Source organism: Pholcus phalangioides, unplaced genomic scaffold (assembly GCF_987345545.1).
Source record: "Pholcus phalangioides strain wild (caught in Gottingen) unplaced genomic scaffold, Ppha-v1.0 ptg000007l_1, whole genome shotgun sequence".
In the NCBI taxonomy this organism is placed as follows: Eukaryota; Metazoa; Arthropoda; class Arachnida; order Araneae; family Pholcidae; genus Pholcus; species Pholcus phalangioides.
The window spans coordinates 20,885,653-21,020,488 of record NW_028301600.1 but is presented as its reverse complement, the minus strand read 5'-3'; the positions used below and the strand labels follow the sequence as shown (position 1 = coordinate 21,020,488).

Genomic DNA, 134,836 nt, shown 5'->3' with positions numbered 1-134,836 from the left:
TATGAACATGAAATTGAGAATTAAAAGACCTTTATTTATATCAATCGTTGCGATGTTAGCTGAGGTTGAAATTTTTTTTTTAATATTTTCGAATGCCGTAACTTTTTTCGACGAGACTTTTTGTTGTTTGTGCTACGTTCTTTATGAAAAAATGACGGTGACTTTTTTTTTTTTAAAGCAAATTACAATTACGGAATTTTTTGATGTAGATTAAGACTTTTTGGATCGCTTGATATTTTCTTCCTTTAGTGAACGTTTTGAGAGACAGACAAACCGTATCCAATGTAACTAATATGGCGACTTCCAGAGGCGCTAATGTAGTAAACAAATCTAAATTTAAAAAATGTAGTAAAGGATGGATTTATTTCTTCCCCGTGATCGGCGACAGAAATCGTGAAAAAACTTCAAATTTCAAGCATGGACCTGTCTGTTTTTGAGTCAAAAAATGCTTCGGAAAAAAGCTGTGGACTTTCTTCGATGTAATTTATAGGTCACTAGCTGATACCCGGTGGCGTTGTCCTCCCCGCAAAAAAAATTACACATATATATAGCTCAATCAGCCGGTATTTTCCAGGCTCATCTGAAAAAAAAGTGATTCAATAATGTTAAAAGTGAAATAAGATTTAAAAATTTGAAAGTTCAAAAATTAATTTGTTTTTATTAATTATTTTGTAAGCAAAAAATTTCTGCATCAAGTAAAAATAGATTAATTTTAATTAAAAATTTCAGGCAATCGCTTGTGGATACAGAATATTTTTTGTTTTTCCATCTGGTGTGTAGATGTACGAATTTTTGTGATTACCAACATGCGAACAGGTGACGTAAAGCTGCCCGTGTAAAAACGGCTCAAGTTGGTTGCCACTGCTAACGACTGGCCTTGAGCTTTGATGATTGTCGTGGCAAAAGCTAAACGAATTGGGAACTGTAATCGCTTGAAAGTTAATGGCATGGCATTTCTTCAGTCATAATTGCGATTCGTGGAATAAAGACGTCTTCTCCTTTGGCACATGCCCATTTAGAATCGTTGCTTCAATGATGCAATTTCTTCGCGCAGAGTCTGTTGCCATCGCAGCAGGAGCGGCTCGAGCTAACCTGCCGCACGGGTGCGGAGCTTAGAGGAGAAATAAAGTATATTTATATACTTATATTTCTTCTCAATGGTGCGAAGCCTCATATGCCGCCCCTAATGGTAACCCTGGCAAAAGGCTTACAAGGCTTCAGTGAGGGGGATCTTGAGATAAACCTGATTTATTTTTTTTTTCAGAAGAAAGCCGCCCATCAATGTTTACCATGCAAAATGTACGTGACCATACGTCCCGCTTTTGAAGTAAAATTTTCTGTTTTTTTTTGTTCTAGAATTATTTTACCATTCTTAATAATGCCAGTTAACTTAATACTTGAAGCAGCACTTGTTTTTGTGAGCCATAATCACTTATCCTGTATAGATGATATATAACGATATTATTTTTGTTAAGAAATTTTTTTTTCAAAGTTATTTCTGGTACTCCAGGGACCGGACAAGTGAGAAGCCGAATTTTTCCTTTGCTTTCATTTGACTATATTGTGGAACAAATTCTCGGTGAGGGCATGTCCCCTCATTCTAGAGTAGGGCCCCTAGGCTGGGATCTTTTGCGGGCCTCCCCACCAGTTTGAGGGGTTCTTCTATAGTTAATGTATAGCGTGAAAAAGCCAAAACATTATGAGAATAATCCCGTGCCCTTGTGAGGGAACCAAAATGCACATTTGTCCCTTGTAATAGCGTACAGGGGTGGCGCTTGCCATGCGACGCATTGCGGCCGCACGAGGTTGCTACTCAAGAGGGTTGCTAAATCCGAGGTGAACAGGTAAAAAAAAAAGTTCCATTGGCCGAAAAAAATGAAAGAAAATGTTTTCTATCTGCTCTGGAGGGGAGCAAAATCCGAGATGAAAGTTTTTTTTTTTTTGTTAGGAATTGTTTGGATAAATTGTGAGGGAGGGGGGCATGACACCCTCAAAGGTAGGGCTGGCAGGGTTTCAGCTTGGGACCCTGGTCTAAATCCTTATAATTTTTCTTTTTTTTTACTCTATAAATTAACTGTAGAAGGGACCCATGGAAAATCGGGCTTGTGTCCGGTGAAAGATTCCAGCCTAGGGCAGTGCCATCTTAACGCATGGGCCCACCCGGGCCGGCCCGGGTGCCTCAAGAGAAAAGGGGCCTCACAAAAATGAGATCTAGTAAAAATTTTCTAGAATTTACCTATTAGGGCCTCAGAAAAAAACCACTTGGCCAGGGGGCCTATGATGCTCTTAAGACGGCCCTGCCTACTGTAGCTTGCCGTAAGGGTTTGGAGACCTTACCAGGGAAGAGGGCTTGGTTGAGAGGGTGCAGAGAAGAGCCACGCGTGCTCTTGTTGGTACACAAGACGAGCTATGAAGAGAGACTCGATTTCATGAATAAGTTTACATTGGACGAACTTAGGTGTCTGGGGGGACATGATGGAAGTGTGTAAAATATTCAACGGGATTGATAGGATGGACCATGAGTTATTAATACGACGTCAATCGACTGCTTCGACAAGGGGACACCAGTATCGATTGGTAAGGGGAAGCTCCAGATTGTGGTGTCGCAGGGGATTTTTTCTTTAATAATGTTATGAATAAATGGACTAGCTTACCCCGGGGTAGTGAATTCTAACACAATTGACACGTTTAAAAAAATGGAGTGAATCGAGAAGCTATCCATATTTAGATAAGACAACCATATAAATATTTTTCTATGTATTATATTTTATCATGTAATTTTAGAGCTTTTAGTTTTTATAATGGCACCTTTTAGGGTTGCTGTATTTTAGAGAAATATATAACATCCATATTTGTTATGGACATCTTTTTTCTCGGCCACCTCGTTGGTCATTTTGCCTGTTTTGGTCGTGTGTTTGTATGTATTTGTATTACTTTAACAATGACGTCGGAAGTATTTCGAACCTGTGACTGCTAATCACCCACGGTTATTTGTGGGTGCATAGCACCTCCGGTTCCGACGCCACTGACTTTTAATAATTTAAAATATAACACATACAAAAGATTCGAATCATTCAATTGATTCGAAAAAAAGCAGAAATGAAAGAGTCCAAGGGCGCGCACATAGTGTGGCGACCAATAGTTAGTAGCACCGAATGCCTTGTCAAAAACCATAGTCTGATTTCAAAACTAGTAAACATATCAAGGAAGTAATAACTGATTTGAAGAGAGGAAGGGCGACAGCGTAAAATTAGATGAAGCCAAAAACCTTACGATCAAGTTTTAGGCAGTAGGAATGCTCATCATGGTATCAATCAAAAAGATAGCATGCTTATCCGTTCAAAAATTTTAATGCCACCATCTCCAGACACCTCATGTTACCAGCAGCAGTCGGCTCTACGAAAACGTATTCTGCGCCGATGGGGGTGATCACAACCGGCAGCTGTGTCTCGAACCATGGCCCCCACATAGAGGGGGGGGGGGCTGACAGGGCTCTAGCCCTGGGGCCCGGGACAGTTCTCATCATTTTTTGCTTCTTCACGCTATAAATTAATTACAGAAGGGGCCCGTTAAAAGTCTGACCGAGGGGCCTGCAAAAGATCCCAGCCTAGGGGCCCCGCTGCAGGATGTGGGGACCATGTCTCCAACACAATCATTTTTTTTATTGTTGAAACAAATTCGTATTAATTCAATCAAATTCACAATGAGCGCAGAGGGCTACGATGACCATATTTCATCGAGAGAAATACAGGAAGTACGGTAAATCGTCAACTTTCACCAAAACGATAGCTACTTCAAGATCAATATTATTTTAGAAACAATTTTATCGTTCCTAAAACTGCCAAAGTATTCTTACCGTCAAAAAAGGAAACTGCTATCAGGTTTATTTGCCTAAATGCCATTCAAATTCAAATTTACCACGTCAAAATCACGCAGCCAAAATGTAGTGAAAGAGTGTATTTCATAGAAAAAAAATTAATATTTTATTTGCAAAATACGGGACAAGTTTATCGAATATTCGGGTCGATAGTCACTTTAATTTTAACATAACCACAGGTCTAATAAAAAAATAACATTCTAACATTTAATCATGACAGTTATTGCGAATGAATCCTAGAAAAACTTTTCACATCTCTCGTAAAGAGCATTTTATACGTCACTATATCAAAAATAAACGAGTTTCAGTCGTTTCCTAATCCTTGGCCAGCACCCTCTCCGTATCTCAAACCACACGACTTCTGGTTGAATGAATGAACGCCAGAACTTTGCCACTGGACTTATCCCGTTGCCGAGATCTCTTCCAGCCCAGCTTCGTGGCAGAGTCTGGAACTTCTAGATGTGAGGAGATCATTTAAAAAATTTGGTTTAACGTTGGAGGCGTTGTTACATTGGCAGAATTTAAGGATTACCGTATTCTCCCTTAAATTCGTTCACAAATCTAGTGCACGCTGATTTATGATTCTATAAGTCGACGCCGTTACGGATTGGTTATAAACCTAAAATTCACGTTTTTCACCAATCCGTAACGGCACCGACTTGTAGAATCGGAAACCAGCGTGCACCATGTTCGTACGCATATCCGGCATGCTGAGAACATCGTGGGAGACCAGCATGCCGAGAATACCTGCATTTTTCGGCCTGCCGGGAAATTCGAGTCACTGATTCTGAAAAATTCTCAAATATTTTTGTTCTTAAAATCCTTGAATTGGCTGAATGCATACTATGATCTTTGTTGAACCTCGCTTTTCTCGGCATGTCGGGGACGAACCAGATCCCGACATTCAAAAAAGCTGGTGTCCCTGGAGTTTTACGGCATTCTGGCTAATATGGGGGAATACGGTGACATTATTATTAGCACTGTCAGCTCCGCAACTAAGAGGGAGCAGGCGCTGGACCGAGAAATTACCATTTCTCGAAATTTTTTGTTCTTCATTTTCTTACCTATATTTTAAAATGGTGAACGGAAAATTACCAATCACTGTGAATAATCTTATTGTTGTTAAGTGCTAGTGTTTTGCTGAAAACGCCTCCTGGCCGAATTTTTTGAAGTTATTCTTATTATTTTTTGATGGATTCCTTTTCAGCACCCTATGAATAGTTTAAATACAACAGAGCAGTGTCTAACGGTTTTTAGAATGTGCTCTGAATAGGCCAAGTAATTTCGTGGCCACCTTGTTTATATTTATATGATAGTATTTCTAGAAAACTCTATAGCACATTTATGAACTAACGGATTTTGAGGAATATCTTCTGATAGAGGCAATGTGAATTTGGGCTAGTCGGTTGTAAAAATTGAATTATCAGTTCGGTATTTTTTTCGGGGTTGAACATTGATCAAGTGGTTATTGCCGATTGATGCGTAGCCTAGAATTGATTGATCGGGGTGTAGTGCAACTACTGTAGTAGTATTATCCAGAAACATACGTAGCACCAACCTTGGGGGAGGGGTAAATTGGAGAGATGGAGGGTACGTAAATCTCTTCCAGAACAGTTTTGAGTTACCAACCTTCAAAAACATTTAAATTAAAATAGATTAAGACAGCCTTTGAAGAGAGAGAGATATATTTTCAAATAATATATTTTTTTTACCCATTGCGGCCCATATCTCGGAGGTACTAGAATAATTTCGTAGAAAGAGGATTTGAAACTGACTAGTGCGCATCGAATTAAAGATTTTGTAAGTACAATATGCAAAAGTGCAAAGTTATTGAAAATATTGGGGAAGGGGAGTTCAACCCCAATATTTCTATAGGTGATATCGAGATGATGGCAAATATTAAGTAGGCTCGAAATCATGGACCGGATACAAGTTGATGCCTACGAAAATTTAGCATTATATAGTTCGTTAGCATTTTATTTCACATTATACAGTAATTTGCCCATTATATAAACCCAATAGCTCTTTTCGACAAGATATTATGTTTGAGAATAAATTTCTCATTTTGTATTTTTTATTTGATATGTGTTTCATTCTGCGTTGTGAATTTATGCATGATGCTATAATATCTAAAAGCTCAATTTAAGTGGTAGGAATTGCATTCAGGGCGTCGAAAGTGTTTTAGACCCATGGGAGCTGGTGATCGGCTTGAGCTTCATGTAAGAGGGGAAAAGGTGGGGATTCTGCTTTTTAAATAAATTCTGTTGTGCTCGGACCCACGCCGCAAAATACGAGGATGCTCGAGCACCCACAGCTACGACGGAACAGTTTTACTTACCAAGTTATATGAACAGTCTCTAATATAGGAAGTTTCAAAATCTCTCGTTTAAAAAAACAAACAAAAAACGGGAGGTTTGTTTTAAAACGAGGAACAAATGGTAACAAATCGGACGAAACTCATTACCTACCCTGATGACGAATATTTACTCATAGACGCCCCCCCCCCCCCAATCTCCGTGTACTACATCGTCTATTGTTATTGAATCACTCAAACCTGTTTGTGCAAGTAAAAAATCCTGTACTTGCAAGCATATAAAAATAATCTAACTAGAATAATCTCTTTTTCCCTCTTTTCCTCCAGAACACCTTATGGTGAATCTTTGCATGGGAGAAGAAATAATGTATTTTCTATTGAAATAAGAGCGAGAGAAAAAAAAAAAAAAAGACATGGAAAAAGGGTTAAGCAAAGAGAGAGCTGGTTAAAGAGTACTCTTTAGCCAGCTTTGGGGTTAAGCTACCGTGTGTGATTCGATACCATTGCTTTAAAAATGATTGCACAGGAAGGGAGGTACGAAGATCATGGTTGGAGCAATGCTTCCCAATTTACTTTTATGTTTACAAAACACGAATGCCATGGATGATGAAAGAATTCGATTTGTTAAAAATTCATAAACTTCAAAAAATCTATATACGTCGTGAGAGTCCAAAATTAATTCAATAAAAAACTCAAAACATTTTCGTTATTAAAAATAGGAAATTGATTCGCATTTGAATAAAACAATGTGTTTCTTAGAAAATGTATACATACCAATGTATTTCATACGAAAAATTCAATATCTCAAATATGAAAATACTGTATACAGAGTTTGGTTGTATACGGATAATTTGATGTTTGAATGGAATGTTTCAAGTAGATGCTGTAACCATGATGATGTGGAAATCTATGATGATTGTAACATTTTAGCAACGTATTTTGTTATGAGAATTGCATGAGACATGCATGAGAATTGAAAAAAATAAAGTTCAATAAACATAAACTTTTAATTTTATATTTTCATGGCTTGACACTCAGACGATTCTGATAACTAGAGCTCGGATTATATGCACTAAAAACAGGCGAAATATGCTCTAAAAATATGCAAATATGCACTTAAAAATGCAAAAATATGCACTTAAAAATGCAAAATATGCATTTAGAAATACAAAATATGCATTTAGAAATGCAAAAATAAGCACTTGAAAATGCAAAAATAAGCACTTAAAATGCCGAAATATGCACTTAAAATCCGAAAATATGCTTTAAACACCCCAGAATAGCACTAGAAATCTTGAAAAAGTCCGAAATATGTACAAAAAATAAGAAAATATGCATTAAAAAAAATCACCATACAAAAAAAAAAAGCAGATGTGTTTCTGAAAGGCATCTTTTCTATTTCTTAGTGCATATGTATTCATTTACAAAAAATTATCTCCTTATATTTATACAGTCAAACCTCGTTAATGTGTCACTCTTGGGAGAGCAAAAATATGACTTAGTAAGCGGAGTGACTCGTTAAACGGAGTAAGCCATAGCTGTGCCAATTCCTACCCGAGGACAATTGGGACTTCCTAAAAGTGACCCGGTAAGCGGAGTGACGTGTTAACCAGGTGACGCACTAATGAGGTTTGACTGTATATACCGCATATGCAAATAACTTCTACATATTTTTTATTCAGGCATTTTTAATTTTTAGTTTGTTGTAGATGCTCAATAACGAAAATACTAGTAAGAAAAGAATTTCGACACTATTTCTAAAACAAATTTAACACTTTGATATATCTCTAGAAATAGCCTTACAATAAAACAATTAGTATTCGTAAAATACTTTATAAATATGCATTAATTCACTAAATTTCACCTGCGGGGAAAAAACCGATGTTATGAAAATATTATGAACAATATTTATTTGAAAAATTATAAAAAAAAATTGAGTGAGCTTAAATAAACCTTCAAAAACTTTCACTTATACAGAAAATTCTTTGACTTTATGCATTTATATGCATTAATGCTAAAAAAGGCCAAAATATGCAAATGCATATGCACATATGCATGTGCATATAATCCGGACTCTACTGATAACTAAATGCTGGAGAAATAGCGATATTTCATTTCGGTACAAACATAGAAGAAAATGTAAAATTTCCCGTGAGTGCAACTTCTTGTGAATATCCTACTACAATCCAAGCTGTGCAGACATCGAAGTTCCTTTCTGGTTATTCTAAGCCCACGGACGAGCCCAAGTGCGAAGTTTTATCCAGAAACTGAGGATTTATTTTTATCTGAAGTATTTCCTTATTTTTAAGGCACTCCCACGACACGAAGAACTTACTGCAAAATTTGTAGCCAGTGGAAGAGTTTGAAATAGCTTCTAAAATAACTATTATCTTCATCTTCGTAAAGATACTAGCGTTACCCGCGGCTTCGCTCGCGTAGATTTGTTGATCTGAAAATTCCCCCTCAAGTCCCCTTTAGAGGCCTTTCACACGGAGCGGATGCGGGTCCGGAAGAAGTTTTAACAATTGGAATATACTGAACCTTTCAGACGAGCCGAAATATATTCGCACCTAGGAAATGTTCATGCGGGTCCGGACGTCGTCCGCATGTGTCAAAACCTAAGTGCGGGCTCCGCATCCATACATAGAAGTTTTGACAATTGGGTTATTAGGAGCTACTCACACGATGCGGATGCAGAGCGAATTCGTCCGCATCTTTGGCTACTTTTTAAAGATGATTTTGCACGGAATTTTTTCAATTATTTGCCATAAATACCCTTAAAAACACCATATGAGGGTCCCTGTTCATTAAATACGATGTACCCACATACGTCTATCCCTTTGTTTCCTTCTGAGATTCAGATATATCAACTTTAACTGCCTTTTGTCCATACTTTACAATTTCATACAATAAAACCTGTCAACAAGGGTGGCACTGACGGGACCAAAATTATAAGCCGTTCTGTTCATTACGAATATTTAATTGACTACATACTTTAATAACTTTTAAATTTAATTTAAAAATTTAATTTTTTTCTTTTTAAATTTTTAAAATTATTTGAAAAATATAAATATTTGAAATAATATTTTAAATATTTATTATTTTTTTAAATTTTCAATCTTTCAATTTTTTTAAACTTTAAAAAAAATTCTTTTATTAAACAATGTTATCCACGTACGGTGTTCACTCAGGGCCGGATTAGGACGTTTGAAGACCCTAGCACTTGAATATTTTTGGTGGTTCCCCCGATACCTACAAGTACATTTTACTCAATATTCAGTCTATAAACTTAAAAAATGAAATTTTATATTTCAGAAATGACTAATCTAAGGATGGGATTTCACTATAAAAGGTTTATGAAAGTTATTTTATAAAACTTGAAAAAAGCAACTAATAAATTTATCAGTTGCATTTGCTCTAATGCAGCCGATAAATTTATTAGTTGCTTTTTTTTAAATAATTGTTATAAAATTTTTATAGTGTAATCCGGACTCAGGCCGGAATTATACTATAAAGTTCTATAAAAGAACTTTTATGAAAGTTGAAAAATTCAACCAATAGGCGCATCGGTTGCATTCAAGAAAATGCAACCGGTGCACACACACACACATTTTGCATTCAAAAAATTCAACCAATAAGATAATATTAGTTGAATTTTTCACGCTTTATCAAAGAGCTTTTACAAAACTTTTATAGTGTAATCCCGGCCTAAGACAGAATTGTGATGTGAATATTTCTAAGCACAGACATTTTGAACGTCTCCACCCCTCCCCTTTTTTTCTACTTACAAATTCTTTCATATCTCCTGAATTTTCTTTTTTAGGAACATCGAATGTTTTGGATGTTTTTGGATTGGATTTTTCGAACATTGGATGTGTTTTTGGAATTTTTCTTTCATATTTTTCCGAAAAGACAGATTTGTTTTCAAAATCTTTTGAAAATATTTTAAGACATTTTCTCCCATCGACTACTTGTGAGGATCGGAATTAAGACCTCTTTATTCCCATATTCTATGTGGCTCTAGACTAAACCACCAAAGAATACCTCTAGGCTGCATATGGGCACTGAATCAGGGGTGAAGGAGAAAAATAATTACAAAAATTACGAAAAAATAGTTTTTATGCACGAATTTCAACCTTCAGTGCTCGTGTGAAAGGGTATGCGGACCCGCTTCCGCTCCGTGTGAAAGGGGCCTTAGGGGTTTAATTTTGAAAAAAATTTTTTTTTTTTTCTCTCTCTCTCTCTCTCGCTGTATCTACATCAGCGGTTCTCAACCGATGCTCCGTGCGAACTTCCAGGGGCTCCGCGGCCACTCGAGGAAAATATAAAAGAAACAGTATATTAAAAAAAATAATTATAAATATTTTTGAATAATAAAAATAAATCAGTAACTTTGATGAATAAATAAAAAAATAGGCCTATGGTTGCCATAGAAATTACATACCAAAAGGGCTCCACGAGTCAAAAAAAGGTTGAGAACCGCTGATCTACATCATAAAATAAAACAACTGATTAAATTTCATATTTCTAGCTTTAAAGTTTCTCCATATAAAGTTTGAACTCCTTATGACACTTTTAGGCATTGAATTTTGAAAACTCCCCCTCCTATAAGTGAGTCTCTACCTTATAAAATTTCAATTTATTTTATTAAATAACAGTTACATTCTCAAAAATAACACTACCCAAGAGGCAAATGGCTGCCAATACTGGGGTTATAATCATGAAAAAACATCAAAAACTGATACAAACTTTTCATGGGAAAAAATATATATGTATATATAAATTCAAGCACACACAAATAATCATAAATATAAAATCGAGTTAATTAGCAGTACAAGTATCCTGAAATGAAATAGTAAATATGTATATTGTGTTCATTATGTTGAAGTAAAAAAAAAGGGGGAAGAAATATATACGCATGTACATATTGTGGCTGGCTTTCGGAGTGCTACTTCAATTAGACATTAAAAGGTAGATTAATAAGTTTTGCAGTTACGGAACTATGTGAAAATAAATTTTTAAATATCATTTATTGAGAGTGAAGATATTCTTCAAGCTTTCTTTTTTGAAATGAGGCAGATTAGTAATTGTTTACATTTCATATGGTATTGAATTGAAAAACCTTGGCGCTATGAAAACGAAGTGTTTTTGCAAAATATTTTTGTGTGCATGTGGTATGGAAAAAATACAATTTAGTCTACGCGGATTTACTGTAGTGCGCATGGGCAAATGATATTGTTTTTTGTACAGAGTAATTGCAACTTTAAGTAAGTACAGCTGGCGAACAGTTAAAACGTTAGCATATTACGAAAAAGAATATTAGACTGGGTGTTATAGTCATTACATATTAGTCGAATTACTTTTTTTGTAGATTAATTATAGGACGAATATTACTATTGTAATCTCCACCATATATACAAAGACCGTAATATATGTGATTCAAACCACGAAAAATACAAATTTCTGATGAACACTTTGTTAACATGACCTTTGAGATGAAAAAACTTGAAAATCATGTACCTATGGTATATCAATTAAATAGGGTCAGGAGGATTATCTCGTAGGGAAAATTTCATGTACTTGCTCTTTTCAATATTAATTTCCAGATTATTAATGAGAAACCAATTCCGAATTTTTAAAAATCTTCATTTATTTTTTGGTTCAATATCTCTAGTGTATCATTACTTGCGTATATGACCACCGTATCATCAGCGAAGCAGATAATTTTACCAAAAATATCAATGTTACAAAAGTCGTTTATGAATATTTGAAACAATAAGGGACCTAAAACAGAGCCCTGACAGACGCCCCTTTTAATTAATAAAGGAGAACTGTAGAAACTTCTGACTCTTTGGATTCTATTTTTCAAGTATGATTTCATCAAATTGTATGTGCCACCCCTGATGCCTATTTACATTTTCGAAAGAAGAAAATCGTGATTTATAGAATCAAAAGCTTTTTTCTTATATCCAAGAATATTGCTATTACTTTCTTGTTGGATTTATCAACGTTTTCATAGACAAATTGAGTAAAAGTTAATAATGCTGTTACAGTATTTTTTGTAGGTAGAAACCCATGCTGATTATCAGAAAAGAATTTTGTTTTGTTGAGGAAGTCAAACACAACATTTTCGAAAATGTTGGAAGAACAGATATTGCTCTATAGTTCTTAAAAACATTGACATCTCCTGATTTGTAAACTGGAGTAACATTTACAATTTTTAAAACATCATTAAAAGTAGAGCATTTAATGCAGTCATTAAAAAGTTGAGTCATAAAAGAAACCACATTATTTGGAAGCATTCTTAGTATCTTTGAATTAATAATGTTAGAACAATTTTTACCTCGGGATATATTAAATCAAGGGCGTAGCGAGGGGGGACTTGAGGGTCTGGTCCCCCTAAATGTGAGAAAATGACCGAAAAAAAGGGAAAAAGATGGCCAAATCTATTGTTCTATCACTTTGGTTCCCCCCCCCCCCCCCCACGGAACGAAATTTCTGGCTACGCCCCTGTATCAAATATAATATTCGAGACATCAATATAACTTATTTCAGAAAAAATCATAGATAGTGGGTTGTTGTTAATTGAATAGGTAGTAACGTAATTTTGATATGAAGAGTTATTTCCATTTGACATCGTAATGAAATGGGTATTAATATTATTTAAAGTTAAAATTATATCCCTTCCCATAGGCAATGGTTGTTTTGACCCATCGGTACCTAATATTTTATTTACAAATTTCCATTGTTGTGTTGTTGTGATGTATGGCATTTATTAAATTCATGTAGAAAAACTTTATTTTTTGCTTCAGTAACTGATTTTAACACGAGAAGTAACCGATTTATAGGCAATGTACACCAAGACATCAAATGAAAAATTTTTACACTTCAAATAGACACTTTGTTTTAGTTTTAAAAAATCCAAAACCTCCTTTGTAACCCAGCTATTTTTTTTCCGTTTTTCGGCTTATGAAAGCATATAATTTCGAGATTTTAGGTATTATTATTCATAGTCAAATGAAATATTGGGATCACTTTCTATATATGCAAATTCATAATTGCTTAAGTAAGCAGTAATATTTTGGTAATCTACAGAGATAAATTTCTTTCTCAATTTGTTGGAATTCTAAGTATTGTTAATAAAATTTAATTTACAGACAACTGCATAATGATCAGTTAAACTAGATTGGAAGATAAATGATTTAACACATGCCATGTTTCTGCTCATTCTGATGAAAACGAGGTCAATACATGATCCACTGCCATTAGAATATGATTTGTTTATGTTATTGATGAAACATTGGAAACCAATACCATAGAGAAAATCAAGATATTCAATGACAACGTTATCATTATCATTCAATAAATCTATATTCATATCACCAATCAGAACAACATTCCGATATTTAAGTGTTTGTAAAATTGTACTTATTGTAATTATTGTACTTTTTGTCGTTCCAGCGTGACGTCGAAACCTGCATGCTCTTTTCGCGATTTTCACCCTCTCAACGTGGTTTACGACACCATGTTCCATTGCAATTTTTGTTCCTCTTGATGTCTACTAACAACCCTCTGAGTTTGTCTTGGTCCATTAACAGAACACCATGTATACAGGTGCGTAGCTAACAAAAATAACAGCACGAACCTCAAATTACTGGCGAACCGTTGATCCTAGAGGCATACTTCCTATTAAAAAGTATCCAAATAACGTGTGGACTTCAGGTAAGTCATTCATATTGCAAGGGTTTGTGTAGTTATTAAAATAAAAAGTTGACTTTTTATACGGACACCCTGTCCTCAAAAACCCAATTAGAAAGATGTTGTTCTGTCTCTCCTGAGGGCAACAAAAAAAAAATCTACGTTTTTAACAGGTCCGTTATTTGAGAGGGTCAGGAGGGGCCGTTGCCCCCCGGCTTTTGAAAATACACTAAAAATGATATATATATATATATATATATACATACATCGAGTACATGTTTTTGCCCCCCCCCCCCCCCCAGAAAAAGTTGAAATGGCGGCCCTGGTTTTTAAGTGCAATATTCGCAGAGATATTTGACCAATAAGCGCAGCGCTTACATTCGAGCGAATTTAACTATTAGGTTTATTGGTTGCTTTTTTCAGTTAGGGTTGTAAGACAACTTTTACAAAACTTTAGTGCACCCTTACCCCTATTTATCTTGTTTCCCCCCCCCCCAACTTTTCCCGTTTTTTGTTCTGTTATCGGATGTTGTACAAAGGCTGACTTGGCCCACTGGCAGTTGATTGGCAGAATGGGGCAAAGGAAAACATGTCATCAAGAAAAGACTGTTGTACAGAGCCAGCTGGGCTCATCAATGCCGAAATAAGAGTGTCTTAAGAACCTGAGTTTTTTTTCAGGTTTGCTAACATAAAGCGGATCAAGTTGGACGAGATATCTCGGGATTGCCGATGTAAGAGTTAATAACTATACAACCCTTTGCAATATGAATGGCTTATCTGAGAGCCACACGTTATTTGCATAATTTTTTAATTGGAAGTATGCCTCTAGTACCAACGCTTCACCAATAATTTGCAGTTTGTGCTGTTAGCTATGTATCCTGTATATAGATTATGACATTTTTTCTGTGCGTGATTTGTCCCAATTAACTTGATCATAGTTAATTGACGTGGCATGTATGTTGATACTTGGAATTATTTTGCGTGTAGTTGTGAAAAGAAATCGATAAAATTCTTTACGAACTTGTCTTCGAACGCCCAAACATTGACAGTAAAACGGTGTTATGCTGTCCGTGTAGCATGAAGGTTGTCCACCGCTCATACATGAAAGGTATGTGCATTGTAACAACCTTCCCTAGTCAAGTATGCATCGTCTGTGAATAGGACGGAAGTCGGAAAAAGACGTGTCTGCCACACTCTTTTGCAGATACCATTGAGCAAACGCAATCCTCTCTGTTGGTAATCATCAGGCTGCAGTAGCTGTATGCGCTTCTCATGGTATGGGTGCAATTGGTTCGAGTTCAAGATCTTCCAAATAGTACTGAGTCTGATGGAGACCGTCTGTCAGTACCGTCTTAACACATGGGCCCACCCGGGCACGGCCCGGGGGCCTCAAGAGGAGAGGAGCCTCACAAAAATGAGAAGTGGTTGAAATTTTCGAGAATTTTCCCGGTAGGGAATCAAAAACATCACTTGGCCCGGGTGCCCACGATGCTCTTAAGACGGCCCTGAGAACAGTTTCCGTTGATCAATTTCATTTATAGAGATGGTTTTACTATATTTATACATTCTTTTCCCACTTGTGTCGGAATAAAGATTTTGTTGTTCGGTAACAATGGCAAGAGCCAACAGACATTGGCCAGCAGCAGAGTGAAACCATAAGCCTGTCTTGAAAAAAAATTACTGTAAAATCTTTTCTCAATCTAATTCAGTCAGATAAGAATTTCTTCTTGTTATAGTTTTCTTTTAATGATAACAATGTCTTTTTATTCAAATCGAATGCCTTCAGAGTGATTACAAATATGGCTGAAAAATAGTCTTCCACAACATGTATTTTTTTATAGCGGCAGGTGGAAGGTTTGAATGTCATGCAGTGAAAGATGACAATGACCGAAATCATTCGTAAACTGACTAAAAACATGAGTAATCGTCAAACGACGCAGAATGGGTGCTCTGGTTGAATTTCTTACAAACGAAAGATATAAATTTGGAAAGCGACTGTGTGTGTGTGTGTCCAATACTTAACCGGTCAATCAGGACTCTCTCCTGTGCTTGCAACCAGCCAACTGACTGCCAACTACCGGCAAGTATACAATTTTAGCGGCCTCTACTAAGTAATTTTGAATGAATAAAGAGTAAAAAGGGTCTTGAGAATGGGTTATATTGAACCGTATGCCTGTAGTCAGGTTGGTAAGATAATATCCGGTGCGGTTTCTTAGGAATGCCACACTGATCTGTTAATTTTGACGGGGTTCTTGATACGAGCTACGATGGCAGAAAATAATTTCTCATCAATTCCATGAAATAATTTGTTGGGTTGTTTGTACAGTGCACAAATCCTTTTTCGAATTTCAAGTGTAAAATATCCAGTCCATGTATCAGAAAGGCATTTAGTCCCTTTACGATCACGCCAGTGGAATAAATTGAATCCAGTTCTCTGTTTTCTTTCCTCTCTTTCCACCATCGCGAAATTTTATTATAATCCTATGAATCGAAGTTTTTTTCCCTTCCCGTTTTTCGATACTCCTGTTACTGATTTTTCCCCTACATATAATGAATCTTTTTACTTTTTACGAAAGTGAATACGCGGGTTGAGGGTAAAAAAAAAAAATTTCTTGTATATATATTCGCTCATCTAGTATATATATACTATACTGTTTTTTACCTTTTCTATTTATTTTTATTCCTTCTATATTTTTTCTTTCCCCCATTCTTCCTTTCCCTAACGTGCAGTTAGGTTAGGGCAAGGTTACCATATTTATCACCGATTCATTAAACAGACATCCAAAAGCTTATACGTGAAGGGGTTAAACTTTATGAAGCACTTTTCCTAATTGTACTTTTTCAAAGATGTTTTGCAGTAACATTTCACAAAAGACTAACCATCAGTGAATTTTAGAAACATATTTTAATATCCTGCAATGCATTGTTCTTATTAACAAAGCTTTGCAGCAGGTTATTTGCAGTACCATGAATTTGGCTTGGAGGATATTGTGTGACAGGCAGAGATTTTGACACATAGATGACATAGTCATGGCATCGTTTTTATTTCTCTCTCTCGTTTGCATTTCATCTTTTTCTGTAATGGCTATTTTTTCAGTATTAGTGTAATGATTTCTATTGGTTCGACATTATGTACAAGAGCTGCTGGAAAAGTTCACACTAAAAAATCTTCTGGGTCCAGTGATTATGTGCGAATAATCACTCTCATTGGGAAGGCACTCTCATACGGAGAGTTAGGCTGTGGTTATAGTGGAGCAAAGAGATAGGTTGTACGGGAACAGGGCCGCAACGAGATACTTCGTTACCCGGAGCAAGTGAATTTTGGCGCTCCCTTGTAATGTTGAAGGAGAGGTTTGGGAATACAATTTGCTCCCCCTCTGGGCCAGCGCCCGGGGCACGAGAACCGCCTGCTCCCCCCTAGTTGCGACCCTGTACGGGAATTGCGACTAGGATGAAAAAATGCATAGGGGTGGAGGAAGAGACGTCCGCACATAGTAAAAGAGAAGGAGGATAGAGGAAATATGGCCGGAGGGGTTCTGAAATGTAAGGGTATGATGATGCCTCCGCAGAAGAGGGAGAGAGAAAAAAGGAGGAGAAAAACGAACCAATCAGCAGATAGTAAAAATGAGCACCTCGAGGTGAAAAAACAAACTGGATTGTTCAAGTCGCGCACCTCGTTGAGTGGCCTCTTTCTTTTCTTTGTCTCGCTGCTCCAGTGTATGAGATGTAGAACAAAACAATACAAATGTTTTTTTTTCGCGCTTGTCTCTATTATGAACTCCCCTACCTCGTGGTCGCTTGATTATGTGTTCGGCCTTAGGGTTGAAAGCTCGAACCACTCGTTGACGAAGTAGTAATCACCATAAAAAAATGATATTTCAAAGGTGGAAATGGGGGATTGTAGACAAGGTAGAGGGGAATGGGGATAGTTGAGTAATTAATTGTGGATTCTATCATAGGATAACTGGGGGACAGGGGTGTGTAAGGATTCCTGGGAAGAAGATAAGCGACGTTCGAAACGCTTTTCTTAGGCGTAGGTTCCAAAGAAGGGTAGATTTGTGGGTGGGAACGAACCAGGTAGGAGCAGATAAATATTGGCGAGTCTTTGTCAGAGTACCGGGACTTACGTTATCTGCTCGGAAAGGGGGTTCAGAGGTGGCAGTGATTCCAGTGCTGCCAAGAGGAGTTGGGGTATAGGGGTGGGATCCACCATTTTAACTCAGGCCTAGAGGATATTTGCTCTTCTCTTGGGGGGTGACCCCCAGTCACCCCCCAAGGTCTGGGAGGTTTATGATAGGCTTAGGTCAGGTTTTTTACTTCCAGACCAGGTAGACGGGAATGGCGGTTAGTTAATGTTGATCAACACAGTATAGAGAGAAGGGGGAATTGCTCAACTTTTTGACAGCGATAACTTCTCGATTGACGCTAAATCACAGGGAAAATTAAAATGTGTTCTAATGCAGGGTGGTAACAATCGACCGCCCAATAATTATACATGTGATTTCTTGTGAAAAACTAATATCGAAAAGTGTTTTTCGTTTTGACCAGTAATTATGGAACTATACGTTTTGAATTTTTGTAACGGTCAGTTACGCGCCAAACATCCAACGAAAGTAAATTTCTCTGCCAGCAGCGGGTGTTGCTACTTCTCGAAACTGAACTGAAATATTCAATCACGTTAGAAGCCAAGTTCAGCCTCCTTCTTTCACGATTGGCGCTTTTTCTCTTCGTGTAGCGTGACGATATAACCTTGTTATCATGTGGTGTCTTCGTTCGTATTAAAGTGTTAGCCAAATGATATCAATTGAAAAATTGTTTAACCAAATCAACTTTTTACCAAAATATGGTAATTTGCTCTCCTTCACATTAAGCGAAATCTTTTGAGGGAAGGTGCATACACTGCACGATCGTTTTTTACGCTGTCCGTTCCAATTGAATCACATGCTGATCAATAAAGCAGGGCAATATTTTTTGTTATTTTAAAATTTCATCGAAACTGTTAAGGGGCTGTTCAAGTATTACGTCATCATCAATGGGGGGGGGGGGTTCGGATAATGCTTACGTCATCAACCACCCTTTATGAAAATTAAATATTCTTAATGGCATCTTACTCGGCGAGCCAAAAAAACGAGAAAACCTTTCGATAGTTTATGGGCACTTGAAGTAACATCCCCCCCCCCCAACACTATTGATAAGTGCCCTACAGAGAGCCACTTTAGTGATCTCTTAAGTGCTCTAGAACTGTCACGCATCGCTTAAATGATCCGTAATTATATGCCGCGGATGACTTAAATAATCTGAGAATGTGCCGCGGGTAACTTGAGTGATGTAGAACCGCACTGGGGGCCACTTAAGTGCTCTAAATCTACGTTACATGTCACCCAAGGGATCTCTAAATATGTCACGGATCGCTTAAGTGTTGTGGAACTGTGTCCTGGGTCATTTAAGTGATCTGAAAAATGTACCACGGGACACAAGCGATCTGTAAATGTGCCGCTTTGTTCATATTTACAAAATTAGGTTTGAGGAGGGCAGGCCGCAGCAGATAACCCCCAGGGCCTTATTTGGTCCGCAAGCCAAGTGACTTTATGCGATTTATCATTACATCGCTTAGAGAGTGGATCGCAATAAATTTATTAAAGATAAATTTTAGCTCATAGCCTTCACATAACATTGAAATTAACAGAAATTGATTATAATAACAAAGATACTTTCTTCCGAAATTTCAATTAAAAAAATAAATTTTTGATCGTGGGGGAGGGGGGCACGAAAAACGTAGAAGAGAAAAAAATGAAAGAGTAAAACAGTGTAATAGATAAGTTGATAAGAGTGTAGGTACAAAGTAGATTTCTTTCTTCACCCTCACCCTACCTGTTCCCTTTCACTCTTATATGTATATTGTAGAAAGATACATCATATTTGGAAAAAAAAAACGAAGAGGGAAAAAATTACAGGGTTACAACAAAGCTTCGTGATGAGGAGACAGGAAAGAAAACAGAACTTATTTGAACTTATTCCACTGGTGTTTCGACGCAATATTACGTCCTTGATCATAAAGTGGTTAAAGTGTTATAACTTTTAATTACAGGAATCCTGCTTATGTTTTTCAAAAAAGCTGTCATAAAAAACATACACAGGAAATCTTAATGAGAATTACTTAGAGCTGGGACTGTGAAAAAAAAGTCATACTAAAACGTTCTAAATGGGAACTTTATAAGTGGGATCAATTGTATATTTGTTTTAGACTTATACATTTGTTAAATTCCCAGTATTAATGGGCTTCTTTGCAAGCTTTTCTTATAGTAGACAGTGAAAGTAAATGAACCTTTGGATAGAACATGTTTTTAAAAATGTATCATTTGATTCATAGAGATACCTCCTCCTCCTACCCAGAACATGGCCTGCCGCTCTGTCTTCAAAGAGATATAAGCAGGGAAGGGATTAGAAAAGTGTTCGTTAAAACAAGATTTTTGCTATAATGGTATTCGACTGTATCTTCGCATTGGCCAGCTGTTTAAAATCTTCGTATGGATAGCAGAAAGCTATATCATCCTCAGACAAGTAAATAGTGTAAATAAAAATATATATAAATATTAAAAAGTTCACATCAAAATAGAGTAATGTACGATGTGATGTAAGTGCAATGTTCATTCTTCATCTTTTCATGGTAAATCTAGTCAACAGTTGCCCTCTATATTTTCATGTTTAAAGTTAGAGAGTCATTTTATAGACACCCTGTGTGCTTAAGAGGGATATTTCATCAAAATTAACAAATTAATCATGTGTAATAATGTTATTTTTTAATATAAAATTTTAGTGTGATTAAATACATTGCACTAAAAAGCAGCAGCAGTCAAAATGACTGTCAGTGGCCTGCCCTTAGTGTTAATGATTTTAAGGATGCCACAATATTGGACAACAGGTGGTCTTTTTAATCTGTTGTCTCATAAGTATATGTAGGTGTGAGCTCAAAATTATGAGACTTGGTAAGTTTGCATACTTTTCTGAACAACTTTGGAAATTTCACACAATTACTTGCATATATAATTTCCAAATAATAAAGCAAAATTATAATACCATGAGCCATAAGTTACTTTCTAGAGGATTGAAAATTTATTAATTTTAATAATATAATTCTGCATTAAAAATATATTGGCATAATTTCATTAACAAATAGTGAAAAGAAACACATAAATCAATAACCATACCAATCAATTATTTTTTCCAACAGAAAGAAAAGCTGCATTATTTACACACATATATATAATATATATATTATTTTCAACAATCGCTCATAAAACTTCCAACAAGAGGACAGACATTCCATGAGAGTACATTAGCAAGTAGTTTTTTTTTCAAGTGAATAACAATCTTCAAAGCATCTCTTACAACAAGCAACAGCTCTTTTGAAATTCCCAATATACAATTGCAGTGGCTCAATGTTCACACAGTTAGCTCTTTCATAAACAAACTGTAACAAATATAATTATACAATCAATGATTTACTGACTAACACAGGACCAAGGTAACTTGCATGCATTGTGTTGTTTTTACATTATGTGACAATGATATACATTCACAGTTGCATTTTATGCACTGAGACAAAGGTTTAAATACCTAATAGGTTGTAGACGAATTTGATAAAACACGGTAATCATAACATCCAAAAAATAGAAATTTTTGCAAAAAAATTATTTCTATTACAACAGGAGAAACAAAAATTACAAAAAAATAAGTTTAATTTTTTTTCCGAATAATATTTCTTGCATGTATTTCACCCTTCTCAGAGGATGCTGTAACAACTCTATTTTATCATAGCCTCAACTTTATACTGTATATTACCTATAGTGGAAAGACGGGGAATCATGAGACACCAAATCAAACCATCTCACATTTTTTCCATCGAAAAACAGTTATTAACTTTCAGACGTGTTAGTTCATTATAAAAATTATGGTGCAACATTACGACTAAAAGTTATGATTGAGGAAAAACTAGCTAGTAAAATTTTTTCCATTAAATTAATTTTGCTGTTGGTTTTGATAAACATACAAATTTGACTTGGAACCAATAAGAGAAGTTTTTTTTATTGCCATAATTTTGAAGTCCGAAAAGCTATGAATATTAATTTAAAAGGGCGAAATCGAACTACTGTATTTTATATATATACACACACACACAATAAATTAAGCTATTTTTAAGAAAGATCCAGGTTTGAATCTTCAAAAAAAAAAATTGAATTCAATACATAAAGTTTTAGAAAAATAATATAAAGGTGTATTGATCTAACTTACAAGAAAAGGGTCCAAAGGTGTCATCCTCAAAAAATTATGAAAAAATTTGAAGTACATTCATCTCGCCAAAAAAAAAATTAGCAGCAGAATACAATTATTAAAAATGACAACAGTTGGCTACTCATCACTAGAGCCCGGAAAGTTAGGCACTAAAAATGCCTAAAATAAACACTAAAAAAGACATTTATAATTTAAGAGAAAAATAAAAAATAAAATAAGGTATTAAAGGTCTAAAAACTAGCTGAAAAATTTGTTGCGTTTAATTGCCTCTACTGCTTCAATTATGGTTTATAATAACTGCATTATATGTAACTTGAACTAATTCCATGCACAAAATAAAATGTCAGTACACCCTCATTATTAGGTCAATTCCAGGACCATAATTACTAGATGCAGGACTCCAAGTTGCGAATAATTCTTGTTTATTTGCTGTATTATTCGGAATGATCATTATCATTTCTATAGTTGAAACACAGCTAACCTTGTTCTAATGTAGTAAAAAAATTAGTTATCTTGCCACGTATGTGGGACTCCTTCAAGCGCGGGGCCCTGTGTGGCCACATCTGTCACACACCCCTGAGGGCGACTGGTCAATTTAATCGAATACTAAATATGTATGTAAAATAAATGGCCTCAGTTGTTTGCAGTGTATTTATGGTGTAAAAAACAAAATCAGCATAACAATATGGGAACCCCAGAGCCGTCTGCTCTTACCCCGCCTTGTGTGTGAGCCATGATGTCAATTGATGACCTCTTGGGACAGTCAGCTATACATATACAATGCAGTCGTATACTTGAGAGACATTTTTACGTGAAGCATGGAGAAACAAAAATTTCTAATTTTCCTACATGGGTTATGTTCATCTGAAACAAAATCATTTACATCTAACACCATCCGGTCAAAGGAAAGTTAATGCATGTGGCATCATCAACCAGGGCCGTCATTTCAACTTTTTCCAGATGGGGAGGGGGGGGAGGACACCCCCTAAATGAAGGGCCTGTCTCTCTATCTCTCAGATTATTTATTTGTATTTAAATGGGACTGGAGCTTAAAGAAGTGGGGTTTTCTGATAATTAATATCGAGTGTTGGGAAATTTTAAAAACTTCAATTCTTTTGTTCTCAATGCTCAAAATATTCAAGTTGTATAGATTACGGCCACCGAAATTCACTGATAAACTTAAAAATGTTAAAATAGGCATTTATGTCAGGATGACTTCAAAAAAGGCATTTTTACCAAAAAAAGGTTTGAAAATAGCCTAAAAAAGACATTTATGGCATTTTGCCTGAACTTCCGAGCTCTACTCATCACCTTTCACGTTTCTTGGCGATATGTATATAAAAAAACTTTTCCCTCTTTCCTCGCAAGCAGATAGTATCTTTAATAACCTATTTTTTTTTTTTTGCATTTTGTTGTGCATGCACACTACAAATTTCCCAACATATCAGCGCGATTGCTATGTCTAATAAGAACAGCAACAGGTTCTGGTGCAGTCGGTAACGCGTCTGCACAAATTCAGGTATGGCAGACAATAATTGAAAGAAAAAAAAATGTCCTTCAGCGTGACCCCATAGATTTGCTATTATTACAATATCACAAACGTGTTAAAGGATAACTTTATGATTAATAGAAAAAAAGATTGACGTCTGTTAACAAAATTCTGGAAAATTCGAGTCTTAACTGTACTAAAGTTTAAATCACTAAGAAGCTACGCGAAAACACATTTCCAAAATCTCCAAAATTTATGTGGATGCAAGCAAATGATAATTAACCTACAAATATTTAAGATGTCCATTACAGACTTGTGTGTGTTTGTGATTCGAACAACTTTTACACTATGGGAAGATGTAACAGCAAAAAACACAAAAAAATTTACCTCATGATTATTTTTATTTAGGAAATTAAATAAAATTATAAATTAATTAAAATCAATTATTGTGAACCAATATGTGATGACATGTGTATAATATTTGATTATGATTTACCAAAAATAAATGTATGATAATAAACAATGTAGATTTTCATACTTGTATAGTAAAATCTTAGATTTTTATATCAATTATGCCACAAGGTTTAACCTTTTTTCATATCAATTATGCCACAAGGTTTAACCTTTTTTCATATCAATTATGCCATAAGGGAAAGAGTTAACCTCTTTACGTACAGTCCTTTTGCAACTAATTTGGAGGTTGTTCAGCTGAAAAAGTACCAGCAATAAATCTCACAAACTGGTATTACTCAACATATAGGGGATAAAAGATAAGCAAAGCACAGGTTTTACTCTTTCACATTTTCTCTACATATGTAATACTATACTTTTTTATTCATCGAACCATAGTGAGGAAGAAAAAAACGCTACAGTGAGGGAAAAAAAATCAATTCCAGTTTACAGGGTTACCAATGAACAATCTTTATAAAGAAAGGAAGAGCTAGAATATATTCCTTCCATCTATTCTAGGCGGAGTTATCTCACCCCAGTACCGAAAGAGGTTGAATGTTAAATATAACAGACAGCAGTGTAAATAACTGGTTGGTCAGACTGCATTATAAGCTCTGAAATCGACAAATACCAGTAAAACTTCTATTGCTTGAACTTTGGCAACATTCTCTGAGAAGGGCAAGTCTAAGACTGCTATAATGGAAGTTTGTTTTGAACTGCTGATGAACGCCACATGAGTAACTTAGATACAGAAAATGTATTTTTACTAAACAGAATGCTTAGCTCTAGCTACCTGAGATGCAGTCAAGTTATCTGCAATATACACATAAATTGGATCCCGCTAAAGATACTGTTGTAAGGGGTCCATACGATAAAACATATCAAGCAGAAATTTTTTTTTAAACAGGAAATATTACTTAATTGGAAAGAAAATCAGGACAGTGGGGGAGGGGGGGGGGAAATCACCTAAAAGTGAAAGATCTTAAATAGGGTCTTCTTAAATTGAATCCACAAAACTAAGAAATTGTTTATATAGGGTCACAAAAAAAATTGCTTTGGTTACACAGGATAGTCATTCCTATAGCATATGCAGTCAAATAAATAAAAATGATATAAACTATATATAAAACTAACTTCTAGATTCACACACATAAATCGGTATAAGCCTAGCAAAAATATGAGGCATGAGGCATTCAATATGTACAATAAATCTCTAGTTCTGATAGTAAAGAAACAATAATGCATCCTTCAATAGAGCATATATGTCCAGTCACATTAAAACAATAGAAAATCTGATTTATGAACAAATTCATAAGCATAAGATTTCAAGATATTGAAATCATTAGCAAATGCATACGTCATTAACATTTTAATAAAAAATTTGCTACTGCTGAAAAAATTCAACACGTTGGGCATATAAAATCTTTATAGAATACTGTTAAAAGATGAAAGGATTTTATCAATAACAGCTTGATGGATTCTTCAAACTATTTAAACTTCAGGGAAACATTCAAAACAGATACAAATTTTTTCAAACAAGGATGTCTAACATACCAAAGTATTATTTTTTACAAGCACACAAATATTTCAGTAGATGGTAAATTTTTGTGCAAAATTTGTACATATGCTACAAAGTGTTAAAAATAAAACGCCAAGGTTGACATATACTATTATAAATTCAAGATAATTTTAATTTTCAACAGAAATATACTCTACATATATATATAATCAACTACCACAAAAGATAGCTTCGTATACAGATTATGCACATAATGCTGAATATATAATTACATATTCATGACTGCCATGATACCCCGAACAGTGGAATTTTGAAATGAAACTATATTTTTTGACAAGGCACACACAAGAATTCCAATCATTGATTGGACCTTGGTCCCTTGACAGTCATTTTGCTACATAGGCAAAATTGGGATAAAATAAAAACAAGAATGTGTTCAAGGTTCACAGATTATACATATATATTTATATTTACTTATATAAATAAATATACAAAACTCAATTAGCATTATATACTGCACTAAATTTAGGTCCCTTAGTGATGACCAACTCTCCATAGGGCTCACATTGCTGTAACTCAACTGCTTGTTGTTTCTTGAGAACTAAAAATGTATAAAATTTCTGGGCCACCTGTAAAAAAAAAAAAAACTATAACAACAGCAGTGGAAAGGCACAAAAATATTAAATGAAATACTACAATGCTTGTTACAGACCAAGTTCCAAATGTTTTCTAAATTCATTCCATGTTATTTTTCATCCAATATAACAAATTCAATATTGCAAAGATAATGCAATCCAACACAACTGCTAAACTTTACAACAAAAAAAAGTGAAAAACAAAGTATTGAACAAAATTGGTCATCGTATTTGACATCTGATAATGGACAGGGATAAGCTTGTAATGGTGAGACACCCAAAGGGATGCCAGATAAATACCCGAGTAGTATAAAAAAGAATGTTTAAAAACAGGGATGAGGAGTGAGGAGTCACCTTCCCTCCTTACCAGTGACCTTTAACCTCTGGCTCCTCAGATTTCCATCCCTAAACCCTCTTATCAGTGACCTTTGACATCTCGCTCCTCATATTTCCATCCCTAGCTCCTCTTGCTCCCGGCATCTATTATCTCAGTTGCCTAGATGTGTTCGAGGGAGGGGGCATGCTTTTTTTAAGATAACCTCCTACCGCAAACTTTAACAAACTTCACCTCCCGTAGAGGTCCCATTTTATCATCTGGTATTTTTAACAACCTCGATCGTATTAAATTTTTTATCAAGCTTCACATTTCTGTATGCGACCTCTTTATTCTCTCCAAGGTAGTTATGGATGTGAAAATGAGTCATCCTTAAATTTATATATCCTCTCTTTCTCACCTCGTCAATTACTTACACGTATAAATTACAATAGGAAGAAAAGGAAGATTAAGTTTTATAAAACCGATAGGGCTATGTACTAAGAATCACTGTACACGTACTGTAGAAATATAACAAGAAAACTTTAGAAAATATCATGTTAATTTTCTAAGGCCAGTGTTTTATAAATTCACGTTTCATCGCATTTCGCTTCTCTCTTGTCACACATTTTTTCTTAAATTGAATTAGATTTTCTACCTCATTTTCTTTTCTTATGAACAAAAAGAAATAGCCATAGAAGCCAACCTCTGATACCAAGATCTATGTGCCAAGGTTTATTCAATGTGACTGATTGAAAACGAACAGACTAATTCTATTTTTCAATGCGTTAAAAAAGAGGGTCCCCCTTAAAAAAAATCTACCAACTGCAGACATGCCAACTTTTGAAATCCAGAAATTCTCTCGAGGGGAAGGACCCCCGCCCCTGGTACTCACAGACTCGATCAAAAACAAAATTCACAAAAAAAATATATTTCGAATTTTTTTTTTTAATCAATTAAGAAAAAGTTACATTTCCCCCCCCCCCCCGCAAAGGCAGGTTCTGCATTGCCCCTGAGCAGAATATAATTCCATGTCAGTCTTTCTGTGCAGAATAGAGAAATCACACCTACATACTGTTCATAAAATATGTTTCCTTTCATGAATGCTATCAGTGATTCTATCTTGGGTATATGAACTCTTAAAAGCTTTATATTTTAGCTTTATTATAGCTTAAAGTTTTATATTTTCTTTCTGAACACATAATCGGAAGAAACAATTAAAAAAAAACTCAAATTACAAAGCTTCCGATGAAAAAACATGTTTACCACACGGTTGTTAATGGAATACAATAACGATTATACAGGAATTTCGGCAACCAAGGTCATGCCCCTGATAAATGATTGCCAATAAACGCTACGAAAATGAAGTCGCGTCTTTGCCAGTTGCTTAAATGCGGTCACAGAGACTTTAAGGCTGCTCAATGGAAATGACCACGGCTGTCCTCTATGGGTGTTTTCCCTAACGACGACGGTAATTATTGACGCCACACAATGCGTGAAAGCTCACGTAAAATCTAATTTTCTGCCAATATCTGGAGAAATTAACAAATCCGGAGAGCGGGAGGAAGGATGAAAACTCCAGAGTCTCCCGCCTAAATCGGGAGAGTTGGCAGGTCTGCAACTGGAAGATTTGTTCACTGAGATCAGCTGCACTAAGATCACTGCAAGCAAACAGATGTTGCTGGACATGAATGAAAAAAAAGAAAAACCACAAACCATCTATATAATGGGCATAATATCTACCTGATCAACACAAATTTTTTGAGAGAAGGGCCTTATATACATCCAAAAAATTTTTTTTCCTCTTCGAATACTATCATATAATTTAAAATTATCACAGACGATATAACATACTTTTTTTTCCTCATTATCACTTAAATATCCTGTTAATAAAATTGATTGTTAACTTTAAATTAGAGAAATACTGTTTTTCTTCTCAAATCATATTCAAATCGCTCAGTAAAACAAAATTTTCTACTGAAGATTAATTTTCATCAAGCATCATGACAGATTTTTTTTCTCACACTATCAGTTGAATGTCGTGTTATGAAATTTCATGTTAACCTTTTTAGTTTAAAATAAATCACAACAAATGTTTTAAAGTTAAAATTTATCATCACATCGAGTATTACCACACTGAATACTCTACAATCATGATCATCCAATGTACTGACCAGACCTGAAACTTTTTTTACTTGCGGTTTTTCAAATCGCGTAACATAATTTTTCAATCCAAAATTATCGTCAAGCTCCAAAACACTTTTTCACCCTTTATAATTACTCTAGCAATGTGTAATGAAACTGAATGTTAATGTCTCTCCCCCAGAATAAGTTTTTTTGCTCTCTCTGATTTATCCAATCGCGCTAATAATTTTCAAAGGATTAAAAATTACCAGCAATTTTTCTACAACCAATATGCTAACATTGAAAATGTTCAGTTTTCATCTAGAACAATATTTTTTTTCTTCTCTTTGATTATTTAACTAAACATATATACATAAGAATGTGCACAAGTTGAGATTAATTGTCATCGAGTAAAACAGTGGTGTTTTGATAAACTTTTGACCATTATGCTATGAAATGAACTGCCCACATTTTCAATGGAAATATATATATATTATCCTCGCTGATTAACCCCATAACGTATATTATACTTTTCAGTTCAAAAGTATCAATGATACTTTTGTTTTCTTTTTACTATCATTTGGCTTGGCCTTTGAGAGATATAGAGTTTTTCGAAAATTACTTCGAGACAGAGGTGAAAATTTATTGATTTAATACAGAAAATTCAATGATTTTTCAAGACAGTTTTTCGAGAAAGAGAGGTTTGACTGTATATGTTAGAGCCAAAGTCGGAAATTCACCAGTTCACGAAGTGGCCAGTGATTTTGTTATCGGCCAAAGTGCTTTCACAAAACTTTTATAGTGTAATCCCGGCCTTAGAGACAAAATATCAAAATATTGTTATATTGATATTTTTCACTATATTTAATTCATATATAACTAAATTCTATAACTCAAAGGTTTGAGCATATTATAAAAATAAAAATTTATACCAAGTAAAAGCTATTGTAAATTAACAGCTGAAAACTCACCTGTTTCCGTTTGCAGTGCCGTGTAATAGAACTGAAATTAACACTTCCAGTATTTTCCAATTGATTGTGTATTATATATAACATATGAGTTGTTCTTTTTGTTAATATTCTTTCTTCAAACTGCTCATATGTTTCATCGGCCATCTGCTCTTCAGGCAAAATCTAGTGAGAAAAAACCAATAAGGTTTGAAAATTAAGTAAAAATGATAATTCTCAATAGAGAAATAATAACTGCTGGTATTATTAGAGCCATGTTACTTAAAATAATTGGATGAATTCATCCAAACTTTTTTACACAGAAAGTGAAAATCTAACAAAAAATAAACAAAAATATTATCTTTACAACCAATATTTTTTAAATTATTTTCGAAAACCGTTTTACCTTCATTTAAAAAAATGCTGTTCTTTTCCAAATTTCCTCCATTTTTCAAATTTGAATATCTCTGAGAATATTGCACTTAAAAACACTGAATTTTTTTTGTTGGTATCAGGAAAAACAGGGGAACAACTTTATAATTAGAAGTTTAGAGCAGGAGGGGCATATAAAAATTAAATTTTTTATTTTATTATACAAATACAACGCCACAACAGGCAAAATGCCCAACGAGGTGGTTAAGAAAAAAATACCCATAAAAATATGGATGTCATATATTTAAAAATACAGCAATCCAATTAAAAATGCAATTAACAAAAATTATAAACAATATATACACATGATAAAATATTATACAATGCCCATAAAGAATACTTACTTGTCTTATTCTAAGTATGAATAGCTTCTTGATTTACCCCAACACGTTTATCGTATTTCTTTTTAAACGTGTCAATTGTGTTACAATTAACTACCTCTGGGGGTAAGCTATTCCATTTATTAACAACCCTACTAGAGAAAAATTCCTTGTGACACCATATCCTTGCATTGTCCCTCACCAATCGATACTGGTGTCCCCTTGTAAATATTGATTTCTAGTTCATTTAAACCAACTAATCATATATTACTCTATGGTCTGATACACTTTTTGTAGTATTAATATATTCCATCTATAATGATAACTCCTTTATATCAATACATTTCTTCTATCCCCTGAGAATTGTTATATAGGCTCACTGTATTATTAGGTGTATAATTTAAAACCTCTGCAGCCCAATCATTTACTCCCCCCATTATCTAGGGGGAAATGAAGTGTGCTGGGCAGAAATGGTACGAAACGAGTAGACATCAAACCATCAATCATTACATTAGCATTGTAGTATTTTGCTAAAGCTTTTCCACCCATTTTCACTTTCGCAAAAGGAATTTTTTATCCAGCTTAAACCCGGCTTTCCAGATATTATGCCGAGGTGAACTTGGGAAAAAAGTTCAGTTCTCTCTAACAGAAATCAAACCCAGGACCTCTTGCAAACTGGGCAGGTGCACTGACCATTATACCAGAGACAAGATATTTTTCCCTTGAAACGCGCATACAGTAGCTTGACCTTCTATGTTATTTTTATAGACAGCATCAGCATTACAAAAACAAGTTCCAGTCCATGTTTCTCCTGTCAAAAAATAGTAATCATCCTTATTTTTGATAAACTTTAAAAATGTCTTCACCCCACTTCGGCATTTAAAATACAAAAAAGGATACATTCCCCTCCCCATTTTTATAATGTGTCATACCCCACACGATATCTACATCTAGTCGCTGTAGCGCTTTTTTTTTTGAAAGTTCAATAACTACAAGGAATTGAAGAAAATCAGCACTCAACAAATTTCCAACTTTTACCCCTCCAGCAGGTGCACATATGAAGGAGATACAAGATCTCTCTCCTTTAATCTGCATATCTCCTACATACACACATCTGCTGGAAGGTTAAACACAGGATCCATAAATTATACATTGAAAATCACTGTACATTTCTTAGAAAGAAAGGAACAAGGTGTAATAGGTTGAAAGCGTGAATTTCCTTTTTGGAGAAAATTTTCTAATAATAAACGTTTCACTTTGGCTGCTTCAATGACAAAGTTAGTAGCAGTATCAGTAATGATAATTCAAGTCAGCCACCTCTTACAGTGAGGAATATCATCGCATCTGGCTCTCTAGCATTTACATGACTAGTTTTTTTCCCATAACCGTTTTATTTGAACAGCACCAAAATATAATCTTTGTCTTTCCCAGTCAAGATGAAAAAAAAAAATTTATCTATATTTTCATTCAAATACATTCAATAGTAGTTTCAAAGTTCAGACAAAACAAAGGCATGTTTAAAAACTTTCAAACTATTGATAATCAGTTGATTTTCAATAAATTAAAAGGATGGGAATAAAATTCAACATGCATAATTTACAAACAAAATGAAAGTATTTATATGGTATACTTACAGGTCCCACACTAGCGGGTGCACCATAATCATCATCTTCATCTGACTGAAGGTCTAACAACCTGTTGCTTGATGCTAAATCACCAGATATACAGTCAGAATTTGGTTCATGATTATTCACATCAAGTCTCATAATTTTGTTTGGAATACAGTTCATTTCTGAAGAGTTCATGTCTCCTTTTAACAATGATGAATAAGGACTGTCTGGTTTTGAAATTGGCTGTTCATCAAGATTGTTGTCAATCCTTGCATTTGTATTTAGAGTATCATTTACAGAATGAGTGATAGGATTGACACCAGGTTGTGCCCCATTAGAAAAACCCACACTTTCACATAAAAATAAGTCAGTGATAACTGGAGGTTCTGGAGGCCCATTTACACACAAAGGCAAAGAATTTTCTTCCACATGATTAACATCAGTAAAACTTTGATGTTCAATATTACGTATACAGGATGACTCCAAGGATGAAGTGGGAACTTTCTCAGAAGGATGTTGAACATTTTCTGGAACTGAAGGCAAATCAGAAAGTAGATTTGATTCAGGACCTATTGTTGAAGAATTCGGTAGTTCGCCAAAATGTTCTGTTGCTGGAGTATCTTGTAAAATATCAGACACATTTTGCAACATAGAGCTTTGAGCAACCTATCAAAAGGTAAAAAGAAAGCAAATTTTATACTTCACACTCTATAAACATACTCAAAAAATAAAATACAGTGCATTACAGTGCAAAAAATAAAATTCCATTTGATAAAAAAAATTGGTTTGATAGGATCAGTCGTGCGTTGCTTATTTATTCAAAATCAAATCAATTGAAGTGTTTTATAAAATATTATGTTTGTAAAATAATCTTTCTAATAATTTATGTTCTATAAATAATGGTATATAAAATGCTTCCTTCTACTTATACAAATACGCCACAACAGGCAAAATGCCCAATGAGGTAGCTGAGAAAAAAATACCCGTAACAAATATGGATGTCATATATTGAAAAAATACAGTAACACAATTAAAAATGCAATTACAAACAATATATACATACACACACACACGATAAAATATTATACAATTCCCATGAAGAATACTTATGATTGTCTTATTCTATAAGTATGGATAGCTTCTTGATTTACCCCAACATATTTATCGTATTTTTTTTTAAACGTGTCAATTGTGTTAAAAGTCACTACCTTTGGAGGTAAGCTATTCCATTTATTAACAACCATATTAAAGAGAAATTCCCTGCTACACCATAACCTAGAATTGTCTCTTACCAATTGATACTGGTGTCTCCTTGTAAAAGCAGTCGATTGACGGTGTACTAATAATTCATGTGGTCCATCTTATCCATCCCATTGAAAATTTTGATCATATCTCCCTGACACCTGCGTTCATCCAATGGAAACATTCAAAAAATGAAGTGTCTCTTCATAACTCAAACTCTGTGTGCCAACAAGGACACGTGTAACTCTTCTCTGCACGTCTTAAACCAAGTCTATAAGTAAAGTCTCTAAAACCTTACAGCATACTCCAGTCCAGGACAAACTAAGCCTTGGAAAAGTGGAAGAATGACTTTAAGAGAACGTTAAGAGACCTTTTTGAAAATGAAACTGAGCATTCTATTCACTTTTTTGACCACCGCTGAACAATATTCAGAAAACCTACGCCGCTTGTCTTGAGAATTCCCAAATCGGTGACCCCAGTTGCATCCAAGATATAGTGACACCAGCAAACTAGTAAGCGAAACGTGGGTTGTTCAAATCAAAATCAGTAACCAGGCACTTGTCATCAAAGCTAAATGTAATGCTCCATTCATTTGCCCATGCTGCAATCCTATTGGTCTGGAGCAACTCCCTATTGCTTTGGTTCCCGACTACCCCATTAGCTTCACTTCATCTGCAAATTTGCTAGTAATCCCATTAATACCCTGATCGAATTTATCGATAAAATGTGAAAAAGTATGGGGCAGAGGACACTTCATTGAGGGACTCCCTTTGTGACACCTGTCCATCCAGAGAATTCCTTGTTTACCATAACTCATTGTGACCTACCTCAACCACGATTCTATCCAATTCAGCAACGTAATCCCAATCTCGTGTGTACACGCTTCAACAGTTCACCATGTTAGACCTGATTGAATGCCTTCTGGAAATCAAGGTAAGCATCTTCTGCATCTTTGCCCTTACCCAAAGCCTTAGTCTCGTGATCATAGAAGCAAAGGAGGTTAGTCACACACGACTTCCTCTTCCTGAAACCATGCTGATTATCTGACAATACATTGTTTTTGTCTATCCACTTCACGAACTGCCTTTTGATAATAATTTACAAATTCTCGAGAGGGAGCTCGTCAAACTCACTGGACGATAATTGGACACAGCTTCTCTACTACCCATTTTAAATATCGGAACATTAGCAAGTTCCCAATCCCTTGGGTTGATACCCTCAGTAACACTACTCCTGTATATCTGTGCGAATGGCCCCAAAAATTCATCAGCACATTCCATGAGGACCCTGGGATAGATATCTAGTCCTGCTGCTTTGCTTGCACATACATTTTGTAGAAGATTCAGGACCTCTACGTCTTCCACTTGAATTTTGTTGAGGATTTTATAACCCCAAGCAACACCCGTACATTGAATATCATTATATTAAAAACTGATGCGAAAAAGTCATTGAAAGCACTACACATGCCTGCATTGCTCTCTACCCTAGACACTCCTATCAAGAGGGGGTGGGGGGGGGGGCAACTGTCCCCTTACATCCATTATTGATGTATCTAAAAATGATTTTGGGTCAGAGCCAATGTTATCTGTCAACCTAGATTCCATGTCCTTTTTACTATCCCTTATAGCTTTCTTCAATGCCCTTTTTTTTTATCAGTAAATAATGATAGGTCGACTCATTCACTTTTATACTCTCTGAATGAGTTTTTCTTTTCTAGATAAAGGTTAAGCACACTATCTGTGAATCATAGGGGGCGCGATGTACAAACATGCTTTTTTCAAACAAAGGGTATGACTTTGTGCAAAACAGAGGACACCATCGTACTAAATTCTTCCCACTGACCTACCACTGGTATTCGAAAACTTTTGCTAACCTTTCTTCCAAAACATCAAAGCTAGTTCTCAGAATACAAGAAACCACTCATTTGTTATCAACCTTGCTTGAAGAAAAGTTACAGAAAAAACTAACGACATGATGATCACTGGAAGAAAACTCGCCCCCCTCCATGTTCAACAAGATCTTCGGAACTAGTGAGAACTAAATCCAATATAGCAGTACCCTTAGTGGCTTCTGATACAAAAAATTATCAAGCACTAACTTAAGAAATTCTCTTTCATAATTGATCTCTAGCTGAAAGGTTCTCCCAAACAATACCCGAGTAATTGAAATCCCTTAATATGACAACCCTCTTATGCTTACACATATAGGAAATTTCTAGCCTTGAAACATGATTTCATGCCTATCAAGATCAACCCACTATTCGATCTATTTCTTAAAAAGTATTGTATCCCGAGATGTGTAAGAAAGATTCATTCCCATCATTTGCCCAAGTAAGTCCCAGTACTCTGACAGACTCACTAATATCGTTCCTACCCAATTTGTTCCCACCCACAGGATTACTCAATGAAAAAAATCTCTAACATTGCTAATCTCCCCCCAGGAAGACAACAGTGCTCAAAACCCTGAAAATCCAAACACGCTCTGTTCCGCAGTTCCTTGACCATAGAATCGCCGATGATTAAACCCCTATCACTACCCCCCCGTACCTCATCCACGACCACCCATTCGCCCTCTAAACTGTCACTGTTCGTGGAGATTGCTTCATCAACAGGTGGCTTCGTTATAACCAGGCCCTCTAAAACACTACTCATATATATATATATATATATATATATATATATATATATATATATATATATATATATGTTACTAGTGAAAATTTATTATTGACCAGCATCTTTTATTTTCCAGAAAACTGCTCAGAATAACTCTTTTCTCTAATTTTCTGGGACTTTATATTGAGAAATTCCATCAACATTTTTTGTTGCCCTTAGACTCCCATTCAAAAATCACACATAAAAACCTTAGATGCCAATACCATTTTTTTAATCACTGTGATATACTACTGTATGCATGAGCTCCAAAACGGTTCAGCATGCTTTAGTCTAACTAGGGAAGTGCATGAGGTGTCAGTTGAGATTTTGGAAAAAAAGCAGTATCATTGGAATGGCCTTGTCGTGGGTAGTAAAAAAATCAATGGAACTACCCATCACAGTTGCACCACTTTCGAGACAGGGACCAGTTTATCTCACCAATAGGGTGCACAGCTAACTCCTCATACCACAAATTACTCTTGCAATATGCAAAATTGAACAAAGATCAGTCTAAAATTGTAGATTGTAGCGAACTTTTGATTCTAGAAGCATACTTTCAATTAGAAAAAGTATCCAAATAATGTGTTGACCTCAGATACGTCATTCATATTGTAAGGGGGTTGTATAGTTACTGAAATAAAAAAGTAAATATCTTATACAGACACACTGTCCTCAAAAACCTAATAAAAATGTTGTTGCCCTGTTTCTCCAAAGGCCAACAACAAAAAAAAAAAATTCTGTTTCTCAAGTGCAATATTTGCATTCAAAAAAACTGATGAAGAGGTAGGAAAGAACAACCCTTCTTTACCTCAACTGAAGAACAAAATTCAGAAAGTATAATGAAGGCCAATAGCAATGACAACAGTGTGATGTTCAACAAATACAAATACAACGCCACAACAGGCAAATTGCCCAACGAGGTGGCTGACTTAAGAACATCATGGATCCCCGAGCCCCTACCTACTACTGCTACACCACACATGCACCCCCCCCGCGGAACCCCCCAACTAATCGGTACATGCGGGAATGTGCGTGTACGTGTAGTGCAACCTGACGTAAAGTTTGTTTCTGTGTAATGCTTGTTATGTGTAGTGCTGCCATCTGCCCCCAGTTTTACTAACTATGAGTGAAGTGTTATGGTTGAATGATTTACCGTTGTAGGACTGTTGCTCTCTGTGGTGAGACTTTTTAACGGGGAGATCGGTTCGCATTTGCGCCTTGAAGTTGGGAACCACAGAAAACCAACTTCAGCCGAACCAACCAACAAGTACAGTAGCGAGAATCATTGCATTTACCAGCATGTTAATGTGCGTAAATATAAATACACCAGACACTGGGAGGATTGAAGTAATGGAAAAGTGGTGTAAAGGGATAAAGATATCTGAAACAGGTTACTGTGGCCCACAAACCTTGATTGCCTGACAGTTTTTTTTTGCCCATTTCGGGCATTTGTCCAACTCAGAAATAATTTTTTAAGTAGCCTATCATTCAAGTCATGCCTTGTTTGGTTATATATGTAAAATTTAGCAAAGATCGGTCTAAAATTGTAGCTTTGTATAGAGAAAACAGACACAGACGGAAAATCAATTATATAATATTTAATCACTATTTGTAAATTCAGCAATATAAACATGACATGTATATCTTGAAAATTGTCATAAAGATAAATTGTGGAATTGTGAACACATTAGACATTAAAGGAGGGGAAAAATCAATGGCGCAAGATAGAAAAAATATATGGGAATAAAAAAAATCAGGTCTTACCGCAGCCGCAGATTCCGACATGAGAGTTGGCAAATGAGAAAGGCTTGCATCAGATGGCAACATTGGTTGAATCAAGTGCGAATGTGGAGTGAGCGATGCCTGAGATTCTTCAGGAAGAGATGTGAACATGTGTTGGGGCAAAATATTTGAAGAAACATCTAATTGTTTTGGCTCAGAAAGGTGAACGTCATGAGTAAAAGATGATTGATTTGCATCTGAATGCAGTCGATTAAAATTTGACACATCATGCAGTAAATTAGACTCCATTTCCCTTCGCTTTTTACGAGAAGAACCTTTATAAATCATAAAATAGGTTAGCATGTAAACATACTGAAAAAAAAAATGTTGCTACTCAGGAAATGTTATTACACATCTAAAGCATATTATTTAATCTGATTGTAATAATTAAAAAATACATTCACTTCATTTCTCAGGAAAAATCGGAGCATTTACTTTGAAAGAAAATAAAATTAAAGGCTTAAAGTGCTTATGACACGTTTTGAAAAAAAAAAAATAATAATGAAAGCTGAATGATTTACAACCATTATCTTCTTTCAAATAGGCTTGTCAAAATGTATTTCAAACATTTAAAATTGCTGGTGATCATTTGGAAAATACTTTCTAACAGATGTTCATTTGTAAAATGAAAAAAAAAAGCAGTTATCAGGCAATTATATGAATTACGTATTATGCATAGGTGTCAATTCATGGACTTGAAAAATCTGTAGTTTATCACTTGATGACACATTCCGCATCAAAGAAAACATGTCAAACAAATAAAAGGGAAAGTTGGACACTTTTTACAATTTCAATGGAAAATTGGAATTACATTTCCGACCACATGATTTTAATAAGGCTGAAAAATTGGAAGGCTTCAAGGTAAATCGGAAGCATTGTCACCTATGCATTATGGGAATGACTAGAAGCAGTAAAATCATGTTCATATCATAGCCTCGATTAACACCTGCATACCTGCTACATTATCATCTCTGGGCTGTTCTACATCCGCTTCTAAGTCTATGTGATCATCATCCACCCCAAACTCTTCATTGTCAACAGTTCGTGTTGTTAAATGTCGTTGATACATCTAAAATAAAAATGTAAGAATGTAAATCAAGGTATACACAAATATTAGTCTATTCAAGAAATATGGCTCTCATACATACTATGAACGGGTCTGTTCTGCTCATAATTATTCGTCAATTATGTGAATATAAAGGTAATTAGTTAAAATTGTTAATTTATTTAAATGGTTAATTGTTTAAGGATTATTTTGTATTTAAAAGATTAATTGAAAGGTGACTAGGCAACAGGTGTGGTATTGAGACTTTGTGTTTGGTAACTTGGCTTTGGGTAGTTGTAAAGAACACGTGCAGGGCAGCCACGAGTGATATAAGATTATGTAAGAAAGGAAGAACGTGCTTTAGGCCAACTGCTGATGAAGCACAATTCATCTGGCAAGGTATGAAGCTATGAAATAGAATGTAGGATGGAGAATACATGAATAGTGGATGCCAATGTAAGATGGAAAATATCTGAATAGTGGATGTCAATAGACTGGGGGCCTTCACTGAAAAGATGATGCAATTTGAACGCAACTTGAAAAGAGAGAGGGTATTGAAGAATGAGGATATTAGAAAGAGATCGAAGCGTCATGTATAGGTTACCCTTAAGCAAACGGTCGGTACGACTTTCACACGGGTGTATAACCGTCACCTGGCATGCTCAAGGCTTGGTGACAGGAGAAAGGTGTTTTTATAAAATACGTGAATAGGAGCTGTTACGGACTGAGATTCGATTCCTGAGGCGTAGGTGTGGAGAAGTTATGGAGAGCGAGAATAATGAAATGGTGAAATTAATGAATAGTAAGGATATTGCTCGCTTTTAGAAATGGATGTAAGAGAGGAAATATAAATACAAAGCGGCATTGACAATTAGAGCACCTGTGCTCTGCTTGTAACATGGGGGGGGGGGTCGCCTTAGGTATTGATATGAAGGTGACCGGTGCACGTAGGCATTCTGATTATTTAGGAAGGGGCGAAATTTATTAGGGATGAATAGCACTGATCTTCTCTGGAATGGTCACGCGAAAGTCCAATCAAATTTCCCTTGCTTGAGGCCTCAAATTAAAATGCAGCACGGAAAGAAAAATTACAAGACGGAGCGAATCCTGGGTTCTAGGGAGGAGCCGAAGAGGGTGTAAAATCAGGATACCCGATGATGAAAGAAGGGAGATCGAGATATAGGAAGAGAGAGATAGAAAGTGAGATGTAAGTTGGAAATGGGTTTCGACAGAGGATGTGGGAGTTGAACATCGGTTTGAGGAGAGAGAGTCAGACTCTAAATATAGTGGAGAGTCGCGGAATATGAAAAGGATATAGTGCCGGGCGGAAGAACAGCAGCAGCTAAGATGGCAAGGCGATCACACACGAGGACTGGGGTGAGTACACCACTCTATCGTTCCCTTAACCCGTAATGTCCAGTTAGGTAATTGTTGAATTCGTGTATAGTGTGTAACGTCTCAGATGCAGTACAGGTTACTTGCATTGGGGCTGATCGCATAATACAGTAATTGTTGAGGAGTTCCATTATAGTTTATATTGTTGTCTGCTGTGTGTGTGTGTGTTAAACTTCTCTATTAAATAATTTTTATACTTTAACTTGCCTCCGTGAGTCTAATAACTGGGTTACGATAATTTGTTTTTATATGTCTATAACACAACGCAACTATACGATCAAATTGTGAGACTTACTAATTAACTAAGTTAACTAAGTAGAAGCCCGACCGGCGGGCTGACAATACTGTTGTAGTGCTTTCCTACAAATACTTGTATTTTCTTTTATTACATAATTGAACATTTCCTTTTTTTTTTTGCTCTTTCCAAGGCTTGCATTTAATTCTTATCTTTGGCAAAAGTCTTTCAAAGTTTATACACCAATGTGCTATATTTTTTCAATAGTCAACTGCCATCAAATTATAACATTTTCTGTCTCATTCTCACGTTTCATGAAATTCCGAAGTAACACATGATCCCTATTGACCAATTAGAAAAATCACATCTCTATCAAAGTGCTTGTATTCTAGGCATATCACTCATTTTTTGGCAGGAACTTCTATGGTATGGAGGTCCGGCTCTCTTCTGCCAGACCGATCAGATTCTTTGAAATTTAGTTTAAAAATTAATATAAAGTAATAATGCCCACAAGTTTTCCTGCAAAGGGATGCTCTCAAGAGCAGAAGATGATGGTGGGCGAGTGTCATGATTTTTTTGCTTTCCAAGTGGTTTTTGGTCATGTTATTTTTGTGTTTAATTTTTATTATATGTTGTTGAGTTTTAATTTTATTATAGTCATGTTGAGTAGCTTACGGAGCAATACTTTTAATGCAACATACATTGTTTAAAATATGTTTATATTTTTTTGTTGGATTAATTGCTTTGAAGCTTAATAAATAATTACAATTAAATTGTGGAACGCAATGTCACCTCAGCTTCTTGACGAGCACTGATCATTCAATTTATGATAAATGCTGTGATCTGGACTCAAAACACTGTCAAATTACCAATTAGATAAGGAAAAGGTGGGTAAGAGTATGCACCTAGTGGATTTTTTATTATAAAAATGAAACTCGAAGAGATGAAATCCCAGAAATATGTACAGAACATAGCTTTTAATCAGGAATAAATGTTCAAGGAATGAAAAGTGGTAACTACGAACAAATAAATTAAAACTTGTCTGGAGAAAAGTGAATGAACTCCCCCGTGCTTTGTCGGGTAACAGTATGCACCCAAAGACTTGACAGTAGCTTCAACAAATGTCCTCATTACCTCCTAACTAGACTTCCAACTCCTTACATATTCCCACACTGAGTCTAATTTTCACCGTAAGATTTTTCAAAGGTTGGGCAAAAAGACTTTCACTGCATTTTCATGGTCAAATTTGTTTGCAGAATCACTATTTCAGTGGGGTTTTTTCCCTGTTATTTTAGGGCTTTCTTGAGATATCACTTTGTTTCCTGCTTTTTACGGGCTTGACTGTGTGACCTTTGCTTTCTTCATTTAAAGATTTCACTTCATTTTAACAGAGAAAATTTGCATCACAGTTAATGCACAGGCAGCTGAGAGTATGCACACTTTTTTGAATTGCTGACAGATAATACGGAAGAGTTGATGACTTTGCTTAACAATACTCAAAAAATCTTCAATGAATAAGACAAATACCAGGAAATATGAAAAATTCTTCGATTTTTTTAAGAAATACTAAAAGAATTTAGTATTTGCCTTATTTGTTGATAATTTTTTGAGTGATAGATAACAGCTTAAATAGAGTTGAATTCTAACATCATTTTACCTAATAATTTGAAGACATCAAGGATTGCTACCAATAATGATAGTTTGTTAACACTATTCCTAATACACGAGTTGACTTCGTCATAGTCACTTTTACTTGCCCTGTTGCTAACCAGGGTTGATAAAAATGTTTATTAATTTTTTTTAAATTTAAATTTTAAAATATTAACTTTTTTTTACAGAATAAAACAATCAAATTTTTATTTTACTAACGATTAGTAATTTGAATATTGTGTCTTAAGAAATATGACTGAACAATATTTAACTTTAAAGATAAGTATAATTTTTGAAGTATAGAAATCAGACAATATTGAACTTGTTAAATAATAAAATAGAAGAATTACACTTATTATTTTATAGTCATACATGGAACAGATTTTTTTTTTTTTAATATGCAAAGAGGGAAAATTGTTATACAATTTCTGCTAACTCCACCCTTTATCAAGTCCACGGTTGAATTAAAAAAAAATTCAATTTTTTGAATTTAAATTCTATATTTATTTCTAAGTTTGAAATGCTAATGTATTTGGGATATTAAATAGATACGATTTTTTTTGCACAACACAGATGAATACAAAAATTGATACCCAGCATTCATGTTATACATACAATACCTACAAAATCATTAATTAGGCAAAGACAAAAAAAGTCAGATTCATGGAGGTGAGCGGCAATTCACAATAAACCAATGTTAATGAAGAAAAGACTTGATCATGATTATTATTATGTGAGTACCGTTGAGCTGGCAGAGGGAAAAAAGGACAATTATATGTCGACTGGTTCCCACTTCCATGTTAAGCAACAATGAACTCCAGGATTAAGAGATCTTAAAATGCTACAAATCAATTTATCTAAAATAGAAAGGCTAGATTTTTCTCAATTTAAAGCATTATTCATGACTTCATTCCAAACAAGGAAAAAAAGCATAAAAATTATTAGAAGATCCAAAATAAATATTGAAAACATGTTTTGCAATATTTATATTAATTTGTAAGAGTTTCCATTGAGTAATCATGTTTTTAAATGATTACTCAATGATGGTCATGATTTCTGAGACTGTTGGGGAGTTTGTTCCACATCACCAGACCAACAAAATTTAGACTGCATCTCATATATTTGGTTTTGATTTGGAGTGGGATTAAATAGTTTTCATAACAGTTGTAGTTCTCAGGGAAACATTTTCTGGATGTTATACCGATGTGAACTTGGATAGAAAAGTCACCTGGTTTCCGCTGGGACTCGAACCCAGGCTCTCTTGCATACCCGGTGAGCATGGTACCATCCACACCACTGGAGACAAGACCCAACCTTCCTTATTTCACACACTTTGGCACGAGTAGTAGTTCGCATTTCAACTTAGACTATATCCGTGCTCAGATGGCAAAATGTAATTTCACTTTTTTTAAATTTTACGAGGGAAAATTTGTAAACAATATTTTGCAAAAATGCGATACTGTGGCTTTGACTTATTTCAATTTGCCTGTGTTGGTTCCTCATAAACCGAAAGAAATGGACAAAATTTTGTCACCTTCCGAAATTTTGACAAACGAGACTTTAGAATGCGAACAACTCAATTTTTTGGGAAAAGTGACTAGTGACATTTTGCCATCTGACCATAGATATTAAGTTCTAGAGAGAAATCTTTCGAAAAAATCCTATCTATACTAAACCGTTAAAATTCTTGTTCATCATACCAATGTCATCTAAGAACAAATCATTGTGTTTAAAACTGTATTGAAACTTGTACTTGATAAAAAAAATCCGAAAGCACATAGCCATATATGCAACTAACATTCATTAATTCAATCAATTTAAACATTCTGAAGAAAAATCCTTATAAAATATAACTGCAATATCATACATTTTTCTTCGAAAAAGAACCTCCTTGAATGAACAAAGGTGCTCATTACGAGCTAAGAAAAATTTCTGTGTTGTAGCATGATAAAAAAAAAAAGCATAGAGGGGAAAAGTTAGAGTTGTACAAAACTTTGTAAGTTATTATTGCTTTTGAAAATAAACATTTTGTTGCCTAACTGTGGAAATTATTCCCACAGATAGTCTTGAATAATTGCCACACTATCTGTGGATAGTCGATAACATTGATAGCAATAATAATTTTGCCTACTTTGACAAAAAAAAAAGCCTGTAGTAAATTCCATTCCAGAGATAAAATTCTGTCCATACAGTTAACACTCTCTCTTTAACAACTTTACTTTCTCCATGGGAAAGAAAGATCTTGGAATAGACTGTACAGACACCCCCCCCCTCCCCACTCTAAAATCTTCTAATCTTCTGAGAAAAACTGAATTCTAAAAACCGGACTCTTAACCCCAAAAATATATCACATTTACTTAAATATTAATTGATGTGTAAATAATTAAAATATGAATATATATTACTATCTCTTATTTACTTATATTACTACATCATACAAGTTAAAAAACATATTATTTAAAATTGTTTGAAATATCAAAAGTATCCGATTTAAATCAGTGATTTTTTTAAAATCATGATTTAATTTGAGATACTCTGTTGCTAGCAGGGAAAAAATTTCATGCATATTCTTACCCACCTTTCCTTCATATTTTCTTCCAATACAGAACCTGGCACTAATAAAATCAAACATTTAACCTGACAATGTCAGTTGATTGTCTAGCTAGAATATCATTGTTATATTCATATACCACCAAATGAATGTATATTCATCATGCTTCAAGCAATTAAGAAATCAGGCCTTCATTACCTTGACTTATGAAATCCTTTTTGTTTCTATAGCCACGAGTGACACCATAGTTATGCTGACTGTAATCCAAACTAAGGTTATTTTGACCTATATTACACATTTTTGGGTTTTCCTTGCAAGAAAAACGAATAAATCGGACATTTTTTCAACAACTTGATTGGTGCTAATTTTTTGGGTTTTGTATTATTTATGATGATTTTGAATAATATTATAATGACTTAGAACTCATTATCTGGTAACCAGTGCAGGGCTCCCACTCAAAAAATTAGAAAAAGTAGGAAAATGCAGGACTAAAAAATTGGACGGGGAGGGTAACCCCCTTAGACAACATAATCATAGCATAATGAAAAACAATCCCAAAATTTTTTTTTGAATTAACTTTTTTCATAGCACTATTTCAGTATCCTATACGATTGACTAAAGTCAAAGCAAAATGACAAATGACTTGATTACAAATTTTTTTTTGGCCAAAACAGTGAACTAGCAACCACAGATAACTCTTTTTTTGTCTCTCTTTATATTATTCTTTTTTTGGAGACTTCCAAAGTGCAGAGTGTGTCAACTCTCTTCAACAATACACAGCAAATTTAAAAGATGTACGTTTTTTTAAGAATGATGCTCCTTCGAGACCACTTTCAAAAGCACAGTGAAAAATGTGTAAATTACGAGATCCGATGTAAATAAGGCAAGGTGAACCAGATAGTTTTACTGCGTTGTCCATCCTTTTTAAAAGGGATTTGTTTACATTTCACTGTTCAATGCCAGTGTAATCGTTTTTGACAAATTAAGCATTTTCATTTCTAGCTCTTTGCTGAGAATTGTAAATATTGTTTATGCCTTTCTCTTTATGCCTTAAAAATATAGAAGACAACTGAATGCTATTGGGTAGCATCAGAATTACCAAACCTAGAATAGGCCTATGTATCCAACTGTGTTGTAATGAAAACTGTCGTTTCACCTATTTGCATCATAATTTTGAATGATGAATGTTACTTTCCAAGACCTTGAAGTAATAAATACAAAATTATTTTTTCCATCTAGACAGAAGTTTTTAATGACTACTATACTTGTTGAACCCTCAAACTAAGCAAATGAAAAATTAATAAACCAAATGGGCCACATATCCCCTCAAATAACCTTAAAAATGATACAATTTATGCTTTTGTCAGAATCATTAATTTCAATCTCCAACATTTGTAATATTTGGCAATATATCAATGATTCCCTGCTCAATTAAAATCAATTAAACAAATTTTATTGATAGGATTTGGTAAAAAAGTAGGACAAAAACCAGCAAGTAGGACATTTTACCAAAAAGTAGGAAAAGTAGGACGAGTGGGAGCCCTGCAAGTGTGATTCAAGACTTTTTGCAATATTAGTGGCTTTAAACTGATTATTTTGTGACACCATCGGTGATTTAACATTTGTTATTTGGCGGCAACATTGGCAATTTAGGTCTCATGCTTAAGCACACTGGCAAATTAATCTTAGCTGATCCATCACCACTGGGAATAAAACTGAGCACGAGAACTTGCTGGGACAACTTAAAAATTAATTTATGAAACAAATCTGTGACGCCTCTCTTATTCCATGATTGACCAAGTGCGGAAGCATCCTGTATAGCAGTCAATTGCTTAGAAATTTAAATTTATAAGCACATTCATTTATCACATCCAATTTATGGAAACTGTATGAAACAAACTTTTCAGAGCCTTAGTGACTTTTCCCTGTTGGCAGACACACCCTATAAACACCAAAAGCAGGATTATAAAAGGCTGGCTGAAAAGAAAATTTTCAAGCAGCTAAATATGTTAACTGATGCAATTGGTGTAGTACAAACATCATGTCTTGATGAACTAGAATGAAATTGTTTTCACGTATGCAATAAACTTACATAAATTTGGAAAACAATGTTTAAACTGAATACTAAACATAATCCAAAGTGCTTGAAAATTTATGCATACCAACCTTTGTTACAATCTCCAGAGAGCAATAAAAAAAGAAAAATACATGTGATTGCAATATGAAAAAATTCTTTAAAGCTACTTCATTAATTACCAATTTAGATAAATAGGCTATAAGCTAGCTCAATTAATGGAAATGACACCCGAAAGAAAAATTTGTATGATAATAAATTAACTAGTACATGCAATCAATGCACAAGCATTGTTATTGATTGAGGAATTATTAAGACAACACTATATTACAATAAAACCTCACTACAATGATACACAATATAACGATAAATCCCACTACAAAGATATTTTTTCAAGTCTTGTTTGGAAATGCCTATTCTCTAATTTTAAACTGCTGTCTCCAGATAGTCACCATGATATTTTTTCTTAGTCTGCAGAATATTATTATATCGAGGTTTCACTATATACAAATTGAACAACTAGTACAGCCAATACAGCATTTCTTAATTATTTGAGAAAATAAAATAAACCATAGAATCTCAACTGTCCAAGCCCTTTAAAACTTTCAAAAAAAAACAAACAAAAAAACACACATATATAAAAGAAAAACACCATAAAAAAAAAGATTGCTCTGTTGCCACAAATAGTAGCAATATAACACCATAATAGGTCTCCTGGACAGCCAGAGAAGACCTATATGAACAGAGTTCCTCTGTATCTGAATACATTGTCTCAGGTGACCTTCAATGATCATGGAATTTAAATAAATTTGATGACAAGTAAGTCTTTTGCATACCAATTCAAGAAAAATTAGGAAAAGAAATGTTATGAAAATATTTACCAAGCAGCAATTTAATCCGTTTGCATACAAAGCTTTTGGCAAAAAATTTGTATGACAAAAATTTTTTGTACCAAAAATGTAATATTATTTACACATGGGAAAAAAAGAAAAAGATTCTTTTCCATTCCTTCTTCCTCACAGACACCCTCCCCCATACCTAATTATATATAAGCGTACCCACTCAATGTTAAAGAAAGGCCACGGAATTGATAGCAGCGCCATCTGAAGTTTGATGTGTCAAACTTGCCGATTGATGCCGTGGCTCCCACGCACTTCTCTTCCCTCTTCCCCTTGATCACGTTATTCTGATTTCAACCTTGACTTATTTTTCAAAGTCTATTGCTACAGAACCTGAAAATCTTAATTCCCACTAAACTGTAAATTTTTTACTTCTTTATAGGAGACGTACTTGTGCATAAAAATATAAATCACTCAGTAACAATAACAATGTTATTGACACTTCAGCTAAATCTATACTTGTGAACACCCGTCTTTGTGTTCTTTTACACCCATCAAATGCATGCAGACTTATTCAATAAATATAATTTTAGTTGGCCCTCAGAAGGTGTGTTTTTATAATTTTAAAGATGAACAATTTGCCAAAATAACCGCGAGCAATAGCTAACCAACCTAACCAAGAGTCTTCACGTGAGTAGGTAAACAAAAATGGCGGCGTGATGGGGAAATGACTTTCCCACCCTATGCTAGCAGCCAATCACAGGCCAGCAGGCACCCATCTAAACAGAGAGGGCGCTGATGTCGTTTGGATACCAGTTTAATGATAGGACTGTTTACGCTTACTCTTAATGCAGCTTTGGTTACTAGTGAAGAGTCCTGAAAGTACCAGCTCAAATGTATTTCTTCTATTCTGTGATCATTAAGGGGCCCCACTAAATTCAAAAATTAAACACATTTAAGATCTTTAAAACTAATTCTCCCCAAAGTTTCTTGTAATTTTTTTTATTTCATTCATACAATGGATGATTAGATAAAGATACCCAGTTTGAAGCTAATTTCATCTAAATTTCCATGCCTTGATGAAATTTGAATCTAGACATGCCAACTAAATACTTCTCAGGGCCATATGAACCCTTTTAATAAAACTCCATTACAACAATGGACATGTTGCAACACATACATTAAAAAAAAATTCAAATTTATTTCACCTATAAATGTTGCACAAGTACAGGAATTGCTAATAGTTGCATGGATATATACATACATGAATGTAGGTGGGATAAGGGAGAAAAGATCATAGTATGATCTGACCAGCTCCCTCACCCCGAGTAAAAAAAAACAATGGGAACAGCGTATTACTTTAACTAAAAATGTGTATTGTGATAACACACATATGTAATACTCACATATATATACACACAAAAACATCACATATATATATACACACAAAAACATCACATATATCTAAAAATAAATTTTAGTAGTCTAAATAAATATACATGAAAGCCACTTACTTTACTAAGTGTTTTTGATAATATAGGATGACCAGGAAGAGAAAACAGTTTTTCCACGCCACCTGTTTCTTTCCAACACATGAGACGTTTTGTGGGGGGAGCTAAATCTAGTGTGGTAACAATATCTGTAGCATCCGATAACTGTGATTTCATTTCTTCTCCAGATATGTTTTTCACTTCATCCACAATCAGCTTTCGCTTCCTTTTAGCTTTGACTGTTCTTTCTGCACCTGTGTCAACAAAAATGCATGATCCAAACTATTACAGCATCCAAATGCAACTTTAAAAATAATATCTTATTTTTCCCCACGCCACAGTACATTATTTCTGTCAGAACTGGCTGAATTTTTTATAGCATTTATGTTGAGTAAAGAAAGTGCTTCAAGCAAAGCCAAGCAATCAAAACATTTATGGAAATATGATGTATAATAATTACCTTGCATAATAGTTGCATCTAGGGGGGCTAATGCAAAACTTTCTTCTTCATTTAAATGCAATATTGGAACAGTATTCATGGTTATCACTGGAGCTGGTGGATTTACATTATTCGGAACTGGTGGGATATTTTCAACAGCAGTATGTGGAACTGTCAAACCAAGATCAGTGACAGCAGCGGCCAGCAATGCATCAGATTTCTCTAATTCTGTACACACATTTGATTCAGGCAGTTTGTCTTCATTTGAAGCAGGTAAGGGCGATTCAGGTGAGGAGGGAGGTGATGGAGCACCAACTGATCCTGGGCCCATGTCTATAAAAACAAAATACATAAAAAGAATGTTTTTTTTTTAAAATAGAAAAACTAGACTTGGTTTTTATAGTAGTTTTATAAATTTCATGAAACTTGGAATGACAAGTTTTTTTTGATACATAAATTGATAAATATACCAGTCCGTTCAACCTAATAATACCCAGCTTCCTATTCAAGGCCACAACAGGCAAAATACCCAATGAGGTGGCTGAAAAAAAGATGGCAATAACAAATACATGCGATATGCATGTCATATACTTCTAAAATACAACAATCCAATTAAAAGTGCTATTATAAAGACCATATATAAATGATAAAATATAATACACTGCCCATAAAAATATTTATTAGTTGTCTTACCTGAGCACAGGGTTGGTAAAAAAAAACTTTTATACAAAAAAAAAACCCAGCCGATTTTTTTGGTTTTAATAGCATTTACACATTAAAACAATAAAATTTCTGGAAAATCAAACTAATAAATTGATAAACATTTTATTTTAGTTTATTATTAACATAACTCCCATATCATTAGTCTATAAATATTTTTCAAATTTTAATAAAAACAAACTTTTCAACTTAATTATTTTATAGCTTAACTGAAGCAATTGTTTTGTGTTTGTGAGAATTCTCAATGCTATTATCAACCCTATAGTAGAGATGTTTTCTCCAATTACTTTCAATACGCTTAAATTAGGCCACTATTTTACAAAAACTAGGCAAATACAATGTGTTCAATGAAGCAAACTTAGAGATGTGATGTGAGAATATTCTGCTGGATTGTAAAAATTAAAAATTGGAGAATAATCAACATTCTTTTTTCTTTTAAATAATAAATTTTTTTTTACTAATTTTGTTTATATTATGAAATATAATTCAGTTTTTTAGAACATTTCTCTAGAAAATTCACATTTAGGACAATTGTTTTTGGCATGAACACTTTTTGCATAAATAATTATTTTTGGCATAATGACAAGTTTTAGTTTGAGAATATTCTCTGCCATGAGAGGTTTCAAGTTTTTGTTATGAAGAATTTGGAAATCTCTAAAGATTAGAAAATAAGAAATATATTTTAAAATTAGATAAATTTTCAGAATTTAGTTCAAAGCAAACAATAAAACGAAAGTTGATTGACAAAGAGAGCCATTCTTATGATCACCTTCATTTTAAAGATAGAGAACTGTAACATTTTTAATAAACTCAATGAGCATACACTCATATTTTTTATCACTTGTATTTCTTTGCAAGTTGCTCGATTCATCCATGTTGTTTTAATTTTCTTGCTTTAAAAGTTTAATATTGTGGGCTGTAAACTTTAATTTTTCTTCTTTCTGCTGACAATTCCTTTATGCTGTATATATGAGGTTCTGGAAGCTCTTGCAGAAATTTTAGAATGCAACTTCTGCCAAACTCATTCCAATGCATGTTCTTTTCCTCCACATAACATAACATCTATGTTTTCTGCAGAGTTACCTATAACATTCGTCTTTTCAGAGAGTCCTATTTTTCTGGGCATTTGGGTAGTTTTAAAAAAGAATTCCCTCTTATTGCATACTTTCTGCAGTTGCCAAATGGTGAATACATTTTGATTGGCGTTCATCTTTGCTTAACCCTTTATCTATTGATGGTACTTTGAAGTACCAGGTTAGCTAATTTGTTATGTACAAACATGTGAAAGATTCAGAGTTTTTCTCATCATGCCTTTATCATTGCTTTTTCTTTACTCAATTTCAAGCTATTGTGAATAATTAGTCTAAATAATTGTTTTGAATAGTTCTGTACCCTCTAAGAATGGGGATATTTTTTGTATAGTTTTACTACTGTTACTTTTGTTTTGCAGGAAAATAACAAAATACAGTTTCCCTCTTTCACAAATGTAAATATAATTTATCATTATTTGCTATTATTTTAATTACTCAAACATACATATATATTATTTTTTAATGTGCTGAATCATAATTTTAAACATTCATTACCACATAAAAATAAGGTGAAGTTATATTCATTGCAACATCAAGAATCTTTCAAAAGATTACCGAGAATTTTACATATATAAAAAACACTAGAGAATATTCTCCAGTTATTTTAAATAGTCACCTTCCAGAGAATACTCTGCAGTATTACCCTCCATAAGAATATTCTGCAGTATTACCCTCCATAAGAATATTCTGCAGTATTACCCTCCATAAGAATATTCTCCAGTATTATCCTTGATGAGAATATTCTCAATTTATTTATATATAATATTTATTATAATATACATTATTATATTCTTGAGCCACCTCGCCCTTATTACTATCAGCCACCTCGTTGGGCATTTTGCCTGTTGTGGCGTTGTATTTGTATTTGAGAATCTTCTTTAGAAGGACTATTAGGCTCTATAAATAACTGAAGAATATTCAAGTTATTCATAATAGTAGTCCTTCCAGAGAATATTCTCGAATATTCTCCTAGATAAGAATATATTCTCCTAAAGATTATTCTTGAGAATTTTACATCTCTAAACATAATTAATGCAGATTAATTAGCGATGATTTACAGGTTGGTTTTAACTAAAGTTTGATTTAAAAATAAAAACTTGGGAAGCCCTTCCCAAGTTCACATCAGTACCATGATGTAGACAATGGTGAGCTTTATCTTCCACTTTTTTATCTGGAAATTCTTCATCTGGCACTGCTTCAATTTCAGGAGCAGTCAACTGCATTAATTTCTCCATGATCAATGCCTCTGAATTGCTATTAATTAGCTGTTCGACTTCTATATTCATATCATTGAACCCTTCACCATCCACCTGTTTCGCTAACATGACAATACCTTTTATCTCTTCAGTTGGCTCTGTAGAACTGGTTGTGTTCAGGAGTGCACAAAAGAGCTTTGAATGGTACGTCTTCACTCTCAAGGTACCTCCCGACTTCCGGAATGAAACACCATTCAAACCAATCCAGGAAAAGTGTTTTTGTTGTCCAAGCCTTTTTATTGTTCATCCAAAATACTGGGAGCTTTGACTTATTCTTTCCCTTCATGCTCACGAATTCACAGATTTGAAAATGATGGTGGGCTTTATCATGTACCGATACGCATTTGCACAAAACAACATAGTAAGTCCATCTTTATTTGCCTTAACCAGAGGCTCACTTTTCTTCTTGGGTAATAATTTTTGTGGCATTTTCTTTCAAAATTGTGAGGTTTTGTCAGCGTTGAACACCTGCTGAAGTGCGCATAACCCTTCTCTTCAATAATTTTCTACAAAGTATTTGGAAATTTTCTAGCTGACTCCTGATAGGCGGAGACTTGGTTGCCAGTGATTTTTACATTGCATAATCAGAATTGTTTCTTAAACCTACGAAACCAACCTTTACTTGAATATTCTGATGAAATAGACGTTTCACCAGCCCTTTATGGAAGAGTAAAATTTTTCCTCCTTTTCCATTATAATATTACAATTAATTGGAATAACTTTTTGTAGCAGTCTTGTACCCACAAAAAAAACCAGTATTTTCTGTATGAGAAACACATGGATCTTTTAGGTGATGCAAAGTTTTCGCTGCCACAGATGCAGCTACAGGTACGGCTGATTGAATATCAGATTTCTTTTTCTTGATATATCTCACCATAGATTCATTGATTCTGTAATGGTGGGCCACGGCAGCAATTGACTTACTTTTTCCATGCATAGTCAATATATCCAATTTTTCTTATAAAAAAAAAAAGAAAACTTTACATCTCTCCGAAGCATTATCAGTGGCACTAGAAAAATGAGCCATCCTAAACATGTAAAACTTAAACTTCGTAAGCACAACATGTGAATGACAATTGCTGACTTCTGCCAAAAAAAATTCCAATAAAGGAAAAACCGCCAATGAAGAAACTGTGAATATGGGAGGCTGACTATACAACTTACACAAGAAATGTTAAATATGTCGTCCACTGTGTTCTGGCGATGAGGTGGGAGAACAAAAATGCTCGTTCAACAACAGCCCAGAGTATGTCATGATAATGATGCGTGATGTGGATTCACCAAAGTTTGCAATCTGACCACTGCACATAACATTTTAGGGTATCCCCAGAGCCAAAAGTTAAAGGTTATATTAGTATTCAACTTTCAGGTGAACATGGCAGCCAGGTGTCATCTTGTTACTGTCAAAATGGTTCTTCAGCAGCTGCTTAGCTGGTGTTGCAATATATATGCATCACGTGATTCATAATCATGATAAAAATTCACATCTTGATAGAAGTTTTGCTATCCACCAGCGCTGGACAAATCAGAAAAAAATTTAGGTGCTAGCCAACTTTGTTAGGAGTAAAGCATGTTTTTCTCCTGAATAATTTTTTTTTCCACTTTTCTAGGACTTTATTAGACCCATTCCCATGTTGGAAGACACATTATTACAAAATCAAAAAAATTGTCATACTTACACTTGATTTCAGAATGATGCATATAAAATTTTAGGCTCCAAAACCGATTTTCTAGTCACCATGGCTATCTGGTGCCTGGGATTCATCCAGCCCAGCCCTGCTATCCACACACTGATGCTGTTGAAGTGCCAAAATGTGGGTGCCCAAAATCAGGGTTGTTTGGTTTAAACCATGGTATTAACCAGTCTGGTTTTTTTTTCTTCAAAAAAAAATCACATAAAAGTGACCTAAATATAATTTTTCTCTTGAAAAATATATTAGTTCATTATTAGCCAATGTGTTTTATTCTTACATTTTATATTCTTGGGGTATATTCTGATGGTATACATTTAAATGGTGTAAAGATGATATAAGTGATTTTTTTTCAAAACAAATTTCATAAAAGTGACCTCAATATAATATTTTCTTATATTAAGTATGTTGGTTGCTTAAAGTTATAAATAGGAGCCAAAATTTCTCATTCATGCCAGATTTTCTAACTACTGGCTACATTCTGATGCTTTATCTTTAGCAAATTCATGAATAAAAATTGCATTACACATCTTGATGGTATGGTATATTATCTCACAGGGTTGTTTGTTTTTTCCTTCACAAAGAAGCAGCAACAGTAGTGACACCATCATGCTAGGGACAGGTGGTCTTATAATCCAATAAAGACACCAGCTGCCCCTAAGGGACACAAAGACCAGTGTACTAGTAGTTACATTACCTCAGACATTTTCATTTTCTTTCCCATAAGTAGTAACACATCTCAAACTGTATATCACCCAGTCTTAATATTCAATAGTTTTCTTTTTTACTTTCACCATTAAGCCCAGTTAATCAAGGTTCTACTGTATAGTAATAACAGCATTATGAAAAATAATCAGCTATGTGCAGAGGGAGATTGTAATTAAAGTTTTGATTCCAAAACTATACAATAAGAGCTAATGGTCAGAATGACTTGAAAATTTACATAGGTACTCCTGAAGCAATGGAAATTTCTTTGGAAAAAAAAAGAAAGTGCAAAATGTGCAAGTAGATGATGCTTTACTTGGCCAGCAGTATAATATATTTTGTGCAACCACATCATTTGGACAGTTCAACAGCACCAGTGTGTGGATAGCACAAATTTTATCAAGATGCACATCGCAATACCAGCAAAGCAGTTGCTGAAGCACCATTTTGACAATAACCGGACGGCACAACATCTGGCTGGCCATCAGTTCACCTGACCTTGCAACTTCTGGGGGGGGGGGGGGGGGAATACTTCAAAATGTTATGCACAGAGGTGGGATTACAAACTTTGGTGAATTGCAAGCATATGCACATCATGACCTTGACCTAGTCCGATCTGTTATTGAACAAGCATTTTTTTGCTTTTACCTCATTGCCATTTTACGGTGGACAATATATTTAACATTTCTTGAGTTAAGTTACTTGGTAGTTATTTGTTTAATCACTTCATTTTTGTGATGTTTCCATGAATTATAAAATCATGCAATGCTAATTAAGTCATTTTACCCTGAATGGACATTGTTCCTATTCTGCAAGGAAATTTGAATTGGATGAGTACGGTGCTGTTAATTTTCCATTTTTAAGTATTTTTTTCACTCTTTGCCATATAAAATTCTATTGCTTCAGGAATATTCATGTAAATTTTCAAGTCATTTGACAATGGCTCTTCTTCTACAGTGTTTTAAATCAGAACTTTAGTTATAATCACCCTGTATATCATTAGTTAATCAGCATTATTTATGCTTCATTAAATACATTATATTCACCTAATTTTTATCACAGTTTTTGTAACATAGCTTTCTAATTAAGTATACAGAAAGTAACTGGAGAAAAATCTTTTAAATTATGTGGTTAATAATATTAAGAATTTTCAAACACAAAGTAATTCATTAGGATAAAAATAATTATAAAAAAATAATTAAATTGCAAAAGTTTGTTTTTGTTGAAATGTAAGAAATATTTATAGATTAACTAATATGGGAATTCTGTTAATTACATTACTAAACATTTCATTTCAATTAATTAGAAGTTTGAATGATTTTTCAGAAATTTTTTCAATATTAATGTTATTTAAACCAAAAAAACCGGGTTTTTCGGTTTTTTTACCAACCCTGCACAAAATAGATTATACCACTGGGCAAATACAGCATCTACTTATACATTTTAAATTATTTTCTTTTGCCAAAGAAAATTTCATTGCTTCAGGAGTATCCATGAAAAATTTTAAAGGTATTTTGACCAGTGGTACTTATTGTATAGTGTTTTAGAATCAGAATTGTAATTATAATCACCCTGTACATGAGTAATTTATGAAAAATAATCAGCTACAGCTACTACTGTACAGCAGAATCTTGATTAACTGGGGGTGATGCTGAAAATATATATAAAAAAATTCAATATTAAGCCTGGTGGCGATATACAGTACGAGATGTGCTGCTTCTTATGGAAAGAAAATGTCCGAGGTAACTACTAGCCCCAAAGAATGTGCCAAAATCTGCGACGTACATCGCAGATTAATTTGGAAAGAATTTTAAGAGAAAAGTATGAAAAAAAAACCACTATTACATATATGGGGACTTTTACCGCAGAACATTTACAGTCAGCTGAGGGATGGTCGCAGAACAGTGCTAATTATTTTGCTTTGGGGACTATTAGTACACTGGTCTTTGTTCTTTAGGGGCAGCAGGTGTCTTTATTGGATTATAAGTCACTGTTGCTACTTCTTTGGGAGGGAGGGGGGGGGGGGAAGCCTGTGAGATAATATACCACCACATGTGATGCAATCCTCATTCATGCATTTGCTTTAATCAGAATGCAGCCCAAAATAAAAAAAAATGAAGTAAGAACTAGAAATTTTGGTACTGTTACATAACTTTAAGCAACTAAGATACTTAATATGAAAGAAATTTATATTCAGGTCACTTTTGAGATTTTTTTTGAAAAAACCACTTATACAATCTTACACCATTTAAAGATATACCATCAGAATGTACCCTAAGAATAGAAAGTGTGGTAATAATGAAACATTTTGGCTAATAATGAACCAATCTGATATCTCTCAAGGAAGAGCAATTATATTTTTGACACATGTAAATGATTTTTCGAAGAAAAAAACCACACTTGGCTAAAAATCAACGTGGTTTAAACCAAACAACCGTCTGAGTATGGATGGCTTTTCGATTTACCCCAAAATGTTTATCGTATTTCTTTTTAAACGTGGTTGTGTTAGAATTCACTACCTGTGGGGATAAGCTATTCCATTTATTCACAACCCTATTAGAGAAAAATTCTCTGAGTCACCACAACCTGAAGTTGTCCCTTACCAATCGATACTGGTGTCCCCTTGTTAAAGCAGTCGGTAATTTAACTGGAACTGTGTTTAACTGAACTGAATCAAAAGAACTGTTACCAAGAGGGAAACAATATTCAAATTTTATAAAATTGAATTCAACTTCTTACCATACATGTCATCATCACTATCTTCAGCGTTTTGCACAGGTATATCGGTAGGCTCTCTTGGTTGGTTCTCTGTTTCAATTGTATTATCAAGGGCAACATGCCCTAATGGAGCATCATCGAAGAGTCCAGCCGGCTCAAATAAACCAGTAGGTTCTCCATCTATCACAATAGAGACAAGGTGAGTAAAAAGAAAAAGGTACATATTCTTTTAAATATAAATTTTTACCAAAATTTCTTTTGTGTGAGCCAAGATAAAACTTCAAGATCTTCAGAGACATTACAAGAGATGACTTTTTAGGTCTCACTAGATCAGAGCTGGACAAATCTGAGGGGGGGGGGGGAAAATCGGGCACTAGTCAAATTTCCTAGTAACAAGCATATTTTTATACTCTGGGAAAATGGCCAAAAGTAATTTTATGCTTTTCTGGGACTTGATGACATTTTGTATACTAGTACCACTTACACAAATTGTAAAAATTTTCTGTCCCTCAGATTCCCATTTCGTAATCACTCATAAAAAATTTTAAGCTTCAATACCAATTTTTTAAATCACCATGGCGGCTTGCTGCTTGGGATTTATCATTTACTTGCACTGCAGATCTATTTGGGGAAAAGACTTTTTATATTTAAATCCACATGGTTCATACAATTAATAGATAAAACATTTTAGGAGTTTTCCAGAGGAAGTTTAATCCTTTATATTTATCTACAGTACTTTAAAAAGCACCAGGTTAGCTAACTTATGTACCAATTGTTTGAAAAACAGTATTTTTTCATTTTGTCTGAGTAGAGAGAAAGAACTAAAATGACCTATGAAAACATTTACATAATTGTTATTATATTTATATGTCGTCATCACACACACATTGCCTTCTTTTTCTTTATAATTTGGTGAATAAAGGGTCAGTAAATTGGTAAAAAAATTGAAGGATGGGAGCTTTCTGCCACGGTCCCAAACTGTATAGTGGCGATTGAGACCCACCCCAGCTAAATAAATTACGCGTATAAAAGTTAACACCTGGATGCTAATCTGCCCCTTTCAACCGTACATTTCAATTTACAGCCTTGCCTTGATTTTGACAAACAAATAAAAGCCATTTAACATTGAGATTCAATAAAATGCTGCGCTCGCTCTGTTCATTATCTGCGGTCAATTCAAGATTGCTAGCAGGTCTTTTTTTCTTTTTTAGTTTATTCAGTACAATTTCATGATACAGAAACTGTCAGAAAACAGCAGCTACTTGAAGCTTTTAGAACCAACAGCAAAACATTGAATATTGAATTGAATGAAAAAATTAAAAGTAGAAAATTTTCAGTAATTTTGAAGACCCATTTTTGTCTTGGGACCCAGGCATGGACCCTACCTATATTAACCCTTTCATAAGCTTCAAAATTTCACTGATCCACATTATAACTGGCACAGTAAAAGGCACTATACTTCCTGGAAAATGCAACATCTTTAAGAAAAACTTTCAAATTTTGTAAAGTGTTAGTTACCCCCCCCCCCCTCAACTCCAAGAACAATAGACTCAGGAATAGAGATACTCCATCTTTATCTATTATTTATACTGTATGCATATTCATTTGCTTCCCCCCAAAAAAAAAGCAAAAAAAGTAGATTTCACACACATCCTTCAAGGTACGAACAAAAACTGAACCTACCCACTAGAAAGTAAAATGACAGATTGGAGAGGGAAATGGAAAGTATTCTCAAGTATGGAGGTTGGCATTAAAAAATATCTGGAAAAACTCACAATTGCAGAAGAAATTTTTTATAACACCCATCAAAATGAAATTTGGCTGCTTCTAGTCACTATTGCAGATGTGATTTCTGTATATATAGTATAGTTTAGTATACTGATGGTAGAGAAGACAAATAAAAATTATTTATTCTTGTACAGGGTGTCTACCATATACCAAAAGCAAAATTTACTGACTTTTTGACGACCTTTTCTTGTTCGACAAATAAAACATGCTGGACTGTTTTCGAATATCAGTGGTTCTCAAACTATGAGTCGCGACTCACTAGGGGGGTTTGTGTCAACAAAATTGGGGGAAGGGTCCTTAATTGAATGAAGGAATGCAAGTGAATTTCAAAAAACTAAAAACATTCGATAAGAAATCGATTTTAATCTTTCGCAGCTTTTGGTGGGGGCATAATATGATGTCTATATATATATATTGATCAACTGTACCATAGTTTCCCAAACTTTTTGTTCCCCTTCTCCAGAAATTTTTTCTCCCATTGTCCCCAACTCAAGTTAACCCATCCTATGTTATAACTGTAGCTTCCAACATCCCTCAGTAGCACAGGAACCTAGAGAGCTCAGGCCACATGACCCCCCACCTCCCACGACAATGTTCCGAGGTTGCAGAGTCCCTTAATAATTCATGAATATTCAATGCAATCCCAACCTGTATATGCTCTTGTGGGTCTGCCCTAGACTCCCATCCCTGTTTTCTTCATATCAGAGTTTATTGAGAAGAGGCAATAGGATTGATGGTGAAAGATAGATTGATAGCTTGCAACTGCCTTTCAAATGATTTTATGTGAGTAGTTAGAAGACAATGCCATTGTCCACCATTACAAAGGTAACGGTCAAACTTTCTCCTGTTTCTGTGCTCCCCCCCCCCCGAAAGTTAAAATGGTCTACGCCCATTCAAGGGAGTCTAATACTTTATTACACCAGTTATACTCATAGGGCTGGGGGCTGCCTAGACCCTTTCAAACTGAAAATTAATGTACGATACGTAGTATTCTTGGAAATTTTTTTAAAAAAAAGTTGGGTTCTTAGAGGAAATAAGAAGTCTCAAAAATTTGAAATTTTTGGTGCTCACATTTTTAAGGACAGAGCAATTTTTTTAATCAACAGGGGGAAAGGCAATCGTCCCTATCGCCCCCCCCCCCTCTTCAGAGGCCCTGCTGTAGAATATGGGGCCATTGGACCAACCAAAGGCCTTTCTGAAACGTGAGGAGATTTCACACATATACCTTTTCCTATACACATTTTTCAAAGTCAAATATTAGAGGGTTGTTATTTGCTCTATTGCCATGCTCCGGTGTCAGCCTAGATAGCAAGCTTGTCACAGTATAGATTCCTTTAAATTGGCCTAAATGTTATGTCACAACGCAATAACGGCAAACGATTCGCCAATTCGATCACTGGCAAAGATCAACACAATTTAAAAAAGAAAAACAAATGGAGCTGGGGGAATTGCTCCAGGGTGTAGGAGGTCATGTCCTTTCTCATCTGGAGATCAATATTGTTCCTACAAGAACTGCAGTGGTTTGTCACCCCCCAAGAAATATTAGTGATTTTGAGAACACTACTTTAGGTGAATACTGCAGATGTTGAAAGGTCCAGACAAGCAAGAAAGAAAAGCCATATTTTGTTCACCTAACCCCCCCCCCCCCAAAAAAAACTTGGTGAAAAGAAACCCTGGAAGAAAAGAAATACTAAATGTCAGTTTCAAAATAAGCTAATATTTTAGGGGGAAATAGTGCTGTATTTTTAAACTTGGAAAAGTCACAAAATTTAAGCTGAAGTCAGTTTTTTTTACATGATAGTAGACACTGTTATACATTTTTAGTCTGAAGCGACACCCCTCTAATTTACCTTTATCAAGGGGTAAACATTGAAGTTTGCAGAGGAACAGAATGATCTTACCCGAGTTCTGATTTTCACTCAAAATGAAAATGTTGAGAAAAACCACACAATATACTCACCAAGTAGGCCATCCTCCACTACAGCAGCAAAAGTATCATCTTTCAAATTAGCATCAATGGTACTATTCTGACCTTGCTTTGATTTACCGACAGATGAGCAACTATTTTGCAATGAATCTTCTATTTTGTCTTTAGAAGAGAGAGATTGCGGTTCATCACACAAAAGAAGACTGGCATGATCAAAACCTTCATCAATATTTGTAGCATCCCTGGCAACTTCTGGATCATCAAATCCCATATCGCCTATAAGAGAAATTCTTGGATGTCATATTGAAATGGGCAAAAATATTATATGTCCATGCATATCATATGACCAACCACACCCATTGATTTACATCTACAAAAGATTCCAAACCTAACAGGTATGTCAAGAGAATTCATCCACTCATACTATAGAGATATAAGATCACTTACAAAAACAGTGCATGGCTGTACAATGGCTTATTCTACAAAATTTTACATGTCCCAAAATTGTATATATTTAAAAAATATTTAATATTAAAATGTAACAGAATATGAGGGGCGCGGTAGCCTGGTCGATAAGGTGCTCGCCTAAAGTACCAAAGGATGTTTAGAGGTGTCGCGAGTTCGATACCCGGTTCATCCTTGTCAGAAAACTTTCCTGGCACAGGGGTACAACAAAAAACGGCGACTTGACCGCAGCAAAAAATTGCTACCGCAGGGAGTCCCCCATTGAGGGGTTAGCGCGCCAACCTCTCGATGAGCATAAAAAACAAGCATGCCGTTCGGAATCGGCAATAAATTGTAGGTCCCGGTCTAATTAGCCCTCGTGTGCAGAAAATGACCGTGGTGCGACAAAAATGATCAAACATAGAATATGAAAGTTAAATGTGATGTGTATAAAAAAATGGAATTATTTGAACCACCAATAGTGAAGTTCATGAAGACTTTAAATTAGTTCAAAATTGCTTATATTAATTTTATTAGTGTTTTTGCTTCATATTCAGTCTTTGTAATGTTAATTCAGCCTTAAGTGGCCTGCAACAGTGAGAGGACAAGATATGGCCTACAAATTGAATAGTTTATACACTAATGACTTAGAACAAGGTGCACAATCTTTGGCCATAGCCAGCAGAATGATTCTGCAAAAGTGTAAACGTATCAATTCACACAGCACAATAAGAATAACATTTTGAGGTTCATAAGCGGCATCCATCTCACATATCTAGTCTATAGACTGAAAAAAATTATGCATCCCTCACTGGGAACCAGGGTTGGGTTTCTAACATGACAAGTGTCAAAAACTGGTTTAAGTGGTCAAAAACCTAAACAAAAATGCTTTTGAATAACATTTTGAACACGCAATGGTATATCACACGACGAGAAACTTTTTTTTTGTACATTACACTTTATTTTTAAACACTAATTTATTACAATAATTAACACAATATTTATTTGCAATATTGAATTTTTCGACATACAAAGTCTAGAACAGACAATATAATTTTATGGTTCATTTTATCTAAACTACTGATTACCTGCGTTAAATTTACTAAGCGAAATAGAGCTGTTTATTCAAAATACATGTGATAGGAGATCAGAGAATTAGGTTTTTGACCTAGAAACTAACTGTATTAAAACAGTGAAAAAAACTTGCTATCAAATAATTTTTTTAACTTGAGATATGTTACATAACAAAAAACTTACTTTTATGCAGATTAATGTTTTATATTTTGGGAATCACTGTTATATATATCGTATATTACCTTCCTACACAGTTGCACTGTAACTTTTTTAATTATATATTTTTTATTTTCTGTTTATTTTTTTCTTCCCTTTGTTTTATTTTTCTTTGTGTTTATCAATTTAATTGTTTTGGCTGCTTTTCTTGGTTATTTGTATTTTATACGGTACAAAAAAAATAAATACAGTGGATTCTTGATAACTCGACATGTATTATTTTCTTGGTTGGTACAATACTAATGCAAGAAAAACTAACTCGACACATGTTTAGCTTAACTCCGCTTAAATCGACTACAATTACTGTCCCTTTACCACAACTGGTTTTTACAGTTGCCTGTGTGTTACCAGTTCTAAGAATTTTTCGACATTGTTTGTAGGTAATTTCAACAATGCTGTTTCATTGTTCTCTATGTGCTGCTCCTTTTATGCGTTGGGGGTAGGGGGCTGTACATATAGAGAATGAATTCAAGAGAAAGCAAACCATTTTGCAAAAAGTCTCGATCAAGGTGGTTTCACTGCGAGCAGTGGATGTTTGACCCGATTCAAAGAACGCCATGGCATTTTTATTAGGAAAGTTTGTGGAGAGAGAGTATCTGCATCTTAAGAAACTGTTGAAAATTAGAAGAATGATATTCTCAAACCAATGATAGAAGGATATGAAGATGCAGATACGTTTAATTAATAGAGGTTAATTTTGTTGTCTTTTGCCTAACTAAACTCTTGCTTTCAAAGGAGAAAAATGTGAAGGAAAAAATTAGTGAATTACTGGGTGTTGGAATGGATGCAAAAATTTGTTTTAGATGCTGTTGAAATGATTGATTTTGCATGAAAGTCAGTCACAAGTGCACGATTTGGAACTGCTTCTGTCATGTTGTTTTTGTTCAGAGTCTTTGGAAAATGATAATTTCCCAGAAGATTCCTCTCAGATTAAGTGTGGGGGGAAAAGCATAAATAGCACTACCGGTGACTCTATCGAGGATGAATTAGTGAACATCGATTTTGTAACTTCAGGACTTTTATATAGATGACAATATTCTAGAATCAATCAAAGAACAAGTGTTTCATGTTTCAAAGAAACAGAATCAGAAAGTTCAGATGAAGACGTATCTGCACCATCTTGCCAGGATGCATTCAAGCTATAGATGTGATATGTCACTTCCTACGCACTCAGGAAAAAGCTGAACAATCGCGGGATAAAAACTGAATAGTGTAGAAGAAGTTTTATTCTCTCTTCTAAAAGAAAAACAGACTTCATTATTTTCCATGAGATAAATTTTTTTATGTTTTGATTCTATTCTGAAACAACCCAGAATTAAAATTAATAATTGTTTGAATGTATACAATTACGTACACAAAAACGACTGGACAAAAATTTAGAATAAAACCCCACTAACTCAACATCCGCTTAAGTTGACATGTTTGTTGATACTTTTGGGCAGGGTTGGTAGTTTTCTGACGCATGGCAGTCTTTGACAGTTTAAACCGGAGTTTAAACTGTCACGTCAAAAACCTCAAATATTGCTTTTCGATATAAAAATTCCCATTTGAAATACACATGCATGTAATGTTTAAAGTGACTATGCTATACAAAGAATAAATATTTAATATGATTGTAAAATAATTTTCTACTCTCGTCAGAATTGTTTTGGACAATATATGTTTTTCTAATAAAATTTGAATGAAGCATAACATGAACACTGAAGGGAAAACTATGGAATGATTTGACATTCTCTGATTCAAGATGATTCTTGACCTTCCGAAATTTCTTCAACTGCTTATATATATGCATTGATATAAACCATCTGCTGTACTCTTTTTACAACAGATAAGTGTTTACATATATGATGTAATAAACTTTTTGAATGTTGATTTCTGTTATTATTAAATTATCTAGATAACCACTGATACTTCAAATGATACTCTTATTGCGCATAACATTGAAATATATCTAGCAATCAAAATACTAAATTGTAGGAATAAAAATGTCATTTAATTTGGCAATGCTAGCTTGTATAGGATGCTTAAGAAACTCCTGTAACTTATCCTACTAAGGATAAGTTAGTTATTTCTACTTTTGCACTATGATATGGTATATTTACTAGAATTTATAATGCAATGCTTTTCCAATTGAAGCTGTATTCAAACGTGCAAAACATGCTTTGGGTATCAAGTCGTGTCAGCTCTGCTTTGGTTGAAAATACTCTTTAAAACTCTGCAAATTTATAAACTCTGATCTAAGAAATTTTTAGGTGAAAATAAATGAGTTTAATTAGTGCATTAACAGATGCTACGTGAGAATTTTTAAATGGAATAAAATTTTTTGTGGATCAGAAAATTTAAAATATCAAAATAGATATTTTTCCTCAGTAATTATATATAATTCTGAATGCAAAGCCTTTTAATCTACATAAAAGTAAGTGTTTTGTTATTTAACATATCTAGTTAACAAAAACTGACATCATTGACAGTAAGAATTTGATAGTTTTAATACCGAGTTACTTTTTGAGGAGAACCCCCATGCCCTCTTAGACATATTTTGAATAAACAGCTCCATCCCGCTTAGCAAATTGAACACAGGTTGAGTAGCTTAGATAAATAAACCATAAAATTATATTTTATATGTTCCAGACTCTTATGTTGAAAAATTCAAAATTACAAATTATAATTAATATTTCGTTTTAATTATTGTAATAAATGTTTCAAAATAAAACATTGTAATATGCAAAAAAGTAAGTTTTTCATCATGTTCAAAGGCATTCATTTAAGTTTGTGATGGTTTAAACCATCGCTTATTTATCCTATCCTACTTTTGCTTGGTTTTTGATGTCAAAAACCCAACCCTGCTTTTGGGGTGTCGAGTTACAGAGTCTATGTATGTATAAAATATCTGTATTTTGATATTTAAAATTTTCTGATCTGCCTAAAATTTTATTCCATGCATTATAAAAATTCTCGTGCAGCATCTCTTAATACATTAATTAAACTCATTTATTCTCACTTAAAAATTTCTTGGCTTAGGTTGCATAAATCCAGCGTTTCAAAAAATATTATAAAGCAGAGAAGCTGGCTTGATAACAAAAATCATTGTTTTGAATGTTTAGATACAGCTTCAATTGGGACAACCATTGCATTATAAATGCATGTAAATAAACTGCATTGTAGTCAAACTTAGTCATTCTTACTTTTGCACTACGAATAAGTTACATGAGTTTCTTAAGCATCATATACAAACCAGAATTGCCAAATTAAAGGGCATTTTAGTACTACAATCTCGTATTTTGATTACTAGATGTATTCTAATGTTATGCACACAGTAAAAGTATTATTCTAAGTCTCAGTGACTATCTGGATAATTTAATAACGATAAAAAAAAAGAAATCAACATGACATATATATAGAAAAAAAAATATTTTTAAACCTTAACTTTTCACCTATCCTTTGAGAAAAGAGTACAGCACATGGTTTATATCACTACACATATGTAAGCAGTTGAAGAAATTTTGGAAAGTCAAGAATCATCTTGAACTGAAGGATATATAGAGTGGTTCCACATAATTTTTCCTTCCAGCTTTTATGTTAAGATCTATTCAAAATGTATATTTTACAAGAAAAAATATGCATAAACTGTCCAAAATAATTCTGAAGAGAGCAGAAAATTATTTTACAATCATATTAAGAATTTATTCTTTGTATAACATAGTGATTTTAAACATTACATGCAATCAATGTGTGTATTTTCAACAGGAATTTTTATGTAGAAAAACAATATTTGAGGTATTTGACATTACAGATTAAACCGCCAAAAACAGCCATGTGTGAAAAAATGCTGGGAACACCAATAAAATAGGGTTATTTGCATTCAGCTTAAGGAAAAATCCAGTTTAAAGAGATTTGGCTAAAAGAGGTTCTGCTTCATAATTTAGGCCTAACCCCTTACCAGGATCACTTTTTCTGGGTTTGACAATATAAAGTATCACATTCCTTTTTTTAATTGATCATTTTTATGACCAGAAAAAATAGCACAATTAACATGCATGACTAATGTGCAGAGCTGCAACCTGTTAAATTTATGCCCGAGTTGCACTCTAAAATGCCAGAATGGTAAATCGTGTGGCAACCTCACCTTAAGATAAGCTCTGTGTGTGTGTGTGGGTAATCTTTTTTATAGCAAGAAACTGATATTTTGTCTTAATGTTTCATACAATTGATAAAACATACAACACTCACCAATTTGATTTTTAAAAAAAGAAAAAAAGGAATAATTTTCTCTGGCTCTGATGTACTCTTATAAAATAAATGTTAAATGTAACGTAAACCTCAACCTAAAATTAAATTTCATGATTTACTGTGTATATGCAAGCTAGTTAATTCAGTTATAAACTTTTTTCTGAAATGAAATACAATGTGGAAGAAATATTTAGAGAGAACATGCTAAACTTTTTTAATTCTTACCAAAACCATCATCAGTCATCAAACTCAGAGTGCCGTAGTCTTCTTTCAGTGTAATATCTTCTGCCCGACTCTGATTCAATGAGACTTGAGCATCCATGTCAATCCTGCAAGATAACCATTGGTTTTGATCAGGATTGGGCATTTTGCTGGCAACCAGGGTTTAATAGATAAAAAAATTCCTTTAGCAAAAAAAGCAAAAATGGGGAAGGGGAAAGCTTTAGCAAAATGCTACAATGCTAATGATTTATGGTTGGATGTCTTCACGTTCCGTACCTCCTGTACGCATTTTTGCGAAAGTGGCTACTACTTCTTGCGCATTCTATGATTTTCTTTTGCATTTTGCAAAAAACGCGACCGTAGCTTAAACCCTGCTGGCAACTTTTTGCTGGGACAGTGGCAAAAACTGGTAAAACCTAGCAAACAGTTTTATGAATAAACACATTTGCCTCAATGTGTATTATATGTAACTGATACTTGAAATCATTATAGCAATCAACTTCATATTGTTGTATCTTGAAATAATCTGGTGGAAAATATAATTTACAAATAGATATACAGTTGATGCTCGTTATAATGACCCTACATTATAACATTCATTACAATGACCTTAGGAAAGTCAGTTATGTTTTCCTACAGATGAAGGATTGTTATAACAATATACAATTTTTTTGCATTAATTTTTTTTTCATTTAAATGATACTAGACAAATAAATGCAAGAAGTATCGATTTGCTTTTATGGTTGGCAAAAACATTGACACACACATAGGACTTTTTTATTCTAGTTTTTTCCAGCCATGGCAAAAACTTAACCATAAAAATTGATTATTAAATCAAAATTTGAATTCAAAACTTATGTCATTTGCATAATAAATAGAAAAAAATTTATAAAAATACCTCGCATGCAAATATAGATAGGGAAAGACTTTTTGCTGGGCCAGTTTTTACCATGGTTATTTCCACCTATGGTAAAAATTTGCCAACTCTGATACAGTAAAATCTTGATATAATTATAATCTGTGGTCAAGAAAAAAATGTTGTTGTAGAGGGATTTATTGCTATATCAAGCATTGTTGTAGCGAGGTTTCACTGTATAGTAATACCTCAGCTTACACTACCCTACGTTATGCAGTTTCAGAATTACATGATTTTTTGTGAAAAATGCACATTTCTATAATTCAAGCATAATTACTGGATTATTGCCAAAATCGTGGAGATCATTAAGTGATCATCAAGTAAAAAAATGTTTTATTCAATCAGAACCTATTTAATGAAATTATATACACCAATTCTTTAGCAGTTACAATATGTAAAGATGAAAACTTTGCTGGGATTTTAGAATGTAATCCTAAGCCTTGTTTGATATCCGTTATTTTCACAGAGAAGGTCATAATTTTATACGTGAAGTCCAAAGCCAAGTTTAAAAAATAATTTGTTTAATGTATTGCTCTTTGATGCCAATGCACCTGGTCTATAACTTTCAATTAACTTCAACTCATGGCTGAAATTTGTTTTTTCTCAAAACACGAGCAGCTCATTCCTTTTGATTGGTAGAGGTGTTACCAAAACATTCAAAGCATTTTCTCATTTATGCAGATTTCAGACCGCAAATACCAATTATGTGTCTGTTTTACTGGACTGGATTACAGTCACAATGCAAGTTAAATTTATGAAGCCCCATAGAAGAGTACCATAGCATGATAGTCATAGTAAGAAAAAAGACAGGTGCTCTTTCTATAATTTGGTCCCAATTAGCTAATTATATATATGTATTTCCATTGAAACTATACTTCTACCTACATGGTTGTCTCATCCTATTGTATAACTTCAGGGCATTACCATGCTCTATTTTAGAAAGAATTGGTTTACTTTGGACAAAATCTGCTACTTTCATTGCAAATACGATTGCGAGAATGGTAGGACTATTACATGTTTTAAACGATTTTGTAAAAAATTTATGCTCATTTTTTTGGCTAATAAAATTAATACCCATATATATCATGTTAATACAATTCTTAAACCAGATTTTTGTGCGTATCAAACAATTTTTTTGTATTGAAATTTTTCCGAAATGATACTAGATATAAATAAGAGTGGAAAGTATCAATTTTTGATGCTTGACAAAAACACATCATTGCTAGAACATTTTTACTACAGTTTTTTCCAGCAATGGCAAAAACTCACCAACTCAAAAATTATTAATTGTCTCTATTAATTCTCATACTAAAGTTTGTGCTCAAAACCATCTTATTTACATGTAAAAGAATAATAAAATGCACAATACTGTCTCACATGCATAAATGAGAGAAAAAATCAATTTTTGCCAGGACAGTTTTTACTGTGATTTTTTCTACCTATGGGAAAAACTTGCCAGCTCTGGTTTTGATAACACATACGATAAACTTGATTATCTGACACCTTGCACTAAATTGGTATACAATGAACACGAGAACTTTGCCACTGCACTTATCCCGTTGCAGAGATCTCTTCCAGCCCAGCTTAAATTAGTATGCAAAATTAAAGGATTATAGACAAACAAAATGTATATAAAATGACACTAAAACAAATTTAGATTGTTCTTAAATTTTTATTACTTTGAATTATAATATTGTTCTAATGCTATTATAGTTATTAATCTGACTTTTAGCATTTATTTATACTTGTACAGAGATGCTGCTGACATGCGATAGCATGTCAAATACTCGGAATTTTGGAAAAAGAGGTATAAAAATTTTGCTCATGCGTCCCACGGAATATCTATTTTCAGAGTTTTGGGAAAAATAGTACAGATTCTCCTCACCATCTATCATGATCGCGCTAAGGCATTGTGACATTGAAAAGTAGTTCCACTACTTTCAAGTACAAAGAAAGTACTATATTGTATTGATATAAAATATATAACCCCACAGTGAAATGAAGCTGGAGAAATATATCAAACTGCATCCCTGAATGAGCGGCTACTATACCAAATTTTCTAATTTGTAAGGGTTTTTTCCCGTGCAGGTTATATGTCAGAAATTACGTTACATCCTGGCTACTCACCCACGCCAGAGAAGCCATATTTACAAAGTAAATTCGCTGTTCCCACAAGATCGCATATCACGTGACATGCACCTTTTTGAAGAATCGTACAGGACTGGATCAGCTATTTCAATTGCAAACATTTTTTTTTGCGACCTTTGAAGACAAAAACCAAATCTGAAAAAGCTATCTTGAATATCCATGGTCGTAAGTTTCACATCACAAAAATTCGGGTTTAGAGACCTGCTGGGCCACTAATGGACACTGGTGGTCAACTAAACACAATTTTCAGAGGTTTTTCAAATTTGAGTTGGCTACCGCTTTGAAGTCAGGTGCCACTCTAGGAAGAGCGCCAAATTCAAGATGAAATGGGGCAAAAAATTATATATATTTTTAGGAATTGTTGGACCAATACAAATCTGATATAGCTCCCATATTAAGGTACGAGATATGTTGCAGTAAAATAGTGGTTGACCACAGTTGTGGACCATCAGGGAGGGAAAAGAAAATCATTCCAACTGTAAATTGCTCAAAAAGGATTTATATTAGTCAGATGATCATCATAATCATTATAAATTTATGCAGAAGATATTATTGAAGCTAAGGTTTCCTGAAAGAAAATTCAATCAGAAGAGAATTTATAAATTGATTTATTAATAAATATATATTGTACCCAACAAAATTATATGTGCTTTAAATTTGTTACACATGTTTATTGCTCAGTGTTAATGGGTTTCTTTGCAACTTTTCTGTATCAATAGAATACTTATAGATGAATGTAACTAAACCTAGTTATACTAGTAAATTAACTTTTTTTTTTGTTAGTCAATCTTTGGATTGAACTTGCTTTTAGAAATTGATTACTTGTTTGATTAGAGAAAGGGGGTGCCACGTGTTTTTTTTCAGAGAGAGACTCCACTTTCACTCAAAAAGAACCTAGATTTTGCCAATAACCTGGGTCCTGAAATTAGTAGAGCGCTTATACTTTATTGTTTGTATATCAATCTTCACATGACTTCGAATCAATTACAAGCAGGCACTAAGCTTCTTTTTGACCACAGCGTTTGATTTGGGTTAAGAAATGACATTCCCAGTCCATGTTGACAGCAGTTATATCTTACCCCCCCCCATGCTAGAAGCACTAATATGCAATGTCCTTGGATAAGAAAGAATGTGGAAAATTATGTTTGTACTCTACCCATATTACTCTATGAAAGTTATTCTTCAAAGCTCAAAATTAATTTTCTGCCAAAATCTAGAGAGTTGGCGGGTTTGCAATAGGGACAAACATTTGCATTTCAGGCAAAACTTGAATAGCAAAATAAAGTATCAAAAAAGCCGATTTAAAAAAAAAAGTGAGAATTTGCACATTAATGCTTCTAGCATGAGGGGGGGGGGGGGACAATATATCCTCTGAAGATAACACCATCTCTCACAGTGTGTTAAAACACATTATGGATCAATTGTTTTTCCTTGCATTTGCCTTTATCATTGGCTTTTCTCTGTGTTAGGAAACAAATACAAAAATTCCGATTCTTTCATATAAGCTATTTTACATTAATCCAAACTTTAGTCCAAGAGACTGAAAAGCCTCATCAAAAACTGTTATCAATGTGTAACTAGTATAAAAAAATAAACCCCAACTATAATTATATTTAAAAAAAATTATAAATATGAAGTTTACCAAATTCAAAAATTATTTATAGATAAAAATTTGATAAATTATGATACAATGAAATTATAACCAATTTTGTTTTACCCATCTCGTTGAGTAGTTTTTTGGGCAAATACAAAGGCCAGAACAGGCAAACAAAATATTGCCTAAAAAAACATTCATATGAGGAAATTATTTAAATGTAAAGTTATGGATTCATTAAGCTGCTGTCAGGAAATTAATAACACATCTTACGTTATATCTGGCATTGCAGTATCAAAATCATGGAAAACTTCTGGCAGTGTTATTGTAGCAACAGCTGCTTCCCGGTTACCTTCTGGTAGATCAACCACACCAGGACGGAAAGCCATTTTAATCTTTATAAAGGCCTCATTGCAATCTGCTAACAAATACTTGGCTTTACGTGAGTAAATACGAACTATGCCCAAAAGAAGATGACCGGATGTTCTCAGTGCCAATTTAACCTAAAACAGAAATAAAAAAATAAAAGTACACTGTTTCAATGTTGTTGCTCTATACAAAAACAATTTTTTTTAAAAAATCAATCTATACTTTTATAACGGTCCAGTCAAAACAGAAGAATTGAAACACGTAACTAAAATTCACTTTAAAAAAATCAGTCATTTGCGAAAAAGATGCAACTTCCTCCAGATAGACATTTTTTATTTTATATCTTTATCTATTTGTATTTTTTTTAAATTTAATTCTTCAAAGATAGTTTACAGGATAAAAATTTAAAACTTCAAATTGTTTCAATTTACAAAAAAATTCAAAGCATAAATTAAATTACTATCATATTTTTACAAGCATCTACGAATAGAATGCTTGGTCTCATTTTCAAAAAGGTCGCTTCGCGTTCTCCTAAAGTCATTCTTCCGCTTTTTCGAGGATTAGTTCGTCCTGGACTGGAGTATGCTGTAAGGATTTGGAGACCATACCTACAGAGGGACATAGAATTGGTTGAAGGGGTGCAGAGAAGAGCTACGAGTGTCCTTGTTGGCATGCAGGGCTTGAGTTATGAAGAGAGATTTCATTTTTCGAATATGTTTACATTGGATGAACGCAGGTGTCGATATGATCGAAGTGTTCAAAATTTTCAATGGGATGGATAGGATATCCAGATAGTTTTCAATAACTACTCAAAACATTGACACAAGACAAGTTTTTGAACACTCTCAAACTAAGCAAAAGAAAAATTTAATAAAGCACATGGCCCACATACCAGCACCTCCTAGAGATAGGTCTCTGCACTGTTTGCCATAAACATCATTCACAGACTACCTAGCAAGTTCGCCACATTTTGAAACACAGCATCCTATATCTTTTCTTATTTTGGAGTAGAATCTTCCCGATTGGCTCACAAATACCGCATAATGATCGCCAATTCTGAGCCCGATCATTTCTTTTCCTCATACTGGCACGAGCAGGGAATTTTTTTTCCTGGATACTCTGAGGGAAAATGGACTACTTACTGACGTCACAAGCAAACTGCAGAGGCCTATCTCTAGGAGGTGCTGCACATACACCCCTTGAATAACCTGAAAAAAATTATGCAACTTCTGCTTTGGCAGAATCATTAATTGCAATCTACTACTTTATTTATTTAGCAATATTTTGATGTGATTCTTTTTTCATTTAAAAAAGTAACACAAATGTTTTTGACAAGATTTTTGATAAAAAAGAAAAATAGGACAAAACATAGAAATCGGGACATTTTACCAAAAAGTAGGAAAAGTGAGAGCCCTGCACTTATTAAATGGGTTTCTCCCAAAGCATTGTTCTGCAACAAGCTATTGGCTGACTAGAAATTTTCTGTGGTAAAAATCCCCATAATGTTTTCTACATTTTTTTTTTTTAATTCTTCCAGATTGTTCTACAGTAGCACTGGTTGTCCTGCAATGTACATTGCAGATTTCTGCATATTCTGCTTTGGGGTGGGTTTCTATCTTCATGCGCTGGTGTCAGCTTGGATCGCGAGTTTGTCACAGCATTCCTTTCAATTTGGTCCAAATGCTCCTCTTCTTGATGAATGATACACTAATTTGATAACTGACTTTTGCCCTGTCCAATACTTTTCTCTCATTCTGCAACATGTGTAGGCCTATACAAATTTACTGATATGCTATAGCTAATCTGTAAAGATCAAAGCAATTAAATAATAAAATCAGTAAAATAACTTTAAAAAACTCAGCGTCCTGTTTAGCGTGAAAAAACAAAAAAAACAGCTTATTTTCTTTTTTATGCACAAAACTCATAGCAAAATACTCAATTATGCTACTTCAGTCTAGTTAATAATTTTCGGTAGCTTATTGCACTGTTCTAACAGCAGCAATTACAAGATATCTAACTTGATGCTTTGTATTTCAGCAGTTACAAGATGTCGTCCCCTTAAAACACTTATTTCTACAATGACGAGCACAAAGCATTTTTTTTCACTTCCAGCTTATTTCCTGTTACCCCTAAACTACCAATCAAGAGCCAGTGGGCGGAGTCAGACATTGTTAATGCTTTAGTAACAGAAGGGCCCCAAAGCAGAATGTGCCGAAATCTGCGACGTACGTCGCAGAACAATTCCAGCTACTGCAGAACAATTTGGAAGAATTTTAAGAAAAAGTGCAAAAAAACATTATTACATGTATGGGTATTTTTACCGCAGAACATTTCCAGTCAACCGAGGGCTCGTCGCAGAACAGTACTAAACATTCGGCTTTGGGACAGAAGGGGGGAAGACAGTATTACTGTAACATTTCCCCACTTCCCTTTGGGAGCGTATAGGAATATGTATATAATATAAATAATAGAAAAAGAGTTTCTCTTCCTTAGGATTTTATTAAAATTCTCGGAGTTGATGGGGGGGGGGGGGGGGAGAGCATCATCACCTGCACAAAAACAGGAAAGTCTTTTCCTTGAAGAAAATGTGCAGAGTTCCTACAGATGGCCACAATAAACTACGGGGCTAAGAGAGACTCAATATTACGGAAATGTTAAAAAAAAAAAAATTCAGGGTTTTGAGTATTTTTTTTCCCTTATTATATTAAAAATGCATTGATCTTTATCATAACACTGAATTCGTATACACACATTTGAAAGAGTTTGAGTGAAGACTACTCGCAGCCTACCTGTTTTGTTTGTGTGTGGAAGGCAATCTAAAGCATGTCTAAACCCGCCACTCTACTTGATGCCCAAACACCTGTTTTCTGTCCCAATCGCCCCACACGGTGGTCTAAAAACATGTTTTTGAGTGGTTCAGCGAGGTGGGTTTGAACCCGGCCTCATTTGCGTAGTGTATGGTTGAGCTTGCAGAACTTGTGTTGAAAAGAATGTTTCGTTGTAGGAGCTCTGATACGCAGAGAACCGGGGAGGGGGTCTAGGGTTACTCTCTAGACATCCATGTATACAGCCCACAAGGGCGTTGAGATTGCATTGAATATTCATGAATTACTAAGGGACTCTAGGTGACCTTGGAAAGTTGCTTCAGCGGGGGGGAACTCATGTGGCCTGAGCCTTCTAGTTTCCAGTGCCAAAGAGGTGGTAAAAAAAAATTAAATTTTAAGTGATTATTTCTTATTGTACTATGATTATGTTGTCCTACGAGGGTACCACCCATGGCAAAGCTGAACACATCACTACTGACCAAGATTTAAGCTTCGGTCAAATTGTTTGCAAAATACGAAAGAAGTAGTAGCCACTTTTGCAAAAATGAGTACAGGAGGTACGAAATGAGTAGACATCCAACCAATCATTAGTATTGTAACATTTTGCTAAAGCTTTTCCTCCATTTTGGCTTTTTTTGCTAAAGGAATTTTTTATCTAGCTTAAACCCTGCTACTGACAAGCTTTAAGCAAATGTTGGCATGTCTGAATATTGCATTTTACAGAGGGTTTAGTAATTAGTATTATGCCAGTTATAATGCAGATCAGTGAAATTCATAAAAATGCTTAGGGCCAGATAGGGTAAAATAGTCATACTGTGAACATAAAATGACATAACTTCAGAATTTCAATTTATATTGCTACCAAATTTGTTTTAACTTTCACTTGCGAGTAGCAAATTTTTCACTTAAAATTTTATGCCAAGCAACATTTTAGTGGCAATAAACCGGTGTTTTTTGTTGTTCAAGCTCGGGTTCCATTCTTTGAGTGCCTGAATAACTTCTATCATTTTAGTTGCTCAAACTTTCTATAGATTGGCTGTGCAGGACACTCCAGAAGTGTTGCAAGAACATTATTTCATTCACTGGTAAGTTGTAATCATGAAACAAAGAAGGCTTCGGTGGCCATCATGGAAAATTAGAATTTAGCTTAAAAGTTTTCGGTTTTTTGGCCGACGTGAAGTACAGTTTTAGTCTTTTGACGGAAGCAGGGAGAAGGCGTGAGTAGTAGCCTTTTGCCCGATGGAACACAAGATTTCTTGAAAATGTTTGCCACTCGTGCAAACAAAATGTCAAAATACGAAAACTATACTTCACCCCCAAAGCAGAATGTTTAGCACTGTTCTGCAACGAGCCCTCAGCTGACTGGAAATGTTCTGCGGTAAAAATACCCATACATGTAATAATGTTTTTTTGTACTTTTTCTTAAAATTCTTTCAAATTGTTCTGCAACGTACGTCGCAGATTTTGGCACATTCTGCTTTGGGGTACTTCACGTCGGCCAAAAAAAAACCCTGAAACTTTCAAGCTAAATTTTAATGTAATCATTATTTTATAGTAATTTAAACAATGTGGGATAAAATGGTCATACTGAACATAAAATGGCATAACTTCAGAATTTCAATTGATATTGCTACCAAATTTCTGTTTTAACTTTCACTTGCAAGCAGCAGAGCTTTTCACTTAAAATTTTATGCCAAGCTACATTTTAGTGGCAATAAACAGTTTTTTTTTATTGTTCAAGCTCGGGTTCCATTCTTTGAGTGCCTGAATAACTTCTCTCTACCATTTTAGTTTCTCAAACTTTTTATAGATTGGCTGTGCAGGGCACTCCAGTAGTGTCTCAAGAACATTATTTCATTCATTGGTAAGTTGTAAACATTATATTTCATATTTTATAGTAATTTAAACAATGTGGGGTAAAGTGGTCATAGCATTAGGCTTAACTAATACTTAGTTGTTAGGAGCTATTTTGCCTAACATATAATTGAACTTTTAAGAATTTTTTTTTACTTGAGTATTTTTACTTAATTTACTTTTTACAGTTCATTTTTTTCTTTTCCAGAGCAAACATGTGCTTGGAAAGTAGGTGTTTGAACCTATATGTGAAAAGAATATACAACAGTACTCTGACATCCTTCCATTAGTATTGCTAGATGTTGGAAAGAGCATCAGAGTATCATGTGAGCTGCAAGAACACAAGTTGAAGATTCCATATCACTCTTAAAGAAGATGGATCATTAACAAGTCAAGAAAAAAAAGGATTGTAGAAGAAAATCATGGTTGACATGCAAAGGAGACTGGTATTGAAGGCTTGAAATCTCTTGCTCAATGTGAACAACCCTCATCCTTTTGTAGACGTTGAACTTTCACAATTCACGACCAAGTAAAATAAAGTCACAGAATCAATTTCATGAATAGCTGACTTGAACATAGAAGGTGAAGAAGTGTCAAGATTAGTTAATATCAGTGTTGTGTCTGATGAAAGACTTGAAACGAGCCATATACTGACAACCTTGCCCTCGTTAATCTCAGCTGTAAACGAAAGGGTAATACAGAACTCAAAAGGCAAAATGAAAACATGTTCAGAATGGCACAGGAGAAACCTTAATTAAGGGAAATAGTTGAACTTTGACTGCCACAAAACAGAAATGTGTGAAAATTTCATTAAACTCCCCTAGCCAAAGAAAAAATTTCCTGAAGATCTGAGGCAAATCTATAACTATTTAAACTTTATGAAAGATGTCAGAAGGCTGTGTGTGTGTGGGGTGCTGGTTTATTATGAAGAGAACAAAAAAACAATAATGCAAATTATCAGACAAGTGATTAATAAAGATTTATGATCATGAAAAAACCTAAATAATGAATTTTTATACCTTTCCAGAAAATGACGACATAAATGAAATAAGGGATCAGTTGTATTCGAAGATCCTAATGAAACCAAGTTTTAACTACAGAGTACATTAAAAGTTGGAAATTTAAAAGTAGAAAATGATTGATAAATGTGTTAAATAAAATTTCAATGCTCACTGATTATTTTCCTAAAATTTCATTATTTGGTATGACCATTTTACCCCATGCACTACTCACTTTACCCCACCCCCATGGGGTAAAGTGGTCATAAAAGTGAGGTCTAAAAAGTTGCTAAAAAAAAACTGTTACACTCAAAAAATATTTTTGAAAAATGTGCTAATATACTCTCTAAGAATGTAATGTAAAATATTAGCCAAAAGATATCTTACTTTTGAAAAATTCATATGGTTATACCTCTTCAAAGATGAAAACACCTCTTTTTATGACCATTTTAACCCACCTGACCCTAATTGAACTCGTAAGAATTTTTTTTACTTAACTTTTCACTTAATATAATTTTTTTTTTCTTTTCCAGAGCAAACATGCACTTGGAAAGTAGGTGATTGAACCTATATGTGAAAAGAATATACAACAGTACTCTGACATTCTTCTATTAGTATTGCTAACTGTTGGAAAAAGCATTAGAGTATCATGTGAGCTGCAAGAACACAAGTTGAAGATTCCATATCACTTAAAGATGGATCATTAACAAGTCAAGACAAAAGAATTCTAGAAGAAAATCATGTTTGACATGCAAAGGAGACTAGTATTGATGGCTTGAAATCTCTTGTGTAATGTGAACACCCCCCCCCCCCTTTTGTAGATGTTGAACTTTCACAATTCACGACCAAGTAAAATAAAGATACAGAATCAACTTCATGAATGGCTGACTTGAACTTAGAAGGTGAAGAAGTGTCAAGATTAGCTAATATTAATGTTGTGTCTGATGAAAGACTTGAAACGAGCCATTTACTGGCTACCTTGCCCTCATTTAATCTCAGCTGTAAATGAAAGGGTAATCTGAAAATATGTTCAGAATGGCACAGGAGAAACCTTAATTAAGGAAATAGTTGAACTTTAACTACCACAAAATAGAAATATGCGAAAATTTCATTAAACTCCAATAGCCAAAGAAAAAATTTCCTGAAGATCTGAGGCAAATCTATAACTATCCAAATTTTATGAAAGATGTCAGAAGGCTATGTGTGTGGGGTGCTAGTTTATTATGAAGAAAACAAAAACCAATGATGCAAATTATCAGACAAGTGATTAATAAGGATTGATTATCTGTTGAATATCTTGAAAAGGCCTGTATAAATAATGAATTTTTATACCTTTCCAGAAAATGAGGACAAATGAAATAAGGGATCAGTTGTATTCGAAGATCCTAATGAAACCAAGTTTTAACTACAGAGTACATTAAAAGTTGGAAATTTAAAAGTAGAAAATGATTGATAAATGTGTTAAATAAAATTTCAATTCTCACTGATTATTTTCCTAAAATTTCATTATTTGGTATGACCATTTTACCCCATGCACTACTCACTTTACCCCACGCCATGGGGTAAAGTGGTCATAAAAATAAGGTCTAAAAAGTTGCTGAAAAAAAACTTATACTCAAAAAATATTTTTGAAAAATGTGATCTAAGAATGTAATTTGAAATAGCCAAAAAGATATCCTATTTTGGAATAATTCATATGGTTATACCTCTTCAAAGATGAAAACACCTTTTATGATCATTTTACCCCACCTGACCCTAAACAGTCAAAAGAACGATTTTGGCTTAGAAGAGAAAAAAACTTTTTTAATTCAGACATATTGTGAAGGGAATTGTTTAATGTGAATTATAATTTCGAACAATAACACTTTTATATTATGCCACAAACATTTTTTTCTATAATCATAATGGATATGATAAATTCCTTCGACATACCAAAAATTTCCACTACAAAACTATGAAATAAGACTATTTTCCTCACAAACCTTTGGCTGAAGAATTCCCTCAACACTGCTTTCAATGTTTGTTTCAAAGACATGGGTTTTTGTCAGCTTTTTGTCCCAATGTGCTGCAAGCCAAATTCGGGCCAATGGCCCTTTTTTGGCTAGCACAAAGTGTGCATAAAACATGGCTATTTCTATGGAAAAAAACCTGAAAAATAAAATATACATGAGTAAAATGTATAATTTTAATGAAGAGACAAGACATCATTTGTACTTCACTTCAAAAACAAATATAGAAATTCGAAAAGTAAAAAGTAAACAAGAGATTTCAATATAATTGCTCATGATTAATAGACTGCAACTTAATCATTACCTAGTAACTTCATTTATGAAAAATACTTGGCTTTAATTCAGTGTTATAATAACAACATGGTTAACACTGTGTGAAGCAGCTTACTTCTTGGTACAATGGTCATGCTATCCATTGTACAGTCAGCTCCTCATATTCCCGGGTTTTTTTCCTTCATTGGAAATTTTTTTTTTGGAAACCATCAGCAATCGTCATTCGAATGTTTTGTTTACAAAATTTGAGTTATGTGTGTTAAGGATGGCTCATTTTTCTAGTGCTACTGATAATGGTAATAATAATGATTTGGAACGACAAAAAAAAGTGAAAGGTTTACAAGAAAAATTAGATATATTGACTATGCTTGGTGAAAGTAAGTCAATTGATGTTGCTGTGGCCTGCCATTATGGAATCAACGAATCTACGGTGAGATATATCAAGGAAAAAGAATCTAAAATTCGTTCAGTCGTGGCTGTAGCTGCACCTTTGGCAGCAAAAACTTTGCATCGCCTACTGGATCCATGTGTTTCTCGTACACAAAATACTGTTTTTTTTTGTGAGTACAAGACTGCTACAAAAAAGGTATTCAAATTGATTGTAATATTATAACGGAAAAGGCGATAATATTTTAAGCTTCTATAAAGGGAAGGGCTGGTGAAACGTCTATTTCATCAGAATTTTATGCCAGTAAAGGTTGGTTTCATAGGTTTAAGAAACGATTCAGATTACGCAATGTAAAAATCGCTGGCGAACAAGCCTCTGCCAACCAGGAGGCAGCTAGAAAATTTCCAAAAACTTAGCAGAAAATTATTGAAGAGAAGAGTTATGCCCTCAGCAGGTGTTTAACGTTGACGAAACTGCACTATTTTGGAAGAAAATGCCGCAAAGAACATTTATCAATCAAGAAGAAAAGTGAGCGCCTGGTTTTAAGATAGACTTACTACGTTATTTTGTGTAAATGCATATGGGTACATGATAAAGCCCACCGTAATTTTCAAATCTGCGAATCCACGAGCATTGAAAAGAAATGATGTCAAAGCTCCCAGTATTTTGGATGAACAATAAAAGGACTTGATCTGTGAAAGAACTTTTCCTGGATTGGTTTAAACTGTGTTTCGTTCCCGAAGACAGGAGGTACCTTGAGAGTGAAGACATGTCATTCAAGTTCTTTTGATACTGGATGATGCTCCTGGATAACAAGATGTCAATGTGTTCAAAGCTGATGGTGTTGAAGTCCTCTATATGCCTCCTAATCAACATCTATCATTCAGCCCCGTGATCAGGGGTAAAGCGAGCATTCAAGGCTCACTATATATGCCACGCAATAGAAGATGCAAATGCACAAAATGCCTTGAAGGTATGGAAGAATTACACTATCACTAATGTCATTACTGTCATAACTAGAGCCGTAGCAGCTCTTAAGTAGAAGACAAGTTCACCATGAGTAACATAGCAGAAGTTTAAATCAGCAAGAGATTTTCATGACATCTATTTTCATCCATCTATGGTACGTTCTTCACATGTAGAAACATTAGTAGAGGAACCCTTGTCAACATACTTCTACATACTTGATATGATGAAGAAGAAACATCAAACAGAAATCCAATGTTCTTTCAGAAAGCATCGCCAACAACCGCTGCACCCTCTTTTATATTCCCCTTTTACCTCTGCGTCACCCTACTCTTCTCATGATATTCAATAAACGAGGTAGACAAAAAAAACCCATGGTTTCGGTTATTCATGGTCACCCTAGGAACGTAACCCCAGTGAAAAGGGGGGGGGGAAGACTGTATAACCCTATGGTGTTTCATGGGAAAGAAGAAAAATTTCTATTTTTATTCATTTTTTTTAAACCATCGGATGGGGAAAAAACCATACAGGTGAAATTAGAATATTGAAATTTTAAACAAAGCCTATTTTTGAAACAAAGTATTTCAGTATTAAAATTTATAGAAACTAAAAGACTGACTAATAGAATCTAAAGAGTTCCACAGTAAAGCTAAAAAAAAGAATATTGGCCCTCTTGTACTTGTTTTTTTTTGAAAAAAAATATACATTGCTGTTTTAGATCACAATTTCTAAATGTTTTTCTGCCGATAGCAATCTTTTGACTATATTTCTTTCCTGTGCTCCTCTCAGCAAGGTATCCCGATTTAAATTGGATGATTTTGATATAGTTGAACCCAGATTTAACAAGTCAGAAAAAACCAAGCACTTTTTTCCCGTAAATCAAAGAAAATCATCATATCAGGATATACATTACATACAGGGACTTGAAAAATCTTTAAATCAAGGAATCTGTTAAATAGGAGCTTGTTATATCGGGTCCAATTGCAATTCAAGAAAAATATTGGATTTTTTTTCGTATTTAAATGGGGGAGGGGGAATTTGTTGCAATTATGAATGGTTATATGGATCACCCTCAGAATTAACAAATTTGAGTTCAATCTATAAGAATCATCCCATGGAAGATTTTTTTGTCCCTTAGAGATGTCTCTTATTTTCAGAGGCGAATGAGTTCTTATTCAAACAGGCACAGAATCAGAACATCCATCCCTTAAATAGAGGTTTGACAGCATATGTGAAGTTTATGTATATTGAACGAAACAAGATGTCAAACTATAGAAACTTGTGTGAAAAAATTACAGCTTCTAGCCACACTTATCCTGATTGATCTTATTTTATTTCAATACACAATGAAAGCTGAATATAATGATACTTTGCAGACCAAGAAAAATATTGCTGTGGGATTGCTGTAGAGGAATTGTTATATCGAGCTGCAGCAGTTTTACATTAGACCAGTTTCCCCAAACTTTTTGTTCCATTGCCCCTTTCTTCAAAAAATTTCTCATTGCCCCTGAACTCAAGCTAACCAATAGGATTCTATATTAAATCCAAAGTTTCTATTCCCCAAAACTATAGCAATAATTTACCCAAGTAATAACTTACAAGCCAGTTCCAAATTTAATTAAACAGATGTAAGCTGCTTTGCATCAGTCCGGGGTTGTGAGCAAATCTATCCAAATCTAATTAAGATACTAAAAATCTATGGTAAGTCAAGCAATTGGCTTTAGTAAGACAAGAAATTAACACTTTTGGCAGTAAAAATATCAAAGCTAAAACCACCCATATGTCATCCAAGTTATTCAGGTTTGTGTGAAATGGCATATAATAGCAAATATTTTTAAAATGCAAATACCAGAATAAAAAACAAATTGGAACAAGTTTTTTGGCTTTGATTCCATGGAAAATTTTCCAGCTTAACTGTTAATACCATAGGGTTTCCGTAAGTTAGGCGAGAGGCCATTTTTTTTACAACCATAGAGTTATACAAAAATATAAAATAAATTTCATTCTAATAAATAAGTTATAGTACCTAAAAACATTTAAGAAAAAATTAAAAGTTTCTTGCACAAACAATATTACTTCAAGAATATAATTGACAGCAGTTACCAGACTTCATAGAAAACTGGAGGAATTTGCCCGCTTCATAAGCACAATACTAATAAGTGTAAAATTGATGAAAATATATAATGAAATTAAAATGTTTTTGTGTAATCTTTGAGTTAAGACAAGTTCCATGTAACAGTAATTTACAAGTCATTTCCAAAATTTAATCAAAACACTTGAATTATCATTGGTTTCAGTAATTTGCTTTATTAAGAAAAGAAATGAGTACTTTTAATTGGAAAATACCAAAGCTAAAATCACCTACATATCTACTGTCGTCCAAGTTATTTATAAGATTTGTGTACAATGACATTCAGTATCAAATATTTTTAAAATGCAAATTGTACCAAAATAAAGTAAAAGAATAACATTAGGCAGCTTTTTAACTTCAATTCCATGGAAAAATTTTACAGCTTAACTGCTAATAGTGTACGGTTTCCATCAGTAATGTGAAAGACCATGTTTTTACAAACAATAAAATAAAGTTAAAGAAAATAAATTTCATTCAATTTAATAATAAATAATTTATAGTACCTAAAAACATTAAAAACTGTGAAAGACACATGTATTAGAGAAGTTTCTTACACAAACACTTTCTTCAAAAATATAACTGTCAGCAGTTACCAGACTTCATAGAAAACTTGAGGAATTTGTCCATTTCATAAGCACAATACTAATAAGTTTGAAATTGATGAGTATATATACTGAAATTAAAATTCTTTCGTAATCTTTTTACGAAGGCATTTTACGCAAGACATTTTATTAGTTCCACGTAATGATAATTTACAAGTTAGTTGCAAATTTAATTAAAATCCTAAAATCAATGATAAGTTAAGTGATTTGCTTTAGTAAGACAAGAAATGGGCACTTTTAATTGTAAAAATATCAAAGCTAAAACCACCCATATCTACTGTTGTCCAATGGCATATAATAGCAAATATTTTTAAAATGCAAACAGTACCAGAATAAAGGAAATGAATAATATTAGGAAGCTTTTTAGCTTCGATTCCATGAAAAATTTTCCAGCTTAACTGCTAATAGTTTACGTTAGGCGAGAGGACGTTTTTACAAACCATAAAATAAAGTTGTATGAAATATAAAATACATTTCATCCTGTTAAATAATAAATCACTTATAGTACCTAAAACATTAAAAGAAAACCGTGAAGAAAAAAAACAAAAAACATATATTAGAAGTTTCTTACACAAACACGTTCTTCAAGAATATAACTGCCAGCAGTTACTAGACTTCATAGAAAACTTGAGGAATTTGCCCGCTTCATAAGCACAACTCTAATGAATTTTAAATTGATGGGAATATGTAATAAAATTAAAATGATTTCGCTTCATAAGTAAAGTTGAGAAACGATATAGGGTTATTTACGTTCAAAATCACTCCAATTAACTGCGCTAACCATAAAACGTTCTTTGGCGCAATATCGCATGGATTTTGAAAACATTCATTTTCTAGTGCCTCGTTCGGACTACAGATGTCATGAGCAGCACGGGCTGCTACGATTATACAAATGGCGATAGAAAAATGTTCGAAAAATCACTCACCAACAAACAAAATTTTCTTCTTCAACACTTTTCGAATCGATACGGAAACACAAGCTAATTATAAAACGTCAACAAAAATGTCGTTTAATGATTCATCGTATCCTATTACGTACTCCGCGTAAACTATCCAAAATGGCGTCCAGTGTGATTTCGCGCCGAATTGTACGATTCAAAAATCGTGTTCCTTTTCACTAGATTACTACGCGCTATATATAGTTCCCTCTAAATTTCTCAAATTTATTCATTACATCAGTGAGTTGAAGACGATTTAAAACTGTTTTAACTTTTAATATGATTTTTTTTCACTTATTTGGGGAATTTAAGTTTGGTTTTAAAAACGAATTAAATTATTGAATATTTCATGAAAAAGCTGACGTTTTTCCTACTTTTTTTTATATTTGATATGTGATCCAACTCACAGGGCGTCTTCCAGGTCGGTCACGTGACACGCTAAACAACTTCTATCTCTTTCTACATGAACAATTTTATACATCAAAAAGATTGTGGTTCGTGTAAAAATCAAAAGGGCAACAAAGTAGTATTTCTTAACTTAGGTTTGAGGTTAAAAACGTATTCCTTTTCTTTCTCTACAACACAACAATTTTTAGTTAAATATTTTCTACGTAGACCTTCATCTCGCAAAAATGGCGGAATGTATTTTTTTTTATTTCACCATGCAATGTTGAAATTCCGCAGCTGTCATTTTTTCGGTATTAATTTGTGTCTTCTAAAAATTTTTTTACACCATGTACAAACGGAATCAATATTTCATGAAGAGAAAAAGGCTGTTATATTTTCAATATTATGTTCCACTGTAGGGTCCAGAGATGTGGAGGGCCTGGTACGAAAATAATAGGCTGTGGTCGGCAAGGCGGATGCAGGGGGAGGGCGATCGCTACCTTCTGTTCAGTATAATAATTATACTATTGACATAGGTGGGAGAGTAGAGGTGGACATTGCCCCCTTCCCAGGGGCGTAGCCAGAAATTTCGTTCGGGGACGACGACCAAAAGTGATAGAACAATAGATTTGGCCATCTTTATGCCCTTTTTTCGCTCATTTTCTCACATTTCGGGGGGGGGGGGGGGGACCAGACCCACAAGTCCCCCCCCTCGCTACGCCCTTGTCCCTTCCCCCGTTTACTATACATACCATCAGTGAATAACCACCCATCCGTTCGAGGAGTCTGTATCCGCTTTTGCTGTGGTGTCCCAAGTTTAGAATTATTTCTCTCATTAATCATAAATTTTCATTAATTCTGGATTATTTCTCTCATTAATTTTTTATCATTTCCTTCGTTAATTTTCAATCGCTTCCTTCATTACCTCGTTGGGCATTTTGCCTGTTGTGGCGTTGTATTTGTATTAATTTCGGATTTCCATCAAATCTGAATTTTCATCAATTCTGAAATGATTTCTCTTCTCGAATATTTTCATCATTTTTCTGAGTTATTTCTTCCATTAGTTTCTAATTTTCATTATTTCTTTCGTTGATTTAAAATTTTCATTAGTTCCGGAATTCTTGGATAAGTTTAAAATTTTCATTTATTTTGTGTTAATTTACACTTTTGTGTGTGAATTGCATGTAATTATGGGTTTATATTTTTATAGATATTTTCCAGCATCCCTGTACAGTCTGTAACATAATTTATGGGGTTTTTTTTGGATCCATCCTTATTTTATCATGCTCGCATGATGTAAACAATAATTGTTTTCTTCATGTTTAAAAATTTGCAAAAAAATAAAAATTTTACATGTAAAATATTTTGTTGGCATAGCACGTACAATTAGTTATATGTATATTAAATTTAAAATAAATCAATGGTTAATTAATATTGTTAATGATATTTCTCCTACAGCATAGTTTTTGAGACTTTTTGTTCATGTTAAAGGTACGAGACAACTTAAATTCGTCATTGCATCCAATATATCATCAGTGACGCCTGGGAGAAGGGTGGCCCGAGCCCCGGGGGGAAAAAAAGACAAAGTTCTATATTCTGAATTTTTCATCCACTTTTCTCAGCATTTCATAAAATTATGTTTTTACACATTTTTTTCAGAAATTGAAAAGAGAAAGATGTTTGTGAGAGAGCCTTGGCCTCCGCAACTCATATAGATGATCCTATATATCGTGAATTAGCTATTAACAATTCAAAAGAGGGTGTGCCGTTTATCGTTGATTCGAAGTGCCGAGTATATAGAGCATTGCTGGACAAATCGCAAAAAAAAAAAAAACTAGGAGCCACAACAATTGTTTAGGCGCCAAAAAAATTGTTACTCGAAAATAAAGATCCTAAATAGTGCTTCTTTTGACTTTTTCAGGGTATAGTGATCCTCTTTCATGTTGGCAGATATACTGCTATAAATTCCAAACATTTTGTGCTGCTCTCAGCCTACAATTTAGTAATTACACAAAGAAAATTTCGGGTGCCAATATCAATTTTTTAGTCGACCATGGCGACCTGGCGCCTGGGATTTGTCCAGCCTTGACATAGTGCCCTAATCTTCTCCGTCTCATTGGCTCTTCCGTTATGGAGAGTTTTAAAAGCAATCAGTCGAATATCCAAATATGCCTCAAAGAGAAGAATGTTGAGCACATGAATAAAAAAAAACCTTTCCAATTCAACAATCAAATACCCTGGTTTTAAAGAATAGGGGTCATTCAACTATTACGTCAGCATCGATGGGGGGTTTCGATTTGCTGACTTTTGATGACGGGGGGGGGGGGGTTGGATGATGCTTACGTCATCAGCCAGGGCCGTCTTAAGAGCTTCATGGGCCCTCGGGCCAAGGGGTTTTTCTGAGGCCCTACCTTGTAAATTCTAGAAAATTTCAACCGGATCTCATTTTTGTGAGGCCCCTCTTCTCCTGAAACCCCCGGGCCATGCCAGTGTGGGCCCATGGGTTAAGACGGCACTGTCATCAGCCACCCTTTATGAAAATATGAAATATTCTTAATGGCATCTTACTCGGTGCGCCAAAAACGAAAAAAATCTTTCGCTAGTTTGTGGGCACCTGAACTCATTCTCCCTAATGATAAATCCCTTACAGAGTCACTTCAGCGATCTCTAAATGTTTCACGGATCCTTCAAGTGCTCTGGAAATGTGTCCGGGCCGTTTAAGTGCTCTGGCACTGTGCAACGCATCACTCAAGCGATCCGTAATTATGCCACGGATCACTTGAGTACGGGCCTACTTCAGTGATCTGAAAATGTGCCACGGACCTACTTAAATGTTCTGGCATTGTGCGATCTGTAAATGTGCCGCTTAGTTCATTTTTACAAAATTGGGTTTGAGGGGGCAAGCCACATCAGATAACCTTCATAGCCACATTTGGTCCGCGGGTGAAGGGTTTACCATGTATGACTTAGAGGGTGGGTCGCAATGAATTTCTTAAAGAGAAATTTTGAGTTCTTACCCTTCAAATTGCATTGAAACTAACAGAAATCGATTATAATAAACATATAAAGGTATTTTCTTTCGAAATTTTAATTAAAAAAAAAAAAATTCTACATTTAAAAAATATATTTTTTCGTCTGAGGCGGAAGGCGCACGAGCCCCTTATACCTCCCCCTCCCGCGTACGTTTCTGATCCCACCAATATGCGTTAGGAGGTAGGGGGGCAGTGCTGACGAAATTTTGCTAACAAGGGGTGGGAGGGGGATTCAGAGTTTTGCTGACAAGAGGGGGGAGGGGTCAAAAATGGCTAAAAATTTGCTGACGTAATACTTGAACGGCCCCATACGAATTCCTATTAAAAATATTCAAAAACGTGAAAACTGTTATTTTTTATTCATAAATTGATTGCAATTACCTGATGGCTAAATGGTGACAGACTATTCTTCAGATTTTTCGAATTTGGGCATTAGTGTGTGTATGTGTTGTTTTAACCGAATGCTACATGTCTTTTACCAGCTTTGTGATTTTCTGTTGAAAAAAAAATGAATATTCTCAGCACAACACAGATAAAAAGAAATACACTACGGTAAGTGGAAACACAGGAAACTTGTAGTAAGTTAGTAACAGAAATTTTTTGTGTTGCAAGTAAGTCTCGTCAAACCCTACAGTTGAAGTACGATGTCTTCGTTGTAGTTTCGATGTCTTTTGGCACATCTTTTTGTAATGTGTCAAATGTATTTGAAGATAAATCTAGGATTTTTACTTTACTCGTTTTATTTTATTTATTTTTTGCGTAGTTAAAATAATGAATATTTCATAACAAATATGAAATATGCATAACTTAGAAAAAAGAGGCTAAATGTCAAGGAGTTCTCCTTACCCCCATGGGTGTGTCTTTTTTGAATATTCGAAATGTCTAGTCACACGAAGCAGGAAGAAAAATTATAGTAATCTAATGAAAGGCTTATCTCTCTAGAGAGGTCGGCAATGGGCGGCAGTTTCTTAACCTCTTCTGAAGTACATAGCTTTTATAAGATATCGATCACTCAAAACTGACAAATTCATGATGTTTATCGTATAGTTGATTTCAAGCGGATAACTCTCCGAAAAAAAAACCACGAAAACGAGTATGAGTTGGATTGTTCTAAAGATGAAATTAATGAAAAAATTCGACCGAATGCCTTCTTTCATCATGAATTTCTCGTACCTTTAAAAAAATAAGGCTAAATATCATAAGAAGTTTAACTGATTTCAGAAAAATCATTTCATGATAATGAGAGAAACTATGACAATTTTTTTCAGTTAAATAAATAAATGAAAAAAAAGAAAATATAAATCTTACATATTTTTTACAGGGCGATAAAATACATATCAATTTTACTATAAACGTTAAAGTATAAAAGCTTTTTGATGCGATTCTCATTAAGGTTTCTGTCACAGTAAAAGCGGTGGTAAAATTACGTCTGTCGCACTTCTAAAAAGATTCTAGCTACAGCCCTGGAGGTCCGTAGAACACTAAAGATAAAGAACCCCTGTTATAGAGATATAGTGTATCTTTTATCTTTCTATACCTTTTGTTCTCATAGATGCAAACATGTATTGGGCCCCATGAGCCCGAGCCCCCTCCCCCCAATATTTTCCCCAACCTTCCAACCTTCATTATATCTATTGAAAATTTTAACCCGAGCCCTTCAATATTTTCAATAACTTTACTCCTGTGTTTCTTCGTACTGTACTTCATAGGAAGAAATGCTGTAAGTATTCACTTACAGCAACCTGTTAGTGGTGGACTAGTCAACCATTTAAGCGACACAGCAGAAATCATTAAATCCCATGTAAAATGTCCTATCTTTGTTAATGAGGAAAAGTAGACTTCCTTCCTTTTTTCAGCAGGTGCAAAGGTAAGGGTATAGGGAAAAGTGTTACATTGAGAAATTAACTTTACAAAATATCCGGGCTTGCCATGCTAAAATAAGAGGCGAGAGACTGACGAGATATCTCGTCAACGCCACTTTGAGGGGTAATATACTGTGTGTAATTCATTAATTTATCCATTAATACGAATTAATTTTATTTAAAATTTATTGGGCATGCCTGATTCAGTGAAGAAACGTGATCTGGTTCAACCTTACTCTTCTTCTGGGATCCCAGGAGGCTTAAAAATCCCCGGGGGGGGGGGGGGGTAGAAATTCGGAAACAAGCAATTTGGTTTGTTATCATTGAGGGTTGTGATGGATAATGGCGCTATGATTTTACAATTGAGGAGCTTATTTTAAAAAGGGAACATTTCCACTTCCGCTTGCTTTACAAAAGTAGAAAATAGCCCAACAGGTAGCATATAGGAATGGTAGACGAATATTTAAATGCTATGTTTCTTGATCAACATTCAAGGGAAATTATCTACTTTTGAATTTTGGAAATGTTTCGTTTTGAAAGATAATTAGTGGAAATGTGAACTTTTGATTAAAATTAGAGCGGGTCAAGTCTGAAAAATTGGAAATTTCTACGTCACTTGTTGATTCCAGTAGGTTTTACCTAGCCCAGGAAGGGTTTACCCTTACATTGTCCTCTCGTCATTAACACGATCATTCTACAGTGGAACCTCCCATAACAGACACTCCCGTTAGCGCACACCTCTACTAACGGACAATTTTTTGAATCAAGTCCACGAGAGTCAATGTAGTTTCTATCCATTAACGGGTACACCTCGTTAGCGGGCACAATTTTAGGTCCTATGGGTGACCGTTATCGTTATCGAGAGGTTCTATCAAAAAATACCGAAGTGAGAATGAACGAGGTGGATATGTTCCCTTTTGGTAGAAACAACCAGGGGTGTAGCCAGAAATTTCGTTCGGGGGGGGGGGGGACCAAAGTGATAGAACAATAGATTTGGCCATCTTTTTCCCTTTTTTGGTCATTTTTCTCACATTTCGGGAGGGGGGGACCAGACCCCCAAGTCTCCCCCCTCCCTCGCTACGCTCTTAGAAACGACTACCTTTACATTGAAATTTTTATCAAAAATATTTCCATTGGAATATACCCTGTTATATAATCCGATAGAGCTCATCCCAAAGATTCAGAAATCACTGAAAAATGAATTAAAAAAAAATGGAAATGTGTTCCCTTTTGAAAATAAGCTTCTCAATTATGCTTCCACCGGCATACTGTACATACATTTAAGAGAAAATGTTGAAATTGTCCTTTTAGTACATATAAATACAATACAAAGGCATAGCACAAAACCAACACAATACACAAACTACTCACAGTTGGCGGATAGTTTCCCCCCCCCCCAGCGTCCCCGCCCTGTACTGCTAATAACAAATTTTCAACTCCAAATCACTCCCATACTCCATCAAAGAACCTGATAATAATCTTAAGTGAAATTTAGTGTATTTTGAATATATAAGAGGCATTAGTACTCCTTGACCTAAAGGTTTGGGAATCACTACTTTATTTACACAGCACCAGAAAATATTCACCACCATTGTGCCATTGTGAAGGAAATGACAATGTTGTAACCTGAACATAAATTGAATTCTCGACAAGTTAACAAATCAACTGAGGGATATTTTTAAGAATATTTTCCAATCACAAATTAATGCCGATCACAGGTGTGTATTTTTCTATACATTTTTCTTCATTGGCTGTGAAATCCTGTATTTCTGCGGATTTGCTAATTCAAATAAGCACATAATATTATGTATAAAAAAGCTAAGACACTCATTATAAAATGTTTCTCTTTCCGCGATTTCTCAATGATGAATTTAAATATAGGTTATCTTGAAAATTAATTAATACAGAGTACAACTTCATATCTAAAAACACAGCCCTGAGAGAAAAAGGAGCATCTATCTGAGCAGCGAATCCGACAACCTTACTTTACTTCAATTCTTATTAGCATGTTTCGAATCAATGATTTACGATAGGGAAAACATGATTCATCGAAGTATTGGTCTAAGAATTAGAATTTGTTTTAGGTGAAAGGACAATTTTTAAATTTTGAAAGGTAGAGGGTGAAAAATAGACAAGGGGGGGGGGGGGATCGCTTTTGTATGGATAGAGATTCGAGGAATACATTGGTTGCTGTGTACTGTATGTTGGAAGCATGGCCCTCACATCCTGGAGCAGGGCCCCTAGGCTGGGATCTTTTGCGTGCCCCACGACAAGACTTTCACGGAGGCCCCTTTATGATGAATTTATAGCGTGAAAAAGCAAAAAAATTGTGAAAATTGTCCCGGGCCCCGTGGCTGGAGCCTTATCAGCCATGGGGGGGGGCATGGTTGGAAGCCTCAGATAAAGTTTAATGATGATCCTGATGCCCAACATGGATATCGATGTAGTATCGATAGGGAAAATACAATAATTACGGTCCTCAATACTATAATATACAGGACCTCAATAAAAAAGTCGGACAATATAATTTATACGGCTGAAAACAGTGTGTATTATTTGTTCGGGTACTCTCGCGTTCGGGTACTCTCTTCGTTTTCTCCGGATCATTATGTGCTTGTGTGCAAGCCTTGAGCATGCGTGTGTGTATGTATTAGCTTCGTCTCAAAATATCGGTGCACGTCGATCTCTTTTCCTATGGTAAAAACGCTAGAACTGGTGCTACCACTCGAGAATTTATGTGTGTTCGGCCAAAAGTATAGCACATTGTACCGATTATTAGATGATATTAAACTTCTCATTCATGATGATTCGTCTAGTCGTTTCCAAGTCGTTCACACAAGAAATGGCGGAAAATAGAAAAATCAATAAGATAGAAAGACACTTCCCATCTATAATGGACTTCATAAGTTTAGATTTTTTTCCGACTATTTCACGATTATCCCAGAGATTTCTAAAATTTTTACTTCGATATCATCATTAAGAAAAAGAATAGAAACTTAGGGCATCCTTGTTCGAAATTTACAACTCATCTATTTCAAGGAACGTGACAACTCGTTGAGATCTGTATCTGAAGGGCTTGCTACAATAAGAGGGTTGCTCCATTTTTATAATTTTTCATAAACCGGAAAAAAGAAACGTTTTAATCTCAATTTTTAAGGGTTTTTAGTTACTGTTTTCACTTGATTTGAAAAATATCTCTTGTGGGCTTTAGTAAATCTTTGAATTTTGAAGTCACTTCTTTTTCCTAAAAAAATTATGATTAATCATTTTCTGTAAGAAAATTACATGTATTTTGTGGTAAAACTGTGATGTGGCAATGTTTTATTATTTTATTTTTAAACTGGAAACTCTCAAAGTTGACATTTTTCAATGGCGAAAAATGTTTGTTTTTACTGATCGAACTCATTATCAGTATTAGATCGCTTCGGTCTCTTTGAGAACATACTTTACTACTCTCACTCTTTGTAAAACCATATTATTTCCTTCATGGTTGTTTGAACCATTAGCAAGTGATTCTCAAAGGGTGTGTCGCAGGCAGTTGAAGTATTGATGTGCGCTCGTTCAACGCTTTGAAATTTTTCTTTTCTAGACGATTCTGGGAAGCCGCGGATAATGGATGACAAGACCGCGGCAGTCACGAGTAGAAAAAGTGAGAGAACCACTGCATTAGCGGATTGTACCTGAGTAGATATGCTGAACCATGTGCTACTTATACTGAACCAGCTATTGTCCACAGCTAGACCAGTGTTTCTTTATATTCATCGTCCATGGCCCCCTGTTGTACCATAATTTTTTTTGTGGTCCGTTGTCTTCACCAGGGCCCTCACATTCAGGAGAGAGACCCTTTATACTTATTAAATCGATTTCTGAGTGTATTTGTAGTGTAAAAAAATTTATAAGGGTGAATCTTCAAGCCCCCGGGCTAGATACCCGTCAGAATCATGTATATGATCCTCGGAGTGGCCGCTGACCATTTTGAAAAAACTAATAATAATAAAGCAGCCTATATAATAGAACGGAATAAATAAAACTAATAATTTCGATGAATCCCCCTGGCCTTTAAGCTATACAGCGGTATTTACCATTTTAAGAAGCTTTCCAGATTCACATGTAACACTATGCGCACATTAAGTACATTACTTCATGGCCACCACATTCTGAAGCCGGGCCCCTGGGCTGAGATCTTTGACGGGGCCCCTCCATAGTGAATTTTTAGTGCAAAGAAAACAAAAATAATAAGATTTGTCTCGGTCCCCCAGGCTGGAGCAATGCCAGCCTCACCCTTGGGGCATTGCATTACTTAAAGTATTTGTGATTCTGGATACCAACTTACGATTCTAGATACAGTACCGCGGTACGAGATTCGGTGACTCGATAGCTTCCATAGAAATTATTATGTGTATCGCAATATCTTGAAAGATCAAGACCCCTGGTCTAGTCTAAACCGTGTGGTCGTGAAATGGTGGAAATTGCATAATAATGTGGATCTCCTGACGAGGATAAATTCCCAGGAGAAGTATGAATGTTCCCCTTCCAATCCTCACAAGGGTTTGAAACACGTTGCGAGAGTAATGGAAGGTGTTGTCTGTATGCCTCATGAGCAACCGCATTAGAAGTAAGAGCCATTATTTTCTGTCATGCATTACTGTGAAGCGAAACCTTACATTTTTATTGAGTTTTATCTACCAAGTATATTTATATACAGAAAAGCGGATTGTAGTGAGGCAGGATAGGGTACTGCCGCTATTTCGACTATCTCGTCTCGTAATTCAGCGGAAATAAATGTATTTCTAATCACCCAATACCAAAACGGTCTTTCATTCAGTTTTTCGGTGGTTAAAGCCCGAAATTATTGCGATCAATGTTTCATATCCTTCACAGTGCCCTCATTTTATAAGATTTAAAGATTTTGAACTAGAGTGAGATTTATTTTATCTTTTAAATATTAGTTAAGCACTACATACACATAAACTGTAGTCCATTTTACTATATATTGAAGGGATTCATAAAGTCAGTATACGCTGTTTTCAAGCAATCAAAAATTCTTAACGTAAAACTTATAGGGAATAAAGAAACACTTTTCCTTTTGTACCAGATTTATTTTTCGCATAGCAATGCGACAGACATCTAATGTTGTTCGTCAATTTTCATTTAGGATGGTTTGAAACTAGTTTTCTAATGCTACAAAGGTATCTCTTGTTTTTTTTTTGTTTTAGATTGTTACGATACTCGTACAAAGAACCTCAAAGTTATAGACATGGCGAGTGACAATGAAGATCATCTTCATTATTTTAAAAAAGCTCAACTTAAGAAGGTGTAAATATAACAAAAAGAAATGCATGGGAAAATATTTCTGTGAAGATATATTTTGGTTTGAAAATGAATATTTTTACATCTACCTCATTCTGCCTCACAATCGGAAGATCCACAGTCTATATATAGATAATAGTAATCATACAATAAGTCTGTGGGAAGAATGAATCAAATTATATGAATGTTTAAAAAAATCAGAAAATATATATTTGTGGTAATTTCTTATTACTTAAAAATTTGTGTTCATTGAAGCCAAAGGTTTAAGTATATCAGTTTCATTAAGTACAGCTATTTCTTCAGTAAAATTAGTTTTTCAAGATGATACCTCATTCCGCATCACTTTCTCTTTCTTACCTCAAACGTTTGTGAGTTTTGTTTTTCATACTTGTGTGTCTCCGACAAAGTCTGAGGAGTAAGATGGTCACCAAATTTATGATAAAGATAATTTTTGCGACATCGTGGTCATTTTACGCACGAGAGCTGATTAGAACCGGACCTATAGTTTATAGTTCTATGTTATGTTTATGTGTCTGTAAATTCTTTTTGTTTATATTTTATGCTCGTTAGTTCTTTGTGTCTGTATTTTATGCCTGTTCTTTTTGCCAATATTTTATGCCTGTTTGTTCTTTTTGTCTTACATTCTACAGTTATGTGTCTGGGGTTGCGCGTTTTATGTATTCATAAAATCTCAAAGTGGGAGTGAGAAATGAGAAATTGTACACAAAGTTTATCAAGAAAACTTAAAAAAAAACAAACTGTGATAATACAACGAGTCTTGAAATGATGAGTCCAATCATATTTTCAAAATTTTTCCTTCCATAAAGTGATGTTATAAAGAAAAATCCGCATTGCTAGTCGTGAAAATTTTATTGTAAGTATGTGGGATGTAAATTTTAAAATAAAAAAATAATTAACTAATACTCTTTTTTATTTTCGTACTGAAATGATTAGAGAGATTGGTGGCTTTTTTCAGCCCAAGATATCAAGGAAACAGTTATTTTCCGGATATTATGCTGAGGTGAACTCGGAAAGAAAAGTCATCACGTCTCTTCCGGGACTCGAACCTATGTAGATGGTAGCATGCTTGCCCGGTATGCAAGAGGGGCTGGGTTCGAGTCCCGGCGGAGACGTGATGACTTTTCTTTCTGAGTTCACCTCAGCATAATATCCGGAAAATAACTGTTTCCTTGAAATGATTAGGTTTACTCTTATTATTCACAGTGATGGTTGGTGCATTTATGCAAATTTGACAAAAATCACGTGTCATAATGACATTGAGTCCCTGCGGGATTCAAATCATTGTTTTCTCAAGATTTCATGCTTTTGGAGCAAATTAGAGGTGAACCAGAGACATGGTCTACACTCTTGCACGTCAATATTACTGTGTAACTTCTGTGTAAGAAGTTTAATAAGTCTGGTAGAGAAAAATAGGAAGACATCCTGAATTGTTATGAACAGCTTCTTATGACTTGAAAGTGCATATGAAGAGAAAAAAAATCTTCAGGGTGAATATCGGAAGTAACGAACGAAGAATGCTTTTTAAGGAATAAAAAATCCGTCAACAAATCCTTTTAGTGTCTTAATCCACGATACACAAAAAAGTCGTTCATATAGCAAAAGAGAATCGTCTCCAAATTTTACCATAAAACATAAAGAAAAGTTTTTGAAATGTGCGAATTGATGGTTTGGAAATGTGATTGGAGAGTAGAAGTGTCTCGATGGTTACTGACAATATTACTGGCACGATCAGCACAACGATAAAGAAATCTTTGCAAAAAAGGCAAGTTGAAGATCGAACTGTAAAATGGTAAGAGTCAGATTCGAATGGAGGTGGGAATACGGATATACAGTCATGAACAATCGTCTGAATGCCATGCCCCCCCCCCCACATCCTATAGCAGGGCCCTAGTGCTGGGATCTTTGGCGGGCTCAGATTTTCACGAGTCCTTCTAAAGTGAATTTATAGTGGGGATAAACAAAAAACGATAAGGATCATCTCGGGCCCTTTCAAACCCACCCTTGGGGGTGGGGGGCAATGCTAAATGCTGTTGGATATCTAGAAATATTTGAATGATACGGTATGTACTTTCTTCCGCATGCAGAAATATTGGGGTCTAATTCTCACGTTCCAACGAAATAACGCTCCTCTGTGCATACTATAATTTCCACTTCCGCAGACTATTTAGTTAGACAATAGCATCCACATTTTAGAGACTGCCATTTTGTATTTCTGGCATGAACTCCGTCGAAATTATGTGGGGTGAACTTTCTAGGGAAGTATACGGTGGATGGCACAAGCCGTACAACTCTACAATAAAATTGAAAACACCTTATGTATTTTATCCAAACGGGGGGGGGGGGGGAGAAATCAGTCGAACATCTATGCAGAAACTTGATGAAAGCAGGCCGAAGAGAAAAATTTTTATTAATGAAACACCTATCTTTTCAAACAGAAGTTTATACCAATTTTTTTTCTATTAATATAGTTTTATGATATGATTTGTAACTTAATTTTTTTAGTAAGTGTTCTTTTATACCTAACGTAAATTTACATATTATTGTACTTGTCGTTCGAAAGTAATTTTATGTTCTCAAGAGGTGAACCTATCGTTTCCAGACGCACTGCATATTCGCGGCTTGCTTGTCCTGGGATCATATTTTCGTGGTTTCCTTGCCCAAATGGCTTCAGTCGCTTTCACGACAGTAGGTAGTACGACAGGTTGTAGAAATAGAGAAATAGTTTGGGAAAGTCTAATGTCCATTTATCATTACGTATATAAACTCAAATAAATATCCTGGACTACGTGACGCCCTTGACAAAGTTTGGCGTGCTCTGGGAGCCACGACGCACAATTCGGGAACAACTGCGTTAGAGAATTGCATCTTTCATCATAACCCCCCCCCCCCTCCGTTTACAACCGTTCGTAATCGATGTCATGTTGACATGTTGAACTGTATAAGGTAATAATGCTGTATATCCTATTACAAGACGTTTTAGCTTTGCTCAAATCTATTATTACTTGCTCGTGATTCTAGTATAAATGTATACTATTTTTTTTTAACATCTTTGAAGAAAAATATAAATTATACAGTATCAGTATTGGAAATAAATATTTTTAATAAATATCTTCTCCATCTCATTATGAAACAAATTTATTTGGAAATAAAAAACAAAACCATCAGTAATGTTTAGCAATAACTAAGGTGTAATGAATGTCATAAAATAACAAAATACCGGAATGCGATCTTTTATCTAAATTTATTCATCGGATTGTATATAAACCAGAATTTTGAACGAAGGAATTGTAGCATAACCTCAAATCGCTTGACTTGAGTATGTAATTAAAGTTTAATAGAAATACCGATAAAAAGATGGCTTCACGTTCGTGTGAAAGAAAAGTATTATTATTATTTTTTAACATTGGCCCGAGAGAGAAAGAGAGAGAATTACAACGTATCGATTGCCTATCATTTGAAGTTGCGCGGGCGGCACCTTTACTATACGTTAGTTTTAGACTACATTCTTAGAAAATCGATCAAGTCAAAGAACGATTCAATAGAGTGCACATCCACAATATATGTAATCTCATTATCGTTATTTCGTGTTTTAAGATGTTTTGACAAAAGCATGCAATTTTGAATCGAGATATGTTATATTTGTACAAGTTTGATTCTGTTAATCTACCTTAAAATTGTAATTTTAACATTAATAAGTTAGCAATTCACACGTCTCTACAAAGTTGGACTATAAAACGTTTATCAGAAGTTTTAAGCAAAGCTAAGCTGAAATGGAGCATTTTACTTTTTTGAGCTATCTTAGCTCAGAAAGCCCATTTTAGAATCGTGTGTTTTCTCGCAATGACAAATGGTCACAGATAGATAGTAGACTGGTTTATATATGCATGAGAATTTTTTTTCTCATGCATATATAAACCAGTCTACTATCTATCTGGTCTATTATTATGGTCTATCAGTCTACTATCTATAAGGGACACGACTTTTTACATGAAATTCTTGAACTTATCAATTCATTCTCAAGCCAACCAAATCAAATCTTAAACACGAGCAAACATTCAATTACGAGGATATCGCTTCTCTTTTTTGGCACTCGAGCTGTAAGCAAACTAAATTCTTCGGTTTAAAAAAATCTAATTTCGTATTCCATTTCAGGATGGAAGCAGTCAATAGTCAATCATTCGGAATCAGCTCTAAATGGTAGGCACTGGTGTAATTAGCTCTTCTGAGTACATAAAATGTTTTGGTGCTTCAAAATAAAATAATGAAACGGAAGATAAACCGAGAAAACGAATTCACTAGAGTTTTTTAGTGAAAACTAATTCACTATCTTGTTTCATCATATACGTACGTCTATACAATTAAAAAGTAGTCTGAAAATATTTGAGCGTGCTAAATTAGATATTTGTGAAAATCTAACCAATTATACCGTTGATCCTTTGCAAAATCTCCTATTTATGAATAAAACGGGTTTTTTTTTATTTGTCGCACTCCATTTCAATAGATACAGAGAATATAATTGGTAAAGGTAAAATTTCGTGATTGTTCACATGCAGAGAAAGGCTCAAAATACATGAACAAATTTATTCCCCATTATATGTCTGCCGTCGGCTACCCGGATGTATCACCGTGAGCCAAATTTCAGAAAGACGTAAAGTCGTGTCGAAAGACGTCAATAAATGAATTAGAACTCAGAAATAAACAAAATCGCATGAATGTTGTTGCTGGATTGTCTAGACAATAAATATTTTAAATATGAGGGCAAAACAAAAGAAGTACGATGGGCACACATTAACAGATTAAAAAAACATTAATAAAATAAGTGGAATAAAAAAAATCCAATGGGGATTATTGGACATGTGCGGTACAAAATATGCTGCTGTAAGATTAATAGAAACGGGAAATATGTACAATACAGACAAAGCACTAGAAACTGCACATACCACTGACATAAAAGTAGGCAGACAAAAAATATTAATTGAGTTTAAAAAAAAAAAATTGGAATTTCCCCCCCTCCCGAATTGGGAACAATACTGCATAGCCAGAGGTTGATGATGCAATAATATGAATGAGTGTCAGGCAGCGACAAAGATATCTCTAGTGCGATGACAAATCAGCCACTTCGTTGGGCATTTTGCCTGTTGTGGCGTTGTATTTGTATAAAAAATCATGTTATGCGGTTTTTTTCCTCTTCACTGTAACACCGATATCATAATTACAGCGACAGATGCAGTGCTCCTACATTCGATATATTTCATTTTTATATGCATAGTTCCATATTTTCATTTAATTGCAGGATGTGTATAATAATATTATACGTACTCCGCGCTTTCATAGAACTAGTTGCTTGTAATTTTTAATGCGTATCACTTTTCGTTTTCCGAGTCATATGCATTAAAGCACGGAAACATGGGGCTCAGGAAACTTGAGCCCCCCCCCCCTCAATAAACTTTGTGAGGGAGCCTCCACCCTCCCAATAATTCATAAATGTACAATGCAAGCCCCCACCTTTCTCTCCCTCTATAATTTTTTCTTCGTATCAGTGGCTCTCTATCATCAACCAAAAACACAGTAACACGTTCGGCAATGGTATGATATAATCAATTCTATGTGAATTTTATGTGGCAATGATCGAAGAAAATAACTATTCAACCCTCGTTGATTATTTAGGAGAAATGTACTCAGCATGGAATTGTGGCAATTGCAGGCAGAAGCGGCGTAAGCGAGGGTGCAAGGGGTGCGGCGCACCAGGGCGGCAGGTTGTAAGGGGAGGAAGCGTAGACTGTAGTTAAGGCCACAAAATTTAACAAAGTAAAAATTCACATGACATCACGCTTTTGAGTCATACCTCGACAACAAAAACGTTGAGAAAACTTGAAAAAATATACAAGGCCTTTGACCGTAATACCAGAAACAAGAATGTAAGCTATCGGACAGGCTCGAGAAAAAATCTGTACCTGTGTGGGACTTTTTTTTTTAGGCTCCTCCTATCTCCCCATAGCCTCTACATCCTATGTGAGGGGCCCCTAGGTTGGAATTTTTCGCTGGACCCAAGCAAGATTTTCCATGGGACTCCTTTTACAGTTAATTTATAGTGTGAAAAATGATAAGGATTTAGTCCCGGGCCTCCAAGCTGGAACCCTGTCAACCCTACTCTTTGTGGTCATGCCCCTTCCTCACACAACTTATCTCTAAACAATTTTCCTAACAAAAACCTCTTTTTTTTTTCAAAATTTTTTTTTTCGCCCTTTCATCTCGTATTTTGCGCCCCTCCAGAGCAGACAGAAAAAATTTTCTTTGCCCATTCACCCCAGATTTAGCACCCCTTTTACGCCGCGTCCCAAGCGGCCGCAATGAGTCCCAAGGCCAAGCGCCGCCCCTGTACTCTATCACAAGGCGCAAGTGTGCATTTTGGTTCCCCTCATCCAGAATAATCAAATGGAAACAAAGGAAAAATTCGGCTTCTTACTTGTCCGGTCCCTGGAGTACAAGAAACACCTTTGAAAAAATTTCTTAATAAAAAATAACCTCGTTATACATCATCTTTGCAGGATAAGTGATGAAGACTCACAAAAACAAGTGCTGTTTCAAGGATTAAGTTATCTGGCATTATTAAGAATGGTAGAATAATTCTAAAACAAAAAAACTACAAAAAAAAATCTACTTCAAAAGCGGAACGTATGGTCACGCACCTTTTGCACGGTATACAATGGTGTGCGGCTTTCTTCTGAAACAAATCAGGTTTACTTCTCGGTCCCCTTCACTGAAGCCTTGCCAGCCTCCTGCCAGGGTCGCCATGGGGCGGCAGGTAAGCTCGAGCCGCCCCTGATTGCAGGTTTCTTGCATTAGCTCAAAGCTTGCATATAGTCCCTAAATTCAGTCTTGAACTGGCAATCCTAATTACGCTTATATGTACCATTTCACAAAGCAATCGTCCTACTATGAGGGTGTGCTTGAAATGAGACAGCATAGAAGAAAAATTGAATTAGAAAATTTTTGACTGAATTAATTTAATCACGAATTTAATCTCCGATGGTAATATACAGCGTAAAAATTGAAAAAAAAAGTAAAATGAACATTTTTGATTTTGGGGATATATTCATGAAATCATGTGTGCAAGAATAAATTGTAGACTTCTTTCAAAGAAAGCCTGCCAATTGCAGTTGTGAAAAAAAAAATGGCACACGTATATACTTTATTATCCCGTCACTTCACTCTTCTAGAGTCTAGGCGAGAAGTCCCCAGACACCTAGGGCTTCAGCATGAATAAAAAAATAATTGTTTTTTATACTATTATATACTGGATACTTTTCTTTGAAAAGAGGTTAGTCACACCATCTTATTGGCACCAAGGGTCCCAAAGAAAAGTATTATAAGAACCCTGGTCTCTCTCTAGATTCAGAATGATACAACTGTACATCATAATGGGACAGTTATTATGCCAGATAGCTCCGGTACGTCATCACTTCAGGCGTCCACAGCGGTCAGTGTTAGGACAACGAAGGCAGTCTTCACGGAAAATCGCTCTCATCCACTAAAACCCGCTTCATTCAATCTATAAGAAACCGCTTACGTCGATATTATCGTCAGCTGAGAAATTTTATGGTCGCTACAACATGAGGTTGGATACATCGATCTGTGCATTCTACCGTTTGTCTCAGGTCGTTCAATTCTACTACGACTATGTATTTTTCTTATAACTATTGTGCCTCTGAATCTGTTCTATATTTGCTGCAATCCTTTTTAGCACATCACAACGTAAATATTACCTTGTTGTTTCATAGACTTATGAAACCTCTAGTGAACTTATCAGTGTGATGAAAATGTTCACGAGAGTTATCCAAAGCACGCCAAATAGATTTTTTTTACATTTATTTCGGTCCAAATCATGTGATTTCCTATACAATAAGTTACGTAACTTTTTTGTTTAAATAAACGTCAGTATCATATTGAATTAAAAAATTTCCATGGTAAAGCATTTAATCCTCGGGGTAAATATTATGAAGCTGCAATTTCTATTCATGCACAGCAGCAGGAGCAACAAATAACAAAATTTTTAAACAATATTTGCAAAAGCTCTCGTCATCCAATTTCAACCCTATCGCTGCAGTGTACGATGAATATTCTGGGTTTGTTCTAACCTCGTCCACCCGTATCTTTCAACTCTTATTCATTCGTTGACGCTCTGCCATATAGCAAACCATTGCTCCCAAACTGTGATTTTTAAGAATTTTTGCTACTGTTTCTAAAAGCTTAGGGGAGATTACTCGCCTCTACAGCGTGATGAAAACGATTCTGGACATCTGTCTAAAAGGCTCACCCTCAGAAGACCGATCTGTAAGAGAGGTGGTACCTTATAAAAAAAAATGTGTAAGGAAAATATTTCTGGACATGGAAAAGTTTAGTCCTGTTGGGAGTCCTATATGGATTAAAAACTGGTACTATGGTCCATCCAGGTACGTTTTTGAGGTAAAATCCTTCAGAGAAGTTTCACTGTATTTAAGAAGAAAAAATTTATAATACAGAGGACAAAGAAAAAAATACTGTAATTTGGTGGAATGAAAAGTAATTAGTCAAATTTTGTAATTTGTTCGAGAAAAAAATCCTGTTGTATAAGTATTTGATAGATTCGTTATAGTGTTGTTTTATACTTGTGATGCATTCCAAATTGATTTTGCAGCACTTTCAACGATAAAATTTAAAACTTAAAAGTCACCACCACACATATGTGACCATCATGTCCATAATGTAGCAACAAATATCAACCTAGATTTGAATAAAGCGTATTATTTATGTATTCCTGCAAGGTGAACCCCTGTCTATAGTGACCGATAGATTCCCCTAATTTAAACAAGTTCTGCTATTATAGTTTGTGTCTGAAGGCATAAAATTTGTTTGTGATATCTTTGAAAGTCTACAAATCGTGAAGAAAAATTGTTCGACAAAAAAGGTTTAGAATACGATTAAAATAAATTACAGATAAAAACAGAATGTCAAGTAATTTTTTTTATATCTATTTAAAATTCGGAAATTCCAGAATTGACGTAACTTCAGAATTCCTAAATTAATGGAACTTCAGAATTCCAGAATTGATGGACATGCAGAGAATTTATTTTTAAAAAACTTCCAGATATGTGGTTAAAATTCAGAATTTATGAAAAAATAATAATTCCTGAATTATTTCTTTCCAGATTTAAAAAAAAATGAAGAAGTTTCTAGAATATTATTTCCTTCTAAATGAAAATGCAGAAATTTCTAGAATTATTTCTTTCTAGATAAAAATACAAATTTCTAGAATTGATGAAAATTCAAAATTTATTAAAGAAATCATTGTTATCGTAAATGCGGGACCCCGCAAAACGCGGGACCGGGTGTGACCGCACCTGTCGCCTCCCCCCCTTATGGGTGTGCGACAGGTCTGAGTAACCCATATACAGTGGATCCTGCTCATAATGTTTTTCAAAAAATCGTCATGAATAAACGTTGAAAGCGGAAAAATGCTTTAAACGGGAAATCTTAATGAGGAATACTTGGAGTTGAGATCACGAAGTCGTACTAAGCGGGGAAACGTTATAAGTGGGATCGACTGTAACCGGTATTTTTTTTTCACCGGATATTGCTGTATTTTTGACCGTCCCGAATTTTTTGTGCAATTATCGGGCATTAGCGGTTGCTGGCTTCTCGAACGTGGGGGACGAATTACCGAGAGTATGCATAGTGAACGGAGAGAGGGCGAATCCCAATGTCCATCCATGTCCTCCGCCTATGCCAAAACACATTTTTTTCACTGAACGGGGGGCGGGGGGGGGGCGTTCGCCACTATTATATTCCCTACTCTTTTTTTTTTATTCGACATGAACATTCATATACAGGGTGATTCAGAAAAGATGGGAAAAACTTTAAGAGGTAGTAGTACACACACAAAAACAAACGATTTTCATCAAAGAATACAAATACAAATACAACGCCACAACAGGCAAAATGCCCAACGAGGTGGCTGAGAAAAAGATGCCCATAAAAATGTGGATGTCATATATTTCAAAAATACAGCAACCCAATTAAAAATGCAATTAATAAAAATTATAAACAATATATACATGTGATAAAATATTATGCAATGCCCATAAAGAATACTTATGGTTGTCTTATTCTAAGTATGGATAGCATGGTCTAACATGAAACACAAATACACTAACGCGTTTCGAAACAGCCGCTCCGCAAACGTTAAAACGGCATTCCTGTTGAAATCTATCGGGAGAAAAAGAACACCAACCATGCAACCTGGAGAAGAAGAAACTGTATGCAAATCTGCGTCACAGTGAATAAAAGGTGCGGACGCCAGCCCTGTGAAGTTATTCCAGCGTGCAACCGCGTACTAGCAATTGTAACGTACTTCGGTAATACTGAAAATGCAGACATACATTTCATTTACGGAGCTGCAAACGGAAGTACCACAGAGATAGCACGAATGTACGGTGAGCGTTTTCCCCAGAGGCGGTTGCCCAATCCGAAAACAGCTGTGCGAAACGAGATCCTTTCTTGCTTCCCGGTCTGATGCAGGTCGTACAAGGACTGCTAGAACAGCAGGTGTGAAAGACGAGATTTTGGAGATGGTGGCAGATCAGCCAACTACAAACACACGAGCTGTGGGTCATAGCCTTAGTGTGCCACAATTACAATCGCCTATGTTGCGCCCTGGAGCACGTTTGCATTTCATTTTAGATCATGCATTCTTTGATGAAAATTGTTTTTTTGTGTGTACTACCACCTCTTAAATTTTCCCCCCATCTTTTCTGAATCGCCATGTAGAACAATAGAACAAGACAATAAAACGAAAAATGAAAGAAACAAATGGGCCCCCCCTTTGGACCATATCTACTTCTCATGCCCGCCCGCCCTCGTCTTATATTCAAGGCCCCTACTTTCATCCAGGAGTACTTATCCCTTTCTACTTATTGAGTTGAATTGAATCAAAACTAAGTTTATAATGAACAAAAATTTTATAAATAAATAAGACCAATTTCTGGAATCTTGGGCACACATAGATCTAAAAGGGGGGTGGGGTGTGATCTTCCCTCCTAAGAGCCGAATTACATGGAAAGAATAGGTCTGTGTAGAATACGGGACGATCCAATGAACCTACATAATGAATCGCTCTTCCCGACACATCTCCATGAATCTGCGTCTGCCTGGGCTAGTGTTTAGTGAAGTTTCCTTCTTGCTGAGGTTCTATGCATGACCGTCTCCTCATCATGAGTCCCTGAAAAAGTGATGCTATGGGGCCCAACATTTAGCTGGAAGTAACAGCCTAGATATTTACACACTTGCACTCGAAAATCATAGTACCAGATTTCATCATGTGAGCTCCAGATGGACATGAGGTCTCAGGCCATATCTACATGGGGGCATAGGTTAAGATGACTTTGGTTCCGTGAACATTTCTGCTGGATTTTCTGAAAGTAGGCATATTTGTTTCTCAACATATTTATTTCATTTACAAATACAAATACAACGCCACAACAGGCGTGGCTGCCCAACGAGGTGGCTGACTTAAGAACATCATGGATCCCCGAGCCCCTACCTACTTCTGCTACACCACACATGCAACCCCCCCCCCCCCCGCGGAACCCCCCAACGAATCGGTACATGCGGGAATGTGCGTGTACGTGTAGTGCAACCTGACGTCAAGTTTGTTTCTGTGTAATGCTTGTTATGTGTAGTGCTGTCATCTGCCCCCAGTTTTACTAACTATGAGTGAAGTGTTATGGTTGAATGATTTACCGTTGTAGGACTGTTGCTCTCTGTGCAACATTTGAATGCTTTATTTCTTCACAGCTTTCTGTGGCCCCTTCATCATTGTCATGGCTCCCCTTTCATCCGATTTTCACTTATGGGTCCCCTTTAGAATATCCCAGAAGTGCCAGAGGGCCCATATGGTCCCAGGTTGAGAACCACTGCTCTAGATAATAGTTCCCAATTTTTTTGTTCATCGTCCTTCTGCTCAGTAAACTTTGGTCCTCATCGCCCCCTTTCTGAATGATGATCCCATAGAATCCCATATTATATCCGTAACTATTATCAACCCCCTGATATGGTGGGGCGGGGGGGGGGGATACACGAGAAGAAAATATGGTTCGAAGGGAGCCATGGGCCGAAAAGGGTTGAGAAATATTGTATTTAGAGCCTAATTTTTAGAACGAGGGTGCTCAACCTTAGGGGAGTGCAAGCCGTCGCGGGTTTACTGAATGATCAGGAACTGTGCCGTGGGAATGTGGAACTGCGTCGATTTAAAGATCGCTTAAGGGAGTCGCGTACCACATTTACAGATCACTTGAGAGACCCACGGCACAGTTCCAGAACATTTAAGTGACCCGCGACATATTCAGTGACCCCAGTTTCACAGCACTTCAGCCGCCCGTGGTAGTTCCACATCACTAAAGTGGCTCGCTTAAATGGTCTGGAACTGCACCGCGGGCCACTTGCGTGCTCCGAAACTGTGCCGCACGTCATTTAAGTGATCTGTAATTATGCCGTGGGTCAATTGAGTGATCTGGAAATATGTCGTGGGTTGTTTAAGTACCCTGGAACTGTGCCGTGGGTGCCTGAAGTGATCTGTGAATATGCCACGGGTCACTTAAGGGATTTGGGAATGTGTTGTGGGCCACTTGAGATATGTGAAATATATGCCGTGGGCCACATGAGTAAACTGTAACTGTGCCGCGGGTAACTTGAATGATGCGGAACTACACCGCGGGCCGTTTAAGAGCTCTGGAACTGCACCGAGTGACGCTTAAGTGCTCTGGAACTGTGCCACATGTCATTTAAGTGATCTGTAAATGAGCCGCGGGCTATATTTGAGTGATGTGGAACTGTACCACGGGCTACTCAAGTGCTCTGAAACTGTCTCAAGTGATATGTAAAATATGCCACGACTCCCTTAACTGATTTGTAAATGTGCCGCTTATTTCATTTTCAAAAAATTAAGTTTGAGGTCGTGGGCCACTTCAGATAACTCCGAGGGTCACATTTTGCCTGACAGATAGAGTCCTGGGTTTTACTGAACAAAAATCTGAGTGAATCAGTTCTAAATTTGTCAAATTAATAAAAAATTACCTAATAATTAATGTTTATAAATCATTGATAATTCTAATTCATTTATATATAGGTTTTAATTTTTTTGCAAAATAAATCCACAAATTTTATAACAACCATAATTTTTTGATTGCATGAGTTACCGGGGGGGGGGGGGTGCCCAAGCCCAATGATTCATCCCTCCATTAGAGCTACTCAAGTATTACGTAAGCAGATTTTTAGCCATTTTTCACCCCCGTCCGTGGGTGGAGATACGGGGGGCGGGGGGCATTGCCCCCAGCGTCAAAGGTGAAGTTGACTAATCTAATGTATATATGCATATATGAATTGACATCATCGTGGTCCCCCCCCCCAGACCTCCAAGTTTATCTCCGCCTATGCCCCCGTCCCCCTTGTCAGCAAAGTTTTTCGTCAGCTGTGCCCCCTACGTCCTAACGCATATTGGGATCAGAGACGTACGCGGGGCAGGGGCAAAAAATAAATTAAAATGTCGACAGAAAATACTATTTGAAGGCTAAGAACTCAAAATTTCTTTTTAAGAAATTCATTGCGACCCACACTTTAAGCCATATATGCTAAACAAATGGCCCGCGGGCCAAATGTGCTCCTGAAGGTTATCTGATGTGGCCTGCCACCTCAAACATAATTTTGTGAAAATGAACTATAAGCGGCACATTTACAAATCGCTTAAATGACCCGTGGCACAATTCCAAAGCATTTAAGTGGCCCGTGGCACATTTTTAGATCACTGAAGTAGGCCTCAAAGATCAATTTCACATTCAAAGATCACTTAAGTAATCCACGACACAGTTCCAGAACATTTAAACGATCCGTGGCACATTTAGAGATCCCTCATGTGGCACAGTTTTTAGAGCACTTAAGCGGCCCCAGTGTGGTTCTACATCACTCAAATTACCCGCGGAACATTCCCAGATTACTTAAGTGATCCGTGGCATAATTACGGATCATTTGAGTAATGCGTGGCACAGTTAAAGAGCACGTATAAGCGGCCCGGAAACATTTCCATAGCACTTAAGCAGCTCGGACACATTTCCTGAGCACTTGAAGGATCCGTGAAACATTTAGAGATAACTAAAGTGGCTCTGTAGGGAACTTATCAATAGAGAGAATGTTAGTTCAGGTGCCTAATAACTATCGAAAGGCTTTTTTCCGTTTTTGGCTCACTAAATAAGATGTCATTAAGAATATTTCATATCTTCATAAAGGGTGGTTGATGACGTAAGCATCATCCAAACCCTTCCCCCCTCCCCTGTCATCAAAAGTCAGCAAATCGGAAACCCCCATCGATGCTGACGTAATACTTGAATGACCCCCGCAATTTGGAACCCCTACACTGCTAGCAATATTGTAGAAGCTTGAATCAATACAAAATAAATCCTCCCGCTTTATCTACGACAGTTGATCCTCCTTTGTGTCTATTTCCGAGCTAAAACGCGAACTTACATCTTCTCCCTCTGAGTACTCACCGTCTTTTTTCTCGATTAACCATGCGTTTTAAAATTCTCTATGGACATTTAAATTTCGATACTCTTCCTTTATAATCTCCAATCCAACATATATCAGCCAGTAGACATGACCATTTACATAAGATAAACCCTATCTCTGCCTCCACCAAGTGCTTTAAATTTAGTTTCTTTTTGCATACCTAACTGGAACTTACTCCCTCCACTTGTGTATCGTTGATTCTCCCACGGCCTTTATATTTCCGAAAAATGTAAAACATTACTTCTGTCACATCAATCGCATTCTCGTATATAGGCCTCGGCCAACATTATTGTATAAATATATAAATTTGCTCAATTAGTCACTAATTTGCTCACTTGGTCCCTCATACGCTCACCTGGTTACTTGACTTGCTCAATTGCTCATTTACTCACTCACGAGCAGAGCTCACTGAAGCGTGAAAGTCTGATACGGGTATTCGCATGGTTATGCATGCATTATCAAATTCGCTCAAGTCTCAAGCCGCTTGTACAATCGCGATGCTTGCGCAAAATTTCTCATACACATGCTCAAGCATGCTTGCACATGCACGCTTGTCAAGCTCGCAGTTACGTGTGTAGGCACCTTTAGAGCGTCCAACGACGAAAACCTACGGCAGTCATCTTCAACCCGTTGTTCGCGAGCACCCAGGGTGCTCGATGCTCGTGTCCGATTTCGTGCTCACGAGCACTCTTAATCAACGTTCTAATCGAACTCCTTGTACTAATTGCATTCAAGGATTGAAATCATCTTGATCTCCATGCATTCGTACGTCAAACTTGTCGTAAGGGTGCTCTTCTTTTGATGGATGGGTACAGGCAAGTGCTCGCGATTAGAAAAAAGCTGGAGACCTCTATGATCTGCGGACTTACCCTAAAAATAAATAAATAAAAATAAAAATCAGTTTTCTCCTTAAACCCAAACAGCAAAACTGTCACACCTTGAACCTGAATGACTGCTCTGAAGGGAAATGTATCCCTAAACCGGTAAATCATTTGATCTTTATATACATGGGCCTATATATTTTTCTTTTTCTCATCCGGGCTAGGCCATGAGGCATATCAAAGAGAAGAATACTCTTGAAAGCGAGATCCGTCCGTCGTCTCAAGACACGAACTCGGTCTCACTTTCCACCCCTCCGCCAATCCTCACACAAGGAAAAACTTTCACTAAAATGAAAAGAAAAGCATTTTTTTTTTGCTCACGAAAAGTATAATATAATAGAGAGAGGAGGTCGATTCCCTGGTTTTCATGATTCATACTCGTCAACACAGAGCCGTCCTTAGGGGTGTGCGACAGGTGCGGTCGCACCGGGTCCCGCGTTTTGTGGCGGGGGGGGGGGGGGGGTGCAACCAATTACAGTAACAATTATTTATTTCATAAATACTGAATTTTCATCAATTCTGGAAAATTCTGCATTTTTATCTATAAAGAAAATTAGTTCTGGAATTAGTTTTTTTCCATAAATTACGAGTTTCTACCCAATTCATTAATTGTTTTTTTTTTTAAATAAATTTTAGAATTTTCATCTCTTTTGGAATTCTGAATTTTTATCTTTTTTGTAATTCTGAATTTTCATCTTTTTTTGTGATTCTGAATTTTCATCTTTTTTTGTAATTCTGAATTTTCATCTTTTTTTGTAATTCTGAATTTTCATCTTTTTTTGTAATTCTGAATTTTCATCTTTTTTTGTAATTCTGAATTTTCATCTTTTTTTGTAATTCTGAATTTTCATCAATATTTGAATTCTGAATTTCCATCAATATTGGAATTCTGAATTTCCATCAATATTGGAATTCTGAATTTCCATCAATATTGGAATTCTGAATTTCCATCATTTTCTGGAATTCTCAATTATTTAAATTATTTTTTTCATTTAGTCTGAAATTATTTCTTTCATTCAGTCTGAAATTATTTCTTTTATTCATTCTAAAATTATTTCTTGTATTCATTCTGAAATTATTTATTTTGTTCATTCTGAAATTATTTATTTCATTCATTCTGAAATTATTTATTTCATTCATTCTGAAATTATTTATTTTATTCATTCTGAAATTCTTTCATTTATACTGTATTTTCAAGATTTTCCTTTTCTAAATTATAATGATTTTCATTTTCACGAGTTTCATTTTCTGAATTGTTATCAATGCATTTTCATCTATAGAAAAATTAATTTTGGGAATTATTTTTTTTCATAAATTCTGAACTTAATTGCCAATTCTGAACTGCCAATTCAGGAATTGTTTTTGTTTTAAATAAATTTTAGAATTTTCATCTTTTTTGGAATTTTAAATTTTCATCAATTGTGAATTCGGAATTTCCATCAATATTGGAATTTTTAATTATTTAAATAATTATTTTTTCCTTCATTTATTCTGAAATTATTTTCATTCATTCTGAAATTATTACTTTCATTCATTCTGAAATTATTACTTTCATTCATTCTGAAATTATTACTTTCATTCATTCTGAAATTATTACTTTCATTCATTCTAAAATTATTACTTTCATTCATTCTAAAATTATTACTTTCATTCATTCTAAAATTATTACTTTCATTCATTCTGAGTTTTTATCAATTCCGAAATTGTTTCTTTCATTTATACTGAATTTTCACGATTTTCATTTTCTGAATTTTCATGATTTTCTGAATATATAAAATCGGCGTGCCCCGTTACGACACCTCGGCTATAACTTCAATATCTGGCGGTCTGGACTGATTCGCATAGAGCAGCGTTTCCCAACCTTTCTGAACCCAAGGACCAGTAGAATATCTGAAACAATTCGACGGGCCATTTGTGTTCCGTATTACGGGACATTCGGTATTTTCAGTTGTTCCGAATCGTTTTATTCATTTGTCAAGTTTTCAGCGATGCTTATTTAACTTTTTAATGTTTACAAAAATCGTGAATAAACAACGTTTTTCATAATTATTATAGCAATTATGGCTATAAACAAAAATATTCATCTTACGAATTTGTCAGGTACACACAAAGTTTTTCCCCTCAATTTTTTTGGGATTTTGCTGACTTCCGTCAACGTTTCTGATGCCAATTGGTGTCGTCCCGTTTACCGTATTTAAGATTCCAATTCCCTTTATTTTTCTCAATGGAATATGGTCATCCATTGATTTGAATGTTTTTTTCCTCGACAAATATATTTTTGTTTACTGTGATTTGTAACAGCCCTTTATTTTCCACACCCTTCATCCATTTCTGCAGAAATTAGCAAATTTGCCATAAAGTTCATCTTTTGGCAAACAGTGCTTCGTACAGTCAGTGATAACCCGTATTTAGGATCGCAATTCCCCGAACTTTTCTTGATGAGGTATGGTAAACCCCCGATGGTGCAATTTTTATTTAAACTCATATGACTACATTAGTAATACGAATTACAACAATTGAATAATTTTTCATTCAGTTAGAATCAAATTATCAAGTCTACCTGCGGACCACCTATGCCATCATCGCGGACCAGAGGTTGAGAAACGCTGGCATAGAGAATAACGTTAATGAACCTTGCTTATAACGTCGATAAAAAGCAATAACCTCCGATATAACGACAAGTTTTTCATTCTCGACCCACAAAAAAAAAATCACGTAAAATATTGAATATTTTTTCGCATGGTAAAAAAGAAAATCTATCCAATTGATTTAAATATATCACACGCAATTGATGATAATCCTGGGTTCCCAGCAAAACCTGCTCAATCATTTCTCTGACCAGAACTCAGGAAGAAATAATCTTTGCTCATTGACATGACCACTATAGAAAACATTTCAGTAGTTTGCTCTTCTCGACTGTTATCATTGTGTGAAGCTTATTTCAATTCCCAATCTTTACTAAAATCAAGAATGAAGATACAATTTGTATAATTTATACATTTTGTTTCAATGAATATAACTATAAATATTAATTTGACGTATTTTTGAAAAGTTTATTTTTTCCCTCGTAAAATACATTTTAGCAGGCTTGTTGTAGCATTTTTTTCTCGCCAAGAGTTATTCATAAACAATATTTGGTAATTTCGACATTTGACAACATGTTCGGCGAGAATCAGCGATATCCCGTTTTAAATATCTCAATTTACCGTATTTTTCGCATTCGAATCGGTCACCCTAATCATAAAGAAATAAAAACTTCATGCAGCATTTGACTGACTCTGAGATTATAATCTTCGTTAAAAAAATGTCTTGAGAGCGTAAACCTCGGTTATAACGACACAATTTCGTGTAATCTTCGATGTCGTTATAACCGAGTCTGACTGTATTTGAGACTGCGAGTAATAAATGATCATTTATGTATATGTGTGGTGTTTTTAAACGAACGTGTGCCGGAGGAAAAACAAGGAGAGATAGAACACGTGCAGTTCAAAAATCGATCAATATCACCCCGTTGCAATAATAGAATGGATCAAATATGTGTTGATACGTAACTAAATTATGTCCGTTATATTTTGTACTTAAGGGGACTGACAACTCTTACGGTTGGAAAAACACCGCATAAAATATTGAATATTTTTTTCTCCATGGTAAAAAAATCGATTCAAATTAATTTAAATATGTATATATATATATATATATTCCACACTTCTCCAGATCTGCTCAATTTCACTTCCCTGACCAAAACTCCGGACGAAATAAATATAATTCAAAATCTTAACCTTCCAAATTTCGAATTGTTGTTATTTGAGTTTGTTTTTTCCCCTTCACAGAACTTCTCCTTGACTATCAAATATTTGCATATTTCCCTGACTTTTATCAAATATTTTCATATTTCCTTGACTTTTGTCAAATATTTTCATATTTTCCTGACCTTTGTCAAATATTTTACATTTTCCCTGATCATTTTTAATTTCCCGAATTTTCCCTGATTCTCCCTGGTTTTCCAGGTCGTTGGAAACCTTGTATAATCAATCATTCATGAGTAATTTAATTTTTCAATTCTGTTCACAATGATTGGAAAAAAAAAAAATTCAAATAAATCGAATACCTCTAGAACAGAGAGGTCTTCGACCTTTTTCTAATCGCGACCACTGTCTGCACCCATCATCAAAAGAAGAGCACCCTTGCGGCAAGTTTGACATACGAATGCATGAAATCAGGATGATTTCTGTACTTGAATACAATTTTTACAAGGTTTGATCAAGTACATTGGAACGTTGGTCAAGTGCTCGCGAGCATAAAATCGAATACGAGCACTCTGGGCGCTTTACCCGTTGCTCGCGCGCGCACGCGATATGTGCCCGCTCTAAAATTTCATCCTTCTTCATCAAACCGTAAGATTAGTGAAGCAATAAAGCAAATAATTTTTTTGTAAGGGCATGAAATATTAACTTAGATAAGCACTTTAATAAAATGCTCTACCGCTTTAGCAGTTGACTAATAAGTATTTTTGAAGGAAAAAAAACAAAAAAACGGAATTAATTTTTTTTTAGTTTAAACAATTTTTTCACCTCTTCGTAAAATTTCAAAAAATAGCTGGACATTCGAAACGGAGTAGCATCCATATAACACTAACATACGGCGTATAAAATTTGCAGCAATTTTGAAGAAGTTTTTTGTTAATCTTATGGACCTAAAATCACGTTCGAAGTTCTTCTCTCAAACATTTTTACAAATTCATTCATTCCCCTTCTCTTTAATTTTAAAGTAGGGCTGGTCGGATTAATAGATTAGGAGCTGTTCAAGTATTACGTCAACAGATTTTAGCCATTTTTGACCCCCCCCCCCTCTCCCCGTCAGAAAAATTTCTTCAGCTGTGCCCCTTACCTCATAACGCATATTAAGATCAATGACGTACGAGGGGGTAGCACTAGTTTCTCCTATCCCCCCCCCCCGACGATCAAATTTTTTTATGCAAAAAATATTTCTTTAAAAATTAAAATTTCGGAAGAAAATACCTTTATATGTTGTAATGAATTTCTGTTCATTTCAATGCTATTTGAAGGCTAAGAACTCAAAATTTCTCTAATAAATTCATTGCGAATCTAAGCCATAGTTTCAAAAACATTTTGTTCCATCTCTCCCTTCTTCAAAAATCTTTTGTTTTTTCACCTCCATCTCAAATCTTCCCACCGGATCCTATACTAAAACCACAGCTTTGACGGTCCCGTCCCCCCGCGGTACCAAATGCGGTCCTCGGAGTTACCTGATGTGGTCCACCACCTCAAACCTAATTTACTAAAAATTGACCAAGCTGCACGTTTACAGATCGCTCTAGTGACCTGTGGCACAATTCCACAGCATTTAAGCGGCACGGAGAAATTTTCAGATCACTCAAGTAGTCCCGTGGCACATTCACAGATAACTTGAGTGACCTGCGGAACAGTTCCAGAACACTTAAGCGGTCTGCGGTACATTTAGAGAGAGAGATCCCTTATGTGACATGTGGCACAATTTTGGAGCACTTAAGCGGCCCGCAGTGCAGTTCTACATCACTCAAGTTACCCGCGGCTCATTCCCAGATTACTTAAGTGATCCGTGGCATAATTACGGATCACTTGAGTGACACGCGGCACAGTTCCAGAACACTTAAGTGGCTCGCGACACATTTCTAGAACACTTGAGCGTCCCGGACACATTTCCAGATCACTTGAAGGATCTGCAGAACATTTAGAGATCACTAAAGTGGCTATCTATAGAGCAGTAGTTCTCAACCTTGGCAAGCCCGTGGCCCGGTTTCATTCATTTTTGTGAGTGGAAGGCCCAGTCAAACACAAGACCAACTGAAAATGAATGAAGAGAAATGAAACCGCTGATCACTCGCATCCCGGTATGAATGATGACAGGGCCCGACAGTTGAGAAACACTGCTATAGAGGACGTACCAAAAGGGCGTGCATGCCCTTCAGATGCGTGCATGCTAGAAAAATATTTCTCTCGTTTTTGGCACATCGAGTAAGAGAGAGATGTCATTAAAAATATTTCATATTTTTATAAAGGTGGTTGATGACGTAAAAAAAATTCAAACCACCCCCAATCATCAAAAGTCAACAAATTCGAACCTCCCCCCATCAATGCTGACGTAATACTTGAATGACACCTTAATTGGGTCGATTAATTGATCTATTGTTAATTGAACTGACCTAAAATAACTGATTTAAATGACAAGATCCAAGAGAAGAAATTCCAAGATTTGACAAATAACATTTAACATCTTAAATTGCTTCATATGCGGGAGCCCTCTTCCCCCCACCGCCATGATTTTTTTTTTAACTTATCCTTATATTTGTTTAAAACTAACGAATAGGGCATGAAATGAATAAAAAATATTTTTATAGCATCAGTTAATATTATAATAGTTACGCAAAATATTTGATTAAAATTCGATTAATCGGTTTATAATCTTAATCGATTCCCAGGCTTAATTTTAAGAAAAATAAATTAACCAATTGTCTCAGTATTTTTGCATTCGATATCCAATGAAGTGGGGTTTTTTTTTCAAAACATTTCTGAAAAATCGATTTTTTGAAGCCTGAAGGGTCATGACACTCCTAAAAAATTTTGAAACCGAAATCTTTAATAGAAATTTATATCGAAATGATTTTGATGAGAGTGAATTTCTGCCCCCAAACGCGTTTTCAATTTGCCAGTGTGAGCTCTCGCATTCTTTCCTCTATCTCTTTTCCCTCAAAACCTCTTCTCTCTCTCTCCCTCTCTCTCAATCTACTCTCAAACTTCCAAAAACCTTTTATCGATCATGAAGAATCCTTCAGCAAGAACTTGCTGTTGTGTTTGTTTCTAAAACTGCGCGCGGCAACGAGAAAAACAATTTCAGGTAAATTTAGGAAAGACAATTGTGTGGCATGATTTTTTTTCTCATTCTCATTTACTGCTTTTTTTATTATATTCATTGCACAAATTGACAATACAAGGTAAAATAACGTGATAACAGCAAAGGGGAAAAAAATATGATCCCCCCCCCCCTACCCTCTTACATTAGCATTGAAGGTTTCACAATGAAATACAAATACGAAAGTTCAAAATCATCAGTCGTGTGTTTCTTTTATGTTCTATTACTGGCATTAAGAAATAATATAATCAGATGGAACAAAAACCGCGCGTTTTTTATAGGTAGAAATAATTACAAACCCTGCAATTTTACCCTGAAACACATGAGATGTTAAAGCACGTATCTTTGCAAAATTACGGAATTCAAAATGTTAAACATCTTTGAAAAATTAAAATCATTCAAAATTTTTCCATACGTTACACATTGCATGCAAAGACGCATTACCAATCAATGAGTGAATGAAGAAACCGACTATTACTAGCGGGAAAAGATTTTCTTCTGAAATTGAATCTACTTATACATGTGTATACGTCACATACTTGTATATACATACTGTTGTAGATTGCTGTTGTTTTTTTTTCAAGATAAGGGAAACAAAACATTGCACGGTAAAATAATGCGTTGAAAGAGAAAAGAACAAAAAAAAAGCTAACATCACGAAGACTAATTTCTCTTCTAACGAGAGAAATCTTATCTTTATATATAAGCTTCCCCATTCTCTGTAAGCGATTCAGTTTAGATATATCATCCACATTTGTGTATCCGATAACACAAAAATACGACATAAGAGGAAAATCGGGAAAAAGAAGCTAATGTTTAAGAAGAAAATTTCGTATTCAAAGAGCAGTAGCATACACAATATTTTTCGAAATCATCCTTTTTAATTTCCTCTACTTAATCTTTTTATATCCCCTTTTGCATTATTTTTTGACTCGATAGAATTAAAGTTGAGGGAATGGAAGAAACATATTAGGTCAAGGCCGTAACTGGGATTTTTGCCACCCTGGGCAAACATGATTCGGCTACCCCCACAACTTTAAAATTCGATAATTTTATAACGGTGTGTTCTTTGTTCCCACCTACAATTGCCGCCCCCCCCTAAATTTAGCCTCCCGGGACAGTGGTTCTTAACCAGGGGTGCCCCGGGAAAGCATTTTTCGGGGGTGCGAGATGTAGAATAAAAATGTAACATGATGTCTGATTACATTCCTGAAAATTGAAATGATACACAATATTGAATTTTTCATTTCAAAAATGCGAATCATACCTATCATTTTAGCACCTCATTTTTTTTTACCTTTCGCTCTCAGAAATGTGCTGCACGAAATATGAATGTCCCCAATATTTATATACGGTTTGTAATTTGAAAAGATTTTAAAAAAACACACTTATACGCAGAGGCGGATTGAGGTCAGTTGAGGCTCCTGGCCATGGCCCACACATCCCGGAGCAGGGGCTCCTAGGCTGAGATCTTTGGTGGGCCCCCAGGCCATACTTTTCACGGGCCCTTCTATCATGAATTTATTGTGTGAAAATGCAAAAAAATAATGGTAACTGTCCCGGGCCCCAGGGCTGGAGCCATGCTTTGGACGCAGAAGAAAATACTGTATTGGACCCCATAAAATTAGAAAACGTGTCAAGTTTAGCTTTTGCGGGGCCCTTCAGAAGTCTGGGTTCAGTGCGTGCACCCGGTGCAACCACCGTCAAATACGCCTCTATTTATATGAAGTTTTCAAAAATGTGATTTTTCAAAGTTCCTTTTTCTGTTAGCAACTTCAGATTCATTTCTTTTTAAACTTGTAATGAATGATGGTAATTTATTAAAAAAAATTATTTTATTGAAATGCGAGCCATCGCACGTATCTAAATGGAATATCAAAACTTCTATTTAGAACTATTTCCGTGCGCTCAATTAGAACCATTTCCAAAGCTAGGGAAGACAGCTTTGCAAACACTTGTACTAGTCACTACCAGTCACTACTCCTTTACGAAATGGGGTTTTCATCACTTTTGCTTGTGAAAACAGTAACCGCAAACCATTTGAATGTAGGTGATGATACGCAGATAGCCTTTTTTCGAAGAAAGAATCTCAATTTAAAAATTTCATTTATTATGAGAAGAAACAACAAATTGATCACTAAAAGTCGACACGTAGAGCAATTTTAATTTTGTTGCATTGATACCCGTGTGCATTTTTTTCAATAAATTAATATTGCAATTTAGAGGGTTAATATTTAAGTTAAAAATTTTTAAAACAATTAATTATTGGATATTCTTTAGTTACAAAAATCTTAACTTTCACGCCAGAAGTATATGCCACTGCCTGTCCCAAGCATAGATGAAATGTGGAGGAAAAATAATGCGGGGGGGAAGATATCTGATCAACAATCAGTATCAGCAGGAAAGAGGGCGTCCAGTGCATTCGGACATAAATAACAAGAGTGAAGCAGTGCAATCCGCTAGCTACGACTACCTTCCAGTGCAACTGACCCATCTCCATATAATGATTATCTGTTATACTATTACTCTCTCTCTTATCTGTATAATGTTTTTCTTATCTGTAAGTATCACGTAAGTGGGTACGAAGTATATTTCCCTTTGTACCCTCACCTACCTGTTCTCTTTCGCTCTTACATGTATATGCAGTTAAATCTCGTTTTAACGAACGCTTTTCTAATATCCCGGATAAGCTTACGTAGGACCAATGTAAAAACCTGGAATTCCTTTGTAACGCAATTTCGTTATAACGAAGTGATTTTTCCGGTTTCTTGGAGTTCGTTATAACGGGATTCGACTGTTGTAGAAGGATACATCAAGGAGGTAAAAAGAACTACTTCTTTTCATAGGGTTGCAACAAAGCTTCGCGATGATGAGAAAAGAGGAAAGAAAACAGAGAGAACTTGTTTGAAATTATTCCACTGGCCTTAAGACGCAATATTACGTCCTTGATCGTAAAGTGGCTAACTTACAGCTAGAATTCTACGACCTACCTAGAAATACATTTTGTACTTGTGTTTTACACTGTATGTTATTCGCGTATTTTTGTTACTAAAACACGTACTAACAAACATATAATAACTAAATTGAATAAAAATTCAATTATTTTTCATTCTTATATGGCAGTGTTTGGAAATCTGTTCAGCTTATATTCTAGACATATATTCTTTTTTCTGTATACGTATAGTATTTATATATAAATATAGGAAATATATTTCTTTCTTTTCTTTCTTTAATTTTCTTTTACGAGAAATAATTTGTTTTTGAAAATTAGCTAAGCTTTGATCTCGTGAAATTTAGCAATGCCAGACACCATCTAAGATTACATTAAAAAAATAAACAATAGAAGAAAGTGAAATAATCTATAAAAATTATCTATAAATTTTATTGGGGTAGTTTAATTATCAAATTATGTTTTAAAAATCTTCCTTAATAAATGTTTGAAAAACGAAATCGGTGAATATTAAAATTGCAAAACGCTTTTTAATTATCTTCTCCAAATAATACGAAATCGGTAGTAACATCCAATCATAACCAAAATAATTAGTCTGCGCGCGCTTAATTAAAATTCATAACGCTATTATTGTCTTTAAAAAAAACTCCTGATTTTTAAAAAGTTTAAAAACTATAAATTTTATAATCTATTAAAATATAATTGAATTCGGTTATAAAAAAACGATTAAATACATTATAAAAAAATAATGTAAATTTAAATTGAAAAAAATTTTAAAAATATTTAAAAAAACCATAGTTTTTTTAAGAAACCTTCCACAGAAAACAGCGATTAATTTCTAAAATTAATGCACTCTCAAAGCTCTAAAAAAATTATTAGCAAACGTCTTGACGTTACGGTTCATAGTTTCGATTTAACCGATCAGAAAATAAAACTTTCGCTAAAATTAAGAATATTGTTTACAAATAAAATAACACAATAAATTTTTACCTGCAAAATTTTCTGCGGTCTTGTTATTTTCCTCTTTTTCACATCACTAGCCATGCTATATTTTGTGTAGTAGTTAAGTAACATTAGGAAGTATTGAATGCTTCTGCCGATTATTAACTGGCCGCAAGAAAGATCGCCGTCGACGGGAACCTGCCACATAAAAGTGATGATGATAGCGGCGGCAGCAGCACGCGTTCATCCAATATAAAGATGACATGGCTTCTGATGCTACTTGGGAAGCTGCAAGCAACCAACTCCTTCTGATAAGTAATACAAAGAAAGCCGCGACACAGCAACACACGAGCCCTGTGTTGTGTATAACGGCTGAAACATCGCCAAGAATAACCGCCAAGGGCAAGGAATTGCCGCACGTTGTTTGACGTAGAAGCTATGCTTTTGAGAAAAGTGGAACAGTGGTATTTTTCGAAAATCGCGCTGCATTTCAACATGAAACCGATTAAAATTGCCGAACAGCGCCACCTTTCAGTAATAGAATATTTTAAAAGCAACACACAAATCGCGTTACATTTTTTTTCTTCTCTCTGTTCAATAACAGCAGTTAGGGACCGTTAAAGTATTACGTCAAAAGGCTTTTAGTCATTTTTGACTTTTGACACCCCCCGACAGCAAAATTTCGTCAGTTCTGCCCCTTCCTCCTAACGCATATAAGACGTACGGGGGGGGGGGTGTCCCCATGCCCGCCCCCCCCCCCCCCCAGACGATCAAAAAAATTTTTATTCAAAATTTTTTTATATATATCAAAATTTCGGAGAAAATACCTTCATATGTTATTATTTCTGTTGATTTCAATGCTATTCGAAGGCTAAGAACTCAAAATTTCTCTTTAAGAAATTGATTGCGACCCACCCTATAAGCCATAAATGTTAAAACCCATGGTCCGCTGGTCAAATGTGGCCCGCCACCTTAAACCTAATTTTATAAAAATGAACTAAGCGGCACATTTTTACAGATCGTTTAAGTGACCCGTGGCACAATTCCAGAGCATTTAAGCGGCTCGTGGCACATTTTCAGATCACTCAAGTAGGCCCGTGGAGACATGGAACCCACAAGGGTAGGGCTGACAGGGCCCGGGATGATTCTCATAATTTTCTGTTTTTTCACGCTATAAATTCATCATAAAGGGGCCCGTAAAAGTCTGGTCCGGGGGGAGGACGCTAAAGATCTGAGCCTCGGGGCCCTGCTCTAGGATGTGGGGGCCATGCTCACAGATCACTTCAATAACCCGCAGCATATTTCCAGAACACTTAAGCGGTCCGTGGCACATTTAGAGATCCTTTATGTGGCACGTGGCACAGTTTTCGAGCACTTAAGTGGCCCGCAGCAGGGCCGTCTTAAAAGCATCATGGGCCCCCTGGGCCAAGTGGTTTTTCTCAGGCCCTACCCGAAAAATTCAACTACTTGTCTTTTTTTCTGAGGCTCCTCTTCTCTTGGGGCCCGGGAGCCTCAAGAGAAGAGAGACAAACTCTCAATGTTTCAACACCCTGGAATCTAGAAGAAATATTTTGATTAATTTTTTTTACAAATTTTTATATGATTATATTAATTGCAGTCAGTTATTAAGGGAACTCATCTTTCATGTGCCACATTACAGCAGAGCCACCCTTATGGGTGTGCAACAGTTGCGGTCGCACCAGGTATCGCGCTTTTGGCGCCTCGCATTTACGGTAACAATTTCTTTCATAAATTCTGAATTTTCATCATTTCTGGAAAATTATATCTTTCTTTTCAATCTGAAAATTTTCATCAGTTTTAGAATCATTTCTTCCATTTATTCCGAATTTTCACCAATTCTGAAATTATTTCTTGCGTTTATTCAGCGTTTTTGATTCCCCCTCCCTCCTCACAGAATAAAAGAATCGGGGCTAAGCGGTCCCGCAAAATATTTTCGCAATGGACCCCGCGTCTGGTGAGGGCGCCACTGCATTATAGTATCCATAATCAACATTTCTTTTTGGCACACACACACACACACACACACACATTCCCTTTTTTAATACAAATACTTTAAAAAGGCAGTCGATTCTTAAGTTTTTCGCAATTTGCAATAGCATTGATTTAGGTAATTTTTCGGTATGTGTGAAATTAATTTTTTTATGTACTATATATATAAAAATGTGTTCTTTCTTTGTTTCTGATTCATTTTTTCCCCTTATTTACTACTGCTTGTATTTTTTTAATTTTTATTATAACAATTTGTCTGTGTTTCATCTTTATTATTTTTGTATGTGTGTTATTTTTTGCGTGTTTTTGTAATTGGCTATGGCTGTTTTAACGCCCAATAAACAAACTGATTATTTTATACCCGTGCTAATAATCAATTACGAAAACAAAACAGAAACGAAATTAATTCGGATCGAAATTTTCGTGCTTTTATGTGATTTTTTTACGGGATTTTGGGACCCGAAAAGTGAAATTATAAAAAAGTTTCAAATGTTTTAATCTTTTTTAGAGAAATTTATAGTTTTTTAGTTTTTTTTTTCCTTCAAGTTTTGATTATTCATTGAGAAAATTTCTCAAGTTCATGATCAAAATATCAGCGATGGAAATTATATTAGGGGGTTTGCAATCAAGCCATATTTAATATGTGTGCAGAACCGTCTTTCTTTTGCATGGGCAGTACTCAGGAGCCACTAGACCCCCCCCCCCCCATTAAGGCCAGAGCGAGAATGGAGGGTGGCAAGAATAGCCCTTAAACCCTGGAACAGAGCTCCTAGGCCGAGACCTTTGTCATCCCTCCATAATTAATTTTAAGCTTGAAAAACAAAAACATGATAAGAATCGTCCTGGTTCCCAAGGCCGGGGCCTTGATTCCATGGGACCAGGGGGTCCGCCTTTCTTCCAAAATGTCACAAAATGACTGATATACAGTAAAATCTCTCTTTTGCGGTCACCGGCGGGACAAAACAATTTGTACGTAAAAGAGGGGTGACCGCATCTGAGGGGGTGTCTGTTAAGAGGGGTTTTAATGTATATCTAATAACATGCATAAGTCTATTGTTTTATCATTTTGGTTCCCCCCCCCCTCCGAAATAAATTACTTTCTACGGCCCTGGAGCCATGATAATCTTGCACGTGGCGCCCACAAGAGGGGATTGACGGGGCTCTGATCTTCGCATTAATTATTTTTATCTATAAATTTATCAGAAAATCACAGTTCTCCCCCTCAAAGGTAGGGCTCCAGCCCGTTGGCCTGAGACGATTTTTATCACACACACTTTTTGTTTTCTCACACTATAAATTCACTGTAGAGGGGCCGGTGAAAAATCTAGCTTTGAGACCCGCCAAAGATCCCAGCCTCGAGGCCCTATTGCACGATGTTTGGGGGGGGGGGAATGCAGAAAATCAATTTATTAAGTGCAGTGGATTCTGTTTAGGACGTCGCCGCCTAAGACACTTTTTCCTGGAGTTTTGGGAAGTTTCTCCCGATTTTTTCTTATATCGAAATATTTTCAGTTTGAGAAGTTTTTTCAAATTTTTCATGGCCCCTTCACAATGAATTCTTAGTGTGAAAAAATAACAAAATGATAAGAAAATCGTCCCAGGCTTTCGGGGTGGAGTCCTGTCAACTCCACTCTTGTATGCCAGGTACCCAGGTACAGGGCTCACAAAATCACTTTGCCCGTTGGCCCATCATGCTGTTGACAGTGCCGTTTAACACATGGGTCCACTCAGGCATGGCCTGGGGGAAAGTGCCGTCTTAAGGCATGGGCCCACCCGGGCACGACCCGGTGGCCTTAAGAGAAAAGGGCCTCACAAAAATGAGATTTGGTTGAAATTTTCAAGAATTTGTCTGGTCTCAGAAATATCACTCGGCTCGGGGGCCCCATGATTCTCTTAAGACGGCCCTAATGGGGGTCTCAAGTAAAGAAGGGCCTCGTGATAATGAGATCGGGTTAAAATTTTAAAGAGTGGTAGGCGGGTATTTCTAGCCTGGTAAAGGGAGGGGGCAGAAAAATCTCCTTGACTGGGGGTGCCTATGATGCTCTTAAGACGACCCCGGCTGTTCAGACGGTGCTAGCCTGATCGTGCATCACAATTAAAATTAATAAGGCCGGTAGCATCTCAATGTATAAGTTTACCATATGCTCATTCATAAATTTAAAATACAATGTAATCCCTTATAATCTTTCGGCTCATAAATGCTATATACTCTACTGCTGAGATGACAATGTCCCCTCTCTCCCATGAGGGAGGCCGATAGGCTCCAGCCCACGATTAATCTAACAATGAAACGCCCCCCTTTCGGCACCTGGAGGCACCAAACCATGGGCGGACGTGGAGCTATGGGGTGGGGGCGTGGGGGCATTGCCCCCCCCCAGCGTCAAAGGTGGAGTCGACTGTGATCTAATGTATATATATGAATTGACATCATCATCATCATCGTGCCCCCCCAGCAATAATGACCATACCCCCCCCCCAGACTTCCAAGTCTATCTCCGCCTATGCACCAAACCCGTCTGTCCTCGCACCGCCACAGTATAGCAGCGTTGATCTCGAAATGGTGCACGACTTCGTGATGCGAAAAATTATGGATATTTGAAATTTTCATTAGCATTTTAATTCCACAAACTTGTACTGCCCTCTATCGGAATTTTTTTAATCTTTCAATTTTTGAATTTGAAATTAATATGAAAAGAATTTTATTACATATATATTCTTTATGCAATCTACAATAGATGTTTTCAACAATGATTGACTTATCATAAATGTATGAGAAACGGGAAATTTTTTAATCGTGAAATTTAAATTCCAAAATAATTAGTGAATACATGAAGTCGAAAAAATATATACTTTTGTTAAATAAAAATGTTTTTACCATAAACTATAAATTTATCACTTTTCTTTTTTGCTTTTTAGCGCCATCTGTTGTGGAATCGTAGAAAACAATATCCCGTCTGTGTTCAATATATATAATTTTTTTTTTCTTCCAATAAACATTCCTCTAAAGACCTGTTTAAGGATCTGGGCCTAGGGCAATGGCTTCGTAGCCGGGGTACTATGAAACATCCACGGTAATTTGTGGCAGGTCCGCAACTAAGGGGGTGCAGGTGGGTCTCGTGCCCCGGGCGCTGGACCCGAGGGGGCGTAAATTTCACTCTGAAACCTCTCCTTCAACATTGCAAGGGGGCGTCAAAATGTGCGCTTGCCCCGGGTGACCAAGCATCTAGTTGCGGCCCTGATTTGTGGCACGGGTCCGAGCACCTCCAGAATTGATTAGAAATCAAAATTACCTACATAAAGCTCCAAACGAGCACCCGCAGGTTCTAAGCACTTCCGACGCTATTGGTCTAGGCAAGGCCACAACTGGGGGGGGGGGGGGTGGCAAGCGGCTCTGGTACCCCGGGCACCTGGCCAGAGGGAGCACAAGTCTCACTCTTTCACATCTCCTTCAAAACTACAAGAGCGCACCAAAATGCGTGTTTGCCCCGACTGACTAAGCATCTATAGTTGCGGCGCTGGGTCTAGGGTTTATACAGTACAAACAGGGGCGGTTATAGGGCTGTGCAACCCGTGCAGCCACACAGGACTTCACTGTTGGAGGCGAAGGAAATAATAATTGTAGAAAAAATGTTTTTATGCAAAAATTCAAACATTAAGAGGAATGATTCACATAGAATTTGATGCATTTTATCCAACTGGGAACACAGCTGAAAGTTTTGGGGATCGTTTTACTGGTATGCTTGTTATCATGGCCCTCATGGAGCAGAGCTCTTAGGCTGAGATCTTTGGCGGGTCCCAGGCCAGACTTTTGCTACCGACTAAGGTCAGCTGAAATCTTAGTCGGAGGCCCTGTAGAGTAAATTTATTATGTAAAAAAAACGAGGTGAGAAGGTTTGTGCTGGGCGTCCCGGACTTCAGCCCTGTTAGCTCCCACCCTTGTGGGGATATGCGGTTTATACGCCGGAGGAGCACCTAAACTATGTCTCGCGCAGGTGAGAATTTTGACTCGAGCCACCCAAACTACAAACATTGAAATGCACCCTTGTTTTCAAAACTTTGTCTGATGGTTTTTTTTGAAAATGACTGGCACGAAACTTTTAAGATGGACAACGAAAAACAGCGACGATACAAATGCTACATTTTCATCAGAAAAGTTTTAAATTCTGACCCGTAGTAAATTTACATTTCAACTTCGGTGTATCGCCATGGGCAATTTACTACTGATTTAGTTGTGCCGGAAGTGTGAGTGTGTGTACCTAACAGTCTGAGTGAGTATATAGTGTTGCGTGTGAATTTTCAGTGCTGTCATCTATATTTAAAATTGTGAGTGAAGTGTAATGATTGAATATTTGTGGGCGCGGTAGTCCAGGTCGATAAGATACTCGCATAAAGTACCAAAGGATGTTTAGAGGTGTCACAAGTTCGATACCCGGTTCGTCCTTGTCAGAAAAACTTTCCTGGCACAGGGGTACAACAGAAACGGCGTTATGACCACAGAAAAAATTGCTACTGCAGGGAGTCCCCCATCGAGGGGTTAGTGCAAAAACCTCTCGATGAGTATAAAAAACAAGCCTGCTGTTCGGAATCGGCAATAAATTGTAGGCACCGGTCTAATTAGCCCTCGTGTGCAGAAAATGACCATGGTGCGACAAAAATGATCAAATTATTGAATATTTGTATCGTTGTATGAGATAGATGGCGCTGCAAACCAAGATTTCTAGAATATATACCAGGGCTGGCCAACTTCTCTCTGTTCGAGGACCAACATAAAGGCCATATCTATTCATTTGAAAGAATGCGCAAATTATCTGGTGCTCGTACGGCTCTAAGTAGTGGCGTAGAAGCTGGGGGTGCTCTCTCGATACCTTCAGTATTTTGTATCACGCGTCAGAGCACCGCAAGAATTAATTCCCGGTTTTTCCTTCGTAGGGGTGCGATTATAGTGCACGCGTGTTTCCGATTCTAGAAACCCGCATCGTCTCCGATTGGTTAAAAACCCGAATTTCAAGCTAAAAAAGTTGAAATTCGGGTTTTCAACCAATCGGAGACGACGCGGGTTTCCAGAATCGAAAACACGCTTGCACTATAATCGCATCCTAAAACTTTAGTTCAGGATCCATAGGTCTAAAACCCTCCAAACACCGATGGCCCCTAATGGAACAAGGTTTGCGATACATGTACTCTTATTACGTGAGTTACTTTCTCGAATATCGGTACTTTTGGTTTGAAGAATTGAGTCTGTCGCAAAGTTAATGCCACAAACCTTTGATTTCCAAATTTAGAGATTAATGCGACTCAGTTTTCGGCACAAATAACCATCGTGTCAGGGTGGGGACTCCCTTGGTAACCACACTAACAGTCACTACGTATCAAAAGTGACACATTTTTTACCCTTTGAAACTATCTGGGTCTCTGTATCCTAGTTGGTGAAAGTTTTTAGGTGTCATTGTGAGTTTGCATCCATTTCGGAAAACTTTAGTCGGATTGAGCAGAACACGACATAATTATGCATTCAGCTACAAATACAGAGGCGGCGGAAAAAATTTCCACAACATGAATGATGTATGTGCTCGAAAAGGTTTACGCAATAAGAAATTATTTTTTGTCACTAGAAATAATAAATGCAAGTACCGTAAGTAAGTTTCTTAGTCAGGAAGTCTGTGTTGGAAATAATAGCCCAAATAACGATCACAAATTTGATTTAATGCACGGTATTTTTACCTTGTCGAGGGCCGCACAACATCAGCTCACGGGTGATATATACGATCTCTTCCCATTACCTGCAGTAATTCTCATGGTGTTGTTCATGGAGCTCAGAATACATGAGAGCAGTGTCGTCTTAGTAAACTCATTAGGGTACATTCACACTCATGTACAAAGTCGCGCAACAAATCGCTCGGTTTGTCGAGTGGCAAGTCGGAGAAAACATGTTGCACGATTTTGTATATGAGTGTGGACATGTTCTGCGACCTAGACTTGCGACTTTTCGTACATAAAGTGACAGAACCCCCGATTTGTTCGATTGGACGTGTTTTGCGACTTGGACTTGCGACTTTATACAAATACAAATACAACGCCACAACAGGCACGAGGTGGTTGAGAAAAAGATGCCCATAAAAATATGGATGTCATATATTTCAAAAATATAGCAAAAGCTTTCCATAGATAAAAGTCGCAAAATGCCCGATTTCCGAGATAGTTGCGGAACACGTGCTCTGCGACTTTGTATGAGTGTGGACAGAGAGAGAGAGGCATATTTACGGTTTTGCCGCCCTTCTCTTGTTCTAAATTAATTATCTTGACCACTCATTCCACGAATTCGCCCCCATGTGCTATAACCCGCTTTACTTCCCCCCCCCCGCCCGCCCGTAAATATGCCTGTGTTTCTAAGTCCTAATTTTGGTCACTCACATGCTTGCATACTCTTTCGGTCATTCACATTTTTGCGTACTCTTTTGATCATTCACATGTTAACCTTTTAAGTCACTCTCATGCTCACACACTCTCTTGGTCACTCTTTCAGCCATTTACATGCTTTCACGCGCTTTGCGTCACTCTTTCAGCCATTCACATGCTTGCACGCGCTTTGCGTCACTCTTTTGGTCTTTCACATGATCATACACGCTCTAGGTGCTCTTCTGCTCACTCACCTGCTTGCGCACTCCTTTGTTTACTCACATGCTTGCAAACTCTCCAGGTCACTCACTGACCTAGTCTCTCGCTCTCTGGGCAGAGGCGGATTCGTAGTTATAAAAATGTGTCGCCCTTCTCCCATTATGTACTAATTTTCTTAGACACTCATTTTTAAAATTTGCTGCTCTTCCGAACTTGCCGCCCTGGAAGCCCCCGCTAAGCCCCCTTTAAATGACATCACTGAATGTGGACGTACCCTTATTGCAGTGTTTTCCAACCTTTTTTATCCCGCGGTATACTTAAACATACAGTTGAACTTCCACGTTTATACACTCATTGCCATAAAAATTTGCGCACCAAGAAATAATTGTGGTATCGAAACGAAAGTTATCCTGAAGGTACATGTCGGGCAGATACGCAAATGATTAGAAATGCAGCGTGATTGCGCATTGCGTAATGCCACTAGTGGGCGTTGAACTTCGTTCTCCTTGGAGTATAAAACAGGTAAGCAGAGCTTGCTGGAGTGTATTTAATCGTTTGCAAAGGAAATGCTGAGGTAGACATGCCGTTACGCCGCCGTCGAAGACCATATGAGCAGTTGTCAAAGTTCGATAGGGGAAGAATCATCGGGATGATGGAAGCTGGGTGGTCAGCTCGGCGAGTAGCTCGTCAACTAGGCCGTTCTGATTTTACTGTGAGGAGGTGTTGGGACCAGTGGACAGAAGAGACGTCATTTACACGGCGACCAGGTTCAGGACGCCCTCGACAGACCAGTCGTCGAGAAGACCGTCACATCATCCGAAACGTACGCGTAGAGCCAACTGCCTCATTGGCCGCTATCCAGACACAGGCAGCAGCTTCAGGGCCCCTGTGTCTTCCCGAACCATCGCAAAGCACCTGGCTGAAGGACATCTGGTATCGCGGCGCCCATTACGTGTGCTGCCAATGACACCCACCCACCAACGCCTCCGTTTGAAGTGGTGTCGAGCACGACGGGATTGGACTGTAACGGAATGGAACCAGGTCGTCTTCAGCGACGAATCGAGATTCAACTTGAGCAGTGATGACAATCGTGTTCGTGTGTGAAGGCCCCGTGGTGAACGCTTCAATCCTGCCTTCGCTTTACAGCGACACACCGCTCCCACAGCTGGTGTCATGGTATGGGGTGCCATTGCTTACGATACACGGTCACCCCTAATATTGATCCATGGCACAATGACAGCCCAGCGGTACGTCCATAACATCCTTCAGCCACATGTGTTGCCACTCATGGCAGGGCTCCCAGGAGCCATTTTTCAACAAGACAATGCTAGGCCACACAGAGCAAGGATGTCACAAGACTGCCTCCGCCACATTACCACCCTTCCCTGGCCTGTTCTATCCCTAGATTTGTCACCAATCGAGCATATCTGGGATCATTTGGGACGGCAAGTTGGACACCCTACGAGGTTGGTCGAACTAGAGGCGCATTTACAGAAACTGTGGAACGAGATGTCTCAGGACATCATACGGAACTTGTATGCCTCAATGCCCGCTCGTATCGCATCGTGCATTCGCGCTAGAGGGGGTCCAACAGAGTACTAAAACTTCTGTTCATCTGTACTTTTTTCTGCAATAAATGATCCTTTTTCTTGGATTTTCTAATCACTTACTTATATCAACGTAGTACTTACATGTGTAAAATTTCGTTTCATTTTGACGACTTCTTCTGGGTGCGCAAATTTTTATGACAATGAGTGTATATAAATGAAAAATTAAAAAATTACACACTTCTGATTACTCAATTATTAACAACTATTGATAATTAATTAATTATTAGTTATCATTAATTAATTACTGTGTTAATTAATTCCTATCACTGCTTATAATTATTTAATTATTGTCGCTAATTATCAATCACAAAGCAATTCATTGATTTTATAATAAAAAATATAAATGAAATTCCTGTAAAAAACTTAATTAGATATCTGAGCTTGAAAAATTTGTAGAACATTTTCTTTTTTTTGGAAAGGAACACTAAAACAACCATCTTCAACCAGTTACTCGCGAGCACCATATGGTGCTCCTCGAAGAACACCAAAAGCGTGGTCAATGCTCGTGTTCGATTTCGTGTGCTCGCGAGCATTTGATCAACGCTTCAATTAAACACTCTGCAAAAATTGCCTTCAAGGATTACAATTAAATGCAGAAGTCTGCTTAAATTGCCGTAATAGGTGTTCTTCGTTTGATAATGGGCATGGGCAGGGCACTCGAGAAAGGTTGAAGACCCTTGCTCTAAAAGCTTTTTTCAAAGATTCTACCTTTGATCGATTTTATTTTTACTATTGTCCTTTCAGAAAAACTGGTTCTTAATGCAAATGTGATATTAAGAATAGAATTACGTTTTTGGTAACATTTCAAAATGTGCCATTTGTATGACAACAGCGAACGCGTAACCATCATATCCGCCATTACCGAGCACTGTGACGTTAGCATTACCGTTTGATGAGCCCGCCCGTATCTTTAGACGCTATACTTTATCCCTTACTTAATCCGCCATTGACTGCTCTTCTCTCCCTCAGTGTATTTTTGAAAATTCCAAATCAATATTAGGCTACGTTTTATGTACGAGAACATAATTTGCAGAGTTCACAAGAACCAAAAACGGCGTTCACGAATTTTCTTCCCTAATTATTCTGCGTTCCGTATTCCATGCCATAGCCCATGGCCGGAGATAGAAGGAGGCGGGGTGGGGGGAGGGCAATATCTCCCTGACGGCAAAATTTGGGGGGGGGCAATATCTCCCTGGCGGCAAAATTTGGGGGGGGGGCAGCAGTTTTAGGTAGGAACAAAGAACACCGTTATAAAATTATCGAATTCTGAAGTTGTGGGAGCGGGAAAATAATGTTTCGCCGGGCGGCGAAAATCCCATTTACGGCCATGTCATAGCCATTGCCAGGAGCTTTGTTCGAAGCTCCGTATAATCATACGAAATCCCACATCTTTATTGTTCCATTGTATTATCCCATATCGTTATTGTCTCTTTTGACTTTTATTTCAGACATTACAATAACGTTAAGCCATGCGACAAAATTTTTTGCCGAGTAGTTAGGGAACTAGCTTCTGGCTGTGCAGGTCTGGGTTCGAATCCCGGTTCGGCCATGGATGTCTACTAACACTAACAAGTTCCATGGACAGCGTGGGCGGAGATACGGGGGGCGTGGGGGGGGGGCAAAAGTGAAGTCGACTGATCTAATGCATATATGTATACATGAATTGACATCATCATCATCGTGCCAACAAGCAATAATGACCGTGTGTCCCCCCCCCCCCCAGACTCCCAAGTCTATCTCCGCCTATGCTGGACAGATCATACGGATCTCTTGGGAATGCGTGAGGATCACATTACTTGATTAAAAAAAAATCCCGCTCCCAAATACGGCTCCTCTTCTCCAGACCATGGATCAGCAGGCCGTTTCAAATTTTATGAAACTCTGATACGAAAAATGTTTTCAAAAAAATTTTTGGACGTAGAACAGTCGATGACTTCTGGAAACATTATTTTAATATCCTAAAGTAAAAGGTTCTTTTTTGCAAAGCTTGGCAGCAGATTTACAGAACCATGAATTTGTCTTGGAGAGGATATTGTGGCCCGATTGTGCCACAGGCAGAGATATGTGGGCTTTGACGAAGAGATTAGAGATGATACATATCAAAGAAATGACCCTGGTATCTTTTTCATTTCGTTCGTTCACATTTCATTTCTTTCATGTTATGGTTATTTCTTCAGTATTACTTTAATTATTTCCATTGGTT

General features: G+C 35.6%; 1 protein-coding gene across 3 annotated transcripts; it reads right to left on the bottom strand.

Moving 5' to 3' along the window:
* Positions 1-22,653: 22,653 nt before the first annotated feature.
* On the bottom strand, positions 22,654-122,643 carry LOC149085053 (uncharacterized). 3 transcript variants are annotated; one of them, XM_089232830.1, is made up of 13 exons: positions 122,447-122,643; positions 80,185-80,350; positions 72,430-72,659; positions 67,502-67,605; positions 61,346-61,588; positions 57,619-57,777; positions 49,438-49,749; positions 49,002-49,231; positions 38,653-38,767; positions 37,681-37,973; positions 32,045-32,686; positions 29,683-29,844; positions 22,654-26,268 (listed from the first exon to the last, which is right to left on the bottom strand). In XM_089232830.1, exons 2-13 carry the CDS (start codon positions 80,326-80,328, stop codon positions 26,137-26,139), a joined length of 2,766 nt encoding a protein of 921 aa, XP_089088956.1. In that variant the 5' UTR covers positions 80,329-80,350; positions 122,447-122,643; the 3' UTR covers positions 22,654-26,136. The 3 variants fall into 3 exon arrangements, with proteins under 3 accessions (XP_089088956.1, XP_089088954.1, XP_089088955.1); XM_089232828.1 differs by lacking the exon at positions 122,447-122,643 and adding an exon at positions 85,498-85,661; XM_089232829.1 differs by lacking the exon at positions 122,447-122,643 and adding an exon at positions 85,143-85,417.
* Positions 122,644-134,836: the final 12,193 nt, after the last annotated feature.

What these genes read in the sequence shown, in the direction of transcription:
- LOC149085053 (XM_089232830.1), bottom strand. Translation starts at nt 80,328, where the DNA reads ATGTTTTATGCACACTTTGTGCTAGCCAAAAAAGGGCCATTGGCCCGA. An exon ending in ACTGCAATGCCAGATATAAC is followed by an intron (nt 67,606 to 72,429) that starts GTAAGATGTGTT and finishes GTTATCTTGCAG; the next exon opens with GATTGACATGGATGCTCAAG. An exon ending in GGCACTGCAAACGGAAACAG is followed by an intron (nt 26,269 to 29,682) that starts GTGAGTTTTCAG and finishes TTTTTTTTACAG; the next exon opens with GTGGCCCAGAAATTTTATAC.